General features: G+C 32.4%; 10 protein-coding genes and 2 long non-coding RNA genes across 26 annotated transcripts; 7 read left to right on the top strand and 5 right to left on the bottom strand.

Annotated features, from left to right (window-relative positions):
- Positions 1-13,708: 13,708 nt before the first annotated feature.
- Positions 13,709-20,255, top strand: LOC148617127 (ileal sodium/bile acid cotransporter-like). Its single transcript, XM_088584450.1, has 4 exons — positions 13,709-13,854; positions 14,985-15,383; positions 19,283-19,487; positions 19,690-20,255. Exons 2-4 carry the CDS (start codon positions 15,007-15,009, stop codon positions 20,107-20,109), a joined length of 1,002 nt encoding a protein of 333 aa, XP_088440576.1. The 5' UTR covers positions 13,709-13,854; positions 14,985-15,006; the 3' UTR covers positions 20,110-20,255.
- On the bottom strand, positions 20,125-31,234 carry LOC148617126 (uncharacterized). Its single transcript, XM_088584451.1, has 3 exons — positions 27,428-31,234; positions 26,178-26,363; positions 20,125-21,515 (listed from the first exon to the last, which is right to left on the bottom strand). Exons 1-3 carry the CDS (start codon positions 27,744-27,746, stop codon positions 21,298-21,300), a joined length of 723 nt encoding a protein of 240 aa, XP_088440577.1. The 5' UTR covers positions 27,747-31,234; the 3' UTR covers positions 20,125-21,297.
- A 155-nt stretch (positions 31,235-31,389) lies between these two features.
- Positions 31,390-38,345, bottom strand: LOC148617125 (phenylalanine--tRNA ligase, mitochondrial-like). 2 transcript variants are annotated; one of them, XM_088584448.1, is made up of 6 exons: positions 38,251-38,345; positions 35,487-36,084; positions 34,690-34,849; positions 33,935-34,066; positions 32,756-32,919; positions 31,390-32,181 (listed from the first exon to the last, which is right to left on the bottom strand). In XM_088584448.1, exons 2-6 carry the CDS (start codon positions 36,066-36,068, stop codon positions 31,888-31,890), a joined length of 1,332 nt encoding a protein of 443 aa, XP_088440574.1. In that variant the 5' UTR covers positions 36,069-36,084; positions 38,251-38,345; the 3' UTR covers positions 31,390-31,887. The 2 variants fall into 2 exon arrangements, with proteins under 2 accessions (XP_088440574.1, XP_088440575.1); XM_088584449.1 differs by having other exon boundaries at positions 35,487-36,081; positions 38,251-38,331.
- On the top strand, positions 38,317-43,212 carry LOC148617124 (LYR motif-containing protein 4-like). The gene is made up of 3 exons (XM_088584452.1): positions 38,317-38,472; positions 41,481-41,601; positions 42,961-43,212. The coding sequence occupies exons 1-3, from the start codon at positions 38,393-38,395 to the stop codon at positions 43,027-43,029; spliced, it is 270 nt and encodes an 89-aa protein (XP_088440578.1). The 5' UTR covers positions 38,317-38,392; the 3' UTR covers positions 43,030-43,212.
- Positions 43,213-56,392: 13,180 nt separating this feature from the next.
- On the top strand, positions 56,393-57,913 carry LOC148617123 (uncharacterized). Its single transcript, XM_088584445.1, has one exon. The coding sequence runs from the start codon at positions 56,540-56,542 to the stop codon at positions 57,911-57,913; it is 1,374 nt and encodes a 457-aa protein (XP_088440571.1). The 5' UTR covers positions 56,393-56,539.
- A 20,238-nt stretch (positions 57,914-78,151) lies between these two features.
- Positions 78,152-86,836, top strand: LOC148617122 (NF-kappa-B inhibitor-interacting Ras-like protein 2). The gene is made up of 7 exons (XM_088584446.1): positions 78,152-78,293; positions 79,103-79,198; positions 80,501-80,548; positions 81,129-81,224; positions 82,311-82,404; positions 83,380-83,466; positions 84,475-86,836. The coding sequence occupies exons 1-7, from the start codon at positions 78,195-78,197 to the stop codon at positions 84,525-84,527; spliced, it is 573 nt and encodes a 190-aa protein (XP_088440572.1). The 5' UTR covers positions 78,152-78,194; the 3' UTR covers positions 84,528-86,836.
- Positions 86,837-88,107: 1,271 nt separating this feature from the next.
- LOC148617121 (MIF-like protein mif-2) lies at positions 88,108-92,118 on the bottom strand. The gene is made up of 3 exons (XM_088584447.1): positions 91,920-92,118; positions 89,272-89,444; positions 88,108-88,798 (listed from the first exon to the last, which is right to left on the bottom strand). Exons 1-3 carry the CDS (start codon positions 92,025-92,027, stop codon positions 88,744-88,746), a joined length of 336 nt encoding a protein of 111 aa, XP_088440573.1. The 5' UTR covers positions 92,028-92,118; the 3' UTR covers positions 88,108-88,743.
- A 9,235-nt stretch (positions 92,119-101,353) lies between these two features.
- On the top strand, positions 101,354-107,035 carry LOC148617120 (uncharacterized). Of its 2 annotated transcripts, XM_088584439.1 has the most exons (6): positions 101,354-101,466; positions 102,746-103,010; positions 103,325-103,430; positions 104,065-104,136; positions 104,816-105,061; positions 105,399-107,035. In XM_088584439.1, coding segments are annotated over exons 1-6 (1,740 nt in total). In that variant the 5' UTR covers positions 101,354-101,464; the 3' UTR covers positions 106,448-107,035. The 2 variants fall into 2 exon arrangements, with proteins under 2 accessions (XP_088440565.1, XP_088440566.1); XM_088584440.1 differs by lacking the exons at positions 101,354-101,466; positions 103,325-103,430 and having other exon boundaries at positions 102,870-103,010.
- Positions 107,036-107,836: 801 nt separating this feature from the next.
- LOC148617119 (uncharacterized) lies at positions 107,837-110,093 on the top strand. The gene is made up of 3 exons (XR_015922428.1): positions 107,837-108,067; positions 108,564-108,902; positions 109,538-110,093. It is a non-coding gene; the product is annotated as an uncharacterized LOC148617119 (long non-coding RNA).
- A 673-nt stretch (positions 110,094-110,766) lies between these two features.
- LOC148617118 (serine/threonine-protein kinase PRP4 homolog) lies at positions 110,767-130,201 on the bottom strand. 13 transcript variants are annotated; one of them, XR_015922423.1, is made up of 17 exons: positions 130,104-130,201; positions 128,167-129,111; positions 126,845-127,045; positions 125,716-125,901; positions 124,594-124,684; positions 124,246-124,444; positions 123,952-124,058; positions 121,872-121,956; positions 121,045-121,192; positions 119,600-119,737; positions 119,021-119,174; positions 118,620-118,734; positions 116,985-117,223; positions 115,582-116,282; positions 115,162-115,255; positions 112,624-114,456; positions 110,767-111,111 (listed from the first exon to the last, which is right to left on the bottom strand). XR_015922423.1 is itself a non-coding variant. In XM_088584441.1 (14 exons), the coding sequence occupies exons 1-14, from the start codon at positions 130,169-130,171 to the stop codon at positions 116,079-116,081; spliced, it is 2,880 nt and encodes a 959-aa protein (XP_088440567.1). In that variant the 5' UTR covers positions 130,172-130,201; the 3' UTR covers positions 110,767-116,078. The 13 variants fall into 13 exon arrangements, 1 of the variants encoding a protein (XP_088440567.1); XR_015922425.1 differs by having other exon boundaries at positions 112,564-112,661; positions 113,527-116,282; XR_015922424.1 differs by having other exon boundaries at positions 112,624-112,661; positions 113,527-116,282.
- A 15-nt stretch (positions 130,202-130,216) lies between these two features.
- Positions 130,217-143,869, top strand: LOC148617116 (gamma-aminobutyric acid receptor-associated protein-like 2). The gene is made up of 4 exons (XM_088584444.1): positions 130,217-130,306; positions 137,198-137,253; positions 138,709-138,881; positions 142,111-143,869. The coding sequence occupies exons 1-4, from the start codon at positions 130,273-130,275 to the stop codon at positions 142,208-142,210; spliced, it is 363 nt and encodes a 120-aa protein (XP_088440570.1). The 5' UTR covers positions 130,217-130,272; the 3' UTR covers positions 142,211-143,869.
- Positions 131,306-134,732, bottom strand: LOC148617117 (uncharacterized). The gene is made up of 3 exons (XR_015922427.1): positions 133,976-134,732; positions 132,817-132,855; positions 131,306-132,605 (listed from the first exon to the last, which is right to left on the bottom strand). It is a non-coding gene; the product is annotated as an uncharacterized LOC148617117 (long non-coding RNA).
- Positions 143,870-144,179: the final 310 nt, after the last annotated feature.

Raw genomic sequence — 144,179 nt, 5'->3', positions numbered from 1 at the left:
TATAGTTCTTGGTAGAGATTCCTCATACTTTGTAAGAAATAATTCCAAATCATCTTTCAAATATACGGAAGATGTTTACAAAATACTGGAATTTTTAATCGACAACATATTTGTCCAGTGTTTGGACGTGTTTTTCAACAAACGGTCGGCATTCCAGTGGGAACAAATTGTGCTCCTCTATTTGCTGACCTATTCCTTCACTCTTATGAGGCTGATTTTATAGCTGATCTGATCCGAAAGAAAGAATATCGTTTAGCTAGATCCTTTAATATCAGTTTCCGCTATGTAGATGACGTATCATCTTTAAACAATCCTAGTTTAGGGGATTTGATACATCGCATCTACCCCAAAGAACTTGAGATAAAGGATACTACAGACACTGTGAGGTCAGCCTCATATATTGACCTACACTTAAAAATCGATGGTAAAGGAAAACTATTGACCAATCTTTATGACAAACGTGATGACTTTTCATTCAAAATTGTCAACTTTTCTTTTATTTGTGGCAACATCTCTTCAGCACCTGCCTATGGAGTGTTCATATCACAACTCATACGTTATGCCAGAGCTTGCCGAGACTACGCAAACTTTTTGTATCGCGCTGAAATCCTAACAAATAGGCTTCTGGAGGAGGATTATGTTGCTACAAGATTTAAGTCGTCAATACAAAAGTTTTATGGTCGTCATCATGAATTCGTGGATTGTTACGGTGTATCCATCTGCGTCATTAAAACTGATTTGTTCAATGTGTCATAGTTTTCCTTTCCTCTTTCGTCTACCCGGAATTGACATTTTATGAACAACTCGGCGGGTGTTTCTAGAAAAGCAGAGGACGCTTATCCTACCGGTGCACCTGGTCTATGCTCCCAGTTTTTAGTGGAGTCCGAGTTGCTCATTTGCTTTTGTTACTTTGTATGTATGATTTTAGTTACTTTATCTTCTTTGTTGTGTATGTCGGTTTTCCATGTCTGGTCTTTGTCCCTGGATTACATTCTTCCGATTACCGCTATAACCGTGGTTCCCTTGATTACTCTTTCTATCCATTTAAAAACAAATCATCTTAAACGCTTTATCGTGTGCCCTTCCAGCAGTAAAACAAGCTGACGAAGAAGTGTGCCCTCTTAAGAAAAACCAGTGTAATTTATTTCCAAAAACACCAAGATGTCCGATTTTCAGGATATTGCTGTCAACTCATGAAAAACGCTTCGACTATGCAGTGCTGCATAGTGATAACGTCAGTTGCTGGGCGTTTAGTCACGACGATGTAAGTGGAAAGTGTGATCTGCTGTCTGGAGAAGTTGAACAAACCACAACTACGTCAACTGTCTTCTTGAAGCGTCTAATATAATGCATTCATTGCTGAATTTTTAAATGAAGTTTAAAATTGTTCTTCTTTACAAAACTATAAGAAAAAAACTATAATGTGGTATCATAGAACAGTGTATTGCATTTAAGAAATGAGACAATTACTTTCTTTTTTAACTATTTATTGCGTATTTGTTCACATTCTGCTATAAAAAGTGTGGTACGAAAGATGCAACAGTTGTAAAACTAAGATAGTTTTAATACATGACTTCCTTTTTGTCTTAGAATAGAGGATGGCATAGTCTCGTGTTATGGTTTCTGGACTTAGTGTCCTTGATTACATAAAAGCGCTTCCGAATGGAGCTAAAAGTTATGGTAAAAAAGATCTGAAATACTATTTGTCCCTACAAAATTTCTGCAAGTTTGCAAAAGAGTGTTTTCCAGTTTTCGATTTTACCTTAACCTCGCGAATGAGCTGACGACACGGATGTCATAACATGTTTTGTCGCGACACACTCCTGTTGTTTTCATGTCATTTATGAACATTTAAGACTGTACCAGTCTTGCAAGTATGTTAGTATACACCGTGCATGTAAAACACTTCTCGTACGGTGGCCGGTTTTATATGCCGCTTGATATCCCGTCGTTTCTAGGTTAGTTGGTTTCTATTTCATAGTTTAAGTAAGTTCTCGTTGACGGAATTCTTATATTATTTGGATAACTCTCCAATCATTTAGCTGTGATCAACACAATCACTCATGATTAACTTAAGATAAAATTAAGATAAAAACGTTAGAACTTTTTTCCAGCTATAACGAAGAAGATTCACGTTTAAGAGATATAAACGGAATCTGGTTAAGGTTACAGACCACCAATTCAACCAATGAGCATTTGGAACGTACGCAAAAATAGTCCTACGCAGAAATTACCCCTGTTCCTCATAGTGCTGTGAAAAAAGTTCTCATCTTATTTAAAAAATTTAAACAGTTTCTGAAAGGAAAAACACTTCTGTACATTTTATAGGTGCATTTTGCTTCTTGTGATGTGAAGCCTAATCTCCATAATGATTTTTAAATATACCCCTATCGTGTGAAAACACTGGGATTTCCCATGCTATTTATAGACCCTTCACTTCCGGTGACCAGTACTGCACTGCAAGTCTGCTAACCCCACATGCCATTCAGAGGATTGTGAGCTGACATATGTAGAATCATGCTGATATATAGTCCTCTGCAGGTTAAAGTTAAGGTAAAGTCCAGAGAAGCCATTGAATATTGTGAAATTAGTATAGAAGCCTATGGAAAGTGGAATTAGTGGTTTTTAGCCTTAAAGACATCGCGCTATTTAATTTGCACTAACATAAAACAGTTCACTGACTTGTTATAACAATTTATTATCTTGTTAAAACAATTTATAAAATTTGTTAAAACAAATTAAATAACATTTAAATGTCCTTAATCAGCTTCCGTAGATATAAATATCGCCTGATTCTTGAAATTTACCTGATTGACGCAGATTAATACTAACTTTCAAAAGCCGACAAAACGTACCAGAGATGTTCGGTGGCGGTTATGGAGGTCTTTCCGGTGGTGGTGTTTATCTTTTATCTGTCTATACTGATTAACTTACTAAATACTATTCATGTGGTAAAATTTCAGATTTATTTTTGAACCTTTGCACCTATTTACAACGAAATAGTATAGAAATCATGTTAAAGGGGCCAAGTAATCGCCGAGTGAAGCGAGACACAAACCCTGTGAGATAAAACCAAGATATGTACTAAATGTATATAGATTTTATTCGAATAAAAAGGTGCAGGCGAGCATCTCCTCTGAATCTATCAATGCTTAATTTAAGACAGAATAATTTAGGGACTGGTTGATACGTCTGATTTTATTCAAGTCATAATTTTTTTTGTACAGATAAATAGTGCCCGGCTAGATTTTCTCAGAACTTGGCTGTTACGTAGAACAATGACTCTTTGAGCAACTATTTGCTTTTCATGAGAGAGGACATCCTCCCAAATTAGGGTTTTGAGTCCACCCTCGCTCCCTCAAACCCGATATAGTAACTGAAGTTATATGATGTCACAAACAATGCAATATGAGAAAAATTGAAAACTGTAGATTCTGTTTAGAGTCTTTATTGAAAAAAATGACGTTATGTGTAGCCATTTTGTAGGTTATATCGAAGCGTTTCTATTACGAGTGATTTGATTGGATTTTGGATCCGGGTTCAATTTAAGTAACTCACTAGATGGCACTGAACGATACCCGCTAAATATGAATGAGTGATGTCAGGGGTTTGAGGGAGCGAGGGTGGACTCAAAACCCTGACTTGAGAGGATGGAGAGAGGGTTAAAGTGTAAGTTCGTGTTTTTTTTCTCGAAATTTGAACTAGACCTAACTTTAGTTTTCAAAGAAAATTAATTCATCTCTGCTAGAAATGAATAGTTTTGACAAAAAATGCATTTTATTTATTCTTACTTTATAGATTACCGTTGTTACCGTTTTGCGGTAAAATATGAAATTGCAAAACGGTAATTTTCTATATTTTAATAGCTTTCACAGTAATTTATTTTTACATCAGTTCTCTTGCAAAAACACGCAACATGATGTCAAGAAATTATGTATACTTAGTATACTTTTGTTGGTGTAACGAATCTCTGCCCAACCCTTTTTTGAAAGAGAAAATGTTTAAAGATCACCTACGAAGGGTTGATAAAAAAAATGTCCTGCCTATTATCATAGCGGACCAAGAATTGGACAGATTTTAAACGGTAGACTGCGAATGAATTGTAATTCTTTAAATGAACATCTTTTTCCCGCAACCTAGTGGATTCACCGAATTGCGTTTGCGGAAGAAGTGAATCAACATCTCATTTCTTATTACATTGTGATAGATATCGAGAACTTCGCAATGAGACTCTATTTTCCCTAAATTTACCAGTTATGTTAAATACCGATATTTTACTATTTGGTTCTGATCAGATGACAGATGATCAAAGTAAGTTTTTATTCTAAATTTATTCTAAAGAGTAAGAGATTTATTAACTGACTTGCAACTTGATTAATTTCATTTTCTTCCGAATTGACATCTTTACCATTTCATTTCCCACAATTTGTTAACAGTTTAAATTATATTATTGAGAGCATGCAACTTTTGCATTATATTTTTGTCAATATCGCAGAAGATGGACTTGTAAAAGCCTTCAGGCTTGTTTCCAGATCCCGTCAGATATAAAATGTTTTGTATTAAATGACATGTGTATTTTTGCTGAATAAATATGTTTAAACTAAAGAGAAAATTGCATAGAAGAATGAAACAGACTATAGAATAAAAACTGTGCGATGTACGGGGCATACAACGACATAAATTTTCAATTCACACCAAATGATAAGCAATGTTGCCATAGAATATTTTTTACCTGTCATAACGTAAAAATGGCATTTGCTATATGATGCAAGAGTGCAATTATTCACAATGCTATTTCCGTGTGTGGGGTCCTTGCTGCCATGCACTAAACTCTAAAAATAGATCGGGGTGAAATTTCTCTATTCCAACGCAATGTTGCTATAATAACACCCATACAACTTTAAATTTTGAATAAAAAGTAACTTGCAAATTCGATACTTCTTGTTCATTACTGTTCGTACAATTTTTTCATGACTTTTTTTTATTATCCACAAATCGTAAACGTTTCTGTATTTTCTCTTGGGCTGACTCAATACCGAGGAGACATAACTGCGCTACTGCAACCTATATGACTACACAATTATGCAATTTAGACTTCCGGTAAAGCGATCTAATTTGAGTACTCTTGTAGTAAAATGTCGAGTATGAATACATCGTCATCAATTTTTAAATCAATTTATGGTTACTCATAGTAAAGTGTAAATCTCGGAGGCTCCCCGATCGTTTCCCCGGTAATCGCCCAACGAACAAAATGTTTCAGAATCCGATTTTCATCCCCTTTGTCACTTTTTTATCTCTTGAACAGATCGATATTATAGATTGAATTTATGGTTAGATGATGAAGAATTCGCTGAGTCATTATGACTTTACAACTTTAGAACACTTTCTGTGCTTCTGTTGTTTGTGACATAGCGTAAGTCAAAGGCTTTTTATTTGGAACATATTTACCAAATTTACACTATTTGTTTTTTAACAATGTTTGGTGCCAAATTGGTCGATTTTTATGGATTCTAGTACGGTAAATTGTTCTCATTCACTTAGAATCTCTCCATCTAGAAACTGGCTGACTTACTAAATAAATAAACTTTTACCCCGCCCCTTTCCCCTTTTATTTGAGATGTACATGTATCGTGGTTTTACTAAGTCTTTTTCTTGTAAGACAGAGAAACCTTTTAATGTGTAGATAACTAATTTAAAATAATCTTAAATACTTTACACCTTATTTAACGAGTGGGATCTAAATGTTGTTTCTTGTGTCTGAAGTATTTATTACAGCAGCAAGTTTGCTTTCCTATAGTTTTGTCTAGTCTAAGGTAAATTTATAAGAGATTGCAATCGAGTTCCACAAAAGTTTATATAATTTAGTTTGAACTTTAGTATTTAAGCGTTTTCACAACCCAAAATTTCACATCCACAGGGCACGTGGATAAGTTAACGTTAATAATCTACTTGACACTTAATTGATAGGTAATGCAATTGTCTCTTCTTTAGAACTTCCTACATTGAAACAGTTGCTTTGTCCTTTGCATGCTTTTTGCACTGTTTTGCATGTTTTGCTGGAGATAATTCTCAATAATTACAGTTTTAAAGGTTTCAATTGATGATTGTTGTAGTGGGGAAATGGGACATTAGTTTTCGAGACATTTTCTCCCATCTTCCAAGTCTCGCAATATTTTTTAATTTGTAAAGAGTAGTCGGCGTTTGGCCGGGTAATTCTGCCAGAGTTATTCCTTGTCGAACACCGACTCAAAACGCGAATGGTTCAAAAATCGTCCATACTTAATTTGATAGATTTGATATTCTTGTCCATATGAATAATAGTACGAAAAATATTTCCATTTATATTGTTATTGATCGTTTTATACCACAATGAATACGATTGTTCAAATTAAAAGCCTTTTCCACAAATGCACAGAATAGTTTCTTCTGTATTCTGTAGAATTTAAATAAAATAGTGGAGGACAAATACGCTATCAATTGTCGAGTATCTCTCGGATACCACATTGAAATTTCTTTAATAGACATGTCTGCCTTGAATTTTTTTTTTATTTTTAAGCGTCCATTCCAAGTTGCTTTTAAAACTTTACCGAAGCAGCTGACAACAGTTATTCTCGTTAGTTTTTTGGGTCTCATTTGTCACATTTGTTCTTATAGGTAGGTTTTATCATTTTCTGAACCCATTTTCTTAAAAAAAAATTTTACATAAGTAAAGACTATTCCATGAAAGGTCAATGCAGCAGCATAATTCAGTTATCGACATAAATATACAAGTTCGTGATCAAATTAAATAACTTAAAACACTTTGCTTATTTATCACAATATGTTTTTCATTAAGACAATGACATGGGCATAATTGTAAATTTGATTAAGTTCTTACCAGATGGTAATTATTTGTTTTTGATACACACTTGAAGCTTTGTTTTTTTAGCAGAATTGGTCCAAACGTTTCAAAAATATCTTGATACACCATTGATTGCATTACCAAATAATAAAAGCAAACTGTCGATAGTTTTTGTATTTGTTATTTCAAATTTCTGAATTTATTGGCTTTCCAGAAAACGGCTTATATTGACAACAAAAAATAACTATTTAACTATTTTAGACTTCTAGACTTCGAAAAAAATGCCTTCGTAAAACTAAGCGCAAATGTGAAGTAAAATCGATCGGTTTTAACAAAAGTGACAAAGATGCACAAATTGTATAACTATTACGAGTCCTTGAAGTTGACCATTGATCTCTAAATTTAAAAAAAAAACACTCCATAGAAAACATCTACGCCTTAATTAATCGAAACTCCTTTTAAATACAATGTACCTTCAAAATGATACGAAATAAAGCCATGTGGTATTTTGGTACATTATTTTTTTAAACATTTCCCGTTTTTCCCGTAGTATAAGCAAGTGTGTTGAGTGAGAATGCTCATTTTCAATGATGTTGTTCTAAGTTTTGTGTATTTGCTATTTTAATACTCTGGCCTGGAAACATGACGAAGGCAAGGAGAAAAATTAAAACACTATTTGCTTATATCAAATATAGTGAGACACACAGTGAAACAAAGTTTCTGACAAATACTGTATGAAGTAGGATATAGTGCTCTATGATTTCATGCATTATTTGAACAACACTCAACATCGAATTAATTCATCAAAGTTATAAAATGCTTCTAATAATGGCTTGACCTCTTCCCCAATTTTAGTCGTTTCCCTTCCAAGTAATCGTCTCTTCTGAAATTCTGCAGATAGCAAATTGAGCCCATTTCACGAAGTATTACATTATATATTCCGTATCTGCGTAAATCTTTCCTAAATGCAATGATAGATAAAAGAATGAGATTTTATTTTACAAGGGTAACTTTCCTCTGAAATGTGCTTTTCACAGTAGAAAATGCTTGCCATTTTAACCCATATACAAAAAGATATCCGTTTATAATACATATTACTGTTTATAAAATGTAGGAAGTATGAAAAGTATATCACCGTAAATGACTGTTTTATAGCAAAGCAGTCAACCCAACCGATGCACTTTATTCATTCTTCTAGTATTGGTTGGTCTTGCTTACTTTTTTTTATTTTCCTGATATAATAGACAACAAAAAGTATTTAAAAAAATCCCATATTGCCGATTCGCAGATTGCCGAGTCCAATTAGCCGATTCCCAAATTGCAGAATATTTCTGATTTATGTTATTTAAACCGAACACCAGTTTTCCGAACCCATATTGCTGATTCCCAGATTGCCGACTCCTTCTTGTTTTGGCTTTCAAAACGATACTTACTACTTCTTGGAAAAGGACATTTCATAGGGCTTAAATTTTAACGAGAAAGGAACATTGATGCATCTGAATACCGAAATCGAAAATAAGCTGTTATACTTACATTGCGTGTTAGTCCCAGATTGTCGACTCTTTCTAGTTTTGTTTTTTTTAATAATTCTTATGGCTGCTTGCATTTTGTTAATTGGAAACGAAATTTCAAAGGGTTTATAAAAAACACTTTTTAACTTATACCGAGAAAGGAATATCGGTGCATCTAAATACCGAAATCGTAAATACACTGTCAAACTTGCACTTGCGTGTTTGTTATTTCATCCAATCTAGAAACATCGGCACTATTTTATGCTGTTTTACAATTTCTGTTGTATTTGCTTGTTTATCTTTGTGTCGTTTGTGGCTTTGAATTTTGGTTGTTTGGTATATTTTGTTGTGTTTTGCATTGTTGACTTTCTGTTACTTTCTGTTTAGTATGTTTGTCCACAGTAATTTGACGTTTTCTGGGTGAAAAGTAAAGGTTGTAAAAAATTCTTGAAGCACACATTATTAGCGTGCCTCTTGTAGTTAAAAAAACTTTGTTGATACAAAATTTCTCAATAGGCTTTAATCACTGCTTGAGAAATTACTTAACTTTTTACTATCCGCTTTCTGCATGGTGAAGCCAAAGCCGAGCTACAAATATCCTTGACTAACGCTATTAACGAATATGAAAAGAATTGCCGACAGTTGTTGGCGCGTGCCATTAGAATTGAAAATGTTCCTTAATTAGAAATATGTTTTTAACAACATATTAGAAATTCATTTTCTCATATTACAAAATATTGATTTTTGTCCACTTTGGCTTGCCATATAGATAGATTATTTATTAACGTCTCACCATCCACGTATATATAGAATATAGATAGATTATAATGTAATAAAAATCTACTTATTTCATTCTTCAAAGAAAAGAAACTCATTATTTCTTTAAAAATAAACATAAAATAACTATGTAGGACTGTATGTACATTTTAAAATACGACAAGTGCAAGACTATTGATCTTGAAATTTTATCTCAGAATACTCTTTTCAGACAGTTAAATTCGGTTAATATTTTTTATATTTAAGTAGAAGTATGTATAAAAATCAGACAGGAGGTGATTCTAGACTTGCTACGAGTCTCTCTGTAATGTATATCTTATTTGATTAAATATCCTTTCCATTAAATATTTATTCACTATCCAGCTGCTGTACAGTTCTTCTTTGCACTTGGTGACCTTGTCAAATGCAATTGTCGAGGTTTCATCATTATTTTGGTAATGTATATTTCATGAACTTTCATCTATTATACAACAACCCAACTTTCTGTAAACTTCAGCATCAGCATTTTGCACTTATTAACCCCAAATGGGTTCCTTTTCGTATAACAAAATTTATATTTGTGATGTACACGTTACGACCTTTAGTTCAACATGCAACAACCTAACTATACAGGGTATTTTAGTTTTTGCACTCATTGACAACACCAAATCCATTTTTGGGGGACAAACATCAATATTTCGGATGTACACTTACCTTTCATTTGATATGCGACAAACTTACCTTCTAAGAACTTCATTTTTTTTGCACTACCCTTCGAACATGTATGACATGTCGGGTTGAAACCATGATTTTTGAAATGTGCTCATTTAGACCTTCAAAATGACAAATCCCATGACCCCATTCGACGAAGTTGAAAAAATGACGCAACATCAATTCTATAAATAGGTACGGATGTAATATACAAAACAATTTTAAAATATGAAAAAATCAAATTTTTGTAGTATGGTTGGTTTTTAATATTTGTCCTTGGTATGTTTTAAACAAATGTACTTGAGAAGATCTTTCATTCCGTGTAAATACCATGTGTGCGTCAATTTTGAAATGTAAATTTACTCCAGCTTTTAAAAACTAAAATTCCAATTGCTCAAGACCAGATATCTCGTATCTGAAAACTGTATGATGCTCTGCAGAACATATACAATAGAATGGGCAATTTGAACACAATGGATAACTAAAATATTATGCAATAACAAACTCCAGATTCGGAAGTCGTAGAAACATGAAACTTTCACCATACACCTTATGATCATTTGATCTCGAAAAAACTTACATGGTCAAAGTCATACGATCATGTCAAGGTCACAAACTTGACTATGTGAAACAATTAAATTGTCAAAACTTTTGAATAGACGGTTGGCTCAAAATGTAGAGCTCATCGAGATGGTCATTTCATACGCTGCATGTATGCACTTATCTCTAATTTTTTGTCTTAAAATCAAGGCCTTAAATAAGCCGTGAGACAGCTTTTTCGCACTCTGTGACCTTTGACTTTGGGTGCAAATGAAAGGTCACATGGACCTAAGATCATTAGTAGAGGTTCCATGTCTTTATTGTTCCGGTTCACGAATTATAAATTTTCAAAATTTTAGAATGATATTTCAAGGGATATAACCCGCGTCAAACAAAATACACCTTAATGTTAATTCAATAGCTCATCTCTTTGTGCGCGTGTAACCTTTTTCAGATTGATTCTATCCTATCTATAATGATTTTCAAGATATGAACTATTAGAAAAAATTGTTTTAAAGGGACATAACTTTTCAAGAAGATGATGAAATCCTTGGCAGGGTTATCTGTTTATAGAACATGATGATGTTAACAAAGTATAATCATGATATCTTTCAAAAAAATAATAGGGGTGACCATGTTGGAAAAGCACCAATAAAGGGGAGATAACTTCCACACCGGATGATGAAGTCCATCACTAAGTTATCCTGTAAAGTCTCCAATGAGGTGTATAGACGGTCAAAATTTGGTAATAATATCTTGTAAGATGACGAAACAGGGCCATGTCAAAGTTAATGTTGGAAGAAAAAACACATACGGAAAACAATAAGGTCTTTCCTATCTAGAGAAAGACCTTATTTAGGTATGAAACTTTAGATTAACTCGGTTTATATCTGTAAATTCATTAATATTCTATGCACATCGCTAAATCAAGGAGAGAATTAAAGTAACGTTCTTGTTAATACAGAGTAAATGCAGAGTTATCTTTCTATAAATTTTCTATAATAATCATTTGTTTTAATTACAAGGGAATGGAAAAAATATACAATTCTTTTTTATAAGGTTATTATACGATATTCCATCTTCAAAATTATTAGAGGACTATTCTGTTTCAACTGATCCCAAATCTATCCTCAACTGTAGAATTTTGCACGTGTTTACTGGTAGTATAAAGATGCTTAATGCAGTTATCTTTCTATAAATTTTCTATAATAATCATTTTTTTTAATTACAAGGGAATGGAAAAAATATACAATTCTTTTTTATAAGGTTATTATACGATATTCCATCTTCAAATTTATTAGAGGACTATTCTGTCTCAACCGATCCCAAATCTATCCTCAACTGTAGAATTTTGCACGTGTTTACTGGTAGTATAAAGATGCTTAATGCAGCTATAAATGATAATAGTTCTGTTTAGAATTGAATATACCGACTTTTAAGAATTTTACTTAGTTTTGAAAAGTTTGTTGGATACATTGACCTCTTTAACAAATATTGCAATCTAATGAAAGAGTAATCAGGACAACCATGATTCTAGCGAAAATCGAAAGAATGTAATCCAGGGACAAAGACAAGACATGGAAAATAGACAAACACAACAAAGAACATAAAATTACCAAAATGATACATACAAAGTAACAGAAGTAAAATGGGCAACTCAGACTCCACTAAAAACTGGGAGCATGAACCAGGTGCACCGGTAGGATAAAAGTCCATTGCTTTTCTATAAACACCCGCCGAGTTGCTCATAAAAGTCAAGTGCAGGGTAGACTGAAGAGGAAAGAAAACTATGACACGTTGAACAAATCAGTCCTCATGGTGTAGATGGACATACCGTAACGATCCACGAATTCATGATGACAACCATATAACTATAATGCTGTAGCAATCAGACTTTTTGGGAAATTAGAATAATACTGGAGACCATAAAGAAACATGCCAAACATTTGATAATGAAATTTTATAACCTTTAAATGGATAATGTGATTCCAATTTTCCTCAAAACATCTTGATATACCATTGATTATATTTCAAATGCAAAATGTCGATTGTAACTGCATCCGAATTTTTTGGGTCTACCATGTATGGGCCTAATTTGCCCATTGATAATATAGCAATTGACTATATAAGACTTCGCAGAAATGCCTTGGAAAAAGTATGTGCAAATTTCGTCAAGACCAGTCAAACGGTTGGTTTCAAACAAATTGAGAAAAATGTACAAATTTTGTTATCTCATTTAGCCTTTGATACATACTGACATTTCACCTCTTTTTTTTCTACGAAAATTGCACCCAGAGACCTTCTTGGACAGGCTATAATCGAAGCGCTTTTACAATACCTTCAATATCGGACATATAATTCAGCCGTTTGGTGTTTCGGTTTCATTAATCTATTAAAAAAGCGTCTTCTGTTTTATTATTTTTCCTCCACCACTAGTATTTGATTTGGGGGGGGGGTTCTGACGAATTGGTAGAACATATCAAATTTTGGATTAAATGCTTTGCTAAATTAACAGATTAATCATATCACACGGGTGTTTAAGGTGAATACTAGTCGCAGTTTCAAAAGTGAAAAATTCACCCAGCACACACCCTTGACTTACTTGACTTCGTCTACTAGGAGACATAGGGCGACTATGTACTTGTGAAGAGTAGAGTGTGACCTATCCATTTCCATTTTCTACTTCTTATTTGGTGTTCTATAGGTTGTTAATAATCAAAGAGAAACTTCGTCTGCAACAAATACCTTTAATATTTTCGAATTAAACGGGTTGCTGATACTGTTTCATGTCTCCAGGTGAAGATTTTATCCATAAGCAAGCCAAAACAAGGGTTACATTCCCCTTTGGCTTACTGGTTGCACAAAATTGTTACGTAATAAGAAACGTCTGGTTTTTTTTCGGGACATGTTTCAGTCTAACAACAAGAATAAATACTACAGAGTCAACTTATAGAACAAGAAAAGTTAATAGCTTCCCACTCATTACTACTCATGAACGTATGTCATTATTGAAACATAATCTATCCGGCAATTTGTTGTTTACTTCAGTATCATTAATTATTCACGGTCATATATTGTTTTCTTTGTTTTGATTGACGTAAGACTAAAGGGTTTTGTTGGGTTTTTGATCAAATTTTTTTATAAATTGCTTAATTTAATGTAAAAATTATTTTTAAAACTACTTTACTCCAGTGTAGGAAACACATTGCAAAAATCATATACTTATTACATAGTTCATCATTATCATGCAATAAATTAAAACTAAAGAATTCCTTCATTTCGATATCTATATTTAAGTAGTCCTTTAAAAAAAATTATATAACATTAATTTGCATTATCAAATCATTTGCAACATTAAAGTACAAAAATGATGAAAGGTTACTCCTTGAAAACACGTGTACAGTATACCGAAATTTCCATAGTATATCATTTGTATTTTTTGTATTATTTAACCATTCGGTACCATTATTCAGGAAGAAGTTCATTGTGATAACGGTAAGTAGTTGATCCACTGACTGTAGTTAATAAGTGGTACGGATGATTAACATTGGCGAGACGATCGATTTTAGAATAATTTCTCTTTTGCATTTTACTTGCACATAAAAATAAAGCAACGGCATATAGCTAATGAGTAATCAAGAGAACCAAGATTCTAGCCGAAATCAAAAGAATATAACCCAGAAACAAAGACCAGACTGCTGGGAAAACAGATGCACACAACAACGAATATAAAAAAACTAAAATATTACGTACAAAACAACGGAAGTAAATGAGCAACTGAGACTCCACTAAGAACCGAGATCATGGATCAGGTGCTAGAGTAGTCGAAAGAAGAAAGGAAAATATGACATGTTGAACAAATCATTTCTCATCGTGCTGATGGATACACAGTAACGATCCACTAGTTTATGATGATGACCATAAAACTTCTATATTGATGACTTCAATCTTATAGCAACATTACTTTGATCCAGAAGCCTAATTTTAATAACACTTACGAACGCTATTGTGTACGGAATGGTTCAAAAGTATTCTTTAGTGGTTAGGCGATGTATATAAACCGATTGATCATCAAAAAGTGTCGCTTAATCAACAAATTTTCCGGTTATGCGATAAAATCAACCGATTAAGCAATAACAAAATACCGATTATGCGATATTTACAATTTTTTAACCGATTAACAGTTCAAACACGTGTAAAGGATTTAAAACCATTAGAATGCCTGATAAGCTATTTGTACTGTATCAATTTGTATAAATCATTATTGATTAACCGAATCTATTGGTGTCTAATTCGCGATTTATTTTTCAAGACAGGCAATCAATTGTTCGCAATTCTGATATGATGTGGTTCAAAGCTTCTTGAACTACAAGCATGGTAAAAAGTGATAAACACATCCCAACATTTTGTGCAGTTCATAGGCTGCGTCTTTTAAAAAATATGAAGAAACTAAGTAGTCGAAGTAAATCACGGAAAAATCCATTTTATCTATCGCTCGGAGTAAATTAAATGCGACATAAATGGCCAGCCCAACGTAAAACAACGATAAAATGGAATTTGCGTGATTTATTTCTTTATTATCAAATCATGCGTGTAAACTGCAAACATTTTTTTTTTAATTTCAGCGTTTGAAAATCATCAATTTCAATGTTAATTTCAAACACAACAATATTGATAATGAACGCAACATTAAATACAACGATACACGAACCTAATCATCCAACTAAACTACTGATGGAGAAGATAATGCGTGTTCTCATTATTGTCATTGTGTCCATAATAATGATGTCATTGGGTTGTACTATGGAGTTTGGTGTACTGAAGCAACACATTAAGAAACCACTGTCTGCAATAATAGGGATGATTCTTCAATTTATTGTCTATCCAGCCGTCGTATTTGGTCTGGTGCATATTCTCCAGGTAAAAACCTCTGACGCTCTTGGAATGCTTCTAATTGCGACGTGTCCAGGCGGAAGTTTTTCAAATCTAATTACCTATTGGAGCGATGGAGACGTGGTCTTGAGGTAAAAATTAAGATTAGGAAATATATATCACTAATTAAAAAATGACCCCAACCAAAACATCTACACAAACGCTAAACTAAACATGAATTAGAGATGCAACTGATCCACTTTTACACACGTACAAATATAAGATACCACTTATATTATTATGGCACATTCCGGTATAATGTATGCATGTTTCAAAGAGTACCCTCTCATCAGAAGCATTAGAACCACAGGGGCCTGTAAACACTAGAAAATATGCAGCCCGACGATATACAGTGTATAAACATAGTCTGAATGCATACTGTGGTTTCCTTTATTTTTATGGGTATCATTTTTTTTGGTTAGAGGGGAAACAACCTTTCGTTGGATACTTTCATTCATGGTTCATATAAATGAAAAATATCGGCACATTTCTCTGCATTTCCGGCAAATTATCACTGAAGCAATGGTACTTTTTCTTAAAATTTTAAATGAACAATAGCCACATTTGAAAGGTAGAAGGAAACTAAATACAAAACAACATACATGTAAAACGCATAAGAATAAAGAAAGTAGGGCCAAATTTTCGGCCATACAGCCTTCGTCAGGGACAAAAAGTTTGAGATTGTCGACACAGACTGTCGATAAGCTAATCGTTGAATACTGACGACATGATTTCGTTTTTAAGAACTATGGATTTAGAGTTGCAAATCAGAATATTCTAGATTGCAACATTATGAGGATGGTACGTCAAAACTAAGAAGACACGGTCACCCTCGTTTTCATAGACTCAGATCTTAAACTGAGAAACTGATGCGGCTGCTTGATCCAGAACTTTATTAGGATAGCCTCTTTTGACAAAGAAGGACTTTTTGTCACATAGAGCCTTGGAATCTAGGTCGTCGCTGCAAATACGACGAAGTCTCAGAAAATATGCCTTGGGAGTGACATCTTTGCATGACTGAGGATGACAGGACTGATAATTTAGGTAACAGTGGGCATCCGTGAATTTGTAAAAAAAAATGATATAGAAATTTTACCATCATGGATTTTACATTTAATGTCGAGGCTCTCTTGGGTGATATTAAAAGTATATTTGATGGCTGGATGGTTCGAGGAAATACTGGATATGAAAGACATCAAAACAAGTTGTTCATCGGAGGGCACCCAAAGGCATCTTCTGTATTTTTCCTCCAGGTTGCCAACAAATAGACAAGCAAAACCAGGTTCAATGTTGGTTCCCATCGCCACCCAACCTGGCCGGCTATAGTGTTTGTCATCCAAGTGAAATGTATTGAGGTTGAGAACAGGTTCGGCAAGCCTTACAATGATTTCAGATTTAATATGAAGATTAGGTCACCAGTCACGGAAATGCCTCTAAGCAGTCATATCATCATTATTTGGGATGCATGTGTACAGGGCTGCCATATCCATAGTGAAAATTTGTAAATTTGAACTCTCTGGCTCGAAAAATCAAGAAAGTTGAGATCATGAGTGGTGTCATTGATTATGTAATAGAGATACAATGCAATGCCGTTGCTTCGTAAAAAAGAAAGCAAGAGCCCAAAGGTCGAGTGATTTCTTTTTCACGAATCAGCAGCATTTCATTGTTTTTGTTACTTAAACTTTGTTTTGACGTCTCCGAATTACATCTGTTTTGACTTCCAATTAGGTCCTTTGTGTAACTCATGTGAGCTAAATTCGCTTCGGGTATGTATCGGGTATTTTCAATATTACTGTATTCATTCGTTTAAAGACGTTTCGAGTGGAATCATGACTTACAACATTATACTTATTGGACTTTGCTTTGATTCATAGCAAGAGGTCAATATGTGAACAGTTGATACGGAGTTCCTATGACATGGCCTGACCCAAGAGCCAGATCGGCAATCCGACTTTTTTTCGAGATTTCTAATCGGCATTTTTATCATAATATTGCTTTCCAATGAAAAAGCTAAAAGGTTTGTCTCCATTTCTTCCTTACTTTGATACAAAATCATTTATACATATGTGGTCCTTGAACGTAACTATCATATTATACAAAATTAAATCCATGTTATTTTGTAATCGCAAGTTATTACTTCGAAGCAAGCGAAGTGTACAATAGAGTAATCAAGGGAACCAAGGTTATAGCGGTAATCAAAAGAATGTAATCCAGGGACAAAGACAAGACATGGAAAACAGACATACACAACAAAGAACATAAAGTAACTAAAATCATACATATAAAGTAACAAAAGTAAATGAGCAACTCGGACTCCACTAAAAACTGGGAGCATGGACCAGGTGCACCGGTAGGGTAAGCGTCCTAAAAAACAATAAAACGCCAGTTCGTGATAAACAAACTGGCGAAAGGACTAGCGAAAATCCAACTTGGATTCGCGGATATACATTCAGAAATCAATCACTGCACTGATCAAACCAAGCACTGATAAATCAAACAACAGCTAACTTTCTGAAAACTACTCACTGAGTTGTTTTCGGAACATTTTATGTATTGTTTGTCCACCGTTGATTCGTAACAATAGAATCCACTGTTAAAACAATAGGTTGACGTCCAAATAATGGTTTCAGGAAGTAGATTCTCCACGATTGTTCAGGTTATGAAAAATGGCATTGATTATGTAGGTAGATTCTCTATGATTGGCTTGAACATGTCGTGAAGAAAACTGGAAATGTATTCAGAAGGACAGCTACAGGTTGGGACAATCAGTCTCCCAGGGTTCCCAATTTTATGTATTTTGGGAAGCATGATGTTATTGGTTGAGATACAACCAAATTAAATGTTGTTTTGACGACACGTGTTTCCAGTCACTGGCATTAAAATGTATTAAAAAGTTATTTTAATTACGAATTAAATGTGTATGGTATATCTGTTAGGGAATCAAAACTCCCGTTTTTCATTGTCCATACTGAGAGTAAAAGATCCAGTTAGTCTAAATTATTTCAGATGAAAAACTTGAGGTGACAATGCCAGTTGCATTATAAACGGGAGATGGTAAAATCTCGAGTTTACCAAACTTCACTTTTCTGACAACCGCTATCAGCGAAAAAAACGAGAAAAAACTATAATACCGAACTTACGATTTAATTTTGGATAACTGATATTACATATCCTAGGTATCACAAAGGCAAATGGGGCTATGAAGCAATCGATATTCAGTTTAATTAAACAATCAAGGGTGACATGTTATCGACCGCTCGTTATTGCTTCTTCATCGTGAACATTGAAAAACATAGAGATTAAACTGAGTAAAAAATCATTCATGGAAATTTTTGTTTACTGGAGTACAACGAATAAAAATGAAACGACAGTATTTGATTGTTGGAGTAAGCCCCTATGTTAGAAATAAATACTTAGCACATAAAGAGGTCTTAATCCAAAAATAAATTGTACATTATACTGAAATTTAACCTGAAGCTCCATTTCGTCTGATTTAGCTGATGACATATTGCACATTAAGGTGTACTGAAATTCATACAGGCATCAGGTTAATTAAAAAGCTTAAACTAAGGTACTCCTCATTATGCCAAAGCTGCTAACCTTATTCGAAATAATTCACACGAACATATTTAAATCTTAGAATCACACATCATAAACACAAGGAAATTAAGATAAACGGTCGTTTAGAATGATGAAGATGACGAACGATAAATCGACACCATACTATACTATAACACCTGTTATTCCGAGGTTGCATACCGAATTTAAAATCATTCTCATCATCGGTTTTTAAGACTAGGCGCCTAAAGTCTAAAAATAACATACCTAACAAATGTATGATAAATGCGTGGAGAAAGTTAGTTTTGGCCAACACTGAGATCCCAAGGATCGGTACACTCTATCAACATTCAGCTAACAAAAAATGAGACAGACGTTGGTATGGACAAAAGTATTAATGTGATATAAAAGTAGACCTTTTTTTATATTTTAGTGTGTGTATGACGTCATTCTCCACTGCTATAGCTACAGGAATGATGCCACTAAATTTATATCTATACACCAGGAGTTTCACTAGTACTAAACTGGTGATCCCGTACATGAAAATTGTCATTGCACTGGTTCTTATATTAGTTCCTGTATCAGTCGGCATGTTTTTAATGAGAAAATTTCCTAAAATTGCAAAAATTGTGATCAACGTAAGTATATCATTAGTATGATAAAAGTGGTAGCTCGGAAATCGATTTAACAAAAAATAAATACGAGAAATCAAACTTAATTCAAATTTCTGTTATTGTACATAGAATGTGGTTTCGTCAAGACCTAATGGATTGAATATGTGGTGTTAATTCAATACATTTGTCTTTGTTTTTACGTTATATTCTACTTTAAAACTTTCAGATTGGTGGTACAACAGGGTTTATATTTATTTTGTTTGTCATTGGTATCCAATTCTACCTATACCCACAAATGTTTCGAGCAGATTGGAAGTTATGGGTTGCTGGACTTATCTTACCAATTTTCGGTTTGTTCGTCGGCTACATTGGTTCAATGATCGCTTGTTTAAACCATGTGACATGCCGAACAGTGGCCATTGAAGTGTCCGCTCAGAATGTGGCACTGTGCGTCACAATTATATATATGTCATTTGAAGTTGAAGAAGCGGTGAAAATCATTACATTTCCATGTATATACGGAGTATTAAATGTTATCTCCATGCTTTGTGTGGTACTTATTCTCAGAACAATAATATACTTCAATAACAAGCTTAAATCAGATGAAAATGGAAACGACGAGGAGACATCAATGATGAACAAATGAAGTGGATACAAAATATAGCTTTCAACTTTAATATAACTTTTCTTGCACCGTTTAATAAAAACATAAAATGTATTTACAAAATAGCAATAAATATTCTATAAAACACAAACCTCTCTCTTATAATAGATAATAAAAATAATAATAAAATAGCATTTTCTTTGATAGACTCATGTCAAGTACAATTTAACTTCGTCTCAGCAAAACAATCACTTACGATGGCAGTTGAATTTTAGTTGGACACTTTCTAAAACTGTTAATGCTATCTTTACATTGAAGCAAAAAGATAAAATAGATTAGTATACCTTGTCAATATATCGTGAAAAAGAATAACAAATAACGAAACCTCATTAATTGCACAAATCAGATACATCAAAATCCACAACCATGGCATGAACGTGAAAACAAGAGACAAAGTCGATATACATCATTGTTTTTGTACATAATGTAATGATCAGAACTAAATACAATAACTGAAAATAAAGAAAACAAGACATCACACAAAAACCGGGAGTGACATCAGGTGCTCCAGAAGGGTAAGCATCGCATTTGAGTATAGAAGTTAGCCAAATAAATGTAGTTCCCCGACCATATAAGTTTATGAACTTATGAAAATAATTTTTAAAATCTTCAGAGACATAATTCCTGCGTCAAGGTAAAACAAGGGCGTTAAATCTTCAAATATTTGCTAAATATAGTAACAACATTGACATCCAAACACTGTGCTAAGATATTTAACATTTTTCCTGTACAACCACAAAACCTTCACGGATTTTCATTAAGTTGTAATACATATTTCATCCTTGTAACTTTTTAAGGAATTAATGGACAATCGAGCTTCAGTTAAGTTCGAATTTAAACATTAAAATGATATTAACATTAGCAACAAAACTATATTAATTTTTTTTTTAGTGTAAAACTTCATTTTAAAAAAACAATTTATAACTGAATATTAACAGGACTGAAATTAATTTTGTGGAGAAAGAGTTTTACATTTGACAATTACTGAAATGCATTCAGAGCAAAAACACATTGTTGACTGTCTCCGTGCAGTCGTTGTCGTTACAGTTCAACTGAACTTTCATTCCGATATGTGATGTTTCTTTACTAATACATGTAAATACATTTGCTATTGTTTAAGAAAAGGAAGAGGAACAAGACTTAAGTAATTTTTCAAACCAAATATCATTTCTATCGTATTTCACACATAAATATGTTTGTATTGAAATCTTCGGAGTTGCCCTTTTCTGTCCACTGACTATTGATAAACATCTGCAAATAATAGTTTCCGATAAGGGGAGCTCTCGCCCAGTTTGTGTACGGTAAAGGAGTACCATCAAACAAAGTCCATTTGTATCCAGGATTATAGGAGTATCCTTGAATGGCTACTCTTGTTGTAGGTCTGCCCACTGAAATAGTTAAAGATGATAATGAATCAAATAGAAATCAAGGGAATCAGGATTGGAAGAAAGGTAATCATATAAGCAAATATAATCCAAGGATAATTAGAAGACAAATTAAATAGAAACTAACAACAAAGAACATGAAATAAACAAAATAACACGTTCATAGAAACAAAACGTAGTTAGCAACCCGGACTCTATTAAAAACTGGGAGCAGCATCATCATCATGGATGGATCGGATGTACCGTTGAGATACGTGTCATCTATTGATTCTAAAGTTGTCTAAGAAAATCTAATTTGTCTACCACAAGCATTCAGCAACCTTCTTGATTTGCAACTGATTTGGTATTGTCCTTTTATCTAACCATCAACTACATAAATGATGTTTTATATCAAATTATATATTTTCGATTACGTGAGTATCACACCGCTACTTCTATTGTTTCCTCTATTATAAAAATCTAAAATAACATTACAGACATGAAAATATGCCTATTATCTTTAAATTCATATCTAAAAGACAAAACAATCCACCTTAACCCAAAAGGACAAGTACGATGAACCTGGCTATCCATTCTTTAAAAGTTGTAATAAATTAACATCTGACTATTTTGCCGATGTTTTCGGAACTCCTCAGTGGCTCACACAAAAAGCTATTTGTACAGAAGCATTTAGTCCATACCACAGCCAAATGTGCCACAAATTAAAATCATATGGAGCTCGATTCATATGACAATCATATGGTAATCATATAATTATCAAATGACAGTCATATGATTATCACATGATTCCCAAGTGTTAATTTTGTCTTGAAAACATATGAAAATCATATGATAATCGTATAATTATCATACGGTAATTTACAAATGACAGTCATATGATTATCACATGATTCCCATATGTTAAGTTTGTCTTAAAATTTATGATAGTCATATGTTTGTGAACAAAATATCATTATCGCATGATAATCATATGTAATCTAAAACTTATTTCTATTATATCGTGCTCGATTCATATGATTATCATATGTTGCAAACCATAGGATTCACATGTGTGGCTTGTTTGGCTGTTTATCCTTGATACGAACTAATATAGTTCACCACTTCCAACTACGACAAACAGTCTGAATATAGTTATCAATAGTCCTATTCAATCACCAGGCCTGATCTTACACGATTGGTATGTTACATGAAGCCGCCAAATAACCTGGTTTATCCCCTTGATTTGTAGGGTTGCATCTGCTTCTCGTGCGTGTGTGTGTGTGTTTTACCTTACATGAAATTCTAAGTTAAGAGAAATTAGAAAGCGCTTGGAACATGTTTCTTTCGGTAAAAGATGCGTGTGAATCTTTCAAATACACATATTAATAATTAATTTTAGGCGCACTCGATATATAACACAAATCTAACAGCACTTTCTGTTATTTGAATGATAGAGACAATATTACGTGTAGAACGTCATATAATCTCCTGAAAATTCAATCAATACTAATATCTTTGAAGCTGTTTGATATTAGTTACATAATCCACCTTTAATTAGAAAAATGGGTATACTGCTAAGAACTTACAAAGAAAACGAATAAATCTGCGTTACATTTTTATGTCATTAATGCTGGGGTTGAACTAAAGTGCGTAGCATATAATTAAGAAAAAAATGTAACTGTGTTGCATAAGCAGCGACCTTTTTTTTTCTTTGGTTTAAACACGTTTTCTAATTGGTCGAACGGGCATTATTATAAAAAAAAATATTTCAATATTACACGGAAAGGCAATTAAAATGGATAATAAAAATAAAGAAATAAACAGTGCACATTATCATAACTTATTTGCGGGGAATAGAAATAGACCAAGAAAAAAAATGAAATCCAATTGGCTTTTCCCAAAAATGTATATGTCTTTGATTCCAACAAATATAAAATGGCAAGCTTTTTCTCAATTTCATATTTTGACCATGTATTGGATTATAATGTTTCTAAATTGTCCTTTTGTTTTAATGCTCCTGTGTTTGGTTTATTATTTTAGTTTTGTTTTTGGTTTTAGTTTGGTTTGTTTTATTTACAGATGTTTAGTATATGCGTGATCGGAATATGTTCTGTTCTCTTCGCATAATTGTTGCTATATTTTAATTTATACAATGCTGTCAAAGTTTACCTTCCGAAACTTTGTCAAGGACATGTTTTCTTGGTCGAAGTCATTTGTCGATACTATCAAAGTTTCTGATGGATATTTCTTCCAAAAAAGGCAGAAATCAGTGTTTACGAACATTTAAAAAATGCTCCATTCTCAGAGGAAGACCATATTGCTATTTCGCGTTGCCTGTTGTGTTTAACCATTTTGCAAAAGAGAATGAGAAACTGTGTTAGAATTAAATTTTTTTTCACCATACTCTTTTACTTTGCTATTCCACATTGCTTTGAACTTTTTTACCAATCTTTTATCATCCCATTTGTCCAAAAACGTTTTCTTTTCCTTAACTGAAACCATTAGCAATCTTTCTTTTAGCGCCATATCAGCACGTGTATTTGTTTTGTACAAAAATTTACATCATTGCAAAGCTCAATTCAAGTCTATCCAAGTTTCAAGAAAAATAGATGAGATTTTTCTTTTACTTTGAACATTACCAAAAAAGCTTCAAAACCTTTGATAGTGTCAACGAGTCTTGATGCATTAACACTTGGGATTAAATATTTGCTAAATACACACATGAACAGTAATTGTTTTGGTTTAGTCATTATTATATTTTCAATTATTCAGTAAATGTCCTGTTTTTCAGGAAGCATTCGAATCCCACGTGTCGTGTCGGACAAAGGAAACATTAGGCCAAAAAAAGCATTTTCGTGTAAATTGAAAAAATGCTTAATGATATTTAAAATAACATGAATTTGCTTTTGTTTTGATTTGAATAGGTTAGTCCGAATGATTGAAGCTAACTATATTCAATTTCAATTTTATTCGATTTCCGTTCGCTCTGAATCCTTAACCGGCATAGTTTGTTCAAAAGATTTTAATTATCTGTGTAATGTTAAGTATATCAAAAATACGACATTTTAATGCTGGTTATTTTTGTTTTGTTTTGTTTTGTTTTTTTGTTTTTTTGTTGTTGTTTTTTTTGTTGTTTTTTTTTTTCATTGTTGTATTGTTTAATTTTTATTGCCATTTTGATAGAAAGAACCAAAATAAAACAACAATTCTGAATATTTTGTAGACTCGTTCGTGAAACTAATTTGGATGATGCTAGTATATTATGATAATATGTCGGTGTTATTTCATTTAATGAGCAGTCTTTGTATAGACAACTGCTTGTTTAACTGTGTATGTGGAATTTGGAATAAGAAATTGGGGAGTGGGGAATGTGAAAGTGGAAGAAGGAATTTGGAATAAGAAATTGGGGAGTGGGGAATGTGAACGTGGAAGAAGGAATTTGGAATAAGAAATTGGGGAGTGGGGAATGTGAAAGTGGAAGAAGGAATTTGTATAAGGGTATGAGGTTTTAAATGGCGAGAATCGGGTACTAGTATTCGTTTTAAATCGATATGTTTAATTAGAAATCAAATATAATTTGATCGAAAACGATTGTTAAACTGTTTAATTAATATAAAATCATTAACCTTTAATTGATAAAGTAATGATAATGAAAAATGCAATGTGGATTCTTTGGGAATGGAGACTTGTCTTTTGGGAATGGGGAATAGGATATACTGCAGTAAGTTATGTACTGTTCAAGAGTCAAGATTGGGGGGTATGGTCTTGACTATCCTTACGGATCTCGCATGACTGCCCCTTATGGGAATTCTGTAGTAGATGTCTGTTAGTAGTTTGAGGTAGCGGAGCAGAGCCTTCGGGATACCTGACCGAAGAATTCAGAGTATATCCTACTATCGGATGGGCTGCTGTGTTGACGCTCTGGCCTACTCCCACGTGGGTCCGAAAGCATTACCCTAATCTAGCTGTTCGGGAGTACGTCAAATATGGAGAATGCTATTCAAGGGTTGTATATGTGATTTATGTATTCAAATAATTACATTTACTGTGCATATCATTAAAATATGGTAATCTCAATGGGTAATCGTCTTTACAAGTGATGTTTTATGCGTCGATGAAACACATCTTCGTGTTATTTTACTTTCAATTAAAGGGAATACTCCACTATGTATTGCTTGTTTTCTTAATACATCTAAAACAAGTTTAAAAATTGAAAAAAAGAAACACAAATGAAATGTTTTTAAGAGTGAATTTTTCATTTCTGATGTTTCATTGACGTTCAATTCTTATTTCATCTGTTTTCTTTTAACAGGAGTGAGTCTATATCTAGGATTAAGACTTCTTGAACAAGTACATATCAACATTTGGGCGTTAAATATAATTAAACACGTTGAATCTACCATTTCTTAATAGTGCTGCTTACTCCTTTGGAAAAACTGGTAATCTGACAAGGCTAGCTGCAGCGTCTAGCGTAAATTTCGAACGTCAGATGCTGTTCGGAGATTGACAGATCACAGGCACGACAGTGACGGATCAAATTCGAGGTATATCCCACACTGGAAATGTTGGCATAGTGAATAAACCTTTACAGGCCCTATAAATCTTGAAAATAGAATTATTTAAGTAAGGACTGGAATAATTCTGATATAAAATGCTACACATTAACCACAAAATGAGTATACAAACCGAGCACGTGTTCAATGTAAGTTTGTCTCTCTTGAGAATCAATCCTCATCAATTCTGCTCCATATGACAGACATGTTGGTAGTATATGGCCTTCATAATCAATCTTGTGTTCAGCATTAAAGTTGTAGCAAATATTAAGGTGACGATAATGGTAAAATCCGAGAGCAGAAGGGCAGTTACTTTCCTCTGAAATAAAAATAAATAGCGGATTTCAACACACAAACAGTACTCAAATTGGAACTGTCCGTGCCTCTTTATTTCGTCTGTTTTTTCGATGAATGTCTATTATGTCGTGTAAAACCGTTAATTGTGGAAGCACTTCTTCTTTATTGTATGAAAGTTTGGACTTTTAATGTCAAAACGCTGCAGCATGGAACATTATTTTTTAGCCTTCCGGAGTATTTTATACAAGGCCTTCCAAAAAGCAACAAAAAACATATAAAAAACATACACAATTGTTCTTCCAATGCACACAGCCCGGCTGTAAAAAAAGTATTTTTCCGGTTGTTGCAGTCAGTGTTGACCAATCAAATTTTTCAAATAAATGGCCAGCAAATTTTCCATTGGTAACGTCACATGGAGGTCAGTCGTAAAAGACATAAACTATTTGGCGTTTTGGTATCATTTTTTTGTCGTCTTTTATTCCAGAAAGAAGTACTTTCCTTTTTCAAAGCAATTTAAAAAATGTGAGGAAAAAGCATCAGAATAGATGAGGAAAAGACAAACTGGTATTGCAACGAAATCTCAACGAAATCCACCATAAAAAATTTGACGATTTTCGCTTTGGTCATCTGTCAAAAAAAAGCTAATCTTATGGTGGGCGGGATAGAACCTTATATATCTTGAATAGTTTTTTTTATCTTTAAATAACTGTCAAATATTGTCAATTTCATCCTATCCAGAAAAGCAAACAGAAAACTCATACAACTATAAAATATAACCTGTAAAGAAAATTAATATCTCTGCTAGTATATGTACCGTATAAGTGTATCCTTTACATGGTGTTTTGATTTTTGATCTATTTGCGTTAAAAGTCGGCAAGCAAAAATAAACACGTGCGAATTACCATCCACTAAAACTCAAGGTTATTTTTATTAGTGCTTATGATATACCCCAGGTTCGAAAATTACATTACACAAAAACAAATCGTTTAATTCTTACGACATAAATTTGAAACTTTCAACATGCGAAAAAAAAACACTTATATTTTCTCTCATCATACCCCAAAATTAGACTGTAAATGAACTTACTCTCTATATATAAATACATCTTCCATCCAAATTCGTTCGTATTAGGGTCTTGGTATTTGAATGTCTTGGAATGTTGAATGCATACTCCAGTTACAAATTTGTACATAAATGACAGGCATTTCTTGTTTTTTGAGCATGCAATCACACATCTTGACAAATTTGTTTCCGTAGATTGACCAACAGACCCATCATACTGTACTTTTCCGGATTTTAATAAATTTGCTTTGAACAAAACAGTTTCTCCTTCAGTTTGCGTCAGTAATTCCATAAATATTATAACTAAAATTGCAGAATTGATGTATTTACGTCTGATAGGCATGACCCTTGTTAAAAATATAATTCCTATGAAGCAAATTTCCTTTTGAATTAAAGCGATTTCAATCCGAATACAAATATAGCTTCCTATATTTACAAATGATTATTGATATAGCATAAAAATACCGAAGCCGCGGAGGAAAAATATTTGCGTACATGTAAAAAATAATTAATTAAAACCGACTGAGTATTTTTGTTCGATCTTGTCAACAATATTATCCCGTTATTATCGAAGGATGCGCAGTATATCTCTAATATTACTCCAATTTTATTTTTCCAACGCGAAGTCAATGTCTGTGTGTCTCTAGAGCTAATCATTATCCTTTACGTTTTTTATTTAATGACGCTGTTTTTTTTTTTTTTTTTTTTTTGTTTTTGTTTTTTTTTGTTTTTTTTTTATAAATTTAAATAAATCAAGTAGATTTCGGTCAGGATCTGCATACAAAGGCAATAAAGTACAGTCTAGAAACGTTTGAGTGCACTGTATATTAATAAACTAATCAAAGCTAATTCTAATTCGTGATACACTTTTTATTCCTTGCTACTTCAATTTCCTTTTATGATATGTAAAAAAAACGTCTTGCAAAAACTGAAAAAAAAATCGTAATATTGCGCAATATTTGTTTAAGTAAATGTCGGAAATGCGGCATGAATGTGAAAATAGAATGCGACAATTCAGGTTTTCTCTTTAAATGTTATACATGAAATTTTAAATCTGATTTTTTTCCCTCTCTATGATCAACTGAAGCAGATGAATGAGTTGTTTTCGTGAACATGGAGCTAAAATGGACAGTGTGTTCCACGATTTGAATATTACCATGACAAACCCATCAAAGATTTATAGCACTCTTGAAAATATAGTTTGAATAAAATACAACATATTTTAAAGGAACCCGTCTTTCATTTCAAATCTGTCAGGAGTACATTCATTATAGAGCATTCAGTACTGAATGACAGAGAACGGCAAGAACTGGTATGTAATTTTTAATTAAAATTATATACGCCAGACTGATTACCCCGTGGTCTGCTTGTTTAATAAAATGCGTGGAAAAAACACGGAAAAGAAAAATTGTGTTATTGTTGTACTTAAAACATCATGACAATAGATTAATTATTTTTAAATTCTTTTCCGAGGATTAAATGCCCAGGGGGTGTCATATAAAGTCCCTGGTCTGCATAAAATTGCTCAGCTATGTGCAAAAAGTCTACTCAACAGCAATAAGAGTTGCTATAAACACACGGAAGTCACAAATGAAAGGATAGAACCTATAACAAGAGTATATTCCTGGGCTGAGAAAACCCGCCGTATACCACTCCACCAACTCAAATCGTGTTTCAGTTAGATGTCCCATTGACTAATAAATGTGTTGCTAAAAATATACTTTTGCAGTTTATATTTTTAACATTTTTTTTCATTCGAAGTGATCAAAATTTGCACGCGTGTGTGTTTGGGTGTCCATTCTTCTGTTCTTAAAGTTTCGAAGACTTTTTAAAAGTTGATTTCCCATCTTTTCTCTAATATATTGATCTTTACGTCTTGATTTCCTGGAATTTATACTTCCAACTGTTAACAGATAATTCAACAAATGAATCGCTTAGCCAAAAAACAAAGGATAAATAGATTGATTAATAGTGAAAATTTTGAGTATTTATAAGTCTTCCAATTGGTATTCCAAATTCTAAAGGTAAAAGCTAAACCAAAAATCCAGGGAATGGGATATTGTCAACTTACCAATCCATAGTTACATTCCATCTCCTTTTAGTGTGTTAAAGTTTTCATAAATAAACTAAATGCTCCCACGGAGCTATTACTTTAACACACCCTAGGCCAGGTTATTTTCGAGTTATTTAAGAGGCACTAAGTGGAGATTAATATAACTTGAACATCTCTACCATGGCAACTATCGGTCTCACTTCTTCAAAAAATATCTTCGACCATTGCATGGAAGACTTATAAATACCCAGGGGATTCTTACCCTAGCAACAGGCTGTCCAGTACTTCTTGATAAGGGATAATTTTAAGGCTAAAATAAGAAATTTTATGGCTTAATTAAGGGCCAAAATTAGAAATTTTATGATAAGAAAGTAACTAACACTGAGGAAATTTTTTAACTTTCATGTCTTTTGTGAATTACCAGCTGATTACCTGTGATGAAGAAAACATTATAGACAATAAGGATGCACTCTCTTAATTACAAAACAAACAGTCATAGAAACAAAAACGTCAAAGACAATTTTCGAAACTCCTAAGATAGCTAGCAGTGAAACAACATGAACATTTAGGAATTCACAAGAAAAATAAGGGATTTTTTTAAGGAATTCTCTATGAATTTCAACTTTTTAATGGAATTTTAGCCAAAATGAAAAAAAAAACAGGATTATTTTTTTTTTTTTTTTTGGAATTTTGGGGTCACTGGACAGCCTGTATCAATCTATCTGGTCTTTACTTCTAGTTTAATGTAAATGAGTCAAGGTGGGAGGAGTATATGTAATGATCATGGTACTCATCTGTCCATTCGTTCATCTGTACCTCCTTTACTACAGTTTTCCTGCTACTTCTTCTCACAGCTACTTGACATTTGAAAGCAGTTTATATAGATATGCCATATTGAGGGATATTGTTTCATATTTGAGCAACATCAGCTCGTAGTCAGACAATTTTTCGAAAAAAGTTGACCATATAGATTCCATGAAAGCGGGAGTATATTTTAGTGAGCTTAAATTTGTCTAGTTTTTCTAGTAATTACTGTTTCTTGAATAGGCTTTATTGGTGCTTTTGCTCTGATTTTAAACAACATTAATTCCAACAGAAAAAAATATTTGGGAATGACTAATTTTTTTGCTAAAAAATGTTAAAATGGACTATGTTGAACTCTATACACCTAAAAGCTGCTATAGGTGTTAATACTTTACCAAGTGTACTTCGAATTTAAGGACGACAATCAAAAACTAAATTTACATCAACTAAAATATGCTTTAACATATTTAGGCAGCAACAATTGGATTTTCTGGAGGAACTGAGACAATTTTTTTTTACCTTGAGCAAAAGTAATTTTTTTCCAGGGCCTATCAAAAACAACTTTTTTTTTATTATCTATTGAAAAAAATCTTTTTTTGTCATCTCATTACTGCAAAGCATCTTTTATATTGACAGCATGATTTTTTTAGTCATTTTTTTTAAACAAATTTTTTTCTCTGGAGTAATAAGTCAAACTATTATTTTCCACATTTTCCAGAAACAAACTATTTTTTCCATAAAAAAACCATAGCCCCCCCCAACAAAAAAAATCATTTAGTTGGAGTAATAAGTCAAACTATTATTTTCCACATTTTCCAGAAACAATTTTTTCCATAAAAAAACCATAGCCCCCCCAAAAAAAAAATCATTTAGTTGCTGCCTTTGGTTTGACTGCTTGCATTTTTTAAAACTCAGAGATAACAATAAAGAATATAACAAGAATAGGTATGGTGTATATGTCAAAGAGACAACAACCCCACTGGGATGAAAATGTCAGCCCAAAGGCCATTGGTCTTCAGTGAACGACAAGAAAACATTCACACCACAGGGCAGGCCACAGCTGGCACCAAAACATCATTATACATAGGTACAGCGAAAGAGTTGCTCCTTTATAATAAAGTAAATAATATTGGTGTTGTAAACTTCTTTCTTTGAACTTTTCCCTGTATAGCAATAAATTTTGATAAGAACAAACTTAAACACTCAAGTCATTGCTTTGCTTCATACAGAGCATGTAAATCTAATTCCAATTCTTCCCTTCTTTTATAAACAGTATTTTAATCTTTTGGCCTACAATCAACCGTATACACACACGCCTTTCAAACTATATTTCATGGTTTCCAGGAAATTTTAAATGAGAATCACTAAGGAAGGGAGGCAATTCATTTCATCTTTTTAATGACCAAGCAAAGTGATGATGCTTTTTTCATAAAAAAAACTAATAAAAATGGATATTTAGGGCACTCTCAAAACAGACAAGAGAGATATTGAGAACTAAAAAACCAACTTTAGGTGGCCTTAAACCACCATCAAAATTGCAATTTAGAAATGGGTAATTAGGGCACCTTCAAAACAAAGAAGAGAGAACCTGAGAACCAAGAAATTCATTCTATTCAGCCTTAAAGGATCACCATTCCCATCTCATTTCTACACCAAGCTCTTTTATCACAGCATCTCCTATGGTTTTATGAATCACATTAGCCTCTTCTTTAGACAGATCTTTGAGCATGTGTCTATATACCATGTCATAACAATGAGATTGCTTCTGTTTCTTTGGATGAAAAAAATCATCTTTAAGATAGACTTGTTCTACAACATCTCCACCAACATTGCGTACTAAATCATAAAAGTCATTTTCATTGTAATTTTCTGGGATCCAGAAAGACATATTGTAGATCCTTTGTGGATATGTACTGATCTCCTGCAAATCAAATAAATAAAAAGATCATTTCAAGGTCATCTTTATTTAGGTTGGCATCCACCCTTGCCCAATAAAAGTTACCACAACCCCCATCATTTTCTTTAGGTACAAGTCTTTGCAAGAATAAGAAAAATGGGGAAAATCTGAAACATGCATGTCTAACCCGAATGGAATGATCTGACAATATCTTTCACCCAAGAAGGTTTTCCCTATTTGAAATAACCACCATTAGATACGTGAATCATTGGATATGCTTGGAAATTTTCAATAGGATGTTAGAAAATTCTGATTTTTAAACAGTCTTCAGCTCTTGAAACATTTATTTGCAGTGCATTTTAATGATTTTGTCAAAATAATACAGAAAGTTTGTATATATTTCTCGATTTAAATAGTATGAATATCAAAGTTTCTATACCATATTTCATCTACTGCCTGATTCTAACAGATACTTACAATTAATTTCTTTTTTAAGGTTTCTCACATCCTTTCCAGATTTGCTTAAATTATGCGGAGGTTAATGCTTCTTTTAATGAAAACTCTGAACATATTTATCTTATAATAAATTAACTCATACCTTATATTTTATTGGTGTGCTAGGATCTTTGACATCAAACTGTGACATGAATCCAGTATCCTCGTAGCGCCAGAACAGTCGAACATCTGGGATATCATAAAGCCGCATAGCTAATCGCTCTAATCCAAGACCAAATGCCCAGCCTACCTGATCATTTGCACCAGCTAAAATAGGTAAAAGATTATCTAAAATTTATCAATATCTTCTGTACAACTCCTTTTAAGTACACTTTTAATACCCATTTTGCTTTATTGGTTATAATGCTGTTGATGAGACATTACTCCCTGAAAAAAGTATACAGCATACAAAAATATACAATATTTATATGATTGGTATTTTTGTATTTGCTTATATGGCCTCAAGCCGGGCTCAAGGAGACTTGATAAAGGATAATAGGGGAATACATTACCTTCACAGTGAGGAAAAGGTAGATTATTTGGTGAATTACTTATAATTTGCATCGACTATATCTGCATTGAAACAACAAATCCAAATTTTACTAAGCAAATGATACTGTCATAGCACTTATAGGTGTAACTCGCATTCAGACATTTCACAAAAATAACAATTTTCAAGCACCAACATTAACAAGAAAATTCAAAATATTTGCAGTTTAGGATATAAATCAAATACTACTATTTTGTAACACTTTCATGGCACAAACTTTTGTCTAGCATAATTCTAATACTTTGACCATTGTGTCGACACCACTTCTTTGAAATTTCTTATTTTTAAGAAAGCATTTAGTGTTACTAATAATCCAAACACCATACCTGTTAACCTTTGGAACAGTTCATGTAGGAGATTGTCCTGCATTGACACTGTCTCAATTGGGAGATTTTCCTACATTGATACCGTCACATGTGGGAAATTCTCCTGCACTGACACTGTCTCATGTGGGATATTCTCCTGCATTGACAATATCTCATATAGATGTTTTTTTTTGTTTTTTTTGTTTTTTATTTTTTAAGTAAAAGCAATTTTTATATGATGAATTCAATAATAATAAATATTATTAAGCATTTTTCATAGAAAATATAGTGGTTTTAACAAAAAACCTCCAACAAGTATTCCACTTTAATGTGGAGATTCTAAATTTTTCATTGACTTTCCTTCCCACCAATGTCAGAGGGTTAATGGGTATACAAGCCAGATAAGTAAATCCTGAATTGTACATACCCTTGTTTAAGATTTCTTGTTCCATTATTCCACAACCTAGGACCTCTAACCATTCTCCTTTAAATTTAATCTCCAATTCCCATGACGGGTGTGTAAATGGGAAGTAAGCATCAACCCATTGTGTTTCTACATCTACAAAAACAAAAGAATTAAACTATATTGAAAAAAATAAAGCATCTAATGGGAAATTAAATGATACCCCACCACACTGCAAAAAAAGTCTGAGAGTTAAAACAATTAAAAATGGCTATAACTTTTGTGTAAATAATATAATCAAACTGAAATTTGAACATGATCTGCATTTTTTTTACTCAACTATACAAAGTTTGAAAAAGATCCTTTAATTTCTTCTATAATCTTCTAAATCACCTGGAAAACATCAGGGGATGGACATGAAACTTTTGGATGGTATAACATAATACCTCAACACTTTTGTGTGGTATGAAAGGGAAAATTTTCCCACACTCTTCCCTTTATAAGCAGTCAAAAAATATCTACGTCACAAATGCTTCAGGATAAATTTAAATAGCTGTTCAGTTGTTTTCTAGATATACTGAATATATTAAAGGCAAAAAAGACTGATTTGAGAATTGTGATGTCCCAACCATTGCCTGATTCCTACACAGAATGGTTCTTAAAAGCAAGATATGATTTCATTGATCTAAATCCACATATATCATTATCAACAAAATAAAAAAAATAAAACCTATTTCCTAATTCACAAAAGCTACAAAAAAATTATAAAATTATAGTACCTTTCCCAAACAAATCAAATACCAGGTTTTCAAGTGTAGATTTCAAATCATGCTCCAAAACAATCTGGGCTTCTTTTGTATGTTTCCCTTGCTTCAGGTCATCTCTCTGGCCATCTTCAAATAACTTCATAGGACCACATTGCTGTACTTTGTTGAAAAGCTATGTTCAGTAGTAAAAATAGAAATGTAAGCATAACTCAATGATAATAAATACACATACTTAATTACAGCTTAATATCAGAAATCACATATTTTCATATTTGGTGCTATACATGTGAGGCAAAGTAGGGTAAAACAAGTTGTAATTTATATTTTGAACTGCCTCCATCTGTCTTCTATTAAGCACTTACAAAAATAGGGAAAATACATACTGAATATCTGACTTAGTGTGCAAAAATAAATTCACACAAGTCTCTATCTTTATATCATACTGGAAATAATAATAAAACAACATAATCGAAGTATTGGTGAAATTTTTTTTAAATTCTTATTGTAATTTCTGTAAACCAAAATATTTATTTATGCAGATCTTTGTTTGCAATTTCTCCACTTAGTAACTTATCTTGTAGTCTTAAATTTGGATTGTTGGTTCAATTGTATGAAGTCTTCTATAAAGAAAATATTTGAAACAGCTTTGTTTTCAATTTACAAATTTTATTTTCTTATGGTTACTATGAAAATAGTTAAGATGATAAACTGAAAATATTCTGATCTGAAATACAGTGTTTTATAATACATCACACACCTACAATGTAATTTTGAATAAACAAGTACACCCATATATAGTTTTCAAGTACCTCATGTTCTGTGAACATTCTAACTCCTTCTGCTTGATGAAATACAGGATAGTGACTAGCATCAATTGTGTCTCTCCTATAAACATCACCAAACACTAAGAAGGCATTTAATCCACTACGTATCAAATCACTTTGGTGTGCAGATGTGTGAGCACGCAACATGTATTGTGAGTTCAAGTAAAAACTGTCTGATTTCTTTCTGCTAACATGATCAATGGGCACTAACAAGCTATCAAAGTTCTGTTCTAAGGTAACCACTGGATTTATAGCATCATAAACAGAAAATAAAGGGTTGCTGTAGCGATTTAGAAAGCTTTTATAAAAGAAAGTCTCTATCCGTCTCTTTAGGAGGTTTAAAGGGTGGTTGTTCATGTTATGGAGATTTATTCCAATCTTCGGAACCAAGCTAGGCCGGATGTTGGTCATGTGATCTGCACTGTAAGTTTTTCCTAAGAGTTCTATGGTTCCATTTGATTGCACATCAGCTGGTTTAGGAATGGTGCAATAATAACAACATCTTTGGAGAACCTTTAATCTAAATGGTCTCTTCCTAAGTATGACATTGAGCCTGAAGAAACCCATACCGTTAATTCTTCTACTGAAATGAAAATATGGAATGGTGGAAAAATGTAAAATCAGAATAAATTTTAGAACACTACACATACCTATTGCTTAGTAGATTGTATTTGTATAAATCAAGGATTGTATATAAAGGAAGAGCAACTATGGCATGCATGTTTTAGATTATTTTGCGAGGTTACAAATGTAAATGCCTGTATATGTACATGAACCAAATGTTGTTCATTTTTTAGAAATCATATGATGATTGTCATACAAATTCCATTGCTATTGAAAAACAATATGCCCAATACATCTTTATGTTCTTTTTCAGGATTTTTTAAACATTTTACATTCTTTTTTTAATTTTTATTCATTTATCAGCCAAAAATTTAGTTACCAAATTGTACAACATGTATGTACTTCAACTTGACAAGATTGCAGAGGTGTTCTAAAATAAAATGTACATGCATCATTACACATCCTTCCTTGATGGAGATGCATAGTGATCATGTTGTCCATCTGTCTGTCCATCCACAACTGTTGGTTACAGTTTTCTCTGCAGCTACATGTCACAGCCATTCTGATATTCTGACAGAAGATTTACATTGGTGTGACATATTGTAGGATTATATTTCAGACTGAAGCAACATAATCTTCCTAATGACTTTGTTTATATTTTGATCAAATGATAAACTGGAGTAGTGAGATGGGATGTCTTTCAATGAATCCCTTTTGAGATTTCAGTATCAGGAACTACTTCCTTATTTTCAATTTTCCACAATGAAATTCGTTGTGCTGATAAGGGATTCAGTGGAGTCTATCCTTTAATGAGCTTTGCTCAAAGTTTTTTCTATTTTTTTTAATTATGCTGCCTTTTCACCTTACCTAATGTACCACTACCTTCAGACTAATATGAATGGACCAGCCCTACACTGACTATAGAACAATTATTTTATATGCAAGCGAGTCAGATCTACTGGTTTCACCAAATGTTCAGATAATCATGACACTTGCTGAGACATTTTTATAATATGACGTTTTTTGTCTCACTGACAGGGAGGCAACTGTAACGAGAGAGCATGATTTGACTCCCAAAATTATACTCCGCCACCGAGGATCGAACCCTAGCCCGCTCGGTGACAAGCCAGTGACAAACCGATTCGGCTAAAGAATTAATCCTTTAGCCAAGTCAATTAACTGGCTATTTAAATCTCACTTCCTACTACAACGCAGGTAGGCCGTCCAGCCACATTTCCCCCATCTTAAGAGTCTTCGTACCTCGAACGATTCTAACACTAGCTCAATAGCTAACCAAACCCTGTGGGTTTTTAGTTGGGTGCCAAATGTAACGGGAGAGCATGATTTGACTCCCAAAATTATACTCCGCCACCGAGGATTGAACCCTAGCCCGCTCAGTGGCAAGCCAGTGACAAACCGATTCGGCTCAAGAATTAATCCTTTTGCCAAGTCAATTAACTGGCTATTTAAATCTCACTACCTACTACAACGCAGGTAGGCCGTCCTGCCATACAACCAAGCAAAATGAAAATTAGCCTCCCCAGACATATTTATATGGACTAGTTTCACCACAGTGGTATAACTTGAGTGTCTGGAAGCAACACTTCGATGATTTGTTATTTAGATCCCTTTGAAACAGATTTCAATCTTTTGTGACATTTTTGTCTGAAATTACCTCTGAAAAAAGACTTTTTCCTGTGATAAAAGTTCCCAATTTTGTCTAAAAATGGCTCAAAATTAATCCCAATTAAGATAAACTATTTCCCTATTGATAGTCAAATGGTAGGATATGGTGTTTCTGTTCAAAATTACACTGATTAATTGTTTTAGACTTATCTTTTTCTAGACATCATCTATAAAATGAATCATTTAAATAAAAATATACCTAAGGTACTGTATGGTTATTATTTAATAAAATGACACATATTTTAACTCATGAAAGGGTGACGTGCAGGCCAACAATATCATTGAGTGTTATCCATACAAGCCAATGGCACTGGAGTGTTATCCATACAAGCCAATGGCAATGAAGGTTAAATTCGGAATAAACTACACTATAGTCTACAGTCCTGAAAAAAATAATATACCTCATGAATTAATAGCAGATTGTGTGCAAGATATCACTAATGTAAAAAAAAAAGAAAATAGACATTAAACCAATTGTGATTATCTTATGTTAAAGTACCCAACAGTGAGTAAGTATCGTCTACTTTCACTTCTTCACATGTCAGCTTCGGACCCAATTCCAATATTGTTTCGCAACTTAGTCAAATATAGAGGGAGGTAACTCTATTCATAAAAAATACTCGAAGGGGAAATCGAGCAGCATGGGTACAAGATCTAAGGCTCTCTCTTTGTACAAGCAATTAATTAAGGAGAGCAAAAAATTTTCGTCGTATAATTATAGGTGAACGATAAAATGTTAATGTCGTAATTTTTAATATTTAAATGGATTTGCCTAAAATTGGCAAAATTACGTAACCCAACTATAGTCTATAGTATATTGCCATTATTGGTCAGAGAGTAGAACTCGCCGTTTTCAAGACAGAAGAAATTCTCGCTATTCTGCTTCCTCGTTGTATTGTAGCTTATGGTTAGAGCAAAATATCAGCAATCTGTTGTTTTTTTTTTCTTGAATTGTGGGCATGGACTTGTTTCACAGGAGAGGACAAAAAATCGGTTTTGAGAGAATTACTTGCCAACAAGACTACTTCTTGTCCATTAGTAGTATTAGGATTTGGTGGTAGATATATACAGAAACATAAAAACCACAAAATTCAGTCACCCATTATCACCTTAATATCTACAATCTTATTAAACTTTTGATTAACCTTAAGTATTAAAGATTAAGATTCATCATAACCTTTTGACAAATATTGCCCCAATTTCAACACTAATTTCACTCTGACTACTGACAAACTTGTGCACGTTCAAAATTTTGAAGGAATAGCATTCCCTAGGTATGAACAGTTACATAAAGTTTATGTATAATTAAATCCCAAACTGACCTGACTTTTTTCAGGGTTATTTTTTTCTATTTCAAGTTTTTAACTCATTTCCCACTGTATCACGGTATGGCTAGATGAAGATTATAGAACAATGCACATTTTCAGTATTTGAAACCACATACAAAATGTATTAGTCAAGTTTTCTCTATGACAGGAAAATAAGGGACCAACTCAATGTTTTTATGAGATTTTTAGCTATTTTCTTAATTTTTGATGGTCATTTTTTGGAAAATTGCTGTCAAAAAGAATGAAGTAAGGATTTAAAAGTTATATTGATCCATTGAAATGTTGTTGAAGTGCATCCCTACAAATTACCATTGCAAGGGTTTTTGATAAAAATGATTTTAGAGAATTTCCTTTTCAATACATTGATACAATGGGAAAATTTTTTTTAGGCACAGAAATTTACCTTACCTTTTTGCAAGCAATTACTGAATGTTAAAGATGCTGCATCAGAAAAATAGGTTTGAATGCAATGAAAAGTTAGATTTGTAATAACTTCAGACAAAATAAAAATCCACTTTCCAAAGGCCTGTTTTTCCTCAGTGTAGGAAACAGCTTACTACCAAGATACAGTGAGACCCCAGTATACATTATTCATTTCAATTTAATTTTTTATTTCTTATAATTAAAATCATTTAGTTTCAAAAAGATTATTTGACAAACAAGCCTGGCAAAGGATGTTTACATTAGCCTCTGTCATGATGTTAAAATTTTCCTGGATACAATGTATAAGATACAAGTGTAGTTTTAGTGGCATGGTCAAAACAAAAAATATCCCTACTCATAATCTCAAAAGTATTGGGTAGTATATACAACATTACATGTAGCAACTTGCAGGATTTTGAAGCACGAAATTATTTAATTGATCTTGGAAAAACTTGATAGAATGATTTGGCATTATATTTAGATGTACATGAAGCAGAAAAAAATATTGTCAAATTTATGCAAAGAGACATAACCATACTTTTAAAAATACTTATACTTTACATAAGGTTTACTTGCTTTCCATGAAATACAAGGTAGTATTGCATGCAGGAGATATCACTCAGTATTAGGTCACTAACAGTTATATAACATACCATATTGCAGGAAAATTTTCGTAGGGTGCTGGTTATAGCATATTTTAGCAGTCTGTGAAAAATGCCAAAATAAATTCTACAAAATATTTACTCTTGAATTAAGTATGTGGTGCACCACTTAGCATATGCCAAAATTAGAAATGCTAAAATTTTTCATTTATCTTTTTGCCTCCAAATCACAAAATTTTGCACCCAACAAAAATGCTATATGGTATAGTTTGATAGAATTGGCTGAAAACAAAATGATGAAAAGTTGTCAAAATAATATATGAAGTTTACTAATATACAGATACATGTATATGTACATGGTATTATCATAGTCATTGTAAGTACACACTCTTCTCAATATAGGTACAAAAAATGCTTTAAATGGCTTATATTAAGGCAGATAAATGTACTACTATAATTATTCTCATTGATAACTCTTGGGTAATGATTTGGATATACAAGAAGGGTATACTAAGAACAATAAATCCAAGTACATATATGTAGGTTTTCTATACATTTTTTTCTTGAAATGATTGTATAGTTACATTTTTTAAAAGATGGCCATTGAATGAAGCATCATCAATAGATAAATACATTAATACATGTTTTCTTGAAAATGCACAATCAGACTTAATCAGTTCTCCACCTTTTCCTTTCCTTGTTTTCAAACAAATGTTTCTTTCAATGGGGTGTCATTAAATCTTCTGCAGTGTAACTAAGAAGAAGATATATGAACAGTCAATTTTTATCATAATGACAGCATTTTTGCATTTTGTGGCATCAAGCCTCTTATAAAATTTAATGTACATGTATATTTAAAATTTTATGCAATTCTTTTTATAAAAAATAGTGATTCTATGAAATTTTCAATTTTGTAACACTAATGAGGAAATAAACTCAGTCTATCTTTTGGAAAAATGGATTTTATTTCACATGCATTTTTAGGATACAAAGATGACTTTTTTCCACATTCATTATCTTTGAGCTAATTGTAATCTCCTTTTTTGTCAAGGGCATTTTCTCTACACCAACCAGGTTTTCATTATGAAATTATTACACTGCTCTATTTTAAATTGGATAAATAAAAATGAATTATCTCCCTTCTCCCATTAAATAATTCCTGGTATTTTTCAATTAAAAAAAAAATTCTGAACAGAAAATATCTACTGATTTGATCTGGCATTGCAGAATTTTAATTATACATTTTTGTATTTAACTCCTTATTAAGCTACATGTGTGTGACATAAGATGATATTTATCCACATATATAGAAACAAATGGTGCTTGCTTTTTGAGAAATCAGACATGGAATTCTAGATACTGTTATTTTTTTTCAGACATTATGCTCTTAGGAAAACAAGAGATGAGTTCAGACATAATAAGGATGTTACAGATACTCAAAAAATTACTGAATTACTAAAAAAAGGACAAACAAACCTAGAAATTATTAAACGACAGGTAAGTGGAAATTCAATAAATCTTAAATTGTTCTCAATTTGAAAATTAATTCTACTTTACTCCAACATTTTGAAATACAACAGAATTGTAACAACAATCACAGTCTCTACTAGCTGTATACGTCAAAACAGCTGTGAAAGCATACAGTCATAAAAAATATGAGGAGCTGCTTAATGGAATAAAAATTGACATCCAGTTGTATTTATGTTTTTTTACCGGTAATCTAATTAAATTCATGCTATGTTAGTTTCTTCAGTTTTATAAATTGTCAAGAAAGCATGAGGGTGTTTTGAAAAAAAAAATGATTTAATCAGATTTTTGGTGAACACTATATAAATTGTGGTGCAGATTATTTTCAAATGTGCGTCATGGGCATTGGTGTTACTGTAATTGTACTAATTTTTGCCGCTACTTAATTTTATGATTATTGGTCTGTGAACATATTCGTGGATACTTATTTTCCCAGAAATCTTAGTTTTTGTGTAAAGAATAATGGTAGAAATTCTCTTTAGCACATACTTATTACGGATAGTGCATGACCAAGAAATTTGTGAAAATAAGAATCACACGGAAATAAGTCCAATTACAGTATTTAAAGTAGACAGAAAAAAATATATGCCTTAGCTTGTAATTTCACAGTAAAATTTAACAAGTTGATCATCAATTAATGTGATGGCGCCACAGTAACATAAAATGTGGTCTTTGAGATGATAAGCAAAATTTTAACCCAATCAAAAAATTATGAAATATTTTTTTTAATATATACTTATATTTTCTATGTAAGGCTACACCACCTTACATCAATTCAATTGTAATGACACTGATAATGTCACTTTTTAACTTCTTGACAGAACATCTTATAGCATCCTATCAGGCTTGCTGTGATATTTTCTGTCTCGACTACAAAACTGCCTTTTCTTTTTGAATTTGCTTAATGTTGCATTGTTTATTTCAAGATTATTTTTGTTTTTGTTTTTTGGGGTTTTTTTTGGCCAAATTTCACACTGTTTCCGACTTGAAGGCAATTTAAACTTAATGAACAGTAAAGCAGATTATGAACCCAATCATAAGTTGTCCCAAAATTGGTTATGCAAGAATAAATTGTTCAAAAATTAAGAACAATCCTTATAACTGAATTTCCATTCACTTTTGCTACAAATTAAAAATTTTTTCTGTTGAAATGTTATTCCGTATGCTATAATTTGGAATTATTTGATTCAAGGACTTCAGATCAATTTACTTTAATGACATAAAAGTATATAGTTCAATTAAGATAACCTATGTTGCCCAGACTAAACCAACCAATCAGAAGGCTTATTACAAATCAAATTAAATAATATGTATGTTTATTATTACCAGGTTGTGATAGGGCAGATGTATGGTGGAGGTCACTTAGTAATTGAACATAAAGACCAACCAAAGACATAGTTTATACCTACCAAGAAGTAAATCCACCTTATATTGATATTATCATGTACGCACTGTGCTATGACGCTGATACTAAATATGGCATTGTTTTTTGACTCTTCAGTTTTGTATTGTGAATTTTTTTTTGGTGATTCTGTATGAAAGTATGCAAATATTATTTTGAAAACAGAATTTTTTTTTGAAGATACAGTTATTTATATTGGATATTTAACAGTATACTGATTTTTTTGCCCATGTGACAAAAAAATTACATCAATAACACCTCCAATTTACAATAGTAACAAGCCTTCCTCTATAGCATTGCAGAAGTAGTACATGTAGCAAAATAAATTAATGGGTTCATACTGTTCTGCCATTGGCCTCAAATACAGCAATCTTAGATCATGTGTATGTTCAACTTGCTCTAAAAATTATACCTTAAGTTTAAGTTCCCATAAGAATCAGGCAAAATGGGACTAATCTGAAATACATTGTATACATGTCAAAAACCCACTGATCTGACAATATAATTTAACTCAAGGAGTCTTTTTTTATCTGGAAAGACCACTATTTGATCTCTGCATCACTGGGTTTGCTCAGAGATGTTAGAAAAATAAGGTTTTTGACAGAGTTATCTGCCATTGCAATGTTCATTTTCAGTGGCTGAGTGCAGCTCAGTGAAATTATAACCCATTTTACCAAAATGGTATGGTAAAAATTGTCTTTTTTTCCTTGATGTTGATGGTGCAATTTTCAAAATGTTTTTTTTTCATACCATCTTTCACCCACTGCCTGATTCTTACAGAAACAGACACTTAAGTGACACTCCCAGCAATCCTGTTCCTCCATATTCAGTGTAAAGTTGATGAAGTACTCCTTATGATAAAGACTACAAACATTATCAGTGGTGTTAGGATGGTCCTCAGTATGACAAATGACATTGTAATTTTTGTTCTGCTCGATCAGCTAGTATAGCCACCATATTTCTGATCTTACCAGGTGTGTGATTCAGACTTTTTAGGGATTAGTATAATTACAGTGTTGGATAAATACTCTTGTTAATATAGTCTTTGAATGTAGATACTTATTAACTTTTGGACCGGTTAAAACTTTGGGAAAAGGGTGAAATGGAACGTAATTTGTAAATGTGTGCGAGGTCGGATCAGTATGAATTGAGACATTCAGTTTATACATATTGGGGAAAAAACTGTTCTTAATGATATACAAAATACAAATGTATGATCACAGTTTAATTTTAGATCATGTAATCTTTGAAAATTTGTTCATACTACAATTTCACAAAAATCAACAACCTCCAGTGCTAACAGCACTTTGATATTCTACATATTACCAGTTTTCAAGATATTGGCTGAAAAGTAAACGTATTTTTTTCGCTTTCAATTGCAAATACTCTAACAAGGAGTTGTCCAACAAATTTGACTCATTGGAAATTTTGGTAGAGCTCTTCAAGCGGAAGAAGGAAGGTTGCATTTATTTTCAAATATTTCTTATGGTTTCTAAGATATATGTAGATAATGGTGACTTGATCCCTGTCACAGGGTCCGCTCTCATTATCAAATATGCAGCCCCACTATTATATAAGTAGTGGAGCTGCATATTTGATACTGGGGGCAACCCCGGGCCCCTGTAGTCTCAAAATAGCAATGGCGGTGTAAAGTTGATGAAGTACTCCTTGATGAAGGATGTAAAGTAGATACCCTATAGTGATGCTGATGACTAAGTTTAGTAATAATCCACTGAGTGGTTTGAGAGAAGATTTTTAAAGAAAAGTTAACGAAGACAGATGACGACGGACTCCAAGTGATGCAAAAATTTTTCATGGTTAAAGGTAAGGCGAGCTATAAGTGTAACAATCGACCAAATCCATGTACCTGATGAATGTTCTTCCTGTTAAAATCGGCTTATCTCACTTGAAAATTAAACTGAGATACAAAAAGATAATTTTGTGCAATCAAATGACAGGATTGACTTGAATTTTATGGCCGGCGTCTTGCGTTGTACATTTCCTTGAGTACATTTCCGTGTAAAAATCAGACGGGTGATAATACACCTTTAGAAAACGTAAGCCGAATATTTTCACTGAAATGCATTCAAAACACTCGGAGAATAAATACCTCTTATACAAATACTAGTACAGATATAACTTGGAGAAGAGAAGTCATTATAGTGATGAAAATAGTGGGAACACTTTGCTTTGCATTTCATTCTTTAATTATCATGCTTTCTTCTCCATTCTTGACATTTTGTATGTATCACAGTCACTGTTCTTTATTTTCCTGCATGAATTAGTACTTAATTTGTACTGCAATTACTTGCTTTAGCTGTGTGTGTAGTTTGAAAAGAAAAGGACTCTTACTCTACCAGTGCATCTGATCTCAATGCTTCCAGTTTTTAGTGGATCCCGGGTTTCTCATAATTTTACTTTTGCTTCTTTGTACGTGTTATTTTGTTTTTGTTTCTTTTGTTTTGATTTGTGTGTGTGTGTGTTCCTATTGAAAAATCATTCGAATCCTGCCTTCCTTGATTTCACTCTTGCCATGTTAGACCTAGAATAAGGGCACCAACCTCGTGAATGTAAGTAGTGTTTTCGGGTCGAGTACGACCACGTGAGTACGACAACAATCTTTGAACTATATATTCCCAATGTATGTGGCAAAGTTCATTTTGAACAAAAGTTTTAACAGGTGAATGACGCAGAATGGCTGACATTTGCCCTGATTTAGCTATTACATATGTACAGATCACCCTATTCTTACACTACCGTAATCGGAACTACATCATACATAAAGTCCTAAAATAGAATTGTAAACAAAAGTTCTTATGCCTTGCGAGATTCATATCAAAATATGGATATTTCTATAATGATACTTTTCTCTATCATAATAGCTTTCACTTCACCATGATATTAGAACGAAGTGTTATGGTACTTACCTGATGTATCATTATACTTCTTGGAAGTATCTTGATACTCGTCTAGTGAATCACTACACTTGATTACTGCTAGTTAATTATGCTTCTCTCAGGTATCATGATATTTCATGTAAGTAATATAGTACTTATTGAAAGGATGAGGTTACTTCTTGTAAGTGTAATGATACTTATTGGAAGTATAATGTTACTTCCTGTAAGTATAATGATACTTGTTGAAATTGTAATGATACTTCTTATACGTATAATGATACCTACTGTAAGTATAATGATATTTGTTGAAAGAATAATGATACTGCTTTTAAATATAATGGTATTTGTCAAAATATCTTTAAATGTTTTAAATATGAAATATTTGAATGATTTTTATAAAAAGGGGCTTTGTAATGTATATCAAGTACAAGGTATAATGATGCCATCAACATGTACCATTTTGTTTACTTTCAACAATCATCTAGATGAGTGCTTTCAATCAGTATACATTATCTTGATATCTTCAATAAGTATCATTATAGTTTGAACAATCATCTTGATACTTTCAATGAATATAATTTCAACAATCATATTGATAATATTAATAAGTTTCATTATAATTTCAACAATCATCTTGACACTTTCAACAATAATCATTATAGTTTCAACAGTCATCTTGATACTTTCAATAAATATCATTATAGTTTCAACAATCATCTTGACACTTTCAATAAGTATTATAGTTTCAACAGTCACCTTGACACTTTCAATAAGAATCATTAGTTTCAACAGTCATCTTGACACTTTCAACAAGAATCATTATAGTTTCAACAGTCATCTTGACACTTGCAACAGGAATCATTATAGTTTCAACAATCATCTTGATACTTTCAATAGGTATCATTATAATTTCAACAATTATCTTGACACTTTCAACAAGAATCATTATAGTTTCAACAATCATTTTGATACATTCAGTATCATTATACTATCAACAGATATCATGATACATGCGAGAAATACATTTTTACTTACAGCAATAAACTGATTCTCTAAAGTATCATGATACTTCAAACAAGTACGTATCATAATACCTCTAAAAAATTGTAGTATAATAATTTTTTAAGAAAGTATAATTATATTCCTTGCAAGTAACATGATACAAGCAAAAACTATCATGACAAAGAAAAGTATCATTATAGAAATATCCCTATTTTGACATGAATCGCCACTCATAAGTTCTTACAGGCGAAGTTCTCAAGATTATAGAAATGATAACTTACAGTGGCGGTTCCAGAGTTTTAGGTAAAGGGAGGGGGGTCAAAAAAATTCTTGATAGGATCACGAAGTGATCCGAATTTTTTAGAGGGGTTGGGGACATGCCCCCCCCCCCCTAAGAAAATTTTGAAATATTAAACCTCAAATCCTATATTCTGAGGGTATCTTGAACAATTTTTCAACAATTTTTAAAAATTGCAATTTTCTAAGGGGGCGGGGCAGTTCAACACAAACGAAATAGAGTTAATTTTAGACGTAGCGTACGATGTTGGTGTCATTTTTGGTAACGTCGAAAGCGGCAAAATTTGACGTCTTTTTTGTATTGCGACGTACATCGTTCTATAATTGTTACATGTAAAAAGAAGTGTGCTTATTTAATTTTGTCCATAAAATAACACACACGACATGTTTTATTATTTAATTATCCGATTCGATATTGATTTTTCGTACGTTTTGGTCAATTGAAATGATCAGATTACATCCTGATATGGTAAATAGTTTGGCATCATCCATTTAAAAATGATCTGAAGGAATTTTGATCCCATGACAAAAATGTGAGGATTTATGTAAACAAATTTCGTGATGCGCTAAAAACATAAAACACCCTCACTAAAACAGAAAGCCTACAAACCTACAAGCACAAAAGTCAGTAGCAACCACTTGCGGTCGTATAATGTTATTGCGCAGTCGTCGTCCGCGTCGTCGTTGTTGTTGACGTATTGTTCTTAAATGTTGATATGATTTTACCAACAACTAAGAAGATTCCTGTTTAATTTGGACTTTGCTGCCCCTGCCGCTTTAGAAAAAGGGGTCAAAAAAGGGTAAAAATACGTATTTAATTAAAACCCATCTAGATTGTTTTTTTTTTCTATTTTAAATATTCTATTTTTAATGTGTTCTTTATTTAATTCGGCTAAACAAATGTACAGCAGATTTTATGTGTTTTGGATCTTTTCAAGTTATAGGGATCAAAGTTGGAAAACATTTTTAAAACTTTTTTTGGGTCCGATTTTGATTTTTTTTATTTCATTGGATTCTTTATTGGATTCCTCATCAATAATCCTGCCTGCATTTTTCAATCAGATTTCGGATATCTCTTACGGTTTTCGAGTTATAAGGGGTCAAAAAGGCCACACCAGAATAAATCATTTTTTGTTTTGTTTTTTCGTCCGATTTGAAGAAAAGTTCAAAAAAATATTTTTGCAATATTTGTACAGCTTATTATATCTTATAGCTGAAATAATTGTCAAGAGGTAATTAGACGATCATGAATACGTTGATTTTACAATATTTCACTACTGAATGTGAAAGCGCGTGTCTACATATTTCAAAAAACTTTGATGCAGGCACGCTGATCCCGATTTCATCAGGACATCATTGCATATGAACAGACAGGAGTGCGCGCGAAAGGGGTGGGGTGGGGATGGGGCTTTCTTTTTCCTGTTTTCTTTTCAACATTTCTTTCATTACTTTATCAGATTCGCTAAAATCGTAATTGTCTTATTCATTACGTCCACAGTCGTAATAATTTAATGTAGTATCGTATCTTTTCAATACTTTTTATTGTTTTTAAATATTACATTACGTCGCAAAATAGAACGTTACTTTGGAAATCGTCAAAAATGCGCTTTGTGACTTTTTTGTTAGACACGGTTTTACATAAATATATAACCCATTTGTTAAGCCAAAGAAAAAAAATGAAATGATAAAACCAAAGAGGAGGATGAATACATTCTTAAGTATATGAAGAAATCGACTCAACACCATTTGCCTTTTTGAACAATTCGTTCGAATTCCGCATGGTGTACGCGTGATTAAATAAAATATACAAATTTTAGATGTGATAGTATGGTTAGACACAGACAAAATGCTGCGCTTAGATACTTGTTCAATCAAGAACTATTATTTTTAGAATATACTATATGCAGCATATATACATGTAAAATTCAAAATTTCACAGTTATTAGTTCACTCAAAGCTAACGTAAAAGCTTTTGATAAAGACCGGGTAGCACGCAACTTGAAGATACCGTCGGAAAAAAAGACAACGTGACATCACAACATACGTGCGTATTTATCTACTTTTAGACAATAAAACTCATTATTTCTTTTAGAATAAACATGATATTCTGAATATTTATTCAGTCCTTTAAGCGTGAATATACTTTGGTAAAAATACTATTCGTTGCTATATTTTACAACGGTAAGCAAGAAAATAGCCAATGGCCAACGTCGAAAAAATTAAGATTTGTGACATAATTAAAATACGGACAAAAAGGCTTTTAACAAAAAGACTGATTGAACATTTTATATATATTTTCATTGGGGTTATGTAATAAATTGTCAATATAGTTAATAAAAGTCCCGATTAAAAAAGCTGTCCGGATACCTTTAAAAAAATGTCTAAAATTTTGTCTTCAAATCGGTTTATTTCCATTTTTACAATGTCCACATCAAAGGGGAGACATCTGTGATATTGTAATACGCTTTGAACTTATCATTACGTCCTGAAAAATTATGACATCGTCTGAAGCACAAACTTCTCTTTCCAAAAAAGTTGGTTTTATCAAAATACGCCAAGAAACAACTTAGATATATTGGTGAAATGGGAAGCAAGCATTTCTTAATGTTACCCGTTCACATATGAAAATGGACGTTCTTGTGATCGAATAATGCTTTCCCTCCAAAATTAACGGGATCTTTCAAAGATTTATGATTGTAATTCTAAAACAGCAAACATTTTTGCACATTTTAATATCTATATTGCCTTTGATAACTCCACATTCTAATAGTAATATTTCGGTTTTCGTACAACAACGTACGCAACGTCTTATTGTTTTGTTTATTGTTTTGGTTATGATTCCGATTTAATGTACAATTCTAATTTTTTTTTTTTTTGCTTATTAAATCATGGAAAGCAAGAGGCAAATTTTGGGACGTCGTGTTTTCGGATTTAGCTAACATTGCCCTTCATTCTTATACTATCGTAATCGGAACTACTTCATATATATATCATTATAAATACATTGTACCTGAAATAAAAGCTTTGCATGCATTCTGTACTTTTATTCCTACAATAAAAATAACATAATATATCTTACTTGAACAATCCATATTTAAATTGTTTTTCTATTGTGTTATAAATAGCAGAGGTCTCATGGATCATATTGTACCATTGATAAAAAATTGCACCTAGTCCTTGAACCTGAACTAAATGACAACCATCTATAATGTTTTTATGAATGGATAGTGTCTCGACTCCTGTCTTATCTAATCTCATACGCATTATTTGCTTATTAAATCATGGAAAGCAAGAGGCAAATTTTGGGACGTCGTGTTTTCGGATTTAGCTAACATTGCCCTTCATTCTTATACTATCGTAATCGGAACTACTTCATATATATATATCATTATAAATACATTGTACCTGAAATAAAAGCTTTGCATGCATTCTGCACTTTTATTCCTACAATAAAAATAACATAATATATCTTACTTGAACAATCCATATTTAAATTGTTTTTCTATTGTGTTATAAATAGCAGAGGTCTCATGGATCATATTGTACCATTGATAAAAAATTGCACCTAGTCCTTGAACCTGAACTAAATGACAACCATCTATAATGTTTTTATGAATGGATAGTGTCTCGACTCCTGTCTTATCTAATCTCATACGCATTATTTTCTGTCAACTGAGCGCTGAGGTACACAATTTACGGATCAGAGGCCAAATTAATTTGTTCCCTGATGAAATAAAGATTGTGAGAATGTCGGTGTTATGCACCTGCATTATCCTTGGTAAGGTTTTTGCTAGAGGGCACGAAGTTATTGCTGCTGTGGAAAGTTTAGAAGCGGGGACTGTTCAGATGTTAATCTACCAGTGGCGGATGTAGATGGATGGTTCTGGTAGTTTGGTCCTCCTTTTCTGCTCACCTGGTCAGAAGTATAGCCATCACCTGGCGTCCGTAGTCGTCGTTAACAATTTTTTTCAAACTCGTCTTTGAAACTACAAGACTAATTAGAACCAAACTTGATATGAATGTTCCTTAAGGTATTCAGCATAGAGGTGATTTAAGGATTTTTATCCGTCGAAAAACATAGCAGAACATAGGGAGCAGACAGAAGTTTTTTTCGCATACCTGCAAATCCGTTGGGTTAAGCCAACTTCTAACACAAATAAAAATTTTTAACCACGATGAGATCTATCTGTGGTCAAATTTTCGTTTTAATCTGTTAGTTACTCCATGTTGGAGTTATTGCCTATCTCGACATTTTTTGCTATTTGTTATTGCAATGAAACCTGTCTAAACCGAATCCCTTTTGGACTTTAAAGTTGTTCGGTTTAGAAAGGAGTTCGGTTTACTCAGGTTAAAATATAATACAATTGATACTTCAAAAAATATCTGGTTTAGACAGGTTTTCAGATTATTTAGGGTTTAGTTTAAACAGGTTTTCGGATTATTCAGGGTCCGGTTTAGACAGGTTTCACTGTACTTAATTTTTTTCTCCTCAGAAACTACTCGACAGAATTTAATGAAAGTGTATATAATTGTCCCTTGAGGATGAGCGTTATGATTTTTTTGTTATTTCATGCATAAATCAGGAAAAAAATGAGAATATATAATGGCCTGGAACCCTTCCCCATTTTGCGAGAATCCCTCGATCTAAAAATCCAACACACACACACAAATTTAAAAATCCCTGGATCCGCCCCGTTCTTGGTGTTTGTGTCAAATGGCTGCAGTCGATTTTTTTACTTAAAAATATTCAATTTACAAATCAATCCACGCCTAGTATGCATATAAGTAGATGTTATTATTTGTTTATATTGCTACATAATGTCGTTATTGTGTATGATGGACGAGATACCGTTATATAACCTTGGTAACGGGATGCATTTCTGCATGAACATTGCTGTATTCGTCATGCAAACGTGTTTTACGTGTCTGGAGACACTGTGGAATTGTAGAATTTGAGATATATATAGAAATTATATACATTATGATACATGCATATAGTTTCTTTTTTATAACCCACAAAATGGGAAAAATCAAAAACATGCATGTCAAAACCCCACCGATCTGACAATAAAACTCACTCAAGGATATCTCCCCTATTTGAAAAGACCATTATTTAATCTCTGCATCACTGGATTTGCTAAGAAATTTTTCAATATAATGTTAGAAAAAATGAGTTATCTGTCCTTGAAATGTTCATTTTCGGTGCATTTCAATGAAATTGTGACTCACCGGGCCAGCATGATATGGAAAATCTTGTCTGTTTTCCTTGATTCTGATGGTGAAAAAAGTCAAATTAAACTATCAAAATGGTGGTTTTTTCATACCATGCTTCACCCACTACCTGATTCTTACAGATACTGACACTTAGTACTTATTTTTTTAATCTAAATTGTTATTATTTCTATAAGTTTAAACTTCGGGCTAGGTTGATGCAGAGATTTTCTGGAGGAATACAAGACCTCATTTTTTTTCGAGAATAAAATAAGAAATACGGGTCTTAATCACGATTGTCAATATAATAAAATGCTAAATAGCTTTATAGTTATTTGGCAATATTGCGTCCCGTGTTTTAATATGATTTGATCCGCCTATGTTTCTTGTTTGGGGCTCTGATTTGTTGTGTTTTGCTTCCTTGTAAATTTTCTCGTAAATCGACTTTAAAAGTGACAAAAAAATACCCGCGCTTGAAAGTCACACAACATTCATTGGCATTAAGCTTTGACACAAAATGAGCTTTTTCGGCTTCGTTGATGAACTGCCATAGGCGGATCAAAGGAAGGAGAGCACTTTATGCTGAGATTTTTTTTTATTATATAGATAATCACATAAGCATCCCTCCCGCCCTCGTTTTCTGAATTTCTCTATTCACTACTGCCTCAGTCTGTGCGTCTTTAAATCTGGCCATGTTGTTAGTACATTGTATATATAAAAAGGCCTTTTTGAATTATTGGAAATAAATCAAGGCAGACTAAGGCACCGAATTTTTTTTACTAGGCGGGCTATTTATTTACTCAGCCATGGACAGAAAAAAAAATACAATTCAATAGTTTCCCCATTATTTAACAATGTAGCTTTTCAAATGATTTTTTTTATTTCAGGCTGCTGCTGGAAAAAAATATATCCGCTCTTGCGAAAAAAAAATCTAATTCAACATATCCTAGGCCCCCTCCAGAATGGTATGTACCTAGGAGGATAACAGATAGGTATATCATTCTTGATCTGGGAGGCAATTGCAACTATCAGATCTGCACGAGTGTAGGGATCTGTGCTAATTTTTATTTTCTTTTTTTTTTAATTAAAGCTCTTGTTCTCTTTTGATTATTCTTCATATGGAGGATGGTGACTGTTAGTATCAACTTTTTTAGGCCAATTTTACAAAGTTTGGAGACATTATTAATTAAAACATGTGTTCGTGAGAGAGTGAAAAAAGCTAAAGAAACTATTTTGTCAACACGTCAGTTTTTTAACAGATGTAATTATTCCAATGAATGTCCAAGGTCTGACTGCCGGTTCATAATAACACTGATAATGTTATGCATATTTTTAAATCTTTAAATGGACTTTGAATCTACAGGCTGGACTTTGAATCTACAGCGCTGGACTTTTTAAATTACAATCTCTTATCTCTGTGAGACCAACAGGGCTCCGTAAAAACCTGTGTCGAAAGTTAGTCTGAAAGAAATTGCGTTCTTTTTATTATTTATGTCAATGGGACATCGAAAAGTGCATTGTCAGATGCGTGACATTTCAAGCTGTTATTGTGTTTACATGATGATTGTAGTTTAAGTCACACAATTTAGAGAACTTTTAAAACCGAGTTATTGTGAAAGAACCCAATCATAATTAATGCATTAAACGTCATATAAACATGAATTTTATTTGTTGATTGTGCAATCTCGTCTGCAAATTCGTTCAAGGCTACATAAATGCGTTAGTAAATCGCTTGCTTTTATAATGACTTTGTTTTGCGTAACGAATAGCAAGGGCGTACCCAGTGATCTTGGAAATGTAGGGTGGTTCCAGAAAAAAATGCGCGCACAAAAAGAGGGATCCACCACCACCCTTGGACCCGCTAAATATAGAAAAAAAATCCAAAGAGGGTCTCTATTTGTTTAAGATAATGCATTTTGTCCTGATGTGAGTTCAAACTTATAGTATCGGGATAAAAAAAAAAACAAAACAAAACAACTTTCCGGTATAAGGAAAAAGTGCTAGTATAAAGTAGTCCGAATTTCCTCTGACCCTGCAACCCGACATATCAAGATCCAAATAAAAAAAGAGGAGGCTACAGAGGAAATTCGGACTAGTATAAAAATGAAATCCTTGATCGTATTTCGTGAAATATAACGAGAATAGGTATGGCGCACATGTCAAAGAGACAAAAATAACAACGGGATGAAAATGTCAGCCCATGGCCAACCATTAACGGCAAGGAAATCCTCATACCACAGGGCAGGCTGTAGTACTTTCTCGTGATCATAACTCCTTTTTGAAATGTGGTCACTGTGGAAAAATATCACGCAATTAAACATGCACATGCAATTAAAGAGAAGCATGACACAAATCGAGTACACCGGTTGAAGACAAACAAACGGTATAACAATGAGTAACTAGAACGCTAAATTACGACATTTGTGTATTTGACAGAATTCTGCGTGTACAATAACATGAATATAAATTGTTTTGGTCAACGCAATATAATCCACCCTAGCTCTTAGGCTACAAACCAAACGTGGCTTGCAATCAGGTTAAATTTCACTTTTCTAAGAAAAAAATAATAAAAACCCTCGTATATTTCACGCATTTCGTCACAATTTTCAGTTTTACACACACACGTTCCTTTTGACCTTTCTTTGAAGATGGGCATATTTTTAGAAGTATCATCTTCAATAAATATTTTATATTTAATACAACAATTGAAAGGAGCTTAAAAGGAAAACAAAATGGACATAACCCTTGAACTTTTATTTTTTTTTTTAAACCAAGCGCGTCCCGTCCCCACTAGAAAACCATTTAAACCTATAATACAGGATTAAAATTAACCCAATTAAAAGTGTAAATTTATTTTTGATTTATCCCTGTTCAAAATTTTACGTTTAATAGACAATGGCACATGCAATTTTGCTAAATGCAGAAATTTCGCCTATAATTTTCTATGTTCCATTCCTTTATAAATACTTTTAAATTATGTGTATTGCTTGTTTTGGTTCGCTTGATTATGATTGCCTTAGTTTAGCAATACTCTAAGTATAAAAGGCGTGTTATATGTGTGAAAATGTTATTTGCATGTTAAACTTGCTCTCAATGGTGAAAGGAATTTGTAGATACGTTAGACTTAGCCGATTCGGAAATTCGTGTTTTTTATCAGAAGCAAAACATGTTCAAATCGAAAAAGAAAGTTGTGAGATAATTTAGTGATTAATTTTAGTTTTATTTAGTATTATGTATTTAATTTCATTTAATACTCATTCTTTATTTTTTCTTTACCTTCATGATATGTGAAGAATATTGCGATGTTTTGAGAAAAAAATAAACAGCAATATTATATCTTATTTTTATACTGAAAAGGGGGGGGGTGATTTTTTCGAAAAAGATAAAATTATTCCAAATTTGAGCACCCAAAAAAATTTACACGCCATGGACAGAAAAATTATGATTCAATATTTCCCTCAAAACTTATATATATGTAGATAATCAAATGTTTTTTTTAAACTCAGTCTACCGCTGAAAAAAGGTAATGGTTATTTTTTCACGGTTTCGCGAGAAAAAAAAATCATCTTACTCAATATAAAATTCGATAAGAAAATGACTGTGCCTAAAAAACAGTGTTTGTAAAAGGAAAAATAATATTGCTACACATATTGTTTTTTTTTTGTTTTTTGTTGTTTTTTTTTTTATGAAGCATTACATTTGTTCAATTTTCCCGCGGAAACGTTAAGTATATATTTAGAAACCATGTGACTTACAGCTAAGTCTAATGTTGTGATCACGTGACAAGTAGCCAATTACGTCAAACGGGCTCAAAAGTTGTGTACACTTTTGTTTCAGTGTTAATAAGCATGTGGCACTTAAAGGGACAAGTCCTAAAATGCATAAAACTTAAGACTCTTTCACATTGCAATCTTATTTTATTGAATATTTCGTAATTGCGCACCTAAAACGACGGTGAGCCTTGTCCTTGACCGTTACGTGAACTGTGAAAATGGAAGGATCACGGAAGGGCTTTTGTGTTTGTAATATCAAATATATACCGGTTTAGCGTAAAGTTGGGTTGTCAGTATTAAATATCTGTTCTGAACGTTTCTATATTATGCTTTCTCACAAAGATGAACGCGACACGGAACTTAATTATGAAGAACCCGACTATAGGCTATTTTTACCTAGGAATTTATCGTACGGGGAAGAAAGTGTTCTTGACAATTATTCAGTCTCAGCGGATTTTGTAGCAAACAGAAGAAACACGCCTGAAAAGGGATCATCATTTGCAACAAAAACAAAGATTGTGTACAAAATTTTTAAGGATACTATGTCTGGATTTAGGGATTGTGTAACAATGAATGGAGGTACGGATTTAGTTGAGGACGAAGCAGACGACGTTTTAGAAATGTCAGGTAAAAGAGTACTGTTGGATGAAAGAGATGAAATTTTGAATTCAAACGATTCTGATTTTAGTGACCAGGGTGTTTTTGTTAATATGATAGATGATCTAGACTCATTTTTAGAATCAAATGATACTAATTGCAAATCAGCTGAGAGTGATTACGCCGATTCAATCAATAGTCCAGTTGATGATGCTGACAACCTTGGCGAAGGGCATGGGGCTTCAGAGGGAAACGTTGAAGAAGAAAAGATGAATTGTGATGAGTTTTCTTTAAATACTAATGGCATTGATGGAAAAATTATTCCTCACATAAAAATTGATGGAACTAAACCCTTAAAACTCGATTCTGCTTATGATTTTGGGTCTCAAAAATCAATTACTGAACTCTTGAAAGATGATGAATATGTTGAATATGAAGAATCAGAGTTTAACTTTAGTAAGGCAGAACTTCGGAAGTCCTCCTCTTTGAAAAGTAACAAGACTCCTCCCGGAACACCTAGTCGTAAGAAAATGGTGCGTTTTGCCGACGCAATGGGCTTAGATCTCGAAGATGTTCGTCATGTTCTTAACCTTGATGCTCCTCCGAAAATACCGGCATCGGCTATGTCTGATTTAAAAATGGGGTTAGATGAGGAAAGAAAAGGAATAGGGAATCGGTATTTAGCAGCTTGCTTTGTTCAACCCGGTGCTCAGGACGATTTCTTCAAAAAAGTCTTATCAAATAAAGTGTGTTTGGAGAATGCTGTGATAACTCAGATGACAATTACAGGATTTGTTCGCGTGGCAAACATAGGATTCCATAAATCTGTACGAATCAGATATACCACGAACAATTGGGGGACATTCCATGATATTTCGGCATCTTATGTACAAAATTCATGTGACGGACCGACGGACCGATTTTCATTTAGTATAGTCGCACCGGATTCGATTGCAGTGCATGGGAAACTTGAATTTGCAGTATCCTACATCGCGAATGGAGACACGTATTGGGATAATAATTCTGGTCAGAATTACGGTTTTGAATGTTTTGCTAAAACAACTCCAACAGAGAATGAAGATTCTTGGTTACATTTTGTGTAATGTAGGATATCCGTTTGTTGTATGTACAAAATGTAAGTGTAAATTTGATATTTAAGTACATGTAGTTATTACATAAGTTGTTTGCGTGAGAAAGTAACCTTATTAAGTTAATGAAAGATTCCAGTAATGATCTCCATTGTTAGGTATGACAGTGCCATTCATAAGAGAGTAGCTTCCTTCATGAAGTACAATGTATTAGATTTTTACATAATATTTTTAACATTTTTGTCATTGTATGGTGAAAATACCTATGGTATGAGTTCTTGTCTTGGATCAGATGTCTCTTTCTAAAAAATCTTTTGTACATGTGCAAAAGTACCGCACATAAATTGTATATGCTACACTTAATTTATGCGAAAATTATATTTGTATATAGTGTAGACAGTACACATGATTGTATTATTTTACCAATCATGGGGTTACCATATGAATCCAATACGGAAATGTTCAATTTATATTTAATCTCTCAAGATTTAAGTTATAAATGAGTAAATGTGTGATTTTTTTTAAGTGTCTGTAATTTGAGATATAGAGAGTAATCTGCTTTAATTATATTTCATCATCAGAGGGAGATAACTCACCTTCCCCAATCATACCAACCGTCACTTATTCTTCTATAGACCTTTAATCCACATTGTCAAATTCGTGTTTTTTTTGTTTTTGTTTTTGTTTTTTTTGTTGTTTTTTTTTTTTTTTTTTTTTTTGGGGGGGGGGTGGTTTTAGCGTCATTTATTATTTTTTCAATTTTGCCAGATTCTTATAGATCCCAGCAGTTAATTAACTTTCTTATGTGTACAGAACTTTTGTCTGTATATTAAAGAAGGAAATTTTAGTACAGAGATACCTGACTAAACCAGGTCCCTTTCAGACTAGACTAGTTTTGTTTGGTTAAGATACCTGTTCAGATTAGAATGTACTAGAATTGGGACATAGGGGTTTCCTAAGATGTTTGGTTTAGTCAGGTTTCTAGTTTATTCAGGGTACAGTTAAGACAGGTTTCTGGTTTATTCAGGGTACAGTTTAGGCAGGTTTCTGGTTTATTCAGGTCTCGGTTTAGGTAGGTTTCACTGCAATCCATTAAGGAAGTTTTTCTGCATTGTTGCATGGTGCTACAGTAAGTATGTTCTGTCTACTACTCGCGATTTATTTCTCGCATAGTTACTGTCTTTAACCTTTTTCAACTGCCTTTCACATTATATAGCCGGGCATTTGTGGATTAAATAAAGGACATTGATTGTTCAACCAATATAATACCTGCTTGTACGCTGTGGTCATTCTAAAAAAAACTGTTGGACATTTGCCATTACATGTAATAGTTTGAGACAATTTTCTTTGCGTTATTAATAAGGCTTTCTATAATAAGTTTTATCAGATGAGAAGGCAGTATTTATATATAAATTAGTGTAGACATTGTGAACATTTCTTAGTATAAAAATTCTCTGATAAATGGTATACTGTTCGGCACAGTTGGCAGACTAACTCGCATTGTTTTTTTACCCAAGACCCGACTAAAAATGAATGGTAAATACATATAACGTAACACTTCGAGCTGCGCGTCTCAACTAATACCAGAGCTAAAATCGTTCTCATTAAAATCCTCCCCAAAAATGTTGATTCATAACCTTGTTTTATTTTGCTCATACAATTTTAACTAACACGAACATGTAGATATTTTTACCCATCTGCACGTCTGTCTTATTTGTTATTTGTCCAGGAGACAGGATAAAATAACAACAAAACGATCGAAGATTTTTAAATGGTTGCATCTATAGCATGCAATTAATGCAAAATATTTTTGTACCGGAACATTTTATTTTTGGTATCTTATTAATTGATTTTGTATCTGTTATCTTTGTAACATGTATCCATTGGAACAAGTTAACTTCAGTTTACGAGAATGACGCATTTACGATTTCCCCTAACCTCGTATATGATGATTTTCGCCGACTTACCCAACTTTGTCTTTCGGTCCTTATCTTTTAATATTTATAGATTTTATTTAAATAACCAAAAACCAGTGTCCACATTCCAACCTTTATTGCTTGCTCAGCATACTGAGTACGAGCGGACACCGGTATTAAAGTACATCGACTTATCACCAGACCATGAAATATCTACAAGCTATAGACTTGTGTTCTGTTATTTCATTCAAGAAAATTAGTATTTTTGAGTATGACATATTGGATTCATTTACATAACAAATCGATGAATGATTCTTTCATTTGATGCACGGATTCATTTAGTGTCCTCCAAACAAATATCGGTGAGACTTGGAGGTCAGTATTTTCATGGCATTGCTTCTAGTCACGTATGCTTTGGATCTGTTCCATTCCTCTTCCTGTGGGCGATTTCCACTTTTCTTCAAGGTCAAACCTTTGACTTTGTTTCAATGATGTTGATTTAGAGAAATCGATAACTATTGTTAGACCAGGCTGATAGATTCATATTTACTAATTTTGACAATCGTAAAATCAAAACATGATCTTTCATTCTTGTTATATTGTATATATACATTTGTTGTGACGAGTTCTTCCAGTATAGCGTAGATCTTGTACATTTTCATCTGTTAGTACAGGGTCTTCTTGACATATCGTTTTCCTCATAAGTACGTTTTATGTCGAAGTGTTATTTTATTTATTTATTTATTTTGTCTTTTTAAAAAGTAAGTCATATGTGTTAACTTCCGGCAATGCTAGAGGTTTTTTGGCAGGCTATTTTCTGACTTGGTACCATATCTGAGTATGGGGAAACGGAATTCCAACCTCTTTCATGGTAGGAGTAAGCTTCACGATGACATACTTCTGCGGCCTATCTCTACTACAAAGACAAGAGAAAGGATCCCACCCTTACCCCTACCCGATCCCACCACGAAGTTCATGTGTGAATATAATGAAAATTTTGACGACACGCTTTATTTTTGTTGATGTACAATATTGCTCTGAGTAACCGTTATTTTCTCATTTTTCACTATACATGTTGTGAACATTTATTTGTATTTTTACGCCAAAGAATTGTAGTTCGCGGTAGAATTTTAGTATTTTTGAAATACCTCTGTCGATTAGAGTTACGTATATCATATCCGCTGAACGGCTTTGTATGGGGTACGATTTCCAATTTTTAAGCTTCTGAGCTATAGTCATCATTTGGCGTTCATCGTCGTTAACAATTTTTCAAAACTTCACTGACACTACCTGACCAATTAGAACCAAATTTGATATGAATGTTAAGTTAATACTTTTGGTATCATGCATGGAACTGATATCGGGATTTTGATCTGCTGAAAGAGTAATCAAGGGAACCAAGTTTATAGCGGTAATCAAAAGAATATAATCCAAAAACATGGCCGCTGTTACTAAAAATAGAACATAGGGGTCAGACATAATTTTTTTTCGTGTATATTTCCAAAATCATTAGATTTTTGCCAAATTCTGACGTGGTTTAGTGTTCAGCATGATGAGGTCTATCTCTCTGTTGTCAAATTTCCGTTTTAATCTGACCTGCCATGTTGGAATTATTGTCCCTTTTCAATTTTGTTTTGCCTTTTTTAATGTTTTTACCTCCAAATATCATCTCCTCTGATGATTACTCGACCAATTGAAATCAAACTTAGTATGAATGTTTCTTCTTGTGTTCCGCATCGAACGGATGTGAAATTTTTTATAAGTCAAAAAACATATGTCCGCCGTTACTAAATATAGAATAAAGCGGGGTAAGACAAGTTTTCGTATATATCTCTAAAACCGCCAGACTTAGCTAAATTCTGCCATAGGGTAAAAGTATTCAGCACGATGAGATGTATCTGTGGTCAAATTTTCGTTTTATTCTGTGAAGTCATGTTGGGGTTACTGCCGTTTTTCGGCATTTTTTCAATATTTTTAATGTTGTTCCTTTCAAAAATGTTCTCCTTTGAAAATACCTGATCAATTTGAATCAAATTTACTTTGAATATTCATTAGGGCATTCTGCATAGATCTGATGTTGGGATATTTGAACCGCGAAAAACATTGCCGCTGTTACTAAAAATAAAACAGAGGAGTCAGAATATCTCGTACGTCTCCGAAACCGGTAAGTTTAGCCAAATTCTTTCCGTTGCGGAAATGATCCTTATTGTGAGGTCTACAAAAGTCTGCATTGGATCAAAGTTGTCGGACTCTCCTTGTTGGAGTTATTGCCCCTGTGACGTTTTTATATACAGTTTTTCAGCCAGTGTCTTAATAGCTATTATGGAAAGAAACCTTCAATTGCTGAAATGATCATTATGATAAAGCCTACCAAAGTTTTTTGAGTCAAAATTGTGGACAATTCCATGTTATAGTTTTTTTGTTTTGTTTTTTTGTTTTTGAGGGGGGAGGGGGCTATTGTTTTATTTGCTTAGACCTTTTACGATAACATTTTGTTCTGTTTTGTTTGTTTATCGTTTTTTTTATTATTATTATTTCTTTTATTTCCATCGTCCCCTTCCTTGTAATAGAAGTGCAAGTTAGCTTTCCTGACTATGTGAAAATACGGTGTTTTCTGTTAATTTTCTATGGAAAGTTACCAAGTACAGTTCTTATTTATAAAATTAGACGTTGATCATACGTATGATAATTGCTTCACAAAACGCAACGTGGTTTTTAATTAGCAGTCTTTCTAAAAAATCAGACAGAAGTGTGATTCATGCATGTCAAAAACCCACCAAATTCAGTTTTATTTTTGTTCATAAACAGTAACTGATTACGTAACCAGTCTTCGTTTTTCATTTGGTTGTTGCGCTTTTGAGATAAAAATTACATAGATTGTACATGAAATTTTCATCGAGTTCTCGTTCTTGATTTTGCTTCATTTGGTTGCTTTTAGTGGGAGATAAATGTATGATTTTCTAAAAAGTGCAAATCTGAATGCAGAAAAGGTTGTTATGTGAAAGTATAACACGTGTAGACTAAAAAAGCATCGTTTGTTTGGTGGGTTTTTCTTAACCATGAATCACTTTACCATTTGTAGTGTCTGAATTTTATGTGAAGTAGTACTGAAAAGTATTCGGTGTAATAGTTTAAATCTAGCACACTCTTTTGCAGTTGTTTATTTAATGTTTACATGTTTAATCTCAGATTCTGTGATGCATGAATTTTATCTCAGAATATGAAAAGATGAGGATTATGTATGTATATTTGAAATATTTATTTATACTATTGTGAATCTATTTGTGAGAGTGGTACTCTATATTTGCTGGATCTAATGGGATTTCTCTCATTTGAATAGATAAAATACTTTATTACATCTGGATGAAACGTTAATGATACATGTAAACAATCCTAATATGATGGGAACGTTTACCAGATGAATTAACTGTCCCTTCGTCAACGAAGTTGCGACGGGGCAAGCCAAGGCTACACGCAGCGGCAATGGTTCTTGTTCTCACTGTGAATTTAAACGCGGCAGACAAATAATTTGAAAAAAAAATCTTTGAGAATATTTGTATAAATTAATTTAATTTTATAAGTCTGTTGAAAGATTCATTCATATTCTATTTATGAGAGGGCCCTCAGTAGCTTTTATGATGAGTTTCGAACGTTACATTGCTTGGATTTTAATTGTCGATTGGAAAATTATTATAATCCTACCACCCATCAACCCGTCGTTCGTGTAAATAGTTGCTTCAGATAGACTTGTAATGTTCATTCGGGGTGCTATGATTTTACCGCAAAATGTATATAATACAATAGCGTGCTAGTGTATAAAATCTTGCCACCGAGACAGTGCTCTATTAGAAAAAAAGTGAAATAAATTGCGAATAACAAAATACCAAATCATACTTAACAAACATTTTTGTGGTGGTCCTAGGAACTGAGTATTAGTTTATGAATCTCTCTATGGAATCGTACCACAAGATTATTCAATATTTCCAACAAAAAAAAGCCGGGGATTAATTATGAACTAAACCTTTTCAAACATATTTTTTGTTTGTTTCTTGACTTGAGTTTTAGTTTGTGAATCTCCATAAAATCGTACCTTTTACATTTCAAATAGGAGGCTTGAATGTATTAACGGGAAATGAGAATTGACCACAACCTTTAAAAACGTCTGGGAATAAGGACCCGAGAACAATAATTTTGTCTCAATCCCAATTTCAATGGGGCATAATTTAAGAGATATTTTATCTCCTTAGATTAACCGAATTAATTCTAGTCTAAGCTATACCCTAACTCTGAAATCAATACGAGGTTGCAAATTGTTCGCTCCCTCGGCGGGATTAGAACCCCTTCTCTTCTCTACGACATTGCCTGCACTAAGTCCAACTCTCTAGACCACTCGGCCAACTTGGCTACAACACATAGCTTCCATTAACGGAGTGATACTTCCTCGTAAGTAAATCTTGAGCCGAATATTAGCACTTATTATGACTGAATACGACAACCTCTGATGGTATCGGGCAAGAGGTCTGCAACGGTGTGCAAATACAGCCACGCCAAATATATAATGTATATAAGAAGTCTAATGGGATGTGGGAACTCCACCATCTTGCTTGCTAGTGCATTACTATGTAGATACATAGCATGCACGGCTAGGATCAACATAAATTCAATACAAGGATGTATATTCATATATTCTTTGGACCACGTTTCCCGATTTGGTCCACATTGGTCCGGAGGTTGCAAATCCGTTCATAATTTGATTTCAGCTGAAATTCATTATCGGAGTCTTTGAATTTTAGATGTTGGGTCCATTTTCAAATTGGCCCATAAAAAGATCTTTTGGCTTAAGGGACTAAAATTGATCTTCGATTTTAGCATAAATTATAATTTTGATTGGATGCTTTATATTTTGATGAACTTTCTTTTAGATATTGATTCTGTGGGCCAACTTTCCTATTGGCCCAAAAGAAAACATTGATAATAACAACAACTGAATTCATGTTAGATCTAAACGTGTGCTTCACAAATGGTGAAAGAATGTCTAGCAATCAATGGACACTGTCACGCCAGAGTAGGGGTTACATTTCGTTTGTTTTTTTTTTACCATTTGGCTTATATTTCAAACAGCGACTATCTACTCTTTATTTATCTCTGCGGTTATTTGAAAGATTTTAAAATATATAGCAGAAATACGAATATATGTGCATCTATCAGTTGGCGAGCGATTAAGAAGAGAAAAGTTTGCAAAACTTAGAATTATTCATGTCCATAAAAGTCCAGTCATGTAAACAAGTACCGCCATTTTTTTTAGATTTTATTAACTCGAAGAAAAAAGTTCTTTTTGTCAGGAATCAATTTATATATATGAATTTATTTATATACATTATCTCTGTGCATAAAATTTCCAATTTAGCTGTAAGCAAGAAATCCGAAACTTCAATCGCCTAAACAAGTTTATCGTTCTGAAACCCGCGTCTTTCCTTGCTTTAGTTTTTGTAGTAATAATTCCTTATTTCACACAAATAATAGAAAACGTTTTGTATATTTGTTTATCATCCAAAGAGATCCTGCCGCGTGTCAAAGTTTCTGCGTATTTAATTGACGATATAATAGTAAAGAAAAAATTGTTTATGAAAATGATCACTTAAAATTGTGCTCTTTTATATTGCATAAGTGTTCGATAAACGATGATCAATGTATGATTTCATGATCGGTAACACAGCTTATGGGTAGTGTGAACAGATTTACGTATAGATCCAGAAATTTCCGTCCGTTATAATGCGTCATCATTCGGACATTTATACGGAAGTCACTCGTGTGTATTTTTTGTTTTTGTTTTTTTTTTTTCGGGGTAGTTTTTTATTTATTTTATGATATGGTGACTTTCCATTGTATTATTTCTCCTGTAATTTATTTTTGTGGGTTCTGGGCATTGTGTTTGGGGTCCATAACAATTCGTATGACAAATGCTAGTATGCTTTAGCTTATATGTACAAATAGCTGCAAGTTTTTATTTCAGTCCGATTTTCTTATGATACGACAATTGGCGTTGATTAACTGTCCGCTACGTTGAGTTCAAAATAAATATGCTATGTACAATTAAGTGTTAGTCCCTGTAAGAATCAGGCAGTCGGTGAAACATTGTATGAAAAAACAATCGTTTTGACAGTGTAGTTTGACTAATTGCACCATCAGAATCCAGGAAAACACACAAGATTTTCTATATCATGCTGGACCATTTCATTGAAATGCACTGAAAATGAACATTTCAAGGGCAGATAATTTTGTCAAGAACCTCATTTTTCTAAGATTCTGTTGTAAAATGTCTGCGCAAAGCCAGTGGTTTAGAGATCACTGAATAATAGTCGTTTCAAATAGAGAAAGTATCTTTAAGTGATATTACACTGTCAGATCGGTGGAGTTTTGACATGCATGTTTCTGATTTTTCCCATTTTGCCTGATTCTTACAAACACGTACACTTAATACATCAAACCTACCTTCACAGTTATTTTATCTTAAAAGGAATGGTCAAATAACCCTTTCTCTATCTTTCGTACATGAATTTCAAAGGGAAACGTCTCTGTGACGGTAGATTTAGGACAGTAGAGGGGAAACATAATAATCTGAAATAAACCGAAACTGAAAGTATACTGTAGAACAGTTACTTTCAGGTTCCTTTATATTGTAGGGTTCTATCGTATCGTTTAGTTTTAGAAAACAATATTATTAAACTTGTAGCTGTTTTGCTCCAACTCGACGGATTAGTTTTGTGCTATTTTGGACGTAAAGTTTGTCTTTTCTCATGCTTTTTGTGAGTGGCCCATAATAAATACGCATATTTTGTGCTTTTTTTTTAGTTTACTTATATGTTAAGTTTTATTGTTACACTGTTTATAAACTGTGAAACATGTTTCTTGATGATGAATTATTATGTCAGATACACATTGTTAGAACAAACCTTTGTTAATTGCTTTATATTATGCTGTAGGTTAATTGCGAATCTCAATCGGGGCCTGATCCAGAGATTTTAAACATGGAGAGCCTCCAGGAAAAGGAGGGGTTACGTGCTATTATTTATCCATTTTGCCCCCAAAATTTCCACAAAATGAACTTTTTTTTTCAATAAGGGGAGCTCGATCCCGGGATCTCTTAGATTCGCCGCTGTTGTGTGTTTATGTATTGTTTTTCATGGAAAATTTGACAAATTTAGTTGGGGTTAAAAAATGGAGTATAAAGGACAAGGTCGCAGTTCTGTTTTTTCGATCGTTTTCTCAAATTGAAAGGTTGATGCCAAGAATTAATTATATTTCTTTCCTCTTTGAGAAGTGATAATTAAGGAAACAATCGTATCAGTGAACTTCCCCGAGTACATGTGTACCCTATACAATTTAATGCTTCCTCAGACTCTACACACTCTAGTATTTCCAGTATATTTTGAAAAGGTCATGAATTATATTTAAGTAAAACTAAACGTGAAGTGTACGTTTAGTGTTAGATTATGTTAATCACAATATTCATTAAATGTCCTCTCTGTTTGGAATCGTGAATAAGTCCTGCAACTTGCCAATATCTCCCGAGGCGTCATGATATTTGTTGTACGTGATATTTAAAGTTCAATATATTTAGTAGAAATTGTTTATTTCGTTATGCCTAATTTTAGGGATAGATTGGATAGGATTGGTTTACATATTTATGTGATCTATGTAAGCCTGGTTCTAGTCTTTGAAATCGATCAATGTTTCGGTACGTAAGAACTATTGTTCACGTGAAAGAATTACATGTATTACCCTTTTGTAATCCCCACCTATCTGTCCCTCTTTTTTCATAGCTAGGTTCATGCTATCAGTCAGGTACCCTTCTTTAGTAGTTTCAGAGAGCATGGCGAGATAATGTTATAGATCGAATGAATACGTGTAGTGCTAAGTAGCTCTATGGCACTGTAAAAAGTAGATCTATTATTTGTTGGCAATTAGATGATGTTATTATAGAAATTGTTTGTGATATCATTTGTTATGAAGTTAACAATAAAATTGTTGCAAATGATGATAATGGTTGTTTACTCCAATTTATAGTTATTTCCTGAGAGACATGTCTGTGGTATGCGCGTCCTTGGCATTTTGCTATACAAGCGAACACTAACCACCGTTATGTACGACAAATACACACGCAAACAGTATGAATGTCATGTAGGTGATGTCTTGTTTACCGAGCTATAGGACAATATTCATTTCCAAAAATAAAGTTCTGAAGTCTCTTATTAAAGTACTCACAAATATGAAAGAAGATTATACTGGGAAAAGTATTATTTTTGTATTACCCTTTATAGTAGACAATTGTAGTCTTGAAGGCATGTACACTGGGATGGTCATGTATTAAAAGCTTCCAGTAAGAAAAGTACTATAAGCAATAAACAAGTACTATCTTTAAAAAAAAAGATAACCGACGCATTAAAATTTTACTTCTAAGTTTCTACATTTCTTCAAGCAGTTGTAGAAAATATTTATAAATCCTTGATTTCTTTCAAGAAAATAACACATGGCACGCAATTTCAATTTTTCGATAGTTTTTCGAACGCAATTTCAAATTTTCTATACAGTTTTTATGAACGCCACTTAGTTATCAGTATTTGGCCAATCGCGAAACAGAATTGCTATTAGATGACTTCCTCGAAAAAAATCAGTCACGGTCTATGATAGAGGCGATTCATGATGTAGGAAGACCGACCAAATAAATGTTATTTTATTTGTCTTCACATGCACTGTTTCAAGTAATGACAGTTCTTTTTGTATTTGGATCTGGATTTTTTTTTTTTTTTTTCATTTGGTACTTACAACCAACCAAACCAAGAACTATATATCTCGCCATTTTCAAACACATTTTATGAAGATCTATATGTATATAATATTTCTTTCAGAATGAAAAACTTTTTTGGTTATATGTGGTCTTTAGCTGTTTCTGAATTAGAAATAAAAGAGAGTTCCATGCCATGATGAGTTCATGAATGTCTGATTTTTTATGACGATTTCGAATTAAAACAAGTGCAATTGAGAAAGACTTCTCAGAAATTTTAAATGATTTGTATTTGTAATGTCTACGTGTTCTTATGTACTTTTTGAACTTCTGATTCGTTCTGGTTTGAATGTCTTCCATTTTACTTCACTGTTTAGTTTTAAAGACTAAACAGGCATTGAAGCTGATTTATTAAAAAGACAAACTTGTTTCACAAATTAATTTTACAAGACCACCAGTTCATGTCGATTATCTCATAAATGCTCCCGCTGAAACCAGATAATGCCCGAATAGGCAGTTGTTTAGCTACGTATATACTCCATACTCCATGTATTTACAAATCTTTCATGAAAAAGATTTAACAAAATCATCGATTTAATGATACGCACATACTGCAATGAACAGACATACTGTCTCGACTTGAAAGAGCGAACGTATTAAACTGATAGTTGCAAAGCGTTTGCTAAGATGTTTTATTTAATTTACGATTAAAGCAAGTCCTTGCAAAGATCGAGTTACGTAATATGGCATTTCTCCATGCGTGACAAAATAACAACACTAAAAATGTTTATACGTCGAAATGTTATTTAGTTCAATTTTAATTACTTGTACGCAATTACAAATATGCAGTAACTAAGGTGATTGCTAAATTAAGATAAGGCCACTATAAGATCTTTTCTTGTTTTTTTAGACCAACCCGTGTCCAAAAATTATTCTAATAATTTCAACATAAGTTTTTCCGTGCCATTTTCTTCCACATTTTCATTATTGATAGTCCAAACAAATTTAGTGAAAGATAGGTGGTCCTAGTTGTGAAAAATTGTTCGTAAAAAGTACATGTTATTGAAAAAAAAAGAAATGAAGAAAATATTTAAAAACTGTCACTACACAATTACAGCAAGTAAATTTTTTATTCGCAACAAAAGAAAAAGGTACCAGAAAAAAACAATATGCATTGATGGTGCGTCCGTTAGTTACAGCCTTTCTTATTCCCACAAACTGCATTAAAATGGTTCCATTCGAAATACTGGTACCGTTAATATTTCGAATGACCCCCTGAAAGTACCGGGTCCCTCCTGTTTCTTGTAAAATACATACTAGTGATACACATGCATATTATCATCCGACACAGTTTTACCACAGGTGCTATCTCCCATTATCAAATATGCAACCCCACTAGTATAAACCTACAAAGTGGGGCTGCATATTTGATGGTAGGAGTAAGCCCCTGTGCGTTATCCGTGACAAAAGTTCATTTTATTACGGGCATTGAGGTTATTCAAATAGACCGAACAAAATAAAGCAGTCATTCCTTCTAATCTAATGTTTAGTATCAAATAAAAAAAGGTTGATGAAGACACAGTCACATTACAAGTTTTTTAACCAATCAGAAAGCTTGTTACTTCTGAAATTAAATTAAATTGCCATACAATAAAATAGTTATTGCATGAATACTGTGGAATATTATCCCTTGTAAACTCGTGCGATGTAAAATTCTATTAGGGGTAATATTCCCGACTGGGCCAGTATTCATGCAATAACTCTACGGGCATCATCCTTTTGCGCCAATTGGATAAAAAAATCGTAGTAAAATTGCCCCAATATTTTTTTCCTATCAAAAAGGTAAAATCTAAAGTAAAACGATCATAAAATAGAGAAAATGGGTTAGATATGGATAGATTAAAGATAAGAAACATAAAGAAATACATATAAAAATGTGTCCGGAATAAAAACCAAATATAAATTATTTGTTATTTTATTTTATTATCCTTGAAAATGAACTAAAATTTTTATTCGAACCAGACCAGACAGATCTGGATTAGTCCGGTAAGTATTAGTTAATGCTATATTAAGATATTTCTTAAATGAACATTTACTCCGCGAGGGAAACCTGCCGGCCCAAAGCCTGGAAAAAGGAGGAGGGTCTATATTTACATTATTTCATTAAAATAAACGTCACATATATCTTACATTTTTATAATTATACTTGCCAAAGAGATGAACAACCAATTATAAAGAGATGTTTGTTTTTAAATGGTAAATAACATACAATAACCACACCACGTATCTAATGTAGCACTAAAACAACATCAGATATAAATTCATCTGTATTCAGGTGAAAAAAAAATCATTAATTTATTGGCGCAATTTAAGTACGAAAATCGAAAAGAAAACTGGCGCAAAAAGAAAACGCCCAACCCTATAGTATCGGTAATCCAATTATACGACATTTTTAATCATTTTAGACTTTTGGCGCGTAAAAATCTAGTAGTGATTGCCACGTGCAAGAGATAAAGAGGTATCCGTCTACAAGATCAAAGAAAAAGGTACGGATTACTGACAATACAGGGTTCTTGATATACTAATGTGCCAGAGTATAATTTCCACTACGGTATACTCTCCTCTAGAATTTATCATATACAGATTATCATCTTGATACATTCAGGGTTTCAAAATTAAAAAAAAATAATACAGGGTTCTTATACTAAGGTGTCGGAGTAGTTTCCACAACGTTATTTAAATATGCCCCCAGTTTTTAGTGGAGTCCGAACTCTTCATTTAATTTTGTTATGATTATTTCATGTTCCTTGCTGTGTATGTCTATTTTCTCTGTGTAGTAATTGTCCTCGGATTATATTCTTTTCATTTCCGCTTGAATCTATGCTCCCTTAATTATTCTTCCATTCTTATATAGTTCAGAAAAAAATGCACACAACAAATGACACCCTAACTCCTATGTATGAAAGAGGGTACGGATATATAAATTGCAAAGAACAATTGCTGGCCTTGTTAATTTCATGGGCTCACCTGATGTTGGTGTTGCATTTCCTTCCAGATCTTTTTGTATAGGTTGCACCTGCTTTATATTAACACGGTATGGTACCTTCATATGTACCGGGTAATTGGTTTTAAGTAGCACTCCAGATATGAATCATGCAAAATGTGATTCATCGTTATAAAACCTACATATTTTTATTTTTTGGTATTTTGTTTCAATTGTCATAGTAAACAGAAAGTAAAATGTGGCTTTTTATATAACCCTTGTTAATAGGAGATAAAATATATAAAATGTACTGTAGAATTCAAATTTAAGGGAGATAACTCTGTAAATGACACTAAAATACAATAGAAAATATTGGATTTTCCACGTGGATTATCCCTAACAGCAGACAGATTGGAACGAATTATTATACACTTATAAGGCAAATTAATCAAATAAATAAAAATATGTAGTCTTTTTTTGGGGGGGGGTATATTACATTTTATAGAATTTGCATGGTACTTACAAAGACTACTACAATGTACTTGACCTAACATGTTAAAACAATCAATTCTTAATTAAGGTGTACATTGATCGGAAAAGATGAAGAGCCTCTCCTCCAGAACTTATCATATACAATTTACAAATTTTCGCTTGATATAGTCAGGGTTTCAAAATTCGTGCAACTGTCCCAATCAGTGCACGTTCTTCAAGAGCTGAAAAGCACGCATTACTTGCACAAGTGAACTCTGCTAATCTGAATTATCATAAAATGTTTATATAGGAACTTCTGATTTTGTTGAAAATATAACCATTTACAAATTAATATTCCCTTTGAACACCACAGACCCCGAAAGGGACTTGTTAAGGAAACAATTTCGTGCGCGCCAAAAATATTAATTATGCTCACATCATATAATGTTGTGCACGCCAAAAAGATATTAATATGATCACATCACAAAATTGTGCGCGTATTTTTCCCTTTGTATAATCATGTAAGGGTTCGTGCAATTATATTTAGAAACACTTAGATAATTGAGACTATCTCTTAATTCGTCGTATTGCAATATCTTACTGAGAAATCAAACTAATTGTTATTGCAGCCAATCATTTTCATGAAAACTACCAGAAACCTACCAGAGCGATAATGTGTTTTATTGAACATTTTCAGTCATTGCCATTAAGTTATAGAAAGGGGTTCTACGAACGCTTCCTAGGTAATGCTAAGCTATTTTCTAGCTGGTGGCATCCTAACGTTGGATTATGGAGGAACGTAATTCCTACATTTTAGTAAACTACAGGAGTACACCTAATGCAAATATATATGGTCAAATATAGTAAGAATATTTTCTTAGATTAGAATTATTTCACGGAGTATTATATTGTAGTGGCGGACCTCCAGAAATTCCTTACATGGAGGGTGTTCGTTCTGGCTATTTCCATGTATAAGACCACAATTAATACGAATATAGTTCTAACTTTGGTAGTAGTTAACTTCCTCATTTTTTTTCATATTTTAACTGGGAACTCATCTGCTGAAGTTTTCTCTAATCGGCAGAAAATAGTTAAAAATTACATGGGATTTTTTTATTAAGCAATTTTGACAAGTTGCGATTTAGGACTTTTAACTCGGTGCATTTGTTAATGTTTACCCCATCTCCAGGTCATATGCATTAATTTCAGAAAATGTTGGTAAAATTTTCTATAATTTATACATAACATCCTGTTTATGGGTATCTTTAGGCGCTGGTGGATTTTTTTTAAAAATCTGCTCAAATGTGTACATGTATATGAGTTGAAGTGTCCTTGAAAATTAATTGTGGTCTCGCGCCTCCAGTGTTTTTTGTATAATCAACCAAATTCGAGCATGGGAGACTCTTTAAACCTGCCTGTGATAACTTCATGTCCTGTACTCTCCATAACAAGAAAAGATATATATTGCTGTGTGCAAAACTTGTATACAATATATTTTATGGTCGAAAAGTAGGTAGGTTTAAACATGCAAGTTTCGTACCAATGTAGCAAAATATTTCTGTACTCAAATTTACACAAAAATTTATTCAAGTAACAATGTCTATAAATAAACATAAAATAACCCATTAAAGGTCAACGATAGTCCAAATATTTGATCCTGCCTTGAAGAACATTTTATATAGTCAGCTATCACCTTATATATAACTGTAACATTGACCATTTAGGTCATAAATCGATGCAAAACCAATTAAAGAACGGACGTATTGACACTATTGATAAAATAAATGATTGGTAATCTTCAATTCGTGTTATATTGGTACATCCCATGTCGTTGCATATTTGTTCCATGTTTACAAAGAAATCTGATATGCGGACGTGTTTTTTTGTCTAGTTCTCACGAACAAGAGATGGTTTTGTAAGTCAATCATCCAGTCAATTACAAGACTGTGTATATTAAATTAATTGCTAAGTGCAAGGGAGGGGGGGCAAGAATTTCCGAAAGGGGGTGTTGCTGTCTGGCCCAAAAGGGAGTACGTTTCGGTAATTTCCAGAGTTGTTAAAATTTTAACATCCAAAACAACCAAAATTTTATGACACAATTTTATCAGCCTTCAAGAATCTTTTTCAAGACGATTAAAAAATTCCAATACGGAATGGGAAATGCTTTCTAAAAGCATGTATTTCCGGATGATGCACATGCTAATAAATCGTTTTGTGTATTAGATGTAAAGAGTAAAATAATTCATGTTCGAATTCATAGACAATAAATCATTTTGTTGTGGCATTTCACAGCCTGTTTGATCTATGGGTCCTTAGTATTTTCTTTGTATTATCTCCTAAACAGTGAGGCGTTTAAAGAGTCAAAATCGAAAATACGAAATAATAATAATAATAATAACAATAATAATAACAAGGAGTGTCTCCTACTGATAATGGAAAAATGAAAAGTTGTTTTATATGCGTGGCTTGAACGCTTTTTCAAATTAATTTGGCATAAAAACGCAAGAGACGTATCTGGTAAGGCTATTTAACATTGTAGCAAAATGCTCAACGTATTTGAAGTATAATATCTCTCTCAGATGCGGATTAAAGAAAAAAATGAAAAACAGTGGACCAAAACATGACAATATTTGCTTAAAAATTTAGGAAAGGCTAACTTAGCCACAAACGGTAAGGACGAGGATTTATAAAATATTTTAATTTTATTTTCTCTCTCAAATTTATTACCTAAACTTTTTTGGCAATTTGTTTGTACTGGTCCGAAGTACATTGATACAAATTGCATGCTTGAAGGGCAAACCTTCACAAAAACGCTACTGGAATTAACTTGTAACTGGAAAAAATTATTATTCAATCTAATATCAACTAGAATTCAACTTTTCAATGTTAAGTCAACATCATATTAAAGTTAATTCATATTTTTACACCTCATTCAAATTGAATATTGAATCAATATTGACGTGCACCAAGCTCCGCGTAGGCATCGACAGTCGTCGGTCATTTCCTCTGGATCTCTTACTAACCGATGCAGACAAGTCTTTCGATTCATCATTTATCAAGTGATGGCTGAGCAGTACTAATAAATTGTGCCGGATATATACGATTTTATTTGAAAAAAAAATTGAGTTGAAGCGAAGCACTCCCAAATGTGATTGAGCGATCATTTATATTCATTTTGATAATTTCTTAAAAGGTCATGCATTATACGAATAAATCTTTAAGTTAATTGACGTGTAAGATGTAACAAACGTAAAAATATCCTGTGTTACATCCGCCTTCGGTAAAAGGACATTTCATATTACAATAAAGTGAAATTTCAAGAGCATTATCAACGACCATTGTGAAAACATATGGAACGACGTAGCTGTCACGATGGTATAAAATAAAATTTTGTGTAATCAATACCTTATATTACACTGGTCATCGAATCGTAGTAAATTAACGACCATTCGATATTCTTTCAATCGAAAGACACAATCATGTTTCAGGACTATGTAATCCAAACTTTCGTATGGTTATGCCGCTTAAAAACCTGTCTATTTTAAAAGACCATATTAAAAAGACAAAACAATTAATGCATATACTCCTTGTTCGTACATCGGCAAAATAAATTACCGATTCGTCAATTCAAGGACAACTCATACTTTAGACACATCAGAATACAACGGCATGGCCAAGACAATCAACACACAATCTGTAAATACAACAGAATTATTAAAATATATACTGTAGCTTAAAAAAAAACTATAAAAGCACATACAATATTACCACAAAACATGGGAGTGACATCAGGTGTTCCGGAAGGGTAAAGCATATCCTGCTTCGACAGTGGCACCCATCCGGTAAGGTCAAGTTCGGTGGGTTGTCAGTCCGGTTAGATTTGTACATCCTGCTAACATCATGTTAGATATAGAAATTTCATCTCGGCAAAACAAATTGTAAAATTGTACAGCTACCGGTAGGGAGGGTTCTATAGAGTTAGACCCTCCTTATCAAATTGGTTTTTTTTTGTTAAATTTGTGCAAAATGTGGCAAAGAACCACCTTTTTAAAAAAAAAATAATGTAAATCGGACTCCCTTTTATAGATTTCTTGATCTGTGCAAAAATGTGGGGAAGGGGTAGCAAACAAGTCAGGTACCCCCCCTTTAAAAAAGACCATCTACAACGGAATCTCCTTTTATAAATTAAAAATAGCAATCTATAGTCTGGAATATAAAAATCTAGATTGGAATTCCCTTTTAGAAATAGAAGCTGTGGGTAGGGTTCTAGAGGTTAGCCGGACCCCCTTATAATAAAATTCTGTTACGTTTGTACAAACTGTAGGAAAAATACCTAACTGTAGTCTGGAACACCCTTTAAATATTCATGATCAGAATCCACTTTTAATAGATTTCTGGATTTGTGCAAAATGTGGAATAAATAGCAAACTTTAGTCTGGAACACACCTTTTAAAAATCTAGATCGGAATCAGCTTGTAAATTTTTGGATCAGTCTTTGTGTCTGTTGATCTTCTATATTTCGTTTTAGCCATGCCGTTGCATCCTGATGCGTCTAAAGTCGATCTGACAGAGTTGTCCTTCTGTATTGTTGCATGCTTCGAACCTAACCGGATTGACAACCCACACCGAACTTGACCTCGCTCCCGGGTCTTTGGGGTTTTAATTCAATTTAAAAAAGAAATACACATGAGTCACAGCTGAAGATCGTGGGGACTGTGAAAGAAAAACGTCGTAATAAAGTAAAAAAAGAGAAAACGTAGAAATGGAAATGAAAAAAGGAGACCGACTCCATTTCTTGATTACAGGTTAGGGAGCGTAAGCCAAGAATAGTATTTGGATTAAAATCATCTGGTGTAAAATCTCTGAAGGTTTTATATCAGAGTACTATTATTCATTTGGCGAAAAATGTTTATTCTAAACAAGAACTTTATATAAACAAACGCTCCCTGTTCTAAACATGTAAGCAGTGGCGGCCCCAGGGGAGAAATTCGAGAGTTGGAACCTCCTTATGTTTACATATATTCTCCTAGTTCAACAGACACTTTCAGTCTTACTCTAAAAATTTTGCAACAATCTTTAAAGGTAAAGCTTTGTTGAACTATCTTGACATTTCGATTGATTTTGATTAAAATAGATAACCATACGAAATTCCCTTATACTACCAAAAATTCTGGTACGAGGTATATTTGAGTCGATTTGTCCAACTCTCTCTAGCTGGTTCTCTGCAGGAAGTAAACAGTTACCAGACACCAGAACCATGTATTTTTCTACGAAAATTTCCCTGTAATAGGTAATGTTTAGATACTATTTTGTTACTCATTGAATTTGCATTAGAGTAACTATTTTTATGTGTACTGTTAAATCTATACGATACAAAGGAACTCTGGCTTTCAGAACTATGACGTAATAGTTTATTACGAACTATTTTGTTTAAACAGTTAAACTGTTAAAAGCCGGCTGTATGAGTTTGATTAAACATCTTATCAAATCTGGAAGAAATTTTTGAAGGAGTGTTAGTGCCATCTTTAGTATGTATTTGTTTGTATACTGGCTTATTACATGCATTTGATTGCCAGTGACACCCAATATGAACATGATATAATACAGTCTAAACCAGATATTTTCAAGTCCCTTTCTATCAGTTTAAATGTATTTTGAGCAAAACAAAAAATATCTCCAGCGCCAAATCCCAAAAGGGATTAATAATTTTGCAGGGTTCGACACTGACAGTAGTCTGGTGGTCCTGTGCCTACCTTATTTGTAATAGGAATACCCTGAAATATCAAAGGCTGGTTCTTTGGGCTACCTCAATTAGTTCTTAAAATTTCATTCGTCCTGAGAACAGCACCACAAAATGACTTTGAGGACTTCCTAATTATCTATCACATAGTCCTGTTGGCTACCTTTATCGAAAGTTAGTGTCAAACCCCGCTTTGTATGTATTGTTTCGGTTATTTTATGTTCTTTGTTGTGCGTGTCTGTTTTCCATGACTGGTCTTTGTCCCTGGATTACAATCTTTTGATTTCTGCTAGAATCTTGGTTCCCTTGATTACTTTTTTAAACAATAACATATGTAAGTATGCTATTTCTTTTTTAGACAGCATAGTCTGACAAGGATGAGGCTTGTATAAAAGAGAGTCATGGGAAAAATAAGTAAAATAGTTGTCTGTGGACATGCTGGAGTTGGGAAGACATCAGCTATAGAACAGCTGATATTTGGTAATCATGTCACAGGAACAGTAAGTTTGTTGTAAAAACTACAAGGCTACACTTTATTGACTGTGATTTTTCTGACTTTTAGCACAAGTACTAGAAATTGAAAAATGCATAAATCAATCTCCTTTACAAAAAAAAAATCCTCGAAATTCAAAATTTAATAGCTTGAAGCTGGCTAATGCTTACAAGAGAACTTCCATTTCACCCTCTGTGAGTAAGTCCATTGAAGTATTGGCTTAGTAGGAAATAGAATCAACTCAAATGTTTAAATGTTTTTGTCAAGAAATGAATGAAATACATAGGTGTATCTTGCCTATTGATGTTGAAGTAGTTCTCCAGCTAAGAATCATGCAAAATGTGATTTAGGGTTGAAAAACCTACATATTTTTTATATTTGATATTTTGTTTAAAATGTTATAATAAACAGAAATTAACACATGCTTTTTCATATAACCCTTGTTCATAGGAGATAAAATTATATAGAATGTACTGTAGAATTCAAAAGAAAGGAGTTCACTCTGTAAATGACACTTAAATACTATATAAATTATTAGAGTTTGAGTGTGAATTAACTCCTAAGAGCAGACATATTGGAATGAATAATTATACATTTCATCATATAGACCTACATGTACATTTTGTATAAAGCAACTTAATAACAAAAATAAAAGTATGTAGCCTTTTTGAGGATGTAACACATTTTACAGAATTTGCATGATTCTTACAAGGACTGCTACTTAAAACTACAAATCAATCAACAAGGAAAGCAGAGTGAACACCATACTATCTTGCACACTTTCCCATTTTGATGGAGTTTTTCTTTTAATTGAAGCCAATGCATTCAACCATAGAGGACATTTACACAGCAATGATAGAAACAGACAGAGGTGTGAAGGAAAAAGTTAGAATCTATGATATTGGTGGTTTGGTAAGTAAACATAATTATGTACATGGCACCAACTATTTTACCATTTTATTCCAAAGAAAAATATATGAATCAATATTTCCCCATAGCTTAACAATGTAAATTTTCAAATTAAAATTTTTACCCCATCTTCTGCTGAAAAAAATTTAACCCTTGGGCATAAAGACTTTTACAAGTAAACAAAAAATCTCAGCCCTCTTTCTCACCCCTCAAGAAGAAAATGGTCTGTTCCTCAATAAAAAGCACTATGGAAGGCGAGATTTTAAATGAAATACATGTATTTGTTAATTTTTGTATGAACTCTTGAAGTCTGCCTAATGAAACAAATTACATGTAAAAAGCTCAATATTTTAGTTGTATGATGCCTTTTATTTGGGTTGACGATTTAACATCACTGTTAAATTTCAAATAGCCAGTTTTTTATATGAATTACAGGTGATCAGGGGAGAATCTAGAATTTCAGGTTGGAAGGGGGATGCTAAAGGATAAAAAAAAAATTGTGAAAAATCAAGGTTTAATGCAAAAAAAGATCTTTTTGGGGGAATGCCCTCTGGATGTGCCCTTGCCTTACTCTGCACCAGGTACTATTACAAATAAACAATGTGATTGCATACATCTGTAAAACAATGCAAATATCACCAAACAGTAGTGATAAAATCAAACACTTGAGTCTGTATAAAAGGCAGAACTAATGTTGTATTGTTTAACACTACCAAGTGAGCAAGCTCCATACAACGGCAGACATTCGTTTCTTCTATTATAAACCATCCCAGACAAGCCTTTAGAAATTCTCGGACATTATTCAAATCAAACGTCCTTTGACAATCAGATAACATCATATAAAATCATTCACATTTCCTGACTTTGCAAGCTCCTTTTAGAGTGCATTTCAAATGTCAGATGCTGTTTGGGGCTTGCCAAGTGAGATGCACATTCGTTGTACATGTAGTGACTTTACTAAAGGAAATTGTATACATACTTAAAATACATTGTTTTGCTAATTATATGTGAATTGAATCAATCATGAAGGAATAGTAATAGGTTCAATTATCTCAATTTTCCTAAACCTAGTTGTTAATATAATTGCACAATAAATTAGGCTGTTCCAGTAAAACATATGAGGGACTGGGATAAGTCATTTTTATTCCTTGTATATGGGTGGGCTCTTGACAAAATATAAAGTTAAATACAAAACATTAATAGAATTTCCATTGGGTGGCTACCCTGGTGAAAAAGTGTCATTCCTGGGTACTCGTATCTTTTAATGCAGCAGACCTAAAAATTTTTTTACCTTTTGCATTGCAGGAATCAAGCAAGACTGATTTGCCAAGACATTATTACAGTTTTCCTGATGTTAGTATCTCTTGATTTTGATATAAGTCTTTAACTGTGATATTAATATTTTTGGTCAAACCATGAATTCAAATTCCCAACAAAATATAGTTTCCATTGCAACTAATAGGCTTCTAATAAATCCATGAATTTAAAATGCCAACAAACAAAATTTTGACAAACTGCAAAAGTTACCATTGAATAAAATACATGTACCTGCACAGTATACAAAATATATTATGCTATTATTTCCCTGATTTTTGTTGGTTTCTTATGAACCCAGTAAATTAACTTTGAAGATTCCTTTGAATTGATGTAAGATTATATATACTATATACCATAATTGGTTTTCTTTTGCAGTTATTTATTTTTCACTATATTCATGTGAAATGTCAGAATGCAAAAAAAAAAGCTGAATTTTTCCATCTTATGCATATATATGGTAGAATTTCAGGATCACGAATAGTACATGAAAATAAAATCACAAAAATTTTAGTTTAGCTGCAAAAAATATTTCTTGGAATCAGTCCAAAGATGAAAAAGTAGGCTTGTCTGTAACATAATAATCTAATATAAATTGATCATGTTTATCATGTTGTAGGGTTTTGTTTTATTCTATGATGTGACTTGTTGGGAATCTTTCCAAAAACTTGATAGAATCAAGAAAGATATAGACAAAAATAAAGACAAAAGAGATGTGAGTACTCAGTATGTGTAAGAAGAAGAGATGTGAGTACTCAGTATGTGTAAGAAGAAGAGATGTGAGTACTCAGTATGTGTAAGAAGAAGAGATGTGAGTACTCAGTATGTGTAAGAAGAAGAGATGTGAGTACTCAGTATGTGTAAGAAGAAGAGATGTGAGTACTCAGTATGTGTAAGAAGAAGAGAATCGTATGTATTTTATGGATCCTGTGAATGGTATGTAACTTTTTTTAAAGAAATTGAAAAATGATTGAAATGTTAAAGAGTGTATGTTAAATCCTTAAAAACTTCTCAGATCAATAAATTATCAAGGAAATACATAACTAACACAAGTAAACATGATTCATATTTTTTTCACTTTTCTGAGGAAATATTATGGGCCAGTGATTGGCCATCCATGTAAACCTCCGGATGCCACTGAGTATCTGTTCAAGTTATTAGCCACTACTTGTCACACTTTATTGATTCTAGATTCTCTGTGTAGACCCAAATGATGTAAATTGACAACAGTGAGCACTATAAACAGTCAAAACTATTAGGGCTACTCTCTTGGCTGTAATCACCAAAAATTCCCTTTCAGATCCTGGGAGAATCTAATTGTTCCACTGATATTCTCATTACAATTTTATGTAAGAGTAATTAAGGGAACTATGATTCTAGTGGAAATCAAATGAATGTAATCAAGGGACAAAGACCGAACATGGAAAACAGACACACACAACAAAGAACATAAAATAACTAAAATAGTACGTACAAAGTAACAAAAGTAAATAAGCAACTCGGACTCCACTAAAAACTGGAAGCATGGACCAGGTGCACCAGTAGGATATGGGTCCTCTGCTTTTCTAGAATCAAGATCACAATGGGGTTTGCATTTTGTATTTTGAAATTTTTGGCTAACTTTATTTTAAGATTTACTAGGAGATACTGTGAAAGTACTATTGTTTGTGGGGTACTAATATTTGTGGTTTTCGTGGGTAGCCCAAACCACAAAATTTGGTTCCCAACGAATAAGAGATATGCCAAACATCTTTTTAAGTATCAGTAATAGAGTTACAATTTTCATCCTTTGTTTTTGAAGGTACAAATTATAGCTATAGGCAACAAATCAGAAGAAAAAGAATCCAGACAAGTTGAATATACAGTTGCTCAGGCATGGGCATCAAAAGAAAAAGGTAAAATAATGAGAAAGTATTATTATTTGGGTTACCAAATCACAATTTCAAACATAAAATACATATTTTTTCCTATACACGTATTAGGGTTTTATTAGGGAAATTGAGGGAAAGGATTTGTAATATTAACATTACATGCTTAGGGTTTGTTTTTGTTTTAAGGAAAAAGTTCTGTAAAATCAAGATTTCATACAAAAAATATACTGGGTGGGGCAAATGTTCCCTTTGAATTGGCCACTGTCAGTGCAGATGACCCAATCATAAGGATTTTTTTGTGGGGTATGCAAGTATCAAGATTAATGCAGGGCTACTGAATATGGTTTTAATCCAATATCAGTTATTGTGACACTGTATGAAGGTAAGGGAAATAAGCACTAAATATAAAGCAATCAAAAAAGACTTTCTGGTACTTTGTTAAATAAAGCCCTGGCATTGGAAAATAAAGACACATGTCCATCTTGCACTAAGACATTGGTCTAGGATATCAAAAGAAAAGACTCAGAGGTCCAAAGAATAAAAGGTCATGGACCAGTTAAAAAAAACAGATTTAAATGTCTTATCATGTAAAAACTACGAGTATGCACCTCTGTATATATGATTGAATTCTAACCTTAAAGATTCCTTTTATTATATTATAAGATTGATTTCAGACCCTAAAACCTCTTCAATTGAACTGTTTGATATCTAAAAACAAAAATGAGTTTGTTAGTAGGTATCAACATATGTGGTAAAAGTGTTACCTTGTATTTAAGTGGTGGTAAATGTGCAGCAGTGCAAGGTTTTTTATAAACTTTTTCAAGATGGAATCTATGCTCTCCACTCAGTCCACCTGTACACCACATCATTTGGGATATCATGAATTCAAGTATTTTTTCATCATATTAGCAAAGGGAGCAAAAAAATGGAATTTGACAATCCATACCAACATAATTCGCAATGTTAATTATGTATCAATGATTTTTTTTCTAATTTCAGTAAGACTATGGGAAGCTTCTGTATCTACAAGACAGTCTTTAGTAGAGCCTTTTGTATATCTTACATCTCTTATCACAAAACCTCCTGGTAAGTGCAATTTAAAACCGTAAATAAGGTGATCTCTTCATGAACAACTATTGGCAATTTTATAATACATTCTGGCCAAAGTAAGAAATAATCAAAATATTTGTTTAAACTTTATTTAATGTCAATAAAAGCTATGAAACTCATAAAATGAAATCATCGAACTGGACACTGTGTAAGAGGCAGATGTAATAATTTATGTAGCAATGAATTAATTACATACCTATTTGTTCAATGCCATTTGTGCTTGTAGGAATGAATTGTGATTTCTCTCTGTTTGATATGCTGGAATTTCACTCCTTCTTTGTGGGTGTTTTCACAATATTTCTTCAAAACTTTACATGTGTTGTTCATTATCTAAGAAATATTTCTGGATGCTGGGTTTTATATTTATTTCAACATGGGTATGTGCTATATGTACTATCATTTTTCACGAGCGAGGTGTAAAATCTTAACAAATATAGTGTCTGCCCATGTTAAAATAAGCATAAAGCCAGGCATCCAGGAATAATTTAGTTGGATTTGGTTCCTATTTATAATGAATTGTTTTTTAATTTAAATCCTGGTAATTCACAATATTACAAGCCTCTGGTGGTACCAGTTGTAAAGCCATGTGTTTTTGTTTACTTAAGCAAGTGACAGATTAAAGACATGCTTTTATGTGGGAGTGTAGATGGAATAGCCTAACATTTGTCCAAAACATTAGATATTTTTATTAGTTCTTATGTAGTACACTATGATTGTAATAGAAAAGAGACATATCTTAGAAGTATCATTGACTTTGTTGCTTTTATAATTAGTAAATTATTACAGTTGATGAATACAATGAAAGTGATCTGTTCATTACATTGAATGCGCAAGTGTGAGCAGGGTTTAATGCCATTTAGAGACCTTTGTTTACAAAGCAAATGTGTCACACCATGTTAGAAATGCTTACAAACTTTCATAAAATAACTTGTAATAAAGATTCTTTTTTGAATATTGACAAGTACATGTATGATTTACTTTCAGCAAAATCAACATTTTTACCAAGCAGAAAATCAAAAGCAATCAATACAGAATAGATCCTGTTTGGACCAAATAATTTCTACCAAATAGTGGACCATTTTACAGTTCCTTGTATGTTACCAAGAATTCATCGCTGCATGTTACAGAGTTTTTGATAATCACCAGACTTACTGGACAACTTACTGTCTAACTAAGAACTAACAGAATTAAGATTCTTAAGGCCAACTGCAGTACTGCTATTTCTGCCCTTGACCCATTTTGTGGTCGTAAAAATGTATAAAGAAATATATAATACTCACATAGGTTCCATGAAACATGGCTCGAGTACCAAGAAATTAACTAAAAATGGCCTTACTGAATATGTTGTCGTTAGCAAAATGTTAGACATACTCAAAAATCTAGACTGATTAATTCTTTACAACATGTACCAAAGTTTATATTTTTTTCACTAAAGAATACAGTATATTTAATTTTATGCATGGTCAAAAGACCCTTTTGTGCTAATTTCCTGAGCAGGAATAGTTTTTGGTACTTCCACAAGGTAAGTGCTTCAATTTTCAAAAAAAAAGGTATTCAACCGAACGTAATTGGAAAGTGTTGCATCTACCTCACAGAAGTACCATCTGAGCTTGTTAATATTAATATAAATAGCAAATTACTACAGTGTACTGTTTTGAATAATCATTTTCATGAATTGTGAAATCCTAACTCTCAGTCTGTCTCTGGTTTAAAGATAACTGTATGTGACAAGATGCAGTTAAGGTTGTTCAAAAACAATTTGTTGACGTCAGTTTTTCATTCATTGCTAGAGAAGTTGAAAGAGAATACACATGTATAGTTTACTTCCATAGAATATGTTGTAAGCAATTGTATTGTAATTCTGAAGATAACAAAATGCAATGTGTTCAGGTTTTATGTGGGATAATTAAAGTTCTCACATTAATGAATAGTACTTTGAAAGTATTATTGTTCATAGGGTACCAGTTTCCGTGGGTTTGGTAAACAATGAAATTTAGTTCCCAAGGAAATGGAAATTTCCCATTCTTTTGAATGATTGAGTTGTCAAATGTATAAATTCAAGAATCCACGAGCTGACCATTTTCCCCTAAACCAATAAAATTGGTATGTACCCACGAATAAAAGTACTTTCACAGTAGTAGTGAATTACAAATGTTCATGTATTTTATGGTAACTGGTTAAGACAAACCATATGTTTAGAGTAAAAACAAATGTATTTTTATTCAATACATAGAATTTATTTTAACTTAAATTTAACATAATGAATACAACTATGAAACTCAGGGGCATAGCTGCCTATACACAAATACGCAGTTGCGTACTTTCGGAAAAAGTAACAAAAATAAAAACACACATTTTAAAGATGAAATAAAGGTTTTATGCAATGACAAATCCTTTTTAATACATAATGATACTCCAATATACACCATAAAGTAATTTGCGATATCAAAACCATCCATTCCGGAAATTTTGTACTTTTCCGTATACATACGTTTACGTTTTATTCTCTGAAAGTTTGTTTTGCACGAACTCGTAATTTTGCGTACAACTAAAACAGGCCTAGCTACGCCCTTGAAACTGGTATCCACAAATGATTCAATGACTTGCATATCAAATGTAAAAAAACTTCTTACAACAAATGATACTTTTCTAGCGTTCTCAATAAGTTGTTTAAATCATCAATGTATTAATACTGTATTACAGGAATAGCTGATATTCCAACTTTAGGAAAAACTCATTTAGACGTTTAACCATTTCTGCTTAAGATGATTTGGGGAAAAATGGCAGGTCACACTGTGAAGAACAAGGGAGATTTTCACTCGGGGAAATGTTTTTTTATGGATTTAAATTTTTAAAAAAATACAGAAGGAAAATTTGCTTTTTGATCTTTTTGGAAGGCCAACGTTTCAGATAAAAATTTTGCTATATGAATATGTTTATTTTGATGCCAGTTTTTTTTCCAGTAGGGCAGTATAATTACGAAATAATTCCCCAAAATAGTTCCCAATTTGGAATAACTTCTTTTGTTTTCAGAGATTTAGTGCAATGTGAAATTAAAAATTTAGTTAAATGTTAAATATCTCACATTTATCCTCCCAGTTTCTAACCTCAGAAATATGGAAATAAAAGATTCTAGATAAAATATCTAAATTTGAAACAGAAGTCATTTATCCCTTGTCAATACAACCAACAATATTATAGACAAATATTCATGTAATTTCAGTTCTTTTGTAGAATATTCTTTATGTGTTTTCATCTTTAGAATAGTTGTTCCTTTTATTCTAAGATTGTTTGTATTTTGTTATAATTTGTAGTGCAATATTGATATTTTATATTGTTTGAATAAGTTGTGTTGTTTTCTATCATGTGTATAATGTTATGACCTAAAGTGAGATTCAGCATAATAATTTTATCCAAACCAAACTTTTTGCTGTCTAAGAGAGGTAATCACTAAATTTTCTTGATACTTTAGTTATGGACTATCATCTACAAGTAGAATGAAAAGACTTTGAACTGGTGCTTGCCATTGCAGCAGGGCTTTTTCTTTTCTTTTTTTTTTTTGTGGGTAGAATGCAGATTGTTTAGCCTATTAGCATTCCCATTAAATATCCCATTAGATTTTTTTCTACCATGCCAAAGATAGTCATCCAATACAGTTGCACTATGATGATGTAATGTTTAGACTCAATGTTCTTAAGGGGCAAACAGATGAATGAATATATATATACAGATTTGGGCTATTATTGTACAAATTAACTTGAACTTTGAATGAAAAAGTTTAGAGTTATAAGGGGTTTGCTACTATCAAATATTCAGTTTGACTAGGTTTCTTTCTCCCAATATCAAATATTCAAATATGCAGTCAGATGAAGGACGTTCTCTTGCTATCAAATATGCAGCATATACTAGTAGTAGTGGAATGTCTGAAGTCCTACGTAATATGTTTTAAGGAGGTTGACCTAGGTTATGGGGCATAATTCTTACAAATTAATTGTACCTTTGTATAAACCATTTTACATAGATACCATGTAACATCTATGTAACTTGGAGTGATTTCATTGTTTCAAATGAAAGCTTGATAGGCTTTGGAGAAATTGAATATAATACAAACATAGAACTGATTTCAAGAGTTATTTCCCTTACCCTAGGTCTACCTCCTTCAGGGAGTTTGCAAATTCATTACACAAAACTTACATTTAACAAAAAATAAGACTAATACATGTACATGTCTTGACCTGTGTCATGGTCATATTTGTCAGCACATTAGTATTTTCAATATATATCTAAAAAAAAAACACTATGCAGTTTAATAAAAAAATTTGGGTTACAAATTTCCAACCGTATTGTTCTAATGATAGCATATACAGCTGGAAAAATGGTTAAGTTAAGCATGCTAGAAATGCAGTTAGATATCTATAAAAAATTCTCCATAATAGGAGGTGCTCATCTTCAATATGACTGCAAAGTTCTGATAATGTTCATTTAATGCTTTTTAGTTATAAAATACACAAGGTAGGTACCCGGTCCTAAGCGTGACGGGCGGACGGAGTCGAACGGGTACTAGACCTCACTTCACAATTGGCGACGCAGATAGAAATATTACAATCAATAAAAATGATCCTTAATAATATTTATTGGCAACATAAAGCATCTTATTTACAACAGATTATACTATTACTCCATACACAGGAATTTGCCTCAATTATCAAATATACAGATGGACTAGATATAGTCTTGAAGACTAATGATATTAGCTGTGGGCTGCATACATGTAGTTGACAGTGGTAGGAAATCCCTGTTACAAATTACATCCGATAGCAGTGACTCGTCTCAATAAAAAAAATCACACATACGTATGCATGTACATGTACCACTATAAGTTAAGAGGTTAGCATTCCGTTCCCCATACTTATGAAGGCACTAAGTTAAAAATAGCTTTCCATCCAAACGTACAAATTTTCGTCGTGTACTAAATTTCGCTATTTTTGCAGTGGACAGAAAACCGCGAAAAATAATACCCGCAAAATTGAATTTAAACAAATTAGATGACGCTTATCAATCTTTGTAACCGCTGAACTTGATACTCACGAATATTTTCGCCTGACAGATTCAGCAAAAAAATTCATACGTAGATAAGAGACTGCTGGGTCAGGTTTACATTATTTTATCGTCCACAATCACATACATAAGCACAAATGTCGCTGACTAAATATTGATGGCCTTTTAAGCGTAATTTTCTTAGCCGCAAAAATGTTATTTGCCTTTCCCGACCATATCAGGTAATAAGTCACTGTAGATTATTTGTATCCTGCAAGAAAAAATTTTTTTTTTTATTATTATTATTGCGGTGAATTTTATGTCAATGATATTTTCTATCATTCATGTGTTGGCAATTTAAAGGATCTTCAGATTTATGTAATCCATACTAGGAAAGCACCATCTGCTATTTACCAAGCAGATTATTCTTTGCAATTGGGATTTTGTATTTAAATGTTGAAATTTAGAAAAAGAACGATGTTTTACATATAACGCTCACCCATTTGTATTAAAAAACTTGTCATTCTTTTATCATTCTTGAATGGAATTTTTTTCATTATATAGAGAATGTGAAAAATATATATTTTTAAGGTATTTGTGCAAAAACAAGAAATTTATTTTTGAGTTGAACATAGCTGCAAAAACAAAGAATTATCACTGACCCGAATAAAACTTTCATTGGTATGGTGCATGCCAGTAATTGGCCTTGAAGTATGGTAATAATAATTTCCTCTTGAGATTTACCTATTGCCTGGCAATTTGGTTTCTTTGGAAACAAATTCTGTGATTTTCTGAGTATATTCAGCGTTTCTGCCAGCCAGGAATCGATCTATGGAGTGGATGTACATCAGAAGAAAGGGAGCATCATCACCGCCGTTACAAACTAAGGCATCACAGTTAACCACAAGTGTTATTCTCTAAAATATCAAGAAATTGAAAGTATGTTGACATCTGATTAAGTGTTAAAAGCATGATTTGTATCACAAATCATGTTTTAAACACAAAATACCATAATTCATTCTGTTTTAGCAGGACATCAGCTTGGTGAATGCCTTGTCCATGCATTGTCAATGATTCCCGATACAGTATTTAGTTGTAAATAGAAATATTATATCATCGTTAATTTGACACTATTCTCTTAAGTATCGGAAAGGATTATTCTAAATATGCAGCATATTAAGTTAATATAAGTTGAGCAAATTATACAGACAGTTAATACTAAAGGAACTACAGTGGACACAGGCTTGGATTGTATTCTTTTGATTACCGCTATAACCTTGGTTCCCTTGATTACTCTTTAAGCATCGCCACGAAGTATGTGCAACATGGTTAGACCAATGGCTAACATTCGAAGATTTCCATTCGTTTTATCATGCTCCACGCAGCGGCAGACGTTCGTTTCCTCTCTTACTAATCTGAGCTTGACATTTTATATGAAAAAATACCCCAAAAATAGAAGTAGCACACTTGTTAACTCCTACAACATAAAAAGTTAAATTCCGTTCATCCATACTACTCCTTCAACGGTTTCTACTTTACACCCCCTTTTTTTACGGAATAAATTGCCGAACACTGCCTTAACCATCCTGCGAACGTAAGGTTAGAAAGAGTAATCAAGGGAACCAAGGTTATAGCGGTAATCAAAAGAATGTAATCCAGGGACAAAGACCAGACATGGAAAACAGACATTCACAACAAAGAACATAAAGTAACTAAATTAGTGGGTTAGAATTCCCAAAGGATGGCAGACGCGGATCCAAAGATGAAATTGAAAAAAAAACATGCATAAAATCTTGATTTTTCACAAATTTTACGCACAAAATTTTCTTTAATACTATTTATGCCCCCAACCTGAGATCCTGTATCCGCCCCGGATGGCACTAAGTTAAAAAATAATTCGCCTAACAACCTCTAGCATTGCTGGAGTATACATTTGATTTACATCTCCAGACGCTTTGCTATTTACCCAAATGTGTGATCTAAAGCTGTCAAACTTTCTAGAAAAAAAACCAGCTTGATTTCTATTACAAACGCAAATCATTAAGGTGATATTAACAAAACATCGATGATTACAACCTTCGGAAACTCTTGGACTACATCCTGTCGGGTAGAAATTGGCTCGGTTAAATTGGGGCTACTTTAGTTTTTTCATCGATACATTTGTTGATCGGAAATGCAAAATACCTGAGAGTCCTATCAGAATGTAAAGGGAAAAGTGTGCGTGTAACATAATGCATTTTGCACCGGTACAAATCCCAAATAAGTTTATATTGACCGGTCCTCCGTTTTCCGTATTATAGCCTGATAACCCCAGCATATGGCAAGCCAAAGTGGACAAAAAACAATAATTTGTAATATTAGAAAATGAATTTTTAATATTTAATTTACAAAATCATTTTTTTTAATATTAGGAAAGATTTCTTAACATTAGAAATTCATTTTGTAATATTAAAAATTCATTTTGTAATATTACAAATTCCTAATCTATTCATATTATAAAACATCACACATTTTGTAATATTACAAATTGAATCTGTAATATTAGAAAATGAATTTATAATATTAGAAAATCACTTCGCAATATTGCAAAATCAGTCACATTTTTTAATATTACAAAATGATTTTCTAATATTAAAAAATCGTGACTGAATACGACAAATCCATTTTCTAATAATAGAAAATTAATTTCTAATATTAAAAAGTCGTTTTTTAATATTAGAAATTCAATTGATTTTTTAATATTAAAAAAAAAGTGTTTTGTGATATTGGAAATCTAATTCGTAATATTAGAAAATGAATTTGTAATATTGAAAAATCAGTCACATTTTTTAATATTACAAAATGATTTTTTAATATCAGAAAATATTTTTTAATATTAGAAATTCATTATGAAATACCAAAAATTCATTTTCTAATATTACAAATTCCTGATTTAGTAATATTATAAAACATCACACATTTTGTAATATTACAAATTGAATTCCTAATATTAGAAAATGAATTTGTAATATTGCAAAATCAGTCACATTTTTTAATATTACAAAATGATTTTTTAATATTAAAAAATCGTAATTGAATACAACAAATGCATTTTCTAATATTAGAAAATCGATTTCTAATATTAAAAATCGTTTTTTAATATTAGAAATTCAATTGAATTTTTAATATTAAAAAATGGACCCGCACAGGACAAATATTGCATGAAATTTACCTTTTTTAAATGGAAGGTTCCTAGTCCGAATTTCCTCTGGCACTGCAACCCTCCTCTTTTCATTTGGATATTGAAATTTCGGCATATCAATATCCAAATAAAAAAGAGGAGGGATGCAGGGTCAGAGGAAATTCGGACTAGATAGTTCCCAACCCCTGCAACCTCCATCTATCAAACTTACCGCAAGATCCTTTTCCATAATTTCTGCCAAGAAACTTGAGAAACGTTTAACAAATCCCGCTGGTAATTCGGCTTTTGTCAAGCTCGTGGAAACTTGTACTACTGGCATAGCTGTTAATTTCTTCAGAAGTTCTCAGACGTGCAGTATTTGGATGAACTGATATTTATATCAACATACACATATGTTCTATTTATTGACCTTTAAAATCTTGTTTACTTGATACATAACATCTGTGCCGATTCAGAACTAAGTCGGCCAGGTATTGACTTCTGCATTTTAAAATTTTAAAAAATACCACTTACAACTTAATATGCAAGTGTTGTAATAGTTTGAGTGGGCGGTGGTTTGATAAATATCGTCTCAAGCACTGGCAACCCTGCCAGTCCAGATCTGAGGAATTGTTAATCATTTACCATCCGAAAAGTTGCGTTTTCGTCCGTCAGTCCGTTCTCGACGATTTCCAAAGATATTGAATAATCTTTTCAAACTTTCTATAGTTATTGAGTATCATAAAATCCCGGCATAAAAATCAGATCGAATTCGAATTTCAGTTTGGAAGGATTATTTACACAAAAGTTAGTGGGCATTTTGAATAAGTTGTTTTTACCCTCATATTTGTTGGATGGTAAAAACAACGCGGCGAGGTATCTTTTAATGTCCCATAAGATGCCCTGTTTTACTCCTACAATGTAAGAGGTTGGAATTCCGTTCCTCCATACCCCAGATACCAAGTCAGAAAATAGCTTGCCAGACGACATCTAGCACTGCTGGAATAGTCCTATTTATGCATCTAGCTAGGATTAGAAGGTGACCTTTGAAGCAAAATTTAAAAAAAGCCTTCACAGACAGCAAATATACTCCCCGCACACCTTTCGAATTGCATGAATCATTTCAAGACAGAAAGCTGAACACATTCCCATTTCCTACACACATCCCCATTCAAGTTTTCATGATTGGTAATCGGAAAAAAATTCTTTCAAATTAAAAAAAAGATAGGTGGTTCGAAAAATGAATTCATAGATCTGATATTGAAATAAAATGTATACATGTATTTTTAAATATCGAATTATGATTATGATTTCTGACGAAAATATTTTATGGAGAGTTTAGACAATAAATTTTACAATAAAGTAGACTTAATTCCAGATTTTAGGTATAACAGTGTTTTTTTTTTTTTTCAGAAAGTGGAATTCACATTTCTTTTCAATTTTTGCCAAAAACAATGATCTTTATACAACATCACCTTGGCATTGTGTAAAAAGATCATTCGAATATGTTCAATTATCAGATTTTTGTGAGCATTTGAGCTTTTGTTACTATTGAATTTAAACGGGAATGTACAGTTTCTTTTTCCCATAAATAGATTCATCGGACAACTTTACCACTTACAAAAATTACGATATTGTCATAATACGGCGATCTTTAACAAGAGCCTGCATGCACGTGGTCTTACTCCTACGACTTACGATGACACCAAATCGGAAAACAAACTTGCTAGACAACCTCTTGCATTACTGGAGTACATGTAGATCGTAGTTCTCCTGTCCCAAATTATGTTAAACTGCATGAAAGAAAGATAAAATAGAAAATGTTGATATTTATTACTTTTTTTTCTCCTCCGACCCAATGAATTAAAGTGGCGGATTCAGGGTGGTCTGGGGTTGGATTCCCCACCTGTTTTGTTGGAAAATTTTGTAAATTTTATGCAAAATTTAATTTGGGCAAAAATTAGTTAAAAACTGTCTCTCCTGATTAGCTGGAGATTGCATGGGCAAAGTAAATGCTATTTTAAGAATTGTGAAATGACAATTTTTGCTTTTAAAATTCAAGCTATCTCAGGATAATTGTAGCGCCTGGTGAGGTAAAATCAAAGTATTCATGTACTGAATCAATTTATATGGATCGTTTTAATTTTTATGCCTAAAATAATCGTCAAATTGCCAAAAAATGGGATAAAAGGAAAGTACGGGATCAAATTCAAACGTATCTCAGCACAAGCTTAATTTTCTTACAAATGTTTAATTTTGAATTATTTGTTTTATTTTTTTTTAATTTACCTTTCTGATTACGAAACATACACACAATGTGTTATGCATCGTAGCAGTGCGCCAGTTTGGGTAATTCAGGTTCGATATCGGTTTACATGGAACACCTAGATGAATGATACAAAACTCTCGAATATAGTGCATAATTGAGCTACAAACTTCTAGCTGGGCATTCCCGGTTTTTTGTTTTTTTTTGTTTTTTGTTTTTATTTTCAGGTCGAAGTCTAATTTATTGACCTCCAAGTCTGTTTAATAATTCAAATTTAATCCACAATCATTGAAATATATAATATCCTGTTGATCTCTCAACTAGCTACATTTCTCAGTTGATAAGCTTTATAGCTAAAGTGCTACAAGTTATTCCATAGACATTTATGTGTCATGTAAAAGCGCTTAGTTTCTTGGTACCTAGCTCCAGAGACACGTACATTAACATAAACGATGTCTTATAATATTATTTCACCAATCGTGTCTGCGGCAGGAAACATTATAGCCATGCACTTTTAAGCCCCTGACCATCTACAGCTCTATCATAATAACATACAAATGGCCAGAATAGCCAAATAGAATGATTATTGCAAAAAGCAATAACACCAGACCCAAAAAAATGACACAATTCCCGAGAAATGCATTATCGAAATTCTATACCATCGTCTATGCGAAGTTTTTTTTTTTGTCATCTGCAGGCTTCCGATGTCATGAGGCGGTAACCACAATGAAAATACACGATACCGCGGGTGATACGTCAGGATGGTTTCAAGGGTTAAGCTATTTTTTGTTAACAAAAAATGGCCAAACGATGAGAGCAAGTAATATCCTGAAACCCCTTTCTTTATACAAGTTTCTTGATCGCGGAACCACTGTCCCTTTTATCCACCAGGGCCGGCATAAAATACCTCAGCATTCCTCTTTCTATTTCAATATTATGATTGATGACTATTTATAATCTCGCAAGGTTTTCCTTTCTAGCTTAACATCAAATGGTTTATAATGCGTCTAAATATAAATAGACAACTTGAATATATCGACATTAAACGACTGGTTTAATCGGGTAAATGCATAGAAATAAACAGGTACAGTACTGATAACAGTACTGATGAGAGATTAGAGGTCAACTATTTTTAATGGGATCGTTGTTAATACAAACCAAATTAATCAGCATATTTAGTTCGCAGTAAAAGTTGTTAATTGGGGTTGTTTATTGGCGTGAATAACATAGAATTAAATTTGATATATTCGAAAAACCTGCAAAGTGAACCTTACTATCTAAATTTGAACCTTAAAGGGGAATGCCAATGGGACTATTTTCCAATGGTAGTGTAAGATAATTGCAGATGCTATCAGGTTTTACCAATCTAAAGGCTCTGGTGACTTCTATATCAGTTCTGATCTTCAATCTAAATTTATAAAAATGTAAATCTGAAAACAAAATATAATAACTATCCAACAATTAGCAAACCTGCTACTATCGAAAATAAAAATCAAATACGTGTCAAAAACAGATGAAAGCTACCAATGGCCATGGAGGTCTAAAAAAAGCAGAACGTAATACAACAGTCCCACGTGTTATGATATTTAGGAGGGGAGATGGGGACCGAGCAGATTTCTTCGGATCAAAATAATTTATATATTTTTTTACATTCATTGAACCAAGCTATTTATTTTCGTTTAAGAATTGAATGTTTCATTCAAAAAGATGTTTCATCGGTGTAAAAGCTTTGACCTTAGCACATTTTTTATTTCAATGAAGCGTGCTTGTCCAAAAAGCGCACACGGTCAATGCATAGGCATAATTTTTTTATTAGATCAAAATATTTTTCTTCCATCTTCAAAATCAAAATTATTATTTTAAAAATTCTTCCAAGCCTCACTCAAAATTAGTGGTCCCATTTAACATTCGGATTTTATTAGGCGTTTCGGTATTTTTTCATGCTTGTGCAAATTTAAGATTCTCAAAACACCACCACTTAATGTGAGTATTTTTTTTTAATTTTATACATTTTTTTTGTGATTCTAGAGGTAATACATATTTAATCTAAGGCTAGAATATCCTCTTTTTTATTTGGGTACTGGTGTCTGGGTGACTAAGGAGTGCAATGGCGTCATACGTTAAATACTGATAATTATTGAAATGAAATTTAATAAAATGTTTGCACAGTGTCGATTGATATAACCGTAGATGTCAACAAAAAACAACTTCAAGGAACGCAGCTAGATATGACTGCAGATGTCGAACCCTGAAAACAGATGGAGCATTTAGGGGCAATTATAGACACAAAATTAAGCTTGATACAGCTCTGATTTTGAGTGTGATAAAAATATTTTATCAATAAATAAATAAATAAATAAATAAAAATAAATTATTGAAAAAGAAAGAAGAAGAAGAAAAAACGACCACAAAATTTCGTGAAATTTGCTTGAAGCGTATTATTGTGCGATTATTCTTTATGAATTAATAAAGTAAAAAAAATCGAAATAGGAAAATCAGAAATTCATAAAAATTGAAGAGGTAACTAACATCAATAGTGATCAACTATTACTAAAGTTCATGAAAATGTGTGGTGCAATCACTACTGTATTATAGTATGAACAAAGTCCAATAACTCTAAATCGTAAGATAAAACAAATTATAAAATACATCAATAAAAATAAACATTCCATCAAAGTTTCTACGACATTGCTGCAAGGGTTTTTTTTAAGTTATAGCCCGAAAACATATAATCATTTTTGTACGAATTAAGTCTCATACTCTAGTAGTTACACTTTCCAGAATTATTGTTAATTTATATTGTGTACAGTAGCATTTGTTATTCCACCACCAAAGTCCTAGGTACGATAAAGTAAACCCCTCCTACACTATAGCGTGACAGGGGTTACGTTATCGTATCTACCAAAGTCCATGCAACAATTTGTTCAATCAAAGTGCTATTAGCACTGGAGGTTTTTCATCTTTGTGAAAATTGTAGCATGTAAAGAATGATTTAACATAATGATGAAGTCTGTTTTAACGTGTGTTACCAAAGTTGTTTCGACGTTGGTTCAATGTTGGCTCACCGATTGCTCTAGGTCGGACAAAGGTAGAAAAATGCATGTTATGTTATCATAGTTTTGATTTAAAAATTGAAATTAAACAATTTTCGCAAATGGAGTACAAATGGCTTCTAAAACAAGTTATTAAAGAGAAACATAAAATACAATGGCAGTTCTGACTGTTTATTGATGACCCGTACAGCCGGACTCCCACCAAGCTGCTTATTGATGGCCTGTATAGCCAGACTCCTGCCTAGCTGTTTATTGGTGGCCCGTATAGCCAGATTCCGGCCAAGATGCTTATTGATGGCTCGTATAGCCAGACTCCTGCCTAGATGTTTATTGGTGGCCCGTATAGCCAGACTCCCGCCAAGATGTTTATTGGTGGCCCGGTGAGGAAGCTGTAGTAGTTGATCAACTTATAATCGGACACTACATAACGGTCAATCAGGTCAAGTAGAAGACCGTAGAATTTTTGGTATTCAGATATTTTTTTTACGTTTAATTGTATGGATATCCTTGAAACTGTACAACATCTGACAATTTCTACAATACCTTCTAGACTAGCAGGGCTCAACAGAGATTTAAGATCATAACACCGCTTTTTATACATGTATGTAATTGGAAAGGCTGAATTTGTGGGAAAATATCATTTTATCATTAAAAAAATCATAATTGCTTAAATTAAAACTACAAACAAATGAACTGCGGCCGTGTGTACTATTGTAAAGGCGTACATATACTAGGCGAGTACCGAACAAGGAATTTCGAGGTTTTTAATACACCTATCTAACACAAGGCTATATAATATATCTTTGGAAAGGTCTTTAATCGTACTTTCAGAAATGCTTGGTCGTAAAAGTGGGAAGTGGTCACAATTTTTGTAAAAACTCCAAAAAAGCAAAAAGTGAGTATTTCAAAATCATATAACATTTAAATAAAAACGTCGTTTAAAAATAAACCATATTTTAAAATTGTATCAAAATTGCTTTTTAAACAATTTAAATCTTAGCTTTATTCATTTTTAAATTTACCTTCTAGAAAATCTAAAAAACGCATTATTTGTAAAAAAAAGAAAAAACAAAATTTTTGGGGGTTTCCATATTAAACGAGACATTTTTTTCTTGCCTTATAAACCTTAAAAATTTATGTTTTCGTCACAAGAACATATTTATCTATTTTTGTAAACCTAAGATCGTGGTTGATTCGTCCCTTTATTGCTCGAAATGCTGTTTTTTAAACGCAAAAAAAAACGCAGGAAAAGGTTATAAAGCTTTCACTTATAATCGAAGACACTTGTTTATTATATCCAACGAAAATTTCGGATATTTGATGTTTTGGTCTGTTCAAGTATCTGTCCGTACTGCCGTACCTGTGTCCGTGCGTCCGTCCTTCTGTCCGCGCGTCTGTCATAACGTCTTGTGGGCTAGGTAATGCCTCCGTTTTTTAACCGATTTACTTCAAACTTTAGTGAATGATTAGTAACAATAATATCTTAGACGTTTTTCACATACAGCGGTCAATGGGCAATATTTTATTTGGTTACGTACATGTAAAGGATTGAATATACTAAAGTGTGTAAATGTTTGCGTGTTAGGTATTGTGAGCGTGCTCGCTAAATTTCTTTAAATTGTTCTCCTTTTAGTTAGACAAACATATAAACACGAATATCTTAATCGGAAGCTAAACCATCGCAAGAAAAAAAAAAGGTCGAGGGCCACTGGCAAATTCAGTAAGCAGAATGAAGCATGTATGTCGTGTAAGACGACAGGGGTCCATCAGGGGCCTGAGGGGCGTACTTTAATTATTAGAGACAGAAAAGTAAGGCAACAATGAGAATTTATAATGCTTTAAGAAGTTAGAGGATAATTATAAATGCCCATTCTTAAAATTTCTTCATTTTTTTCCCGAGGTTGCTTTATTTGCTTTTTGATGATTGTCCAATGTCAGAGAACGACTCATAAAACTGTCAAATGTTGTATGCGACAGGCAAAAACACTTAAGGTATTTCGAGACATTCTTGTTACCTATTATACAACCTGAAAAAGAGCAGCTCCAGTCGGCTATATGTCTTACACAGAAGTATTAAACTTCGTACGGCACAGTTGGGTTGTTTTCCTGAAAGCATTTGGTAAATAGGAATGACTGCATATAAATGTGTATCTACCAACAGATATTAAAGACTTCCAATTCCCAATTTTTTCCTAATGATGAATTAAAACACGGCAGAGGATAAAAGCCCCCAAACCGCAGAAGGTGTAACTGAAAACAGACGCTCAAGTATGCACAGAAAATGGTCGACATGCCAGCTCACATATATCAGCACACCACTAATATTGTATTTCTGCTTGTTGAACACAGTAAACAAAAGAATTTGCTGTCTGTCAATTGTAGGTTATTTACATGGTAGCTCAACAATAACTGTACGTGGTAAATTTCTAAAGAAGTACCAAGTAGATTTTCTTCGAGTGAGTTTGTTTTTACACTTTAAATAATAATGAAAAACTCGATTGAGTAATCAAGGGAACCAAAATTCTAGCGGGAATCAAAAGAATTTTATCCAGGAACAAAGACCAAACATGGAAAACAGACAATCACAACAAAGAATGTAAGGTGTCGTTTACTTGTATGATTCTTGTAATAACTTTTGTGATGCCTTAATTGTGTTTGTAGGAATGTCATCGAGTGGATCAAATTCAATTAGTAACATTCTACGTACATCACCTTTCCTGCCTTAAAGCATTTATGAAAGTTGGGAATATTTTATCAGTTGATAAGCGATTAGTTAGTGCTGTATGACAGTTTGGCATATAATACAACGATGCCAATTTATTGGCTTTATATATACGTTTCAGAGGCAGGTACTGAAACTCGACCATGATACGCAAATATTATGTCTCTTTTAAGGAATATTTCAATTTACACAATGAATAAAACGAGGCCGGGATAAACACGAAAAACAATCCGGAAGACAGCTCCACTGCTGTTTATTTTAAAGGCTTGTAAAAATATTAAGTCGCATCATTGATCTTCATTACGTAAATAAATCGCTTAAATGTATTCGAAATAAGATTAAAAATGACTTATGAAAGTTTCAATAGGTTATAAGAAATCTAAAGTAATATAATGTTTTGAACTGTTTTAAGGGGGGCCGACAACAATGTTGTTCCATTTGATTATTTATAGTTTAATATTGTTTTCATCAAAATTTTCTCCTTTTTATGACAATGGTTTACCTTTCTATTAAGAAAATAAATAATTCAGCATGAAAAGTTTAAAAATATATTGAATTGAATCTCACTGTATAATTACAAGCTTTTGGACATATCTTTGATCTCGCGAGATTTTTAAGAAACGTGACCACGGGAAATTTTTACTACCAATCAAATTTTAAGCTGTGATGACTTTTCTTCCAATCCAAACCAAAATTAGCCATGAGTTAGGTAGGTGCATTAAAAAACCTTAACGGGTGGCCTTTTTTTCCAAAGTGGTGCTCGCCTACATGTATTGCCGCGGTACAGTCATTTATAGTTTTTATAATTACAGTAAAATATGTGGTAAAATCATCAGAATCGGAGTCAACAATTATTGGTCAAATATCTCTTTGTAAGTATTTGTCTAAATTTTTTTCACTTTTAAAAAGACACCAAAAACAAAAAGATATTAAAAAACCTGGCTAGACGTACTTGACCCCATCCTCCCAAGTCAGGGTTTTTAGTCTACCCTCGAACCCTGACATCACTCATTCATATTTTGCGGGTATTGTCCAACAAATTTCGATTGGTTTGCTTCTCCACGTGAGAAGCACCAATGAAAATCGATTTAACATAAAATGTCTGTGGAAAGGTAAACAATAATACGAAGTAATGGACGATCCGATATAGTAACCGAAAGAATGCAATATGAGCAAAAATGATAACTGTAGATTATGTTTAGAGTCTTTACTGAAAAAAAAAATTGGCGTCATGTGGGTAGCCACTTTGTAAGTTATATCGAAGAGTTTCTATTACGAGTGATTTGATTGGATTTTGGATCTGGGTTAAATTTAAGTAACTCACTAGATGGCGCTGGACGATATATTTGTTAAAAAATCAAGAAGAGTACCTCACTACCTTAGTGGAAAATTCTGAAAATTTCTTCAAAGAAAATATGACAGCAATATCATGTTTTATGAAACACTGGAAAGAGAGATTCTTTTAAATGTTCCATAAAACATGAAATCGCACGCACTGAACTGTGTAATAGCCGTATAATATCATTTTCAGATTACATATTTATTTAACCATTCCCTCACTTTCCCCACATGTTTCCGACGGAAATTGCCGATATGTATTCCGATTACCTCCGATAGGCAATGACCACGAATGAACAACTTCCATCACAACAGTCTGGATAAAGCTTGATCGGAAGAAAACCTGTTACATTTCGTTGTATTTGCGGGCGTGTCGTATTTAGTATTTCCATCAATTAATGTAAGTTATATTAGTGATTACAATTTGTTTTCATTTTCACTTAATTTCCTTGTTCAAATATTTTTTGGAAAAGGATTTTTTGGTGGGATGGGGAGGGGCACCAGGGGCCCTTCGGTGATTCTCTGGATCCACTACTGCAAGATGATGATATAACACCGCTAACACCCCAAAGGAAGACTTCGATATTCTCTTACCACTGTCGGTAAGCGGTTAATTGTAACGAAAAATTACGGTTGGCCGATAAAGGGAGACAAACTGGTAAGTGTATCGTTTATTACCGAGAATTTCTGCCGAGTTAGAGAACATCGAAATCTTAACCGATTCAAGCATCTCAAATTTCCTAACATTTTCTGGCATTTTAATTCTTTTTCTCACTCATAAAACGTTTTAGTGTGGAGTCACAAACGTCGCCAATGGTTGAGATGATAAATCTCACATCATAGCTAAAATATATGAATGACTTTTTCGCACTATTCCTATTTAAAGTCATATGAAATTACGGGTGGCGAGAAAAAAAAACGTTTGTGACATCACATAAAACGTTTAATGATGTCTTGTAAATTCTGAATTCATGATTGACGTACTACTAACAAAATAAATTTTATAAGTGAGAAAAGAAGCATACACCGCCAGAAAATGCAAGACTAGGAAAGCTAAAAAAAACCCTCGGGTAATATTTCGATGTTCTCTAACTCGGCAAAGGCTCGTTTAAGATCTCAAAATATAACCCTTGGATGCAGTCTAAGAATATCTCTGTCTTGAACTTTCAGCGGTGTTATATTCTTAATGTCTCTCCAGCAAGGAAGTAGGAACTATCTCCGTTTCCTCCCTTACTGACAGCTGCAGACAGGCCTTTCGTAATTCTCAGACATTATATTCAGATCAATCGGATAACGCGTCGCGTATAATCAAGACAATCGATTGTCCCGACTTTCCATTTTTAATTTATGAGAGGAATGTCTGCACTGTCTAGATTAAATTTCTAACGTTAATCGCTGTTTGGAGCTTGACAAGAAAAGCGTTCTTCTGTAGTTTTGGAAAATGAACCCAGCAGCTACATTTACAGTAAACTGCGTTAATTTCGTTTATATGGCTATTTACTGCTTTTAAACTAGATAATTCTTAATTGTATGCTTGAACTTGCACTTAAACACAAACAATGCACATGTATATTGAGAAAACTTGGATTAATTCCAATCTCAGATATATTTTATCCCATGTATGATACAATAATTTAGTTTCACGAATATCTGTATTTCATTTTTATTTCATATTGAAGGATGTTTCCTTTATGGTTAGCAGAATTATCTCCAGACCAACTTATAATTGAATATACGGAGTACCTATTCCGTGAAAAAGTAGAGAAGAAAGTTTTTTTAGATGAGAATTATGTGGAATACGTGGGCAACTACGTTTATGCCATTATACAGGAGACGGCTTCTCTGATGGCGGATGTGACGTCATCAGTTTACGACCAAGCCATTCATCCAATAGTAACAATTACCTCAGATTCCATCTTTCAACTTATATCAGTTTCAACAGATGTAAGATTTTTATGCGCGCGCATAACTTTCATTATGATCCATATTTTCTTGTCTCTTATCTTCTTGACCTCAGCACACTTTTCTTTCTTTTTTCTCTCTTGCTTCTATTTCTAAGTTTTCGATGACTTTTCTCTTCGTTTTTTCTGATGTTTCATACAAATTTAATTTTTTATTATGATATTTTCCTCCTGTATTCAATATTTCGCTTTTCTTTTTAGTGTCTTGTCGTTTTGTTTAACTATCATTCTGTCTTCTATCAATCTTTTTCTCTTTTTCTCCTTTACTATCTTTCCTTATTTCTATTTCTCCAATAGTTTCTTGCCGACTTCAGTAAAATTCAGATGGTTTGTATCATGGCGCTAGCTTGTCTTCTCTTTGGAATAAACAAATCCATTAGAACCACCAGAATTATAAATAAAGGTACTTATTACATGTTCTCACCTTTTGGGTTTACACGGTTTTATTTACTTCACACAAATCAATTATATGTATAAAGTGTGACTGCGTTTTATCAAAAATCTTGAAATTGCATCACAAGGTGCATCCTACGGTTTGCACCTTACTACAGTATTGACAACCACTCCCACCCCCGAAGTCATTAAATATAAAATTTCAAGATATAGTGAAGCCTTCTAAACCGAACCGTGAATTAAACCTGTCTAAACCGAACTTTGAATAATCTGAAAATTAAATGAAAATTAACCTGTTTTAACTGAACCTTGAATAGTCAGAAAAACTGTCTAAACCAGACTCTTTTTTGAAGTTTTATATCAGTTTGCATGTGTTTCGAACCTTGGCTAGCCATATCCTTGTCTAAACTGGACAACATTTAACGTCCAAAAGGAGTCCGGTTTAGAGAGGTTTCACTGTTTACTCTGTACAGAAAAAAAACATTTCTAATGAAAAATCCCTGTGTTCACCTTCACAATACAACAACTTGTCGGAACACATCTTTTAAAAGAGAAACTAAGTTTGTTAATAAACAGACGTTAATCTTTATATTCTGTTTGAATTTGTGTATATTTGACCAAAAAATATGTTATTCTCTTTTCAGAGCTTAAGACGTACGAATCCATTATTAAGCATGTTCAGTGGCAATTTAATATGGAAAGACCAAATATGGAAGGTAAACGTTTTTTGTTGTTTTTGTTTTTGTTGTTTTTTTTTCAAAATTGAAATAAGCAAATGAACAAAACTATTAACCAAACTAAATAATAATAATAATAATTATAATACGTGGAATAGAAACATTTTCAATGAATACTGGAAGATACATGTATATACACGTGGTAAATATTTGGTAAAATATTAGAAAAGGACATGTGCAATTAAGAGACTGTTCATGTAGAAACCAGTCCCTATGATATGGATGGCACATGGTAAATTTTATCCCATGGAATTGTTTGTTCCAATGTAATGTTTATATGTAATACATGTATTTCAAATGTACAAAGATTTTTTTAAATCGACAATGGATGGCTCAGAAAATGATCTTTAAGTTTCCAAGAAAACAACAAAATTTTGCGCAAAATGAAAAAGTAATCTCCCTTTATTTTTAATGAATTTCAATGCTTTCTGTGTAATTTATTTCTCTTTAACCGTTGCATTTATTCAAAAACCAAATTTCAACATTGAGAAAGAATGCATTTGCGATATGAATGGGTTATTTCTTTTTGAAAACAAAATTATGGCATGTGCCACCCACTGCCTGGTTTTTCGTGGACGCCCTCTTGAAAGCAAGAATGTTTTAGTATCATGATTTGTTAGATAATATATTATAAAAAGAATGAAATATATTTTTATAGAAATCACTCGTAGACTATCAAAAAGCAGTGAATCAAGAATCCCATCAACCATGTCCAAGATGGAAAATTTATACACAATCTTGGACACTAGAAGCCACATTCAGCATCGTCTGAGTATAGACAATAAGTTTTGGACCCCTCTAATCATGGCCGAGGTCAGAAAGCTAGACCACATTAATAAAATTTGGCAAGATGGAACAGAGTTGGACAGAGTCAAAGAAATCCGAGATCGTGGTCGTCATGTTGGTATGTATACGAGTCCATGATTTTGAGTGATTAATTCAGGATTTCAGGAATTAAGTTATGCATTGTATTTTTATGAAATTTTGTTACTCATAAAATTGTTGATCATCAATTAAGTGTATCTACACAGTAGGTCAAGAATAAGTCAGGCTGATAATATCATTTACTTGTAGGCATTGCATTGTACCTAAGAGTTACAATGTGACGTCAGAAATGTTTGATAGTTATGAATTCAGAATCTTCATGACGCTTACTTTTTTTTAGTATTGTGCAACCCGAAATAAAGACCTATTCTTCATAAACAATGTAAGTTTTAATAAAAATATGTTTTATTTTTTAGATATTGAGGTTACGAGAATCAAAAGAAAAATTGAAGCCCTCAAAGAAAGCATTAAAGAAAGGAAAACACATCCCAATCTATGCTTTGATGAACTTGCCTACTGCAACCCTGACGGTTCGCCAATAGAATTTTTTTCTGCCGCTGAGGGCTTCAACTTTACGGTTGAATTTGAAGCAGCCGAAGAATATGAGCTCAGTTCGGGCTTAACAGCAGCCGATTCCTCTAAAAGGTATGAATGGGTTGAAAGAGAGGAACCAGTAGGAGTGAATGGGCTTAGCTCGAGCTTAACATCTGCTGACTCTACTGAAGTGTTGAGCTATCCAGAAGGAGTCGAAGCAGTCGAGGCAAATCATCTCACCTCAGTCTGGACCTCTGCTGAATCAGCTAAAAAGTTGGACTGGGCCGAAAGAGTCGAAGGAGCCAATGCAGAGGAAATCGATTTTAATCTACTCTTGACATGGGCTGATGAAACAGAAGCGACATGGAAAAACGGAACAGTCGCAGCAGCCGCAGAAAAAGAACTCGGTTCAGACTGGACCTCGGCTGACTCCACTGAAGGCTTGAGCTGGGCCGAAAGAGTAGAAGCAGCGAATACAGAGGAAATCGATTTCAGCCTAATCTTAACATGGGCCGATGATCAAGAAGCGACGCAGGAAAACGAGACAGTCGCATTCGATTCACAATTGAGATTTGATGAGAAAATTGAAGCCGTAGAGGCAGTTGAGTTGAATTTAGTCAAATATAACACTGATAGAAGCTGGTCATATAACCCCGAAGAGTCCGAATGTAAAGACTTCAATGGACAAGGTGATAATGGAGATACAAAGCTAAGTATGGCAGAGCGAGTGGAGCTTTCAGAGCAAATGGAGGCAGAGAACGAAAAAGGCACCGTCGATGAAGGTTTTGTGGAAGTGGATTGTTACTCTGTTGGTATTAGCTGGGCAGATCAAGTGGATGCCACTTATCCACTAGAAGATACATATTATCAAACGAGTAGCCTTAGCTGGGCTGAACAGGTGGATGAAGCAGAGAGACTTGGTCAGTTATAAATGGAAAGTTTACTATTTATAACAGTGACTCTTGATAACTTTTATTCTATTTAATACATTTGCCATTCTTGTTTGTTTTCAAAAAGATAAAACCAATACTTGTCCTTTTGGCAATAAACTAAATATTTTTTGTTATTTGTAAACATTTCCAACTAACATTTTATTGCATCCTTTCAACACATTTAGTTTCAAACTTGGTACACGTCTGTCGTTACGTTCGTTCAGACGTGACTTGCTTTCTATTCTCTTGTTATTCCCGTTAGGTAATCATATTTGAACTTTTATTTCTTATATCCAGGAATACTTTTAATCACATCTGAAATGAAAATTTTAATCACTTCTGAATCTTATTTTTTTCTCATTTTATTTTAATTTACAGATTTTTTTTTCTAGATTAATCATGTGATTACTTTTCTAGCTAAAGAATTTTTTGCTAACAGAATCTATTATTACATTCCTATAAATTCCATAATTTCATATGTCTTACTGTTGCATGAACTTATTTTCTTTATTTCTGTTGTAATATAAGAAGTTTCAGCCATTTTTTTTAATGCTATTTTAATGTTATAAAACTATGTTACTGCAGAATTGTTTTCTTTTGTGCTAATTTGATGAGCATGCTCAATATATATTCTGCGATGTAGGGCTTGAGTAGAACAAAACAATTTTCCTCGCGGAAGTGTGTATTGAGCATGCTCTTCAACTAACTCGCAGTTAATTTTGAGTTGAACACATCACGTATTCAACATGAAGAGTTTAACATTAAACTATATTTATGGATCGGACACGAGTACCAATTAATACTTAATATACCTCTTCGTCTGAAGCAATGCAATCTCCTGCGTAGAGAACATATATTCGCTATTTCGAAACTTTACACATCTGCAACGTAGTGCTTATGTCCACCCTTTATGCAAGTTAGTACAGCATACCGGAAACAACTTCATGGATTTATAAGTAGTGCTCATGCGTTGTGGATTTTTCAGATCTTGTATAGCAGGGCCTATAAACTATATCGGAGTGAGATGTAGTTTTAAAATCAGAAAACGGTTATAATTCTGCGGGGGAGTTTCGAAACAATAATATACAGTGCATGCTTCTGTAACAGGGCGGGTTCGGACAATATGCTTATCCGTACCCCGTGTATTAGAATGGTCTAGAATTGCCTTTTTTTTTATATATATCTGTATATATCTGTCTGAACAAATAGAAAGAAAACCTGTAAAGTACTCTATATGAACCTTCAAACGAAAAAAAAACAGACGACAGACCTTATCAAGTTAACGACGACAGTGTGTACCATAATGTTGCAGCATTCTAGACTAGTTCGTTCCACTGATATCTGAGCTTTTTAAATGGCAATAAGACTCAAGACTTTATTAGTTTTCATTTTTCATGTACCAGAACATCAACATTTGTAAACATCAGTATAAATATTTCAAATTCAACAATGTAAAAAGTTTATGTAAATGTTTCAAAAATAGAAGTAATTTATGCAATAGCACTTTTCAAAAACAATACGGCTTTTAAATAGACGGCACTGGCAAGGTCAATAAAGAGGACGGACTAAAAATTAACCCTAAAGAGGACACACAGTGCTGACGGACCTAAATTAGCTAAGTAAGCTTTATATTTTACTTTTTACTTCATTTTAAAGTCAGATTTTAGTTTGAATTTTAGCAAAGTTTAAATCAAACTATTTAAGTTTTCAAACCAACATTTTGATGGAGTTTCACCTGATATGAATCAGTTTCCAAAAGTTAGTAAGGAAATAATAGGATTTATACAAATCCTATGATCTATGAAACAATACTTTGTAAAGCAAACTCCAAGACAATGTGTTAATTACACATTTAGACTATATGTAAATCTTACATCAAACTTGTTTTGGTAAAGAAGTAAAATTGGCTCTTCAAAATTTTAGTCTAAAAAGACAATCATTTAAAATGAATAATACCTACAAGTAATTGTTAAATAGGACTATCAAATCCGCTAAACAGTATTGAAAAATATATCTGCCAAACAAGAGTAAAATTCACTTTACCTGGCCTTGTGTATTAAGGGGAAATAATAATGAAAAATTAGCCAAAATCGTCACACTTCTATATATTTTCAGCACTGTGTGTGTGTGTATAATTTAGCTGAAAATTGCCTGAAATTAAGTGAATTACATATGGACTATATCTTGTGTAGTGTTCAGAAGAAATAGCTCGGAATTTCCCAAGAAGAACCAGTGACATAATGTATTTTGATCCTGAAGGATCAAGTACCTCGGAATGAAAAGCGGAAGTTTATAAAAATCGGAAAGGAGCTCACATCGATAGAAAGGAAACAATTCCACAAAGTTTCACAAAACACAAAAAATAGTGGCAACTTTTTTGAGTTAATGTGCGAAATGTGAATGACAGATGGGTGGATGAACACTAAATAGTATATCATAATATGGACAGATAAGGTATAAAACAGAACTGGAGCAGGTATAGACGCACCATTTACAAAGAAACCCTCCAAATTTATTCTTTTTTATGACAAAAACATCAGTTGAAATTTATGAAAATCATCCTCCCTCATCATGCCGAAGAACACATATCCATCTGTTTTCAGTAATTTTTTCGCACATTGGCAAATACAATCTATGCAACCTGCGATAGTTTAAATTACTTTTTGTCTGGTTAAGTTATACTATTTTTTTTAGTAAACAATACATTTCAAAGGTGGAAACAATGCAAATTGAGACATTAACTGCTTATAGTTAACAAGTCCAATACCCTATTAATATCCGCAATGTATAAATAGACATACCTTTACAGTGTAGTCGAGTGTGCTCGATGAATCATAGTAAACACAAGAAATACACAAAAATTATATATTATCAACAATTTGAAGGACCAGTGGACAAGGTTGTTTAAGGTAAGAAATGTGGAATACTTATTTATTACACAATTAAGCAACATTTGAAAATATCACTATTCATTAACAAGGCACAAAACTACACATCAAATTTTGCTGCGATTTTATTTGTTTGTAGTTTTCTGTTAATTAGCAACAATTTTACTACGTTTTTGCAAAGTAATGATTGCCCTTCTTTAGGGACAAAACCCCAGACAATGACGTAATATGGAATATGTTACTAGTACAGTATGGCCCAATGTGAACATCTGGCACCGAAGAACATGCACCAAAACGCTGCCATATGACTGCAACAAATATGGAAAAAAAGTTGATAGTTCCGGTTTGAAGAAACATAAACCTTCAGGACATCATGAAGATGTATTATTGTGTCAAAATGGTCAGTAAAAAATCAACAATTACTACACTGTAAGTTTTCAATTTACGAAAGGCTAAAAATGAAATGTTAATCACATTTTTGATTTAGTTGGAAATAATTATGAATAAGCTAATGAAATCTTGTGATATGTTTTTGATTGAAGTTCATGTATATGGTTTGAAAATAGTCACAGTTATTGCAAACAATACATACAAATATTAGCTCATTTACAGCCACAAGTCGCAGAACCATACAAACATAGTAATGTTTAAATTGAAAGAAAAAAAACAAGTCTGTGTGTAGAACATCTTTTTTTTCCTGAAAACATTAAACATGTCATACTACTGAATGTATACTGTAGTTACTATTTGGTCATGTTTTAAGTACCACTCCTCATAAAATTCAGACACTGCCAATAGTAAAGTGATTCATGGTGAAGAAAGACCCACCAAACAAACAATGCATTTTCAGTCTACAGATGCTATATTTTCACATAAGGATAATTATTTCCTTATTCAGATCTGTACTTTTGAGAAAATCTTACATTCATCTCTCACTAAAATCAACCAAATCAAACAAAATCAAGAACGATAACTCTTGCAAAGTGCCAATTTCATTTTCAATTTATATAATTTTCATCTCAAAAGTGCAACAACCAAATGAAAAACAGAGACTGGTAATGTGGTCTATAGCCGTTTCTGAGCAAGTAATACATAAAGACATTCATTCATTTATCCGGACATGAAATGTCTATGAAGGCAATAATGCAGACACCATGACATCATTACACAACCGCATATATTATTTTTAAGTCATATATTATAGCAGTATACACTTTAGGTTTAGGCCCATTAAAAATCATGAAGGGGCCCACTGCACTACTACTCAAATTTTTGTTTTTATCCCATTTAACAGTGAAACAATGGCATTTTTAGATAGAAGAATTACTAAAATAGTGCAAGTAAGTTATTCAGATTTCTATCAATACTTCATAGTTTCAACTACATTAAATTCTATAAGCTAAAGGCCATAAGTAAATTATATAACAACGTAAATTCAAATATATATTTATAGTGAAATAAAATAAATGCAACCATACATCATTATATTATGCAGAAAATATGTTAACTCATAACAGATAATAGTGGTACATTGCATAACAAAATGTTTTTCTGTTGTTTATCTACCAAGACAAATTCATATTTTCACACAGCAATATCATACCAGGCTAAACATTTCACACTTATTTGAAAAGATCTGCAGGTACCACAAGTAATAAAACTTCAAAGTTGGTAGTTCTTTTGAAGTCTTGCACTAGAATTGTTCACGTTTCTATGAATTTATCATCTTATTCTTCATAACAACTCCATTAGTTACGTGTAGAATTCATACATACCTATAAAATATAATTTTGAAAACTAAATTTAATTGAAAACACAATAATTCTAAGCTTTCATGGTGTTCCTGAAAGAAAAATGATTAGTAACTAACATGGATGGATTGGAGATCTCCCTGTAACTTGCAGTCGACATGTTAAAATGGCATGTCATTCAAACTGCAATCTACATGTAATAAGGAGCTGACTGCATCTTTCCTCACCGTAAGACAGTTTTGGTTATAAAGCAGAAAACTTAGAATTTCTTAATTCTCAGAGAGAATGGTCCTGAAAAGGTAAAAACACAAAATCTGCATTTTTTATTTTAACCTTTTTGAAAAATATTCAATATATTCTGGGTAATTAACTTGATAGTCAAAATGGTAGTTAGAAGAATACAGCAGCCATATAATTTGTTGGCAAAAAATGTTATAACAATTAATGCAATAGATATGATCATTTTAAAACTACAATTATGTGTTTAATACCAATCTTCTAGGCATAGATTACATTTCCAAGAAAATCAATTTCCTTGACATTTATGCATAGAAGAAATGAAAAAAGAAACAAGATTTCTCGGAACTGCCATCAATAAAAATACTTCTACATGATTGCATTTTAAAAACTTTGATGATTACACACAAATGTAGACTTGGTTCAAGTCCCTCTTTATTATATATATGACACAGAAATTTTTTGTAATTAACCTCATCGATAACCCCATTACCAATTTCTGCCTCTCCCCCGCAATAATTAGTAAATTTGCTATCAGTGGGATACATTCAATCAATAGATGTTTTCATATGTTCTTTAATATAAAGAGAGGGACTTGCAGCAAGTCTAACACAAACCCCAAAACTTGTTTTTGGAACTAGTACGTACCTTATACTACCTACCAGCAATGAAGATTATGTCGATCAATTTCCTTTATTTAAATTTTATGTCATAAAGGTCATATGCTAATACATTTACTATCCAACTAACTCTTTGATTGATTACTCACCAAATAAGCAAAAATTATTCAATGCTTAAAACCAAAAAATCTATTAAGTATGAAAATTCTTACCATGAAAAATAGAATGACACAAAAAAATTAAGCAGTAAGAAAGCCCATGTACAGAATTCCAAATACATGTCAATGACTAGTTAAACAGGACACCAAATTCAGATTTTTACAGACTGTCTATGTGTAATTTTGATACAGGACTGTTTATAAAAATAAACTTTGAAACCATTGTCTAGCCCATGAATGCAATATCTATAAAGAACTATCTTTTAATAGTAAATGGCAATAACTCTTAAACAATAATTCACACTCATGAAACTTTTACTCTCATTTGGTGACAAAATACATTATTTCAAAAATCAAGGTTCAAAAGAAAGCCCTATGAAGGTACAGGATCCATTTTTACTATGATTGGATAAGAGAACTTTGTTGTGCGACATATAATAAAATTTGAAGCAACAAGTTACTTTACGACTAAATCAAGAATGCTAAAACTTCGATGGGGTTCTGTAAAACATTGTAACAACCTTGTAAACCAGTCTGTAACTTTATACTGCTCTTCTTCCTAAAATATAAATAACAAACAAACCAGATTTGTGTAAAATAATTCAAGACTACTCCTGGAAAAGTCATCATGAAAATTATATACCTAAGGCCATTCCAATTTAATTTCTTGGTTCTGAGGCAAATTCATATGAACATTTTTGAAGGAGGAAGCATTTCTTCTAATTTTTTTACTGCCCCCCCCCCCAAAAAAAAAAAAATTTTTATGCTGTTCATGGCCAGATATATCAAGAAGGAGGTGGATTTGATAAACAATGTTTAACTGAAATAATTTAGAAAGTAAGGTAACTGAGAAGTTATGTAGAAGGGCCTGAGAACCAAGTTTAAACATTTAGCTTGCCTAACAAATGCCAATAAATTTCCTGCAGCATTCCTTGATCTATAATGTTCTTGACATATCTTAATCACAACCAAAGGGATTGCCCATCATTTCAGGATTAATTGGTCTATTTACCTTCAGTCAGAACATATAATTAATATTCTGACATTATAACATTCTAAAACTGGCATCTAAATCTCATTCAAAAAAGATACACACTATATTATTTCCTTTCTTTTTCTTTGTGGATGTACACAAATCAAGATGGCTTTTATTTATAACACCTTATTAAACTGTTTGATATACACAATGGTCAACTAGTTTAAATTGCACTATTAAATGTTTGGTAAAGATAAAGGTCAAATTGGGAATAATTTGAACAAATGGTCTGGTACATGTATTTTAGTTTCCAATACATAAGAACTATATTAAGAAAAAGAAAGGAAATCTATTGACTAAGTGCCAATAATCATGAGTATCATTTTAAAATTTATTTCTCTTTTCTTAGTCAGAAAAACTTAATTACACTTCATGCTATCAACATTACATGATCAAAAGATCCATGGTGCTGCAATTCCTGCAACTGTGTGGACTCGCCTCTCTCCAAGATCTCTTGCCATGTTGCGGATGTGCAAAAGAAAAAAGAAAACATATTAGTCACAGTTTCTATATACAAATCAACTTAACTATATCAGTAACTTATAATGGTATTCATTTTCAAGGAACTGGTTTTGTGCAAGCTATTAACTTTTTATTAGTTGAGTAAAAGTTAAGTGTTAAAATAAGTCAAAGACTCAGATAACCTCTGTTTTGTCAAAATAGAATGACTCTTTGTTTCAGATATTTTTTTCTTATATCTATTTTTTTTTAATTCCTTTTCTTCATGTCTGTGCAGATGAGTAAAATCCATTTAATATTAAGAAACAAGTATAAAAGACTAGGTTCAAAGTTTCATAAAAAAAAAATATATAACTTGGGACTTTTATTACCTCTTAGTCTTTTTTTCTAAAAAATAAGTAAGCTCAAAGGAGTTTAATTAGAAACAGAATAGAGATTTGATATTGTCTCCCCTTCATGCAGCATTCATTTTACAACACAACTAGATTTTTTAGGAGAATCATGTGGTTTTCTTGGATGTTAGAAAATGAAATAGTGTCCAGTCCTATCAGAGAATAAAGGAAGTCCGACAAACAAAATGACAAACACCAACAAAAAAAAATTTCGAAATGTGAAATGGCCTATAAAATAGTGTGATTTTTTGTTTTTGGTTGTTCTTCACACAATTTCTTATTTGCATGATCTTGATTCCATAGTAGATTACATGGATTTCTGTTACACTCCTGTAAAATCTGAATCTGTAACAACCATAAGATATAAAAGGTTATTACCACTAAAAATAACAGCACACCCAATACTATAGCAATAAAACTGCAAGTCCGATGTTAGGTCTGTTTTTTTATTCCACTAATGGATTTTCCTGTATGAGAAAAATGACATATTGAACAAATATACAAAACAATTTACATAAAATGTATTACAATATCATTAGAAAAAGTAAAATCTTCAAACATAATTATCATAAATGACAACAAAAAATAACAATGACCTAATTCCTATCTAGACACCTAAAACTTGTTTAGGCTGTTGTATGAATTAAAACAAAGATTCTCAAGCAACACAAAATTTGAAAATTTAGTTATTTCTAAGAATATTTCCAAATTTTTTTTTTATGTTATGTTGTGTTTTCTGACAGCTATTAATTAAAGAAAGGAAATGGATATATCCTCAGAGAAAATTCCAAATCATCGTGGTTTTCAGTCTAATTAAAATTAGACCTATCAATTGTTCCATACATTCACTGCATGTATAGGATCTAACAACACTGTATTCTACTTTCTGTTCTGATGATCTTTCTGATCAGCCAATCATATTTCATCTTTCAACGATTTTGAATGCATTATTCAAAGGAAAAAACTGTAGGCTTCTGAAAAGGTCATCTGAACAGAAAGTAGAATGGAGTGTCGTTAGATCCTATACACACAGAAACTGAATAAAGCAATTGATAGGTCTAAATCTAATTAGATTGAATGGTTTTAGGCACATTTAATTTTACTTAATTTTTTGTGTGCTTCGAAGCTTACTTCCCCCACATGCATTTTATGGTTGGTATTTTTTTTTCTACCTCTGAAATTCACTTATCTTGTGATAAGTCTGTTTTGTGTTACATCACAATATGCATTTGTTCATCACTATTTCTTCCAAGTAAACATGAGTATCTGAAAAATAACCCCATATAAATTGATATTTCTTAAATTTTTTTTTTAGAAAAATGATTTTGGTCAAAAATTTCTCAAAAATCACTAAAAATGCCAGAAAAAGAATTGTAGGGCTTTACTTTGAAAAAATCAAAAAGATTTGACGGGAAAAAAGTAAACAATATAAATGACACATAAGCTTTTCTAATTTGGAAGAAAAAAAAATAATACAAAAATAATGAAATTTTCTTTTTATATACTCCTATGACTTACCTAGACAATTATATGTACATACGCAATAAAAAAAAAATCAAAACAGACCTATTCCCTGCCTTTTTGTGTGTTACCTTTGCTCAACTCTTCTAACTGATCTGAATAAATGGTTTCAGTCTGTGATCATTCCATCACAGCCAACTGAAAACACAAATTTTAAAGCATTAATTGACCTGGTATTAAAAGTACCTCATCAATGTCTTAGAATATTCTATCTTTCAACCATAAATAACTTGTCACAACCCCTTCGGACCCACTCTTTCGACAATTACATGTTATCATGTAACTATCCCATACTTGAGCAATAATCTCTTTTTCATCTAAATCACAAATATGAACATTACCAAAAGAAATATGTGTTAGTTCAAATTGTAGTTCATAAATTTTGAGTCAAACACAATAAAGTTACGGTTTATCATTCATTCAATGTCTCCACACAATTGTCTCTCTAATTCACCTTACCATATATATAACAAGACCTCATACTTCAGCCTCAGCCAATATCATACTTATAATCCTTTCCTATGAATTTGTAGATCCAATAGAATTATTAAACACTTATTCCAAATATTTAAATTTTCTCCTGAATGAATGGATGGGTTAGTGCTTGATTTATGCTTATCCTCTTGCTTGAGTCCAGCATGAGCACTTTGTCCAATAAATCCTTCAGTTGTGTGACTTTTTTCATCTGGTCTTCAGGAAGTCGTTGAAATCCAACCATTTCACCTAGAAGTCCTTTTGAAACATTGATTGTTGTTAATGATGTAATCTTCTCCTACAAAAAAAAGTCATTTTTCTCACCTTTTCAGCATTTCATATATAGTTTTGATCCCCTCCAACAACCCACATTTGTCCCTTTACATATATTGCTTGTATTGTTACTCATCTTATATTTAATATGATATAAGTCCCTGCCGAACAAAGATATCTTATTCTGAAACATAGACAATAAAAATTGACAAGGAGCCAATACAGCATCAGTTCATGCACTTTTTTTTATATACATGTATATCAGGCTGTCCAGCACCTTTTGGCAAAAAATAAGATCTAATTTTAGCGATAATTTAGGGCCAAAAATAGGGAGTTCTATGACATGAAAGTAACTAACACTGAGAAAATTTTCAATTTTTTCTTTTGTGTCTTTAGTGAATTCCTGACCTGATAATCAGAAGACATTTATTAGACAATTGGGATGAATGCACTCTCTTAATTACAAAACAAGCAGTCAATGAAACAAAACTGTCAGGATAATTTTCAAAACTCCTAAGACAGCAGTGAAGTAAACTGAAGTTACATGAAAATTTAGGAGTTCACATGAAATAAAGTTTTTTTTTTAAAATTCCCTTTGAATTTCATGTTTTTTTTAAGGAATTTTAGCCAAACTGAAAAATATCAGAAATTTTTAGTAAATTAAGTGCCTCTGGACAGCTCGATACAACAAAAGATGTCTACTCAGAAAATAATTTGTTGAACTTACCCTGTGAGTAACTTTATCCACTTCATGGTATAGAAAGTTGTAGTTGCTGTCAAAATGGTTATCCTTAAACATACCCTTACGTATAATTTTGTGGGGCATTTTACCCTTGACGTCCATCATGAACTTCAGCATTTCATTGTTAGATGTGCCTGGGAATAAGATCTTCCCAGTGTACAGCTCATACAAGGTGGCTCCAACTGACCACATATCTATGCCATGGTCGTATCCCATTCCAAGAACTGAAAAAATAAATAACCAATTCCGTGATATAATAAATTATGATAGAGCAACTACTTAAATTAATGGTCAATCAAAATACGGTACACACAATATGGACTAACATAACAACAAAATACAAGTAAATCAGAGTATTTCATTACTTCCTTGAAAAGACTGAAGGTACTTTCACGATCAATTTAAATGCTTTACTGTTAATCATCAAGCAATATCTCTCTTTTCACTATACAACCACAAAACAAACACTACATTGTGTGTACATAGGGTAATACTGGTTTCATTTTCATTCATGGGGTACCAATTGTTGTGGTTTTCATGCATAGTGTACAAAGAACGATAACGTCCTTGGATGATGTTTGTCCAGATTGACTTAGATTCTAGATATCAAAATTTAGTACAGTTCAGGTTACATGGGAGACAGAAGCCATACTGAGCGGTAGTCATCCTGTAACCCCATAATTGTATTAGCAAACAGCAAATAAATTGTTTATTTGCTCTAAATAGCCTCGGGTTATAGTCAGTGTAACAATAAATAAACTGTAGGAGTAATGTTCAGTAATCTTTGCATTTTCCATCTTTCTTTCGACATAGGTTGTCGTAAAACTGAAAAATGACATTTTACCACTTTCCATTTATCATAGACAAAGCAATTTGAAAGTGCCTGAATTATTATTCATTCAAAAGAATTTTGACATGCAGGCGGGTAGCTGAGGCCAAATTGAAGTGTAGGCAAAATTACGGCTGGGGGCCTGGGGGCCGCTTAAGGCCCCCAGCAGGTCCAGGGCAGAGCCCTGGTAGGGGGTCCAAGGGGGCGAACCCCCCCCCCCACCCCGAAGCTCCGCGGAGATAGTGTTTTAGAGCATCATTTATGCCTCTCCTGGATGTATTTTACCTCAAAAACAAAAAAAATTAAGTGCAGGCAAAAGCTTTTTTGCCTAATGGCAGCTACGCGCCTGACTTACCAGAACTTTTACTGATATTGGGGAAATGGAAATGGGAGTATTAGGATTCCACGACTGATGTCATATATGTAACTTCATTTTACTTGAATAAGAATTATTGATGCTTGTGAAACTGGAACATATGGCTATGTACAGTTAAAAATCTTGAGCTTTAGTTATAATTTTGCTGGAATAACAGACAACTTTGTTGATATAAAAACAAATTTAATTGACCCTAGAACTAAGAATTTAAGTATCCAACAAAATGTCTTTTCCTCTAACCTTAAAAACTGATACCAAAGTTGCAACAATCGATAAAATCACGTCAAATACAGCAAATGATATTGTAATACATTGAGATCTAGCTTATTTTATAACGATAAAACATAACAGCCAATAAACTGCATGGAAAAAAAATATAATTATCCAAGAGATGGTTAGATGAAAGAATACTCACTAATTTCAGGAGCTCTGTAAAATCTACTGACAAGGTAAGGAGTTATGTCATTGTCTGATACATGTGATGCTGATCCAAAATCACACAACTTGAGTAACAATTTGGATTCATTCACCTGAAATAAAATGATGTTTCAAAAAAATAATAAAGAATAGTAATCTATACAAATTTAACTTAAATATCAGCCAGAATCACTTGGAGCCTGATTTCAGACTGACAGGAAATGAATAATATAGTGTGTTGTTATAAGCCTTGCACCCAGAAACTTGACAACAAGTTAGATTTGAGAAAATTAACTGAAAAGAGTTAATCTATTTCTGCCATTGCCATATTGGGATAATCATAATTGCAATTACTATTATCGGTTTAGCATCAGTGAGTATAGAATAAAGTCAACTTACTAATATATTATCAGGCTTAATATCGGCATGCAGTATACTGGATCTCTTTAGAAGTTTCAATGCAAGGAACAACTGTTGTGCATAGGATCTCACTGCTTTAATATGTAGTCCTATATCTTTACCATACTTCTTCAAAACTTCTCTTAAATTCATGCTGCAAGACAAAATTACACAACTCAATATCAGTACTTCCAATTACAAATGTTTACATTTTAAAATGTACATTGTATTTTGAAAATGAATGTCAAACTGAATCACACTAAATCTAAGATTAACGTAAATTACTTCAAAGAGACAACCATACAAAAGCAATTGAAATCCACATAATTAATATTTTGTGTGAGCTAAACTGTACCTGGAATGGCGGTACATGCATCTTAAAATAGCAACTGCAACAATTACATATACTTCAGTGCAGTGATAGGGATTTGAGGGAGCATTTACCATTTTATCACATTCCAGCGGAAAATGTCCCATTGAAATCAATCATTTTTACGGAGAGTGTTAAAGATTCTGAGGATCATAAAAAATGTCCCATTCTCAAAATTCTAATCCCAATGTTACTGATAATAATCTTACCTTAATGATTCAAACACCAAACACAGATGGTTTTTATGGAAAAAATGCCTATAAAGCCTTAAACAATGGAATTTATCATCAGGGTCTGCATCATTCAGTTTTCGGAGGAACTCTAACTCTTTCAGCCCAGTTTTATGCCTGAAAAACAAAAAACAAAATGTCATTGCAAGAATACCTTTCCCATCACAGTGTATACATGCAAAACTTTTAAATTAACTAAGATTTGTTTACACTCGACATCTTAAGAGTCAAATATGTTGTTTAATTTGAACAAGTTTTCAAGTTTTAAGTAGCACTCCAGCTAAGAATCATGCAAAATGTGATACATGATTGGAAAGCCTACATATCTTTATTTTTGATATCTCGTTTAAAATGCTTTAGTAAACAGAAATTAACATTTGGTTTTTCATATAACCTGTGCTCATAGGAGATAAAAATTGTATAGAATGCAATGTAGAATTCAAAAGTAAGGGAGATAACTCTGTAAATGACACTCAAATACAATAGAATTTATTGGATTTTCAATGTGGATTATCTCCTAACAGCAGGCAGATTTGAATGAATAATTACACATTTCATAATATAGACCCATAAAACAACTTAATTACAAAAATAAAAATATGTCGCCTTTTTTTTGGGTGTTTCACATTTTTCAGATTTTGTATGATTCCTACAAAGACAGCCACTTAATGTGCAAACAAATCATGAAGGAATGGTTTATTATATGTAATGACTGACAGAATACTTGGAAACTCCAAAAAGGGTTATCTTATATCAATACAGATAAACCAGGCAAGGATAATCAAAACACTAAATGAAACAAGCATTCTGAGAGTATTGCACATCAATTATAAAGTCCTTTACCAGTAGAAAAATCTGTTAACGAGAACAGAATGTCAGTTGAATGCATAATTTATTATAGAGAAAAGTGCAGAAAACTGAGTCTGCATTAATTAAAGACCAAGAACAAAAATTCATAAAAAATCGAAGAACCAGAACAGAATTCGATCTTGATCTGTAACTTGTCATAGCAAAGAAATGCACCTAATATCAAATATATATCTGTATATCTGCCAGCATAGTGAAAAAAAAGTGTGGAAAACTCATTGACTGCACACCTAAAGTTCCTATCAGATAAAGTTGCCAGTACTAATGTAAAATTTTCAACTAGGATGTTTCTGCAATTCATTTTGCACATCAGAGTGGTTTATATATGAAAGGGCTAGTTCAAGGTCAGAGACCCTCTATTTCTGATGCTGGACCACTAAACTTTCATCTACATAGGTCCTTGACCTAACAATAGTAACATTCTTTACATACAGTCTTTTTGTGCCCTTCACTTTCTGATGGAAGACCTTTTATTTAGGATTTGAAAAAGTCCTGGACCCTCACATTGAAAGTGTATTTGAACCCCTTGATTATTACCTAATTACTTCAATACTTACATCATTTCATTGTTTCTAATAATCTTGATGGCAACATCCATCTTTCCTCTAGCTTCATCTCTGGCACGGACTACACTGCTGAATACACCTTGGCCTGTGTACCCATATACATTGTATCTCTTGTCTAAATTCTCTCCTACTCGTATCCCTAAAATATACATCAGTGATGTTAACTCAAGCACTTGATAAACAAGTAATGATATTTTCTGGTAAATAAAGAATAAAACTGTAAATATAGAAATTTTTGTGGTGTACAAGTTACTTCTTTTTCAGGGGTATACAAATAAGCATGAAAAATAATAACGACAAATAATTTTTTTTATAAAAACTATCTTGCATCTAAATTTTTTTTTTCAAATTAGAAAAAATGTAAACACAAATCAATCACACTTGTTGATAAATAGTAGAGCACAAGAAGTCATAGAAGGAGGTTACCACATATATCTTTTGAGGGTTGAAAATGAACTTAATCTCAGGGTTCTGCCATTTTATTAACAGTTCTTGATGAACTTCAATGCAACTACACTGTAAAGGTTGGGTAGGATCTTAATTTTGTTTTAATGTCATTTTATCAACAATGTTTACAAGGGGTTTAACCTTCGAGATTTAACCTTTTTACAGCCAACTATAAAAGACTTTGAAATTATAACCACTTAATGTAAGGTAGGTAATGAGATGTGAAAGGAGCAACACAGTTAAAGCAATATATCAACAATCTAAGCATCCCCTCCGATAGAAGCAGAGAAATCTGTTCCAGAAAAGTGTAATGGATTGACGGATTGATAGAAGAACATGGGGACTGCAATATTCGGGGGTATAATACTCACTGTAGTATCCTTCAGCATCATCCCAGTTATCCAACAGACTTGGATTCTCATTTACATTCCTGGTAAATGTACTTGGTCCTGGACTCTGTAATAGTATTTAAACAACAATTTCAGAGTTTTAAATATTAAAGAGCAAATAAGGAAATTCTTCATTAACTAGAAGTTGTCTTGAAATGCATGAAATATGTATCTGCCTATTTCGATAAACTAAAATCTATTAATCAATCATACATAAAAAAAAAAGAAAAAATGTGTTCATAAGACACAAATGCCCCTGCCATCCTTAATATTCAAAGGAACATTAAACAGGAGATAGATGTTGTTCAGAGTTGAAAATTAGAAAAAAAAAAATACTATCAATCACACTGGAGCCTCAGATGTATGACAAACATGAAGTTGATGAATAACCATGATGATATTCTTACTAAAGGTAAACCTAGTCAAGCTGAGGCTGCATGTCAAATTTCTAATGAAATTCTTTGAACCCATTAAGGTTTCTGCAATGAAAATTTCTGATACTATTAAAAATGAGTTAAGCATTTCTAAATAACACAAGTTTCAAAAGTACATTCTAGCCTCATAGAAAAATCTCATCGATTAAAGCACACAGCATTTTCCAAATTTACACAGGGGTTACATTAATTTTTCAGGCAGGAGGTACTTTACACAAAGTAGGAGGTACCAAATAAATTCGGCAAGGGGTCTGGGGCGGCTTAAGGCCCCAGTGGGTCCAGGGTAACGCCTTGGTAGGGGGTCTGGGGGGATTAAGTCTGCAATATTTGCTTCAGTTTTGTTTAAAATATGATGAATCATAACTGATTTAGTCTCAAAACCCTGAAAACCAGGAGCTCCCCATGATTCCCACCAGATCCATTTCTAGACTAATGCTAAACTTTGTTGACTGTTTAATACTATGTCATTTTATATGAAATTTTGATTCATGTCATATTTCGTTCTTAGGCTTTCATTTACTTGTTACAAAATTTGAACACTAACACATGCAAATGAAAGCATAGGAACAAAACTTAACATTTATCAAATGAAATTCCATAACATGTGGTGGTTCCTAGTGCTGATTATTTTCATAATAAAACTTTGTTGTTGTTTATTGCCTAATTATTACTGTGACATGTAGAGCAATTGCATGTGTCGCATTGTGAAATGGTCTAAAAATCATAGTCTGATAAGAAATTCCTTGCTTCTGAAAAAGAACAAGGCTGGCAGTTTTAGTCTGGTTGACTTTTAGACAGACAGAATATTTTAAACATTACATTGTATTTATTTTCTGTTATTATCTATAGCAGTGCTGAATCTCGGATCCAATATTTTTTTTTATATTCTTGTAAGCAAATTTCAGACATGTTCTTTTCAAACTTAAGGTAGCCAGAACATTTTTACCAAAACTCCCCCTCCCCGTCGAATCGAATGGACATCCCTTAAATTATAATCTGTAAAAGTTTGTTTCACATGTTGACTCGTCAACACTAAAAATTCCTGCACTCGTCTGCACAACTCAGATAAATATTGGGAAAATGACGGGTATGGGGCAATTCCAAATACAAACAGCATTTTTTTTACATGTTTTCATAGCATCTTCACCTGTGTTTAGCTTTTTGTTATGCACAAAATAATCGGTGATTGCTTTCTATAAATTGACACGACGCTAAATCGTTGTAGGTTAAAGCGCTTTACCGATTAGATTCCGATGCAGACCTCAACGAAGACACCATTTTCATAAACAATAATAAACACTAAAGATCGCAATTTTGGAGACATACCTGTCGCCTACAGATGGAACGATCCTAGATATCTATTTACTTGATTTTTCCTCCTGATTTTTTTTTGCTTTTATTTTATTCTGACGGTACCAGACGCTATCGTAGCCAGTTAAAGTATCAGGTACCGGCTCTTAATGAAAGCACTGTTTACAGTAAATAAAAATAACTGTAATATTTTATTTATGTAACCATTTAACTCTTCTCTACTTTTGAGCATGACTGGCAGAATTTGAGGCAGAAAGGATACTCAATATTTGAACAATTAATCCAGTTACCTGCTCTTTTATTTGTGTAATACTTACAGAATAATTTTCACTAAACATATCACTTTCACTAAACATGTCAGCTGCCTGTTTTTTCTTTTCATCATCTTCATCGTTATCTTTTCCTTGCTTTTTCTCTTCTTCTTCTGAAAAGCACATAAGAAAATTGATAAATGAATTAATCAAGTTTTCAATATGCTAAATATCATTGGCAGATAATTAAGTTTCAAACAGATTTTTTTACAGTCCGCATTTCTCTAAATGTATGCTTTTTCATATCCAAGTCAAATTTATTTACTTAAACTTAAATTCATTATATCTTATTTCACATACCTTTTGTACCATCCAAGCCAAATATTTCCCTCTTCTGTCTATAAGATGATTCAAAGTAATCATATGATTCGTCGTCAAGTTCTGCAGCTATGGCTGCAATATCATCACTGTCAGAGGAAGAACCTGATTCTATATCCTCTTCTGTATGAACACCATCCTCTGTGGACATTCTACTATCTTCATTCTCAAATGTCAGTTTCTGAAAAGAATGAAGAGATTTGTCAAGCTTAATTATAAATGAGCGAGTGATTTACTGGAAAATATTGAAATAAACTGTCACATCATTTATAATTCATAGCTCAAAATAAAACCACATCCTCTAAAAACAAAAACATGCTGACTACTAACCTGCATTAGTCTTTCTCTTTCTTTCCTTCTCCTTTCAATCAATGCTTCCTCATCATCGTCTTCATCATCATCAGGAATGTCTATGTCTACACTAAAATAGAAGAAATTAACAGGTCTATGTAAAAGGTCAGGTATAAATCTGGGAATTTTTTTTTGGTTCACATAACACTCAGTGGTTAATATGATATTGCACTATTGTCATGCTAGGTATAACCCCTCCACCAAACTTCATTCATTATAGTGTAAAATAAAAACACCAACAAAACATGAAGTTCCTTACTCCTACAACGTCAGAGGTTGAAATTCTGTACCTCCATACTTCAACCTCTTACTTCCGAGTGCCATATTGCATACTGATTGTTATGACGTTTTTTGAAATAGGCAGAATTGTAGTAAAACATCCACCATTTAAAACATTTTATACAGTTTCTTTACCCTAACACAGGAGAAGGTGAGGGAAGGAGAACTTAAGAAAAACAAATGACCTGCCTGATGAGGAAATCCAGCAATCCTGGAAATCCTTTGAAAAAGCAGTTTAAATGAACATCACTTTTGGTTTTCAGCAGTTTGAATGGATACATTTGGTTGATAAAATTACCGGTTTTAATTTGCAAAATGAAAATATTCAATTAACCAACAAATTGCCTTTACCAACATTAAGTTTGTTTTGTCAAAAATTTATTGTAATCTGTAAAATTAGTGACCTAATTCAAAATGGCTGGTCACTATGACAACGGTCTTCATTACAATTTTTTTCTAGGTACTTAACAAAAAAGGATTTTTATCGCTTGATTTCTGGTGGGTTGAACATCATTTATGTAAACAAAATGACATACATCAAAAATGCAAAGAAAAGTAAACCAACTTATTTTGAGAAGCGAAATAAACACAAAAAAACATGAAAAATTTTTACTGCAAATAGTCCCCTTATTATTGGATACAAAAATAGCATGGAAATGTAATACCTAGTTTAAACTTTCTTTGTTACAGAAAAAGTGGGTCATGAAAATTAATAACAGTGAAGTTAAACTGACACCCTTAAAAGGGTGAAAATTAATTGGTTTACTGTAAGTCTCCTATTCAAGTTAGATGGCAAGAAAAAAACAAATTTGGACAACATACTTATCATCTGAATCATCATCTTGCTGGGCTGTCATCCCTTCTGATAAGCTGCCTTTAAATTTATCCTCTTGTTTTCTGTCTCTCCTCTTTCGATCTCTAGACCTGCTCCTTCGTCTCCTGTCACGTGACCTACTTCTTCTGCCCCGACCCTTGTCAGGAGATCTTCCTTTTGACCCATACAAATCCCTGCAAATATAGCTATCATTAGTTATAATAAACCCATAGATTCACATAGAACATCCATTTAAAACCATGTGAAGTACATGTACTTTAAAGTAGTAAGACCGAACCCTCTTTATTTTTTCCACAGTTCAAATCTGTTTAAACTCCAATGAAAACTTGTTAAGCAACACCACAACAATTTTCCACTTTCAAAAATTGCATAGAAGGTTAAAATTGTTTTCTAATGAATGATTTAAAAGAAACATACATGTACATCATCACAAATTAATAGTTGTTTAGTCCATCTCAATGTTATAATCTTGATTTCAGCAATTCGATTGCACCACTGATTCTAATGGATTACACCAGTTAAAATATTATTTATATGTTCTTACTACTTCAAAGTATCTGACAAAGAACCAGCTTTAAATTATTAATTTCAAGATATGATGGTTACTTCCATTCTTATTTTGTTGTTTGTTTATAAGTTTGATTGTTACAGCTGACATACATAAATGATAGATTTATCTATTTTGTACAAAATAATATTACTTGACCTGTAGCACCAGCTTCATTTTTTCCTCTTATATCGGACAATCACACAAGCATTATTGTGGAGCCCTGTATTAACACATAAGCCCCATCATGTGTTACAACAAGGAAGCAGGTTGATCCGTCCCCATACTTTCCCATCCCCAAGTTTATCCATACCCAGGTTTTTCCGTCCCCAAGTTGATCCGTCCCCTCTAATAATTATATTGTATGAATTGATGTGAATAAAATTTAGTTTCATATTATGACATATATCGAAACTTGTTATTTACAGACAATCTTATTTAGGACTGCTGTCATTACATTTTCAAGGAAAGTATCTATATTCTTAATTAAGAAATGAAAGTGTATATTTATTCAGAGACAAACAAACAACTGATTTTTTGTAGTGCTCCTGGATACCCAATGGTCTTACCTGTAACTTCTAAAAGCTGATACAGGTGACCTTCTTCTGTCAGGTGACCTCCTTTCTAACCTCCTATCAGGAACTCTGTCATTCCCTCTTTCTAGTGACCTTCTTTTGTCAGCCGATCGTCTATCATCATCTCTTCTTGGTGGACATTCCATAGATCGCCTTTTTTCCCTGGAGTTTCCCCTGGATCTTTCCCTTGGATCCCTACAGTAAAATATTGTCAATGAGTACATTAATTTTAAGTTCTATTCAGTGAAACTAGTCTTTTTCAAAACAACCTCATACTTTTTTAAATTAGGAAAATATGTATTATTTTAATTGGGAAATTATAAAATAACCGTACAAAACTTTGAATTTATAGTTAAAACGATTACACGTAATTTTATAGAGGATATCAAGAAATAATTTTATTTGATTGTATATTTCTCATCTGGGCAAGATACATGTACATGTAGATTATTTTCCATGAATTAACTAAACTTGGTACTGTAACATTGTTATTGTTGATCGGTTGGCAGTTCAAATAATTCCAAACTAAATAAGGCTTTGATGATAGGGCATATCTGAACTTTGATCGTCATTGATTGGAAATTCAATCATTAGGATTGTTTTTAATTTTTGACCAAGCTCAAGGTCAAGTCATAAACATTTAATCCATGTATTTAGGAACAGAAACAGTTTAACACCATATCCTACCCTTTAACTACTGATTGGGAAATAGTTTATTTTATTTAGGATGATTTTTTTTTATTGGGAAAATTTCATCAGTGGAAACAGCCTTTTTTTATTGAGAGAAGAAAATAAAATGCATTGTAATTTGATACAAGTTCATACAACTTCAAAGTTTGAACCCTGAACAGTTTGAACAAGTAAAGATCCACCATTCAAGATTGAAAACATGTTCATTGTAAGTTTGACACAAATTTCTGACCATAGATCAAGAATATTTGAAAATGGATACATGTATTTAACTTTAATAGACCCATCATTCAAAATCTACATGTACATCTGTAAATGCATAGTAAGATTCAATCTTTTCAAGATCCAACAGAAAAGTCAAATAATGTTTAATTTTGGACCCTGATTTTGACCAAATTGTCAAAAAAAGAGCTGAAAATTTTCAAAACATTTTAATTATGTGTACGAGAATCAGAAATTTTTTTTTTTTTTTGAAAATTGAGAATACTGAAAAGATCTTGATGCACTGATGCACCAGTGGTTCGTTATCCCCTAGCAATTAGTAATAATTCACATATTGTAAAACTGATGATCTTTTAGTCTTCAATGCATTACTCATAATCTAGTTTTCAAGGAAAGTCAAATACCTGGATCTGTCCATAGATGTATCTGGTGACCTTGGTCGAGTTCTATCTCTACTCCTGGACCTTCTAGACCACATTTCATCCCTGCCTCTTGATTTCAATGGATCACGACTCCTAGACCTTCTAAAATCTCGACCTTTAGGATCTCTATTTGAAGAACGATGAGGACTTAATGATCTATGAGGTGATCTCCTTCCTTCGCGAAAGTAAGGATCACGATGCCGGTCTTTACCTCGAGATCTTTTTCTGTCTCTATCAGTATCGTCTGTGAGATCAATAACAACAGGAGAATCAGATCTCCTTTTTTTATTTTCCCCAGAATATGGAATATCATTTTCTTTTGATTTGTGTCTATCTGAAGAGTGTCTAGAACTTTTTTCATATCGACCACTACTTTTATGACGTTCTTCCTCTTGAACCTTCTCTTGTTTGACCTTTTCAGCAAGAGCATCTTCAAGAATTTTCCATTCACGTGAAATTTTCTTTTCTATTTTCGTTTCCTCATGATCAACCTCTCCATCTTCTTCTTCAGAATCCGAGGCTGCATATCCCTGAGCAATCAAGTTCATTGGATTGACATCTGCATCCTGGTTACTATTTCCATCAACACTAAGTACTGCTTTTAAAACCTCCCTTGCCTTCTCCAATTTTGCAATATCTTCATCAAACTTTCTTTTCTTCCGCTCTGACTCATCACCATCTAACTCTTCTTCCTCCTCCTCTTCTTCAACTGCTCTCTCAACTTTATGCTTTTTCCTCTTTTTATGCTTGTGTTTGTCGCTGCTGTGTTTTTCATGTTTATGTTTATGCTTGTGTTTATGTTTCCGTTTCTTTTTGTCTTTCTTGTCTTTTGTTACTGGGGTTACTTCACCATCTAATTCACCATCCAATTCACCGTCTTCCTCACCAACCAACTGATGCTCTTCACTGGTTGAAGTTTCACCTTCACTACAATTAAAAATTAAAAATTTCTACTCCTGGTAAGTGAATCAAGGGGAAAGTGTACATGCAATTGTTCCTGAATTGCACTGATATTCAGGAGGCTTTCAAAAGCGAAGTATTTGTCTCAACTTGAAACAACAAAATCAGTAAGTTGTTAAGCCTGGATTTGACACTAACAATAACCTTTATCTTAAGGGTAGTAAATTTAAGGAAAGATCTTTGAAAACTTAACAGTAGCCTAATTTACTTTTGAATTATCCTAATACTCTAACTTCATATTCAAGGGGATTCTACTGTACCTAATACTGTGAAAAACACATATTTGTACTTTGGGTATATTCCATTTTTTTTCTTTTGAACCATTTTATGGATACATCAGAAAAATTGCTCCAAGGCAAGGGTCATTTGTTAGCGAGTTCTAAGTGTGTTTTTTTAAAGGAAAATAACGAGGAGGACTACTGGTCAGAGAGCACATCTCGTCATTTTCAAGACAAAATTAGTTCTTGCCAATCAGCTCACACAAATTTTACTCTTCAATGAATATAGTATGTTAGCTCATTTTTTGGTGTAAAATTTTAGTAATCTGATAAAGGTTTAATCTCAAATTTTGGACATGAACTTGCTTCACAACAAAGGATGTAAAATAGGTACAGTCAGTTACAGCATAAGACTAAGAATTTGGATGGAATAATTGCAATGGAAACTGAACCATCCAGGAATTGTAGCCATATGTGTCCTCGCGTGTGTTAATTGTATAAATATGTTATCACTCCTGACGGCACACGAGACCCATTATTCAAAGTGCCTTTCATGCTTCCGCTTTTGGATATAATAATTGGTATGTCACTAAGTGTGGTAGAACTGAAATTCAAAATTCTATATCATAAAATAAATGGCGTTTAAAGTGAGTAAAAAGAGACGGGAGAATAAAATTATATGTAGAAATTGCTAATGAGTTTTTGGAACTATGAAAACAATCGTTATTTTTGTGTAATAACCTGAGAACATTGATTTGGTTATTGTAAAAATTGTTCCCGTTCGCCATTTTTCTTCGTTCTTGTCTCATTTTGTCTTACATCCGCTTCCGGTCAATTACGTCACAAAAGGAACCATAGTCGAGTCAGCTGTCAAATCGTCAAGTTTATTTTCATAACGAGCTTAGTCAAGATGAAATTCAAGTTTAGAGAAGAGCACACATTTGGTTGGTAAATTTTGTAGCTCAAGAATATATCACAATAATGTTTCTTCCACAAATAACCACGAAGTATAAAAGAATTATTTCATAATTTTGTATGTTTGTTTGTAAACAAACGCCATTTTGCTTGGTTTTCAATTTCCGTCTCTCCAATTTATTAACTTGTTTTTTTTATGTTACAAGCTTTACCTCTGTGTCTTCGAACTGCAGGGATATTCTGAAACTGTCAATTGAATTTTCTGGTGTACTTGTAAATAACAGAATTACAGACTATACAGTCTTTACAGTAGGGAGGTCAGTCAAAATATGAAGTATGTAGAAAATGTACAAGTTTATATTAGTTTGAAAGAGCCCAACAAATGTAACTTTTTGGTGCAAAAATTTTTAAAATCGGTCAAGGGGTTCAAAAGTTATTACAATTTAAAGTTCAAAATTTTGGTCATTTTTCTTGCGAAGGCAATAATGTCACATTTTGGGCACTTCTGTGGCCCACACAAGTCAAACAGGTAAAGAAATTCATACATTGTGTCTTAATCATATAAATAAAGCCATTTCATACTTTGATTTAAGCCATTCAGGAAAATTGTATCTTAGATACAAAGAAAATTACACTTTTTTAAAATCGGCAAAAAAACACTTTGGACTTAGTTTTTTTTTGCTATGTGTCAACAGCATCATGAATTAAAGTGCCATTTTTGGATATTCATATTTGGAAATTGGAAGGTAGTAGAATTCTGATACTTTGCTGTTCTTTCAAGAGTAATCCATTAAACAGAAATAAATAAACAAATATTATGTAAAAACCTCTGATTTGTTTTTCATTGGAATCAAAAACGCTGCGGCAGACCCCCTTTTTTTATATGCGTTTTTTCAACAAAAAAATACATTTTTGCTTACTAAGAATTCAAAAAAAATATTTAATTTTTTCTGTCACTTGTTTTGTGTGGCAATAAAGTTGCTTGACTTGAAAAATCATGTTTTTCTGCTCAAAAAAATTCTTTGAGGTAGAAAATTTACATTTTAGGGTAAATTTTAGAGCTATTTTCAGTGCAAAAAATGGCGAAAGGTCAGACAGAAAAAGACATTTTGAATTTAAAAGCAGTTTTTAGCACATGACAGTTATTGTTATTGTGATTAAATATGTAAAAACACATTTTTATCAAGAAATAATTGAATTATATTTAAAAATCAACAAGCAAATGTTGAAAAATGGGGGTAAATCGAACATTTTTGAAAATTTCAGATTTAAAAAAAAAAACGCATATTTATGCTAATATTGATCAAAATATCAACCTACCATATACTTATGTGGTACCATTTTAAAGCTTAGAATCTAAGCTATCACATGAAGATACTTTCATCTTATTTTGCTATAAAATGTTTAATGTGGATGAAAATTTGTTAGGCCTATACCTTAAATGAAGCCAGACGATAATCAAAATAAACATACATTTTTGCTGCAAAAAGTGGCAAAATAATATTATATCAAGGTCTGGTCAATTCTAAGATTCCTAATGTAGTCTTGTAATGTTTTCTTGTTTAAATAGGGTCTTTAAACATAATAATAATCTCATTATTATGTTAAAATTGAATAAAATTTCAAAAACAAATGCTGTTTTCCCAAGAAATTGAGAAAATTTTTATGAATACATTGACTTGAACCAATGCGCATCCTTTCACTATGGAACTTTGAAGCCCTAGCTGTTTCCTCATGTGTACTATTATGTACATTAAATGATAATAAACAAAATATCATCATTTGATTAAGTTTAATGAACTTTTCGAAGTTTCCATTTCAGGCCAGAAGGGTTTCTTCACCAGGATCTACTATGTCTGCCAAATCTACAAAAGAGATTATGTACATAAGGACATTACACCTATTAACATCATTTACCTTATCAATTTACTTACAGTTAGTTTACTTTCTATTAAATCATAATCTGGTTTGCTAACAATCTGAAAAAATGTAAAACTTTATTTGATGTTGGTTGCTCACAAAGCGGTTGACAAAAGATGTGGCGAGGAGTTAAAAACACCAAACTTCCTTTTCCAGAATAATTATCTTCATTTCAAAACAAGAAGATTGTTTTATAAGGTTATATTAATGTTATGTTAAATAACTTAATATGAATAATTTCGCTGCGTGATCCGTCTGGTTCTTCTATCAAGTGTTGAACTCTCTTACCAATCAGGTTATCAGGTTCAAGTGTGTCTGGAACTACCCTACTTACTGTACCCCATATGGTCCTACCTCAGACAGCCCATATTCGTCTCATAGCATAGCCCACTTTGCTCCTCAGGCCATCTGAAATAAACAAGTAGTGGAATTCAATGAATATGTACTGTGAAGCAGTTTTAAAGCAGAGTCTAAACACAAAACTAATCGACAGTTCTTGTAAGTAATATATGATTCAAATGTAAATGCTTATTTGTTACCATAATTAAAAGACTCAAAAGTTTTACTATTAAAATAAATAAAGCTACTAAACTAAATCAAAGTATAAAAACTAACTTACCATAAATTCGAAACATCTCCAGAACTCAACAAAATGAAACTAAAATGATGAAAAACAAACAGAAAATAAAACTAAATCATAATAAAATTTACATCAGTGTTTACTTTTTATATGACAAAATAAAATAAATATTTAGGCAGCCTGTTTACTAATACTTTCTTCTGAAATAAATCAATAATTAGAAGAAAAAACATAGTACAAGTATGTTTCATATACATAAAACAAAAGATTGGTATTATGAGTCAATCAATGTGATCCTAAAAAGGCAAAAAAAAAATTAAACCATAATTAATTAAAATTTAATGATAAATAATGTATATTACTAGGATTTTAAACCTTTTCCAAGCAATTGTACATGTATATGAATATTAAATAAGTAGAGCATCTACAATCCTCTAAAAAATGAATATGTAAGTTAGCTGTTAAAAATTGTACAATATGAATATATAAAGTAAACTTAAGAAGATGCAGGTCATATGTAAAATATGCAATTGCCACATATATAAATCTCATCAAATAAGTTCTATTTATCAAGTAAAGTACAAGCAGGGCTACATGACAATTGTTCTAATAAAAGTCATAATTAATATATATTAACTGATTAAATGAAAACCAGAAAAAAAGTTGTGTATCATTTGAAGAAGCAATTTAAGGTTGATTTTTTTTCTACATATGATAATTTTGGATAAATAAAACAGTTAAAATAAATATAAAGAAGGTTTATGCTTAAACATGTGAGTTTCATATAAATTGGGCACTACATATAAATTAAAATTGAATTATCAAGAAAATTAAATGCAATATGTGCAAATTCTCCCAACCAATAGAAAAAAAAGCAAGGTAAAATACAGAGACTTCCGATAATATAGGAAAGTCGATAAAGTCCGAAAGATTTTGAATGGATTGCAATCAAACGTTGGGAGAATTTACTTCATTACATATTCATCGTTTAATAAAAATGTTATGGAAACATATTCCAACTAATGCTAAATGAGTGTAATCTTTTTTAAATCAGCTCATACAGAATCAAACGAAAATCAGACCTTCCAAGAAGGTGAATATAGTTTTTAAGCTTGCAGATGATAAAAGGTCATTCTAGAATTTGACCTTACGGAAACAGGGCGATTAGGCTTATATTAGACATAATTTAGGTACTTACCGTAAGTGATTGGCCTCCATGGCCTAGGTCCATCGTTGTCTGCACCACCAGTCAAAAATCCGTCCAGAAAACAGTCGGTAAAAGGCATTTATCCACGAGTGTTCGAAAATCTTAACAGAAGCTATGGCGGATCAGTAACATCCGGTTAGCAAGAACGATAACCGGTCCCGCTTTAATTTTTGTGAAAACCACGCCCTGACCACCCTAATATCCAATCGATTCCGCAAGCTATTATTGTTTTTCTTCTGAAACCAGGGTTACGGATGGACGCAGAAAGGATTAAATTTTCGGAATCCGACTGTCAGTGCATTCCGGGTACGCAAAAACTATTTTTTTTCAACATGTTTTTTCTTAAAATTACGTAAAAAATATGTTTTGTAACCAAAAAATTAGCCTGACAACCGGATTATCAAAATTGAAGATATTTCCAAAAATTTAAGCCATAAATGAAGAAAATCGGTCCAGTAATAGCTTGCGGAATGAATTTTGAAATAGGTATGATCTTTGACACATAGTTTTTCAGGCGGCCATTTTTCTCAAAGTATCGTCACTTCAAACGTTTGTACCAAATGACCATCAACTCCAATAACAATTAAAGTTGTATATTTAGAAAGAGAAATGTCTCATCTTCAATTACATATATTTTTTATTGTCATGCAATGGATTTTTAACCATTTTCTAACGTGTTAAAGTTGACTCAAAATTGAGAATTTTGCTCTCGCAAGAATATCGATAAACGCACTACCGACCTCCCTATTTACAGAACAAAATTATTCCTTGATTGTACCACATGACATACATTGTAATAACTTGAACAAAATAATATGCCATCATACTGCCAGGTTGATGCACCACACTTCATTTTCCTAATTCTAATCATTCATTGTTTCTATTTTGATTATGGATTTTTTTTTTTTGCACAATAGATTCCAATTTTTTGCTCAGAATTCATTTTGATGATAATGTTACAACTTTTTTTTACTCAAGGCCATGTACTTTGTTGACATCTAGAAAAGTTTCACATGTTATATTTTGCATCATAGACCTATTAATGAAGAGATTAGCAAGGCAAAAAAAAAATCCCACTTAATCATGCAGTTCAAATGAGACTTGATTTTTAATGAAAAGCAATTAATTTTAAACCCACTCTGCATTCAAGGAACACTGGTAACATTGATTTAAAACGGTCAGTTTCACATTTAGTAAGAGTCATTTCAATCATGAATAAAAAAAATAGCAATAATATAACATATTTAGATATGCTGTACAACATGTACACGTTTTAAAGAATATAATTTTAACCTCTCATCAGCAGCATTAGAGTCAAATATTTGGGAAGCTCAAAATTAAAAAAATAAATGTATTCAAGAAGTAATGGAAACCAAAATGATGCAGCTTTTTTCTTAGAAGAAAAAGTAACATTGTACAGAAGTTTAAGACATGCGGTGTGAATTTTAAAAAAAAGACACCACTTCTTTGATTTCTTTAAGCCTCTTGTCACATTAGCATTTGATAGAATGTGGCCTTCAAACCCTTTATTTCCTATTTTCAAGCTTGTCTGTGATATTTTAAACATTTGCATGAAGGCTTTCATCTATGTACATTTTTTTGTTTGTTTTTTTTATGGGACATATTTCTTGTACATGTTCATTGACATTGAAATAGTGGAAAGACACTGAATTGAAGTAGACATTTTATAATTCTTTTGAAAAATGTCATGTTAAGGTATTTTTCTTTATATTATGTATCAAGTTATCACTAGTACTACAGGTTTTGGTTATCAAAATGCTTAGCATTCCCAATTAAATTAAAGTATTCTTTTTCTAGAAATCAAAATTTTAGAAAAAAGTTATATGTAATCACATGTCATCTTAGATATTTATGTAATGTTCCCTGTGTATACAGTTTAGATAATTAACACTGTGAAATAAATAAGTACTCGTAATATCATTCTCTAACTTTCTCCAGCCAATACATCACAACAGGACAGGATTATGTTGAAAGTAAAAATAATTTTGGACAAAATCTGTATTATGAATAGGATAATCAATTGGCAATTGTAAATGACCAAAAAATAATTATTGGGCGAGAGGGCTTGATGAATTAACCCATTGCAAGGAACTCTTTTTTACACTCATGATATTTTTTTTGGTTATTCACTCTTTCCCATATGTTATCCTTGTATGACTATTTAAAATAAATACATACATGCACAAAAAATGCACATTTCAAAGCATTACAAATTTTTATTTATGCATAGCTATTAGTACAATCAACAAAGAAGCGATAATTAGATAACATTTGATAACAGTACCCTTAGGACATGTGTGTATGTTTTTACATTGGGCCATGAATGTAACATAATTAGTATGTTATTTGCTATTAAACTGTGAACTGTAATTTAATCTTGAATTATTTCTTGATTACACAATGGAATTAACACCCTTATTTTCAAATACTACCAATCACCTTTGACATTGGGATATCACCTGTAATCAACAGGTTATGACAGGAATGGACATTTTGTTATGCAATGGGGTTTATTAATATTCATTAATTATTTTAAAGATTGTCCAAAGGGATAAATTTTATCATTTCATCCATGGAAAATGAGGACAACAATAGGTAAATTTTTACTTGTTTTTTAGGGAAGTTCAAATAATAAAATGTGAAGTTCTTTAGCCATTTTCTGCATTTTTCTCATGGACAAATTTGCTATGTATGTAATGTAATACATAATGTATGTAAAACAGTGTCTTTATAAATGGGTAATTAACTTAAGACTACATTGAAAAAAATACATGTACTTTAATTATTGTACATGTCATGACTGTTACATGTACATATATAGTGGTTGACTTAAAATGTACTTCAATTTTTGAAGACTTCAACTGTATATGAATGATTATAAATGCATTTTTGAATGCATACCATATTCTTTTGTAAAAAAACCAAGGGGTATAAATTCATAAAATTAAGAGATACATTAATTCAAATGGAGAAATGAAAGGTTCTCAGAAGAAAAATGCTATGCTTTATGATGCAATTGCACTGTTAGGAGCCAAAGACTGTAGGATGTTTTTATAACACAGAGTACCTTTATAACACACAGAGAGCTATACTATACATTAGATTAGATAGTCATACCAGGCAGTGAGTGTGTATGCACATGATTGTATCCTACATTTGTTTTATTTATGTTACTACATTTTTTAATTTTAGAACAAAGGAAAGCAGAATCAACTAAAATTAAGGATAAATACCCAGAAAGAATACCTGTGAGTAAACCTCCATGTTATATTAATATACCATGTAATGTAGATGTTATTTATTCCTTCACTGTTGTTAAGATTTGAGATTCTGAAATTGTCACACCGATTATTACTCTGAGTCAGTCTGAAAAAAAAACCTGACAGAATCTTTAACAGTTGGTATTTTGGCTACTTTATCGCTATATTTTGATGATAAAAGAACAAAGATTTACAACATAGCAGTGTATTTTGCCAAAGATTTGCTGAAACAAGTCAATTTTCCCTTGCATGTTGTGGTTGTGTCAGAAAAATATGGCCATTCTGGGGCATTTGTCACTAATTAAATTAAAAAAAGACCTATCAATTGTTCCATTTAGTCACTGCATGTAATGTAGATTGACATTTGATTTGTGACCTGACTTAGATGTAGATTGGTGTCGCCATGTTGTTTTCTTTGCTTTTTGGACTGACTGCCAGAATAATATTGTAAGACAGGTTGCAGTTGAAGTTGCAAAGGTTTTTTTTTTATGTACATATGTACACTGAAACCTGTCTAAACCAAACCCTGGAAAATCTTTAAAACCTGTATAAAGCAGACAGTGAGGTACTTTTAAAGTACATTCTCAGTTTAAATCTACATGTATTTTGAACCTTGGTAAACTGAACTAATTTTGAAAGTCCAAAGGTTCAGTTTAGACAGAATTCACTGTACATTAATGAAGTGTTAACACATTGGGCTCTGTGTATATGGTCAATAATGCCAACTAAAACAATTGTAGGGCTAAAAGATCAGGACTGTCAAAACACATACAATGTATACATGTACATGTATCTTAACTGGTGCCCGATTGTGCTGTTGTCTGTAGACACATGGTTTTATGCAGTAACTTAATGTTGGGTGGATATTGATAAGATTTAAATAGGTTTCAAACTTTAAATGATGGTTGGTATTGATCTTTTGTTTTACATTTCGTGTGAATCCTTTGAAAAGGGCATAGGCCTTTGGGACCAGAATTTTTTTTTTTATCTAAAAATATCATTAAATCATTGTGTTCTCTGACATAGGCGGGCATGTCAGAGAACACTTATAATAACTCAAATATGGAAACAAAATGATATAATGATATTTTTAGATAAAAAAACCAAAAAAAATCCTGGTCCCAAGGGCCTGTGGAAAAAGGGTACCGAAAATCAGGCATTGCATTTTCTACAGAGATCTGTTGCAAGTTTTGCTAGAAATCAACCTTTGCAGTCATATAAAGCTACGCTTTGCCAAGTTTTTTTTTATAATGCATAAATTGTTCTGCAGCATTACTGTACACACTCAATACAGTGTATGCCATGTACATTTTACAAGAACATTTTAGACTTTGAGTCATTAGTTTTAATCGACTTGACCAAACTAAAGGGTACCAGTATGTACTATTACCTGGCTATCTTTTAGTCCATCTACAATAACTGTCTTGCTCTTTTTTTATACAGGTGATAGTGGAAAAAGACCCTAAATCTCATATTCAGGATATAGACAAAAGAAAGTTTTTAGTACCAAATGACATCTCAGTAGCACAGTTTATGTGGATCATTAGGAAAAGGATACAACTGCCCTCTGAAAAAGCTATTTTCCTGTTTGTTGGCAAAGTTCTTCCCCAATCAAGGTAAGAATTCACTAAAGTTAAAGTTGATAAGTTCTGTTATTTTAGCAGCATGTATTTTGTCCTAGTTGGTATGCATGTACATGTACAATTAATATTTTGTTTTGTATGGTTATTTTTTCCCTAATTACCTACATGTACATGTAGTCAAGAGCATGTTTTGCTACTGCCTTTCTTATACAATTAAAAGTGCCATGGCAAGAATATTTTACTTTGCTGAGTCTGATTTTGGATTCTCAAGATAAAGACCATTTTTTAACAGTTGCAAAACCATGAAGTATTCATTCTTGTTCAGAGCCTAAATTAAAACCATTGAAGTTTTTTTGTAATATGTAGAATAAAGAAAAAACATGTAGTATCCTGGTAGCATCTTAATTATATGCAAGATGTATGTGTACATTGTACACATACCAGATGTACATGTATGCATGTTGTTTATTTCTAAAATATATTATGATCTTTTTTAATACATTTACACCAAAGATTTTAAAATTGTAATGAATGATGCTATTCATATCAACAATTTTTACATGTACAGTACAGCTCGCAGCATAGTCTGATAAATACCTGGCATATATCTTTCCTGGCATCCAATGCCAGGTATTTATTGCTTATTGGCCCTTAATTAACAAGACCCCCCATCCCCCAGCATCACCTGTATCCAATATACAACAGGTAATTACTAATTAACTGATCAGATACATGTACCTACTGGGGGTTTTACCTGTACAGTTAATTATCTTACACAGGTGGCTCACCTCAGTATTTTGGAATTAATATATAAGTAGAATAAATTAAAAATAAGCATTTTTTTATATATAATTAAGGATTTGAAATTTTTAAGGATGTATAATTAAAGTTACAAAAATATTAAGTTCTTAGGGAATTTGTAGATAATGTAGTGTATTTATCAGTGTTTTAATTAAACATACTGGCCTTTTATTATTTATCATTTTTGAATATTTATTTGCAGTTTAATTAATTATTTTGAAAATTATATTTAGGAAACTATATTTTGTTATTTCAGTTGTACAAAGCACATTTTTCTGCTTTATGAGCTAATATCAGAACATATTTGAGATGTAGTTAAATTCAGTTTTACATAATTACCGACACAGGGATATTTGTTTGCAAATTAAAGTAACAACAACAAAAAATTAAAGTTAAAATTGATTTGTTACTGTGGAAATCTTCATATTTAACAGCACATAAGAATTCCCATACTAAAAGCTACCAAAATGTTTTTATTTACATTTTTTGAGGTATATATACATATAACATTGAATATACTATTTATGATAAAACACTGCTACATGAAATTACGATTTGATTTCAATTGAAATCAAACTTTCACTTTGAAATGATATGTGCTATAGAGAGTAAATTATATGGTTTTGTTTATTTGTTAAATATCTCACATGTGATGTTATGATAAACAATATGTCATTTATTATTTATATTTTGTGTTAACTTTCTGTGTATTCTTAATATTTCAATGGACATAATTTGATTTTTATGTTAACTGAAAAAAAAGTCACAGGAAAAAAGGTTCAAATATTTGCTAAGAAAAAAGTCATAGGAAAAAAAGCCAGTAGCTTCTAAGAAAATTGTTTATGTGTTATGAAGCTTGAAATCATACATAATCCTCAAAAACATTCCACATCCTAGTAGGTATGGTTTAACGCACCTGTCAATTTTAGTCATATTTTCTCAGTTATTTTCATGGTGGTGTCTAATGACCATTTATTAGTTGTAAATCAATCAAATTTCCTATGCAGATTTGGTTCGGGGTATAGTCATCTTCTGGTAGATGTGGCCTTTCTTTTTCAATAGATGTAATGAATAAAATAATAAACCAAATGGGTTCTTTGCCAATAAACAAAAAAAAAACTGTTTTGTTATCATATTTCCCATTTCATTCCTTTATTAATTTGTTTTTTTTTTTCAAAATGAAACTTTTCAACTTTTCAGACATGCATGTCAATATAATATAAAATAATTTAATTTCAGTATGATAAAATACAATTTTTTTTATCTTTTACAGTTGATATTTTCCACAAAAGCTCCAAATACATTGTACATGTATAAACTGTAATTTCCTAATATTTCCTGTGACTTTTTCCCTACATTTGACTTTTACTGACACATCTACATGTAATCCTAATGAAAAATAGTGATATTTATTTTTATTTTTTCGGGGGTCAATACAACTCAACTGAAATTCCCATTTAAAATTAAATTTTAGTCTGATTTTTAGTTTTAAATATTAATACCATTTTTCCTCTATTGGCATGCTAGGATAGAACTCCAGAAGCTTTGCATTTTATGTATTCTTTTAATTTTGGAATAAATTTATCATTTAATAGGTCCTTTTAAAGTAGAAATAGAAAATACATGAACACATGTATTCCAATTAAATATTCATCTTGAAATCAGTGATATGTTTGTATCATATTCAATTTCATCAAAGGCTCTCAAACTTTCATATGAAGCAGAATGAAATGAATCCAAGTTTACACAAAGATTTGAATAACACTATTCATTGGTCCAAGTTAATTAGATGCTTACATAAGATTGATGTTAAATGCTGAATACAAATGTTCCAATGATTTTTAAGAGTTGTCTCCCTTACCCTAGGTCTACCTCCTTAAATTGTCAGAAGGGTATTTAGTCACAAAGATAATAGTCTTGTTTCCTGCTACCACCAAGAAAAAAAAAATAGGGTAGGCATGTGTAGGTAGGAAAATTATTTTATTTTTCAAAATATTTTACATTGAGTTAAAGGGGAAACAATCTTTACTTTGATGGTGCTCGAGCCAAAATGGCCATACAGTGTTAAAGGTAGGCACAGAAAAAAAAAATAGGTAGGGTAGCAGGAAACATACATTTTTACATATTATTTTTTTGCCTTATATTGTATGCTAACTTAACCAGAGTTCCCAAGAAATACATGTACATGTATGTTCCATGTGTTCAATAGTATAAAGTTAAATACATGAAATTGATGAAAGTAAAATAGAATTTTTCAGGAATTATATGTATATACATTGTACATTATAAACCAAAAAATTGTATACATGTATGTAAATACAAAAATACATGTAACTATAGTTATCTCATGGTTCAATTGTGGAGGAAATTTATGGTGTATTAAAACATATAAACAATCCTAAACTTGCTTACAATGTGCAAATGTACATGTACATTTATTATTTTACCAATTCCTTTGCAGTGCAAGTATGGGCCAAGTATATGAAGAACACAAAGATGAAGATGGATTCTTGTACATTGCCTACAGTGGGGAAAACACTTTTGGATGTGAAGAAGATTAATGTGTAGAAGATTTTGGCAATGAAAACTACTTCAGGATGTGATCAAATTTACAGAAATAATGACGTGGGATATTATATAAGATCTAAGCGTATATATTTTACATTACATGTTTTACCAATTATGGGAACTGTTCGAATGGGACAAAGTTTCAAATTCAAAACATTGTTGTATATGCATGTTAATTACTAGTCAATAATTTTTGGTACATTATTTTGGTATTGAAGAGCAAACTGACAACAAAAAGTACTGGAGGAACCACCTTCATTTTCTACTTTTCTAGTTAAATTTTATAAGCAGCAGACTTTTATTTATTGATATTGTTTTTTGGTCATTTTGTTCATTTGTTATTCCACTGTTACAGCCAATAATATAGTTAACTTCATGAAACAGATTTGGTCTTCCTACAATTGAATGACTAACCTAATGCAATGTCTTAGGTAGTTAACGGAGTCATTTCATAGGTATAAGTTTGATATAAAGTTGAAATCTCTTTGTCAATAGCCCAGTTAACTGCTTAAGGAAGTTCAGTAGGTGATTTTTATTTAATCAGGGGAGACAATTCTATTTCCTAAGTTGAATATATTACTTGTGGAAAGGGTTCCAGAATGTGTGTAAAGGGTACATGGTGGGTCTGTTAAATTCAATACCAGTTGTTATGCATATACCAGCTGAGTGGGTAAGATATTAAATGAGGTAATACTCTTGCTTTTAAGTTTTTAAAAAACTGGTTTAATTTTCTTTTGAAGGAAATAATTTGGTAATGTTAAGTTAACATCAAGTTGAAAGTGTCACTGTTGTAAAGATTCAAGTTTAAATCAATTGATAATGATGAAAAGTCATAAATTTTCCACCATTTGATTTGGGAAGGTATCTGTTTCAGTATTTGTTTCATTTTTGATCTGCTACTTTTTGACCTGTATCAAATTTAAACATGATATTCCACTTAAGCATATAGAATTTATTACAGCAAGAGTTTTTATCAATGTATGTAAATATCATGTTCTATTGTGATAGTATGAATGTTGTGAATGTGTAAATGATAAAAGCATTGTTACCATAACAAAAAAAAGTAATTATGGAAACGGTCATGCTCATTAGGCTAATCTCATTTGAATTATGTAATATTCAGCCTAAATGTTGTAGGCATTGCATCCATTTAGGTGAGGGTTTCTCATTCTTCTTTCACATATTTGTGGGAACTTCAGATAAAAACATGAGTTTTGCCGTTTAAACTGTTTTGAAGTAACCTTAAAACACTTTAAAAAAATTTCTGTATGGTTCTGTGAAATTTTGTACTAGTAATTCTTTTTAATAAAATCCAGTAAATGTTAGATTTTTTTCTTTCAAATTTGTTTTAATGCTATTTACTATTTAAATGTCAATTTTTTTTTGTGTTTGGGATATTAACACTAAAATTGCTAACAATGTGTCAGTATTGGTAGTTTAGCCATCTGATTACTTCTCTAATTATAAAATGTACTAAGGCCATAGATATGCTCTAAGTATTTTGTGACAGAATCTTACCTGTTTTGTAATCAAATTTGGTTCTTTTTAGTTTTAATTATTTATGAAACAGATGTGTTGAATGTGTTTAGATTTTAATAAAGTGTGTTTATTTGTTAAATCATTATCATGTTTAATAAATTATGGTGCAATGAGTAGTGTTATTCAAGTCTTTGTGTAAACTTTGACTTAAGGATGTTTGCTAGTCATGTTGAGCCATTTTTGTTAGATTTTTGGACTCCTCTGGTTTTATTCATTTCATAGCATAGTGGTTTTATTTTGCACTTTGACCCCCACTTTTCTTTCAAAATTTCATTATTCACACCTTAAAATGTTAATTAGGAAGTTTTTAGGTTTCATCACAGGAACTTCCCTACAATTTCTGAACACTACACGAAAATTTTAGTCCAAATGTAATTCCTTTCATATCATTCAATACTTTCCTTATAACAAGTAAATATATAT

This window comes from Perna viridis, chromosome 5, assembly GCF_037379345.1.
Source record: "Perna viridis isolate PV_CMFRI_1.1 ecotype Kerala chromosome 5, ASM3737934v1, whole genome shotgun sequence".
NCBI classification, from domain to species: domain Eukaryota; kingdom Metazoa; phylum Mollusca; class Bivalvia; order Mytilida; family Mytilidae; genus Perna; species Perna viridis.
This window is presented reverse-complemented; position numbering and strand designations above follow the sequence as displayed.

What these genes read in the sequence shown, in the direction of transcription:
- LOC148617124 (XM_088584452.1), top strand. Translation starts at nt 38,393, where the DNA reads ATGGGTACAAGATCTAAGGCTCTCTCTTTGTACAAGCAATTAATTAAG. An exon ending in TTTTCGTCGTATAATTATAG is followed by an intron (nt 38,473 to 41,480) that starts GTGAACGATAAA and finishes ATTTTTTTTCAG; the next exon opens with ACATTATGCTCTTAGGAAAA. An exon ending in TAGAAATTATTAAACGACAG is followed by an intron (nt 41,602 to 42,960) that starts GTAAGTGGAAAT and finishes TATTATTACCAG; the next exon opens with GTTGTGATAGGGCAGATGTA.
- LOC148617127 (XM_088584450.1), top strand. Translation starts at nt 15,007, where the DNA reads ATGTTAATTTCAAACACAACAATATTGATAATGAACGCAACATTAAAT. An exon ending in GATGGAGACGTGGTCTTGAG is followed by an intron (nt 15,384 to 19,282) that starts GTAAAAATTAAG and finishes TTTATATTTTAG; the next exon opens with TGTGTGTATGACGTCATTCT. An exon ending in TTGCAAAAATTGTGATCAAC is followed by an intron (nt 19,488 to 19,689) that starts GTAAGTATATCA and finishes TAAAACTTTCAG; the next exon opens with ATTGGTGGTACAACAGGGTT.
- LOC148617120 (XM_088584439.1), top strand. An exon ending in GGAAAGACCAAATATGGAAG is followed by an intron (nt 104,137 to 104,815) that starts GTAAACGTTTTT and finishes ATATTTTTATAG; the next exon opens with AAATCACTCGTAGACTATCA. An exon ending in AGATCGTGGTCGTCATGTTG is followed by an intron (nt 105,062 to 105,398) that starts GTATGTATACGA and finishes TTTATTTTTTAG; the next exon opens with ATATTGAGGTTACGAGAATC.
- LOC148617123 (XM_088584445.1), top strand. Translation starts at nt 56,540, where the DNA reads ATGCTTTCTCACAAAGATGAACGCGACACGGAACTTAATTATGAAGAA.
- LOC148617125 (XM_088584448.1), bottom strand. Translation starts at nt 36,068, where the DNA reads ATGGGTTTCTTCAGGCTCAATGTCATACTTAGGAAGAGACCATTTAGA. An exon ending in ATTTGATTTGTTTGGGAAAG is followed by an intron (nt 34,067 to 34,689) that starts GTACTATAATTT and finishes TTGTTTTTGTAG; the next exon opens with ATGTAGAAACACAATGGGTT. An exon ending in GCACACCAATAAAATATAAG is followed by an intron (nt 32,182 to 32,755) that starts GTATGAGTTAAT and finishes TTTGATTTGCAG; the next exon opens with GAGATCAGTACATATCCACA.
- LOC148617116 (XM_088584444.1), top strand. Translation starts at nt 130,273, where the DNA reads ATGAAATTCAAGTTTAGAGAAGAGCACACATTTG. An exon ending in TAGAGAAGAGCACACATTTG is followed by an intron (nt 130,307 to 137,197) that starts GTTGGTAAATTT and finishes TTTTAATTTTAG; the next exon opens with AACAAAGGAAAGCAGAATCA. An exon ending in AATACCCAGAAAGAATACCT is followed by an intron (nt 137,254 to 138,708) that starts GTGAGTAAACCT and finishes TTTTTTATACAG; the next exon opens with GTGATAGTGGAAAAAGACCC.
- LOC148617126 (XM_088584451.1), bottom strand. Translation starts at nt 27,746, where the DNA reads ATGCCTATCAGACGTAAATACATCAATTCTGCAATTTTAGTTATAATA. An exon ending in GATGTATTTATATATAGAGA is followed by an intron (nt 26,364 to 27,427) that starts GTAAGTTCATTT and finishes TTTTTATTTCAG; the next exon opens with AGGAAAGTAACTGCCCTTCT. An exon ending in TTACATTGAACACGTGCTCG is followed by an intron (nt 21,516 to 26,177) that starts GTTTGTATACTC and finishes TAACTATTTCAG; the next exon opens with TGGGCAGACCTACAACAAGA.
- LOC148617118 (XM_088584441.1), bottom strand. Translation starts at nt 130,171, where the DNA reads ATGAGACAAGAACGAAGAAAAATGGCGAACGGGAACAATTTTTACAAT. An exon ending in AACCAAATCAATGTTCTCAG is followed by an intron (nt 129,112 to 130,103) that starts GTTATTACACAA and finishes TTTTAATTGTAG; the next exon opens with TGAAGGTGAAACTTCAACCA. An exon ending in TGATGCTGAAGGATACTACA is followed by an intron (nt 121,193 to 121,871) that starts GTGAGTATTATA and finishes TGTATATTTTAG; the next exon opens with GGATACGAGTAGGAGAGAAT.
- LOC148617121 (XM_088584447.1), bottom strand. Translation starts at nt 92,027, where the DNA reads ATGCCAGTAGTACAAGTTTCCACGAGCTTGACAAAAGCCGAATTACCA. An exon ending in TTATGGAAAAGGATCTTGCG is followed by an intron (nt 89,445 to 91,919) that starts GTAAGTTTGATA and finishes TTGATATTTTAG; the next exon opens with AGAATAACACTTGTGGTTAA. An exon ending in ACCAAATTGCCAGGCAATAG is followed by an intron (nt 88,799 to 89,271) that starts GTAAATCTCAAG and finishes TTTTTCTTGCAG; the next exon opens with GATACAAATAATCTACAGTG.
- LOC148617122 (XM_088584446.1), top strand. Translation starts at nt 78,195, where the DNA reads ATGGGAAAAATAAGTAAAATAGTTGTCTGTGGACATGCTGGAGTTGGG. An exon ending in TCTATGATATTGGTGGTTTG is followed by an intron (nt 79,199 to 80,500) that starts GTAAGTAAACAT and finishes TTTGCATTGCAG; the next exon opens with GAATCAAGCAAGACTGATTT. An exon ending in TCTTATCACAAAACCTCCTG is followed by an intron (nt 83,467 to 84,474) that starts GTAAGTGCAATT and finishes ATTTACTTTCAG; the next exon opens with CAAAATCAACATTTTTACCA.